At 36.6% G+C, this 144,179-nt stretch overlaps 5 protein-coding genes and 1 pseudogene across 7 annotated transcripts; 5 read left to right on the top strand and 1 right to left on the bottom strand.

Annotated features, from left to right (window-relative positions):
- Positions 1-1,897: 1,897 nt before the first annotated feature.
- LOC129439864 (chemerin-like receptor 1) lies at positions 1,898-8,641 on the top strand. Of its 2 annotated transcripts, XR_008642955.2 has the most exons (3): positions 1,898-2,044; positions 6,841-8,281; positions 8,327-8,641. XR_008642955.2 is itself a non-coding variant. In XM_055198722.2 (2 exons), the coding sequence occupies exon 2, from the start codon at positions 6,851-6,853 to the stop codon at positions 7,853-7,855; it is 1,005 nt and encodes a 334-aa protein (XP_055054697.2). In that variant the 5' UTR covers positions 1,898-2,044; positions 6,841-6,850; the 3' UTR covers positions 7,856-8,641. The 2 variants fall into 2 exon arrangements, 1 of the variants encoding a protein (XP_055054697.2); XM_055198722.2 differs by having other exon boundaries at positions 6,841-8,641.
- A 10,039-nt stretch (positions 8,642-18,680) lies between these two features.
- On the top strand, positions 18,681-20,910 carry cmklr1 (chemokine-like receptor 1). Its single transcript, XM_055198723.2, has 2 exons — positions 18,681-18,806; positions 19,283-20,910. Exon 2 carries the CDS (start codon positions 19,302-19,304, stop codon positions 20,355-20,357), a length of 1,056 nt encoding a protein of 351 aa, XP_055054698.2. The 5' UTR covers positions 18,681-18,806; positions 19,283-19,301; the 3' UTR covers positions 20,358-20,910.
- A 6,532-nt stretch (positions 20,911-27,442) lies between these two features.
- LOC129439866 (chemerin-like receptor 1) lies at positions 27,443-30,216 on the top strand (annotated as a pseudogene).
- A 508-nt stretch (positions 30,217-30,724) lies between these two features.
- Positions 30,725-34,764, top strand: LOC129439867 (chemerin-like receptor 1). The gene is made up of 2 exons (XM_055198726.2): positions 30,725-31,235; positions 32,023-34,764. Exon 2 carries the CDS (start codon positions 32,052-32,054, stop codon positions 33,129-33,131), a length of 1,080 nt encoding a protein of 359 aa, XP_055054701.2. The 5' UTR covers positions 30,725-31,235; positions 32,023-32,051; the 3' UTR covers positions 33,132-34,764.
- Positions 34,765-50,738: 15,974 nt separating this feature from the next.
- Positions 50,739-56,875, top strand: LOC129439869 (chemerin-like receptor 1). 2 transcript variants are annotated; one of them, XM_055198730.2, is made up of 3 exons: positions 50,739-50,927; positions 52,629-52,668; positions 53,365-56,875. In XM_055198730.2, the coding sequence occupies exon 3, from the start codon at positions 53,394-53,396 to the stop codon at positions 54,438-54,440; it is 1,047 nt and encodes a 348-aa protein (XP_055054705.2). In that variant the 5' UTR covers positions 50,739-50,927; positions 52,629-52,668; positions 53,365-53,393; the 3' UTR covers positions 54,441-56,875. The 2 variants fall into 2 exon arrangements, with proteins under 2 accessions (XP_055054705.2, XP_055054704.2); XM_055198729.2 differs by lacking the exon at positions 52,629-52,668.
- A 202-nt stretch (positions 56,876-57,077) lies between these two features.
- Positions 57,078-129,080, bottom strand: LOC129439868 (sialate:O-sulfotransferase 2). Its single transcript, XM_055198727.2, has 10 exons — positions 128,598-129,080; positions 89,303-89,417; positions 87,691-88,531; positions 80,098-80,212; positions 71,424-71,608; positions 68,734-68,855; positions 68,459-68,633; positions 64,223-64,387; positions 63,906-64,106; positions 57,078-58,595 (listed from the first exon to the last, which is right to left on the bottom strand). Exons 3-10 carry the CDS (start codon positions 88,079-88,081, stop codon positions 58,243-58,245), a joined length of 1,707 nt encoding a protein of 568 aa, XP_055054702.1. The 5' UTR covers positions 88,082-88,531; positions 89,303-89,417; positions 128,598-129,080; the 3' UTR covers positions 57,078-58,242.
- Positions 129,081-144,179: the final 15,099 nt, after the last annotated feature.

The raw sequence follows: 144,179 nt of genomic DNA, 5'->3' as shown, positions 1-144,179 counted from the left end.
TGTTTACAGTCTGGTACAAAAAGTGTTTTTGGTCGTAATAGCTAATTTTGCCCTTTATGTCAACTGTGAGGGGGTTGAATTTCTTTGTAACTCATCCGTTTAAATGATATTAAGCCTTAAAGTTCTGCCTAATTAATGGCGTGGCCACTTGAGTGACGGTTGAACAGCCACTGCCATCGCTAGAGTCGAGCTAGGTGGGCGTGGTTTCAGCAACGAGTCACCTCAGCTTCACCCATGTCCCGCCTCTTTACCCATTTTCGGTTTTCCGTGAGTGAGTCACGGCCAAGATGGCAACGGCAGGCCTACTTTAAGCTTCAAAAACGATCTTCAAAAACCAATGGATGATGTCACGGACAATACGTACAGATTTTTTTTACAGTCTACGGTTGTAACGGTATGAGATTTTCACGGTATGGATCATCTCGGAAAATATCCCGGTATATGCTATTAAACAATCATTATTAATATAAACATCAGCTATACCTTTAAATAAATGCAAACAGATAGGGTTCTTTGGGTTGGACATATGGTTTATTATATCAGTTTTTTGTTTTTACTCTTTATGGAAGTATGAAATATTTTTTTAAGATAGATAAGATAAATTAGATAAATTATTTATTTAAGATAAATAAAGCTGCACATCTCTCATTTGAACAAAATAAAAAAAGTTATTTCTCATTAGATTACACAAGAATAAACCGGCTGTCCTTACTCTTGAACACCATAAATGGGAGAGGAAAAAGTTTTGCATACCCAAAGTATTCCCATACTGCAGATTTACATTTTTTTGTCAGGGGATAGAAATTTTTTACTTGTAGCTTCTGGCTCTCACATTTTCTCAGCAGTAATGTATGAGTGGAGTCTAAGCAGTCACATGGAAAAACAACATCTGTGTAGTAGCGCTTGTAAGATCTGCTTAAATTTTTTCCCAAAACTGGATAAGCAAAGGTATGACAATCGTCCGCAGTATACTGTCATACCGGTATACTGATACAGCTGCATAGCCTATGTGACTTTAAAAGTCAATGAAATCCATTAAAGTTACCAAAGCTGCAAATCCAAAAATAAAGATCAACAGATGGAGTAATATTTTATAAATACTAAAAATTTGCTCAATTTGAACACAGTGATGCCTTATCTTACATAAACTTAAAAGCCAAACAGTCGTATATTATGTAAGTGTTATACAATAGACACTATTTTATTTAACACACTAAAAACTAACTTACTTTGAAGGTCTCCACAATAAGCATAGACCGAAAAGACACGAAACAGATCCTCACATGTTTTATAAGGTTTGTGTGTGCACCCCAAGCAATGAGTGCAAACAAGACAGCGTGCAAACAAGACAGCGCACAAAATTCTCATAATTAAAAATTAAAAAATGTTGTGATTATAAGTCGTACTCTTTAGTGAATATAAGTAGTTGAGAAATTAAACGTGCGTGGTTCCTTATTTTAAAATATGTGTCCTGCGCATTGAGAGTTCTTGTGTGCATCACGTGTCTTTTCAAAGTAAGTGCCTGCTGCAGACGCGTCTAAAAGGTTTATGATAAAAGAGACGCTTGCGTTTGCCAGATACTCGCATAATCTCATGCTTAATCAGAGTTAACTGTTAAGGGAGTGACGTGTATTTTGTGAACGTGAGCGTCTCTTTTATTATAAACAGTTTTGACGCATGTGCAGCAGGCACTTATTTTGACAAAACACGTGATGCACATGGTTCACATGACGTAACAAACACATATTTTGAAAACTCAAGCAACACACATGACACTCCGAAAACTTATTTTGAATTAGCACTCCTCGGATGAGCAGTCATGAGCCGCCACTGCTATTAATAATATTACTAATAATAATACTAATAAAATCCCTAGAGAGCCAGCTGCATTGAAAGTTTAGTCACCTGTCCGGCTGCGCATGTGCGAGTCTGTAGACATTTCAAGGTCCCAGTACAGTGTGTGTCGCAGTCTTACAGGTCTCATTTAAAGAGCACAATTTTTCAGCTGGACGACCACTTGGACTGATTTTCTTGACTGCCAAAGGTAAAATGTATTTTGAATTCGAATTTGTTCATAAATTTATTAGCATTAATATTAGCAAGCTCATGTATAGATATCAAACTAACTTGTTCTTGCAGATATAAGAGTGTTTGAAAGGTTTCCACACAGAATATGTTGTGGCAGGGCTATACTGCATGCAACCCTACTGAAAAATCCAGCTAAGACCAGCATAAGCTTGTTTTAGCTGGTCTCCCAGCTTGGTTTTGGCTGGTATTGCTATTGTAGCAAGGTGGTCTATCTGTGTTTTGGTCACTTTTTAAGCTTTTTCAGGAAGAGCAGCTGACCCACCAGCTTTGCCAGGCTGGAAGGACCTAGACCAGCTACCGCCACCTTAAACCAGCTGAAACCATATACCAGCTTATGCCGGTCTTTGTTGGATTTTTCAGTAGGGAATGCTTTTCAGATGTGTTTTTATTTTGCACTCTTTGTTTGTATTGTGAGACAGATGATAAATAAGAGCTTTTTAATGTTTATGTTTTATACACGCTCTAAATTCTGCTGGGTTATTTTTAACCTGATGCTGCTGGATAAATATTGGACAGAACCCATGTTGGGTTATAAATAAACCTGCCTTTCCACCCAGAATTGGGTTAAAACCCAGCATAGGTTTTTTTAGTAACCCAACATGTCCAATATTTACCCAGCATTGGGTTAAAAATAACCCAGCATATTTAGGAGTGCACAGAATTATTATTTGCCTTGGGTGGTATCTGAATTGTTGTTGTTTAGATTGCACTAACATTTCAGCCAAAAATTACATTATCGTCTGAAGGAGAAAAAATATAAATTGATTAAATAAATGGGGCTCCTCCTATCCTGTCTGGTCTGTATACTAAATGATTAAATGGAAATAATTTAACAGAACAAAATATGTGCATGTGCATCTGTATGAAAAGAAGTATGTAAGCAATAATCCCCAAGAAGCTGTGGGTTACCAGTGCATTTTATAACAGCTAAGGGGCGTTTGCGGAGTGCCTAAAAACCCCTTAGCTGTTATAAAATGCACTGGTAACCCAACGCTTCAAGGGGTTTATTGCGTTTATAAAACGGTTACTTCATATGCATAACGTTAGCGGGATTTTATCAAATAAAACACAAATAAGTTGTAATTAGTACAAATATTACTCTTCCGCCAAACAAAGTAGTTCCTCAGAATCAAGTGTGACTGAAACAGAGCGCAGTTCACAACCAACAGAGATGCAGCAAAGACACAATGAAAATATGATTTATTTTATAAATCACCATACATCTAATTTATACATTAACATTTATATTGTGCAACTGTTGAAGTGATGATCAAATATGCTTGAAAGCATGCTGAACTCTTTCCCCGTCAGCGTTTTTTTTTAAGTTGCCACCCAGTTTTAGTTTAATGCCTTGCAGAAAAATTATCTTCTTTAAATAAACATAAAATATTGTAAGAGCTGTAAGGTGGTGCCAAACCCTGACAGAAGGTATTTCCTGAAGCCAGCAGCAAATGGCTGAATCCACAGGAAACCGCTTCCTAATTCCTTTTGAATTATTATCTGAAACTTTCTTCAAAGAATTCACATCTACCCCGAAACCTTCCTCAAAGAATTCACATCTACCCCCCAAGACAGTTACCCCATGGTGTGGGACAGAGTCACACCCGACCACACTTTCTTGTCCCCCTCTCCTCATGTTCTAAAAGCAATACATTCTACATGTACAAAGAATGTGAAACTAGTTTTGTTTGGTGTTATATGAAGTGTTTTAATGCAAGTGGTACATTTGGGTTTATTAATATGACAACAGGATTCATTGTTAATCTGTGACAATAAATAAGTAAACTTAACCTAATGTTGGGAGACAACTCCTAACTTAGACATGTTGACCAATCACCCACTGTATGTATATTAGGCTACACCCCTGATTTTTACAACAACCAATCAGTACCAAACTCCTATATGCTTTGTTCTCTGGTTATTTAAGGAGATGTGTAGAAGATTTAGGCGGGACTTTGATACAGCATCATGTTTCTTTTTATTTTATTTTGAGGAATCTGTAACCAGATCCCCATTTCCTTACCAGGTATGCAATGGTTTTTGTTTATTTTCGTATTTGAATTGGAATGTAAATTGGCTTATGAATTATGTTTTACCTACCTGGTTAATAAATTGTGTTTGGATTATTCTGTGTTGCTACGAAAGTTATTGACATGATTAGTAAATTACGATGTATCCTTGTTACCGCAATGTCTGAAAAATCAGGCTTGTATTACGGACCAAAATCCCAGACTAGATGGCATAGTAGTACATCAGCGGAGGATTTTGGAGATCCGACTAGCACTTGGCGTTAGTTTAAGTTAAATTAGATGCGTGGAGGCTAATTTCCTGTTTAGAGTAACAAGTAAATGTTGTCTGACCACTCTAAATCAGACGAGCCTCAACCTCTGGTTATTTCAATATTAATCTATCTAAGTTGCATATTAAGTTATGGCACGATTATACAAAACTATCATTGGAGAAGACGGTCAGTTTGTTTTATGATAGTGGTCGTGAACCTCTGGATAGAAATAAATATTGCAAATTAAGTTGCACTCCTATGGGGACTCAATAAAGACTCAGAGATGAGCACGCATAAAATATGGTCTAACCTCTAGCAGCGACCAAGTCTGGTTCGATTGTGATCGTGGGCCCGCATGATTATTAAATATTAATAAACGGCCGGTGCGTGAGTCCAAAGCGACATGAGTAGCCGAATGAACGGATGCAATAACAAGTAGGGCTAAACAAGAATAACCAAACATCCACCCAAATTCTGTAACTGTTAAAAGTAATTATCAATCTGATTTTATATTAACATTATATTGGAGTCAGATAATAATACAAAATTGCATAAATGCCAAAATGTCACCTGCAAATGCCGGAAAAGACCGAACGCGCTTTTACCCTTCGTTTGGATTCCGTCGTTGGGCCAAACGAATGGATGGGGTCATATTTGCTCCCCTTACAATATCAAATGAAAGAACAGACCATCCGCTTTCAAAAAAAAAAAAAAAAAAGTTTCATCCTACCTCCATTTGTTCTCTTATCACCTCTCAATTTTTTTTTTAGCTAAAAGCGGAGATAATTCCATTTTTGTGAAGAACTTTTGTAAGAGATCAGATTCAGAGCCTGATGAAAACACACTGTTTTCAGTGTAGAGGGTTTTCACCGACTTCACGATCTGGGCGGTAACCCGGATGCGCGGCCATTGCGGAGGAACTCGGTGTAAAGAACTGAACGGAGTACAATGTATTATTGTGCGCTTTGGAAACTTTAAAGGTTCTCTAAGCGAATCTGTGTGTTGATTTTTTTACAGTTTGATCAGCGGACAGGAAGCAAGCAGATAGTGAGGAGATGTTTGCTGTATGAAACAACAAAAGTTGTATGGTCTAAAACGCGTGAATTCGCTTAGAGAACCTTTAAGTGAATGTAGACATGTCTAAACAACAGAAAATGCGTCCAAGATACAAATGCATATAGGGAAGGACTTGGAGCACAAGAAAAGGCACAATATTTCGAGAAATTACAATTTATAGGCGGTGCAGCAGCAGATACGAGTTAGCTCCCTCTTCTTGGATCCGTGACGACCCGGCGATTCTTTCTTCAGTTGCATATCCCGATATAAGTTAGTCAACTACCTGGTTTTCATGCCGAGCCCATATGTGATAAATATATCATATTTATTTATTTATATAAATATGTCAGCTTTATCTATATAGCAAATTTAAAATAGCCAGTGTACACCAAAGTGCTTTACAGTAAAATAAGCACACAGTAAAACAATAAAAGCAATAATTGTTTTTACCATTTACTTTTAAAAATATTAATATAATTACAATAGAAAATTGTAATGAGCAATTAAACACACTGGCATTAAGGCATTGCAGCGCAAATTTTAGTTGTGTTTAAGTACATTTTGTGCAAAGACTAAAAGTACATATAAAATACTCTTTAAATAAGGCACAACAAGTAGAAGCATACTTGTTTTATACTTTATGTACTTCAATCATATTTCTTATACAATACTACTCTTTTTCTTGAGCTTTGCCAACCACAAGCGCCGCCTCTGATAATTTTTTGCATCCCTTTCCCTGTTTTTTAATAACCTTTGGAAGTCGATAATATTCCAAATGTTTTTCTCAAACACGGCAATAATTAGCTATTTTCCTTGACGACGTTCGGGATATACTTCAGTGCCTGTGCTCTGTTGTAATGCGGAGTGCCTCCAATATGGCGACTCCCGCTCTGACGACGCGTCGCGTGTTTAAATTGGGTAAGATCGCCACCCAGTGGATAATAGCGGACGTATGAACTTGAGTTGTAAACTTCACAGACAACGTTTTCTCTTTATCGACAAGATGACTCAACAATATTTATATACATTTATCTGGATATCGCCATTAATTGTGCAATTGTAGACAAATTAAAAATATGATTAAAGACTGTGGTGTCTATTTTCATAAATCAGTACGCAGCAACAGTGGCGCAGTGATACTTATGTAATGTGGTCTGAACCGTGAGTTTACTGGGGTATTTTATCACGGCTTAGAACGCGTTTCAACCAATCAGAACGAAGAACCAGAACAGCCCGTTTTATAATATCATTTAACTGTTTTTCTTTTTTTGATCCAGGGCAACATGTTGTTTTAAAATATTTGTCAATTATTGACTGTTTTGTGTATGTAACTATTGCACAGTTTAAATCTGAAAAAGAAAACGGCACACTTTGTTTGGTATCTATTAATGTTCGTGTATGTGGTTTTATTTCAGGCTTTACAAGATGTCGACCACCCAGGACTATGATTATGATTTCGAACTTCAAACAAATGTAACAGTACCAACAGCAGCAACAACAACAGTAAACAATACATGGTATCAACAGTATCAACATCAAGTTAAGTGGATGTACCTTGCAACATTCTCTATCGTTGTGATCATGGGTGTGACCTTCAACTTCACCATTATGCTCATTTGCTGCTGGAAATGCAAGAGTTTCCAAAAGATTGTCATTTGGATTTTGGCCTTGGCTGTAACACACCTGCTCTCTTGTGTGTCTGTTGTGTTTCAATTTCTCTACGCTTTTAATGACTTTGAATGGCAATATGGAGCTGTCAGTTGCAAGCTGTCATCCTACATCATCTATAGCAGTATGTTTTCCACAGCGATCATGTTGAGCTTTTGGAGCGTTAGCGCTGCTATTTCTAAAAGCCCATGCACAAAGTGGTGCAAGGACCTTAATGTTATTCTGATTTCATTATCCTGGAGTTTTGCAGCCTTCTTGGCAATGCCGTCATTGTTTTCCAGAGAAGTTCAGAATACTACATGTATTGACAACTTTGGCTTTAATCATGATTCAAAACCAACTGCAGATGGCATTATAAAGCTAAAGGCTGTCGTCATCTCACGATTTCTGTTTGGGCTTCTTATCCCAGCTTTTGTAATGTTTGTCAGTTATTTGTGTTATGTATCCAAGTCATATCACCACTGTGATCACTGTAAGAAGCAGACACAGATCATCTGTGCGGTTAAGGTTGCCTACTTTGTGTCCTGGAGCCCGCAAATCTTCCTAACCCTGATTCAAGGTACTTCAGGCAGTCTGAACCCACGTGTGCTTGAATATGGACTTCCAGCAGCAACAGCACTCGCTACAACCCACTGCTTCACATGTCCGCTCATCTACATTTTAGGCTGTAGCAATAAAATGCAATGGATTGAGCATGACCCGGATCACACTGAAATTACAACAGATGAGGCTGATTCAATGCCTTTACAGAGGAATGCGTAAATGCTTTGTACATTCAGTAGGGTATATGTTTGGCACAATATGTTTGGCACAGAGGCATTAAGATAGAAGTGTCATTTGATCTTTTGTACATAAAGTCATATAAATCGTGTGTTTGTATTTCATGTAGATGTTTAAAATTGTAAGCCTACTTTAGTGTTTTTCTTTGGAAAACTTTTACTTAACTAAATTCTAATAAGCTTTTTACTTTGATTCATATTGAATTTCATTTAATACTTAATGTACTAGAGTAAAAAGTATGACGTTATGTCCAAGGTATTATGCTTTGTAATGTAGTGAATCTTTTTTTAGTAAATTTACAAAAATTTTGAAAAATGTGTTTAACTCTTTCCCCGCCATTGACGAGATAACTCGTCAATTAAGATAAAATGCTTCCCTGCCAATGACGAGAATCCCGCTATCCACCAGGTGGCACACTTCCGCAACTTATACGACCCGGAAGTAGCGCCTCAGGTGAAAGAGAGAACTCCGTGTGTGTTTTAAGAACGCTCTGAATCTGATCTCTATCAAAAGTTATTTACAAAAATGGAATTATCTCAGCCTTTTGCTCAAAATTGGGTGTTTTTGAAGAAACCTACCCATATTTGAGAGGTGATAAAAAGAGAACTAATGAAGGTAGGAAACGGGTTTTTTTTGTTTGTTGCTGGCGCTGGCTGGCAACTTTTTTTAAAACGCTGGCAGGGAAAGAGTTAAGAAGAGTGCAAATACGTCACTACTGTCCACCTCTGACACAAATGATGAAGTAATATAATCTGTTTGGTATACTCTAGACCAGTGGTTCTCAATCCTGGTCCTGGAGGTCCACTGCTCTGCACATTTTGTATGTCTCTCTTGTTTAACACAGCTGATTCAAATCATCAGCTCATTAGCAGAGATCTCATTGTCTGTCAGATAAGAGAGACATTCAAAATGTGCAGAGCAGTGGACCTCCAGGACCAGGATTGAGAAGCACTGCTCTAGACCATGGGTCTTCAACCGGGGGTCCGCGGCCCCCAGGGGGTCCGTGACGGAACTGCAGGGGGTCCGCCAAATGATTTTTAACAACAAGCTATTTTTTGGTTAAAACGTAAAATATATGTACAAAACATTACGTCCCCTTTAAGTTGTGCACGTGCGTGGCAGCATAGGTTTGAAGGCGCGCGTTCAGTTTAGCCAGCGGACCAAAATAAAATATCTAAAGATTATAAATGTCCACTCAGGATTCGGAAGCAGCAGTAGTGACAGAAAAGTCATCATAAAACAGGTAAATCGTATGTGTGTCTTTCTTTCTTTCTTTCTTTCAGAATGTCATTTTAGAATCAGTGCGACATGTTGTCTCATCTATATTTCTGAACTTGCACGGCTGTTTCACGCGGTTCAGTTTTAAAGCGCTAATTCAACAGGCAAATTACATCACACCGCGTCTGCATTTTAAACTGTGACAGAACTATCGCTCGCATTTAAAAATGAATGAAACACGCGCCGTGATGGTGCTTTGTGCAAGATTCATAGTCAGGTTGAAATCCGCCTCTCAAAAAGTTTCCCCAAAGAGATGCGCTCGGACTCGTTGCATGTTGTTCTCCTGAGTCTGATATGAAGCTATGCAGAAAATAAACCTGCGTTACTCAAACTTGTGACAATGATGATACACGAGCAAGGCAACAGACTTCAAAATTATAAAGTAGCACAACCTCTATCTCCACCAGAATAGAGAGTCTTTGTCCCATTCACCATGATCAGTCATATTTATAAACTAATAAGATTTTGTGTCTCTCTCCCTGTCTCGTCCTTGATCCCGAGGACGAGACAAACAGATCCAGTTCCGGTACATGTGAAAGTCGGCACACAACTGATCTACTAGCTGTTCTTCAACGTGATGTCCAGCTGATGCCTGACCAAAGACCACCGGCAGAACCCGCTTAATCTCCGCTTAATCTCCTTCCGTTTCAATGTGTATATATATATATATATATACCTCCCAAGGGTTTTGTTCCTCCTATGACTTTTTTTACTTCCCCGGCTAAAATTCCGGGGTTTTTTTCTCCTAGGGGGTTTTTCAACCCGGGGAGGCAGCCTTTTTGGGCTTAACTTCTATACGTTACATTAGTAATACGTTTGCTTATAATGTTGATTTATAGCCGTAGCAAATTTAACTGCTTGTGCTATCGTTTATTATGTTGTGCTATCTGTCGATTTTCTGTGCTTTTCACTGCATCTATTATGTAAAGCTGCTTTGATACAATTACCAAATTGTGAAAAGCGCTATATAAATAAAATTGAATTGAATTGAATTGAATTAAACTGAAAGCCCTTGTCCAATTCACAATAAAATGAAAATATATTACACTGCAAATACCTTAAAATAATATTATTATTATTGTTATATTAATATAAAAACTAAATCTAAAAAAAAAAATTATGCATGTTAATATAGTATCATGGCTGTGTGACAATATGGTTTGTTTCTATTTATAAAACAGTTCCAGTCCTTGATTCTGATTGGTCATCAGTTGTACCTTACTCCACTTTGCGTTGTGCCTATACGAAAAGGCAGCCTCTCGTACCTTACTGCTTACTTGAATATCTCTGTTTTACACATTTAGTATTAGGGGGTCCCTGCTCCATGCCTCTCTCATCTAAGGGGTCCCCGGCCCAAAAAACGTTGAAGACCCCTGCTCTAGACTGTGCAATTAAAATTTTTAGAAAATATATATACAGTACGAGTTACATGTTCACAGATTATAAACAGTGTGATGTACTTCAATACATTATTACATTACTAAACAAAATTACATATAACAACCCATATATAACAGACAATATTCAGAGCAGGATTAGCATTATATTGTGTTTTGGTTAGATATCCTCATATATATGGCCTGACTCTCCTCCTACAGAAGCTCTGACAGACATTTACAATCAGGACAGATATACATTTTATTTGCATATATACTTTTTACTTTGTGTGTGTGTGTGTGTGTGTGTGAAAACAATCTTGTACAATTTTGTGCTATTATATTTCACATTTATGTGTATATACCTATACACAGACATGTGTAAATTAATTATAATTATATAAAAGTAATTTATAGTCAAATAATAAAAATAGTCATTTTTATGTGTGTGTTTTTTTACTAACAAGAATAAGATGCAAATTGATTCAGACTAAACATAAAAAAAGTTTTGGGCACTGTTTCTTCAGAACATGCAGGAATTTTGTCTATTTTGTTTGTGAATTACACTTCAAACCTTATAAAATATGGCTCTTATGACCGAGTTTCCATTTTGATACACTATATATTTTGCTGGGTTATTTCTGACCAAATACTTACCTGGGTTATAACCAAACAATAGGTTTATTTATTAGTGCTGGATGAACCCAATGCTGGGTAAATGCTGGTTATTAATGCTGGATAATATTTAGAACCCAACATGTGTTCTGTCCAATATTTATAGCATTGGGTTAAAAATAACCCAGCCAAATTTGGAGCGTATTTTGTGTGTTTCTTTCACTCCCTTATCTGTTCTTATCATATTTCCCATTTTCCAGTGGGTGGTTAAAACCTCAATGATCCTTCAAGGTTGAAACAATAATACAAAGGGAAGATTTGCCTTGATAAATAAAGTGCACCTATTTCATTTCCACTAAAAACATTATTTTGTGTATTTGGTATAATACAATGTGTTTGTGCAGTTTATGGTTAAAAAACACATTATTTTTCACATACCATTTATTTTTTAGCTTCAGTTTTTCCTGTCATCCAAAAACGCATGGATTTTGTACAAAACTCGTGTCCCTGATTGGTCAGCTAATCGGATTGGCCTGAATACCTCTGACGTCAGTCGAAAATGTGACGCTCCTTACCATGTTTGAAAGATTCGTCACAATGTGCTTCAGAACATCCCCTAAACTCAGTGCTAAATCACCAAATTGTGATTTGAATGACCAAATATCATCCTTCTAGAGACCTGGGTAGGGTTGCACCAATCGTTCGTAAGTTCTTTCTTAAACTGGGACGTAAAGTCCAAACTAGAGGCTTAGTAACTACTAGCTAGTTTATAACTAACTCTTTACTTTATTCGATTGCACCATTTGTTCTTAAGGCAGAACGTAGCTAGTAGGTCGTAAGCTCTCCGTAAAGTAATGCGTTGTCGCATAGAATGACGTCTATTTTTCTTTACCCAATCACAAGCCTTATAATGGGTAAACAGGAAATAGTCTGAACAGTACGTCATTTCAAACTCATTGTTGACTCGCCTAAACTGAAAGTTAAAAAAGACGTTAAAGCAAACGTTATCAAACTCAAAACATTACACTTTAAATTGAAAATATCTATCCCACACATGGAGGAGAAAAGAAACAGGAAGACATTTTAAATCTTATTTTAATTGATGGATACACAGAAAATTAAACAGTTCTTGAAAAGTCGTTGACGAACTTGCGGCTCTTCATAATTTATACGAGCTCATCAATGTAATCTAATCTGTCTGACATCTTATTCCAATCTTATTCATGGACAGAGGCTTCCGTAAATATTTAGTTACAATGTATTGTTACGTTTAAACTAAGTTTAATGGTGCAACGCAAAAACATTTAGTAGTGCGTAAGTTGGAACTTAGTGCCCATTTACGTCGTAACTAAGCTACGTTGTAACTTATGCACAGCTGGTGCAACCGGCCCCAGAAGTGTTCTGGCCATGATGCACAACACAAATTAACACAACATTTTCCGAAACTGATTCAGAATGTTGACCGTGTACTCTGTATGTGTACATATATTAGACCAATGTTTTTAGATGTGTTTAGGATGAATACTTTTTTTAATTTTTAAAACAAAAAGAAACTAATTTTAAAAACAAAAGTAGTTTCACTGTGGTAAACATACATTAGAATTATGTTTAAAACTTTTGAACAGTATATATATAGTTGGTCAACAAATGAGTTTCCTGGGATGTAAACTCATAACCTTGACATTCCTAGAAATCATGCTTTCTATTGACAGAATCATGCAGTTATAGGATCGACCAAAGGTGGCGCCAAAGCCTTACTTCTAATGTCTGATCCGTCTACCCTGTCTCATGTCACATGTTTCAGTTTCAGATCACTTCAAGTTATGCTATTGATGGAACCATAACATTGAATCCAAGAATAATCATAACAATATGATGTCAAATGACAGACAGTAAAAGTATGCTGAGAGGTGGACGACAGGCTTTATCTCGGTTCCTTGCAAGATATAGTTGACCTATTATGACCTATTGTGACAAGAGTTCTATATATCTGATATACAATTAAATTTAACAGATAAATTAAATATTTTCAAAGACTTTATTTTAACAGTACGCTAGTACTCTGAATGTGGTGGTCACATATTAAAATAAACATTTCAAAACCAACCTTTGAGAATTATTTAGGTATGCCAGGCCTGTTCATGAGGAGAGAAAAAGCAAAAGCAGATGATATTGATAGTTTACTGTAAATGTTTTGCAAAAGGGTGGGAAAATGTGTCAAACCAGTGAGAAAGGGTTAACATATTTGCAAGACATATATTCTGCTGATGATGAAAACTTAGTAGATCCTAGTTTCTTTAACCAGGTCAAAGCAATCAAGAATAACCGTAAGTGCACATTGTGGAATGATGTGACCTATGTTATGATTGGACTGTAGTGTTTTGCATTACGGTAATATACGGTATTACAAATTTTGTTCAATGATTCGAATGTGTCTGTAGTATTCTCTCTACTACCGCAGTACTTTTACAGAGATGTATTTACTGTACATATGTAGTACCATAATGAAACCTGTATCACCTATTTTGTTCTACAATATTTAATGATTGTATAATGATTGTACTGTAATATACCATACAGAAGTATGTGATTGATTCTGGGCTTATATATGACTATAACTGTGCATATATACAATTTTTTTTACATTTTTATTCTTCAGACAAACAGAAAGGTGATGTGTGTGTGAAAGTGTAATGAGTGGAGGGGTGTCATATTTGTGTTGGCTGGTTTGGTTTCAATGCAAAGTTTTGTGGTAAAGTTTCCTGCCAGTGGGCTGGCAAAGAGGTTTTTACATTTCACAAGTTTAAAAGTAGCCTATCTTTGTGTGTGTGTGTGTGTGTGTGTGTGTGTGCGTGTGTGTGTGTGTGTGTGGGCCTGGTAATTATCACGTTGTGGGGACCAAATGTCCCCACATAGGAATACCAGTCATTTTTTTACCTCGTGGGGACATTTGTGAGGTCCCCATGAGGAAACAAGCTTATAAATCAGATAGAATGATGTTTATTGAAAATCAAAAGTAGTAGAAAGTTAAGAGCTTATATTGAGAAGGTAATATCTTATCGAAATGTTTTCCAGTAAATTATATATAGTGATATGATGATATTAATGAAGCAATGTGAATCACCAATGCTATCCTATGGCAATATTTTACAAGCTGACTAATTCCTAGGTGATTTGTGTACCTTTTAAAAGGATCTCTTGACAGAAATGCAATATAAATAACTATTTTATCAGTGGTGTATGAAGACCAACATGATGAACTGTATTGTTTTTATTACTTTACAATGAGACGTTTTTATCGTTTTTATCTCCATACATAGCATGTCAACTAACATGGAAGTCGCCGTAATGTTGTAGATGTAGCTAAAATTTCCATACACCACCTTTAATTCCTACAACCACATTTGTATATTTTATGATTTGCTTTAACCCTGTGAGATTGTGGTGAGGGGGTTGGGTTCCGTTATTGTTTTTTTTTTATTAATGACACGTATGTTTTTGTACTGGCAAAGGATATTTTCAACTTACACTGGGTCAAAAAAGGACAAACGCAGCCGTTGGGTTAAATAACAAAAAAAAAAGTATATTTAAACCAACAATAGATTTTTAGGGGTAAATTTTTGCTCAACTGCTATAGGTTGTCCCTTTATGACCCAACTGTCAGAAAAAAGGTTCAAATTTTACCATTTCTGTCGCTGGGGTGGTACACTATGGCAGTGGTTCTCAAACTGGGGGCCGCGAGATGGTGCCAGGGGGGCCCCAGTTTTATGACATTTTATAAAATACATTAAATTATCATGAATTCTCTGTGATTAAACCTATAAAAATAAGGCTACTAACCAACAGCACTACTTTGTATAATTTAATGTTTTGCTAAATTAAAATAATACATTTTAGAGCACATTTGTCATTAATTTTCTTTGGGGGGGCCGCAAAGGAATGCATCGTATACAAGGGGGGCCCCACACTAAAAAAGTTTGAGAACCACTGCCCTATGGTTCCATTCTGTAACATAATAAAATGTTGTACCTTTTGGGGTACATATACTGTACCTTAAGGAATAAGGGCCTATTTTGAACCTTTAAAGTAGGGGAGAGCGGGGGCGAAAGTAGAAAAACTTAATGTTAAAAGATAATGTTATAGATTATTAAATATACATGACTATGACCTTGTCAATATGTAATTGCAAATATATTTTGTAATTTATCTTTGTAAAAAAATAATGAAATTACATTTTCATTTAAAATTTCAATTTACAAATGTTTCAAAAGCAACCAACAGTACAAACTTAAATTTGTGTACATTTGTGAGAATAAAACATTTTTTCAACAGTCTGAACACTATGAAAATGAAATGAAATGAAATTAGAATAATATAAATTTTCAATGTATACAACAGTATTAGCAGCAGGACAAAAGTTACAAGTGTTACTTTCGACCCGACAGGGGCTGTTTTTCAATGTCGAGGATACTTCCAGACTGGTCTTTCCAAGTCACTTCCTTCAGAGGCTAGACGAGGCTCCTCTTTAGAATTTGGAGAACACGTAAATGGAACCGGCTAGCAAGTGCACGTCATTGCGTAATTATGCCAGTACAAAGGTGTGCTTTTGGCGCTGCGCGCATAGGATTGTGGGTGATTTGAGAGCGCAAATGATACACATATGCATTCTTTCCTGTATGGGATATTTTTCGAACGAAGGACTCAGTCCTTGGTTGCAATTCCAAGGATCCTCGACATTGGAACAGTCCTCCGATGGATGTCGATATCGTAGCATCCTCGAAATTCTGGCTTCCGAGGATCCTTCATTGACATTGAGAACAGCCCTAATCTCCTCACATTTAAACCCGATTTACTTTTATTTTGAAAAACTCAGAGAGGTCAAACTTCCGGATGTGTTGAGCACTAAATAACCTGTAGATTAATCAGTACTTTAACACATGAAACCAGAAACACAATGCGTTAAAGAACAAAATGACCGCTTTAGGAATTATCATGGTTGAAAACACCTTTCTGGATCTACACGCGGTAAACAGTAAGGAAATAACGCAATATTTGTCAGGTCTGCCAAGGGTTTGTGTGCTAAAGATGCTGTCATAGTTTTGGATGCAAATGTTATCAGGGCTCGGAGAACATCGCTTTGTTACTTTCGTCCCGTGTTACTTTTGCCCCGGTTCTCCCCTACAGTTTTTGTACCCCTAACATTTACAGTTTTTTACAATCACTTTGCTACTATTTTCAGAACCTTGATGTCATTTATCACAACTGTAGACACAAAACTCCCAATCTTCCATGTTTACTGAAAATCAGGAAAGTTTCAAGATAACGAGATTCATTGTCTCCAATAAGTATGGAGCATGAACCAATTATCAATGCACTGTTTAGATGCAGGCGTTTGTAATAGGCTTTATGCCCAGCTGCAGTAATTCCTGAACTTCACCCAGCTCCTTGTTTCCTGTCTGCCATTATTGGACAAACTGATTAATCCAGGTGTGTCTGATTATTGTTGTTGTGACTACTGAGGTCAGGCACACCTGGATTAATCAGTTTGTCCAATAATGGCAGACAGGAAACAAGGAGCTGGCTGAAGTTCAGGAAGTAGTGCAGCTGGGCAGCCTATTGCTTGTCTAATACTGCCAACTTGTTACTGATGATTGAGTGCACATTTTGGAATGATGTGACCTATGTTATGATTGGACTGTAGTGATTTGCATCAATATATTACAAACCTTGTTCAATGATTCCACTACTGCATACTACTGATACTACTGCAGTACTTTTACAGAGATGTATTTACTGCATGTAGTACCATAATGAAACCTGTATCATCTGTTTTTGTTCTACAATATTTAATGATTGTACGAACAATGACACAGTGAAACTATCAGTTGCTTGTGTGTGGGTGATTTCTTTAAAGTGCAAGATTTCTTTAAAGATGTGAATGCACAGTGCAATGTTTTGTATCTAGAGTTGTGAAAATTGAAAAAAAACTGTAATATACCATACAGAAGTATGTGATTGATTCTTGGCTTATATATGACTATAACTGTGTATATATCAAGAAAATGATTGTTTAATTTTTATTCTTCAGACAGACAGAAAGGTGATGTGTGTGAAAGTGTAATGAGTGGAGGGGTGTCATGTGTGCTTGCTGGTTTGGTTGTTGCACTATATTGGAACCTTTCAATGCAAGTTTTGTGGTAAAGTTTCCTGCCAGTGGGCTGGCAAAAAGGTCTTCATGTTTCACAAGTTTAAAAGTAGCCTATCTTTGTGTGTGTTTCCATGCTTAGTTAATATTTTTTGTAGCTGTTAAAGACATAAAAACCATTTGAAGGCCTGTGGTGTAAGTTCATTGTGTGTGTCAGACAATATTCACAGACATTTTACAAGAGTTAAAGATGTTAAAGATGTTAAAGTAATGCAATTCATCTTCATCTTCCTGCATACATGTTGCCTATCGCAAGAAGAGGAGCTTATACTGAGAAGGTAATATCTTTCTGAAATGTTTTCCAGTAAATTATATGTAATGATATGATGATATAAATGACGCAATGTGAATCGCCAATGGCAATATTTTACCAGGTGACTAATTCCTATTAAAGGTGCATTGTGTGTGCATCTCTTGACAGAAATGCAATATAAATAACTATTTTATCAGTGGTGTATGAAGACCTTATATGATGAACTGTATTATTTTTATTACTTTAAAAATAGACTTTTTATCTCCATACACAGCAAGTCAACTAACATGGAAGTCGTCGTAATGTTGTAGATGTAGCTAAAATTTCCACACACCACCTTTAATTCGTACAACCACATTTGTATATTTTATGATTTGCTTTGACATTGGGGTTAGGGTTGGGGTTCCGTTATTGTTTTTTTAATTGTTCCGTTATTGTTTTTTTAATGAAACGTATGTTTTTCTACTGGCAAATTACTACATTGGGCCAAAAAAGGACAAACGCAGCCGTTGGGTTAAATAACCCAAAAAATATTATATTTAAACCAACAATAGATAGATTTAAATCCCTATTCTGGGTTGTTTTAGGTCAAATATTTTTGGGGGGTTAATTTTGCTCAACTGCTATAGTTTTGTCCCTTTATGACCCAACTGTCAGAAAAAAGGTACAAAACTGTACCTTTTCTGTCACTGGGGTGGTACCCTATGATTCCGTTTTGTAATTTAATACACCTTTTTGGGAAAGTATACTGTACCTTAAGGAATAAGGGCCTATTGTGAACCTTTAAATGTACAGTTTTTGTACCCCTAACATTAAACTGGTACAAAAAAAAGATACACATTAGGTTCTGTATTGAATCCCAAAAGGTACAACATTTCAGTGTGTTTTATACACATTAAGGTACAAAAATGAACCTTTGAGGGTACCACCCCAATGATAGAAAAGGGTTTTTTGTAGGTTGTACACAGAATGAAAACCCAACATTTTCACAAAAAAAAGAAGTGAAATTAGGGGATCTTGTTTATGTGGAAAAAAGCACACTAGTGGAAGTGTTTTTACAGAAGTTAATACTGCATCTAGTCATGCACAAAATTGCTCAAGAGGGGGAGTAGCTATGTCACCTTTACGAAGTTATAAAGGCAATCTGTTATCTGTACTGGATCAGTATTGTCCTAGTTATGCTGGATACACTGCTTTTACACTGAGGTGAGAAAACAGATTTGTAATTTTTTTAACAATTTTGCATATTTACTACGTACCACACAGCAGTGTTGGCATTTGAAAGACTTTATTTACAGTGATATACATTTTTAACATATGATAACATTTTACATAGTATGACATCTGTATAGAGCTGTCTGTAATCTTGGCTAAAGTTTCGCAATTAAATTGAAATTAGAGACATCAAAGTTTGATTTCAAGCACTGATTTAAATTTTTGGTCTTACTCTGTTAATATTAAAGATATCAAGGTTATATTTTTACAAAATGTTTATTTTATGTGGTATGATTTTTATGTAGAAAACGGGAATTGACTTCAGCTGTTTTTCACAGAAGGAATCACATAATGTTATTAAAACTGTGTAGTGTTTATAAATATGATGGTTGATGGTTTATGAAATTACTCATTTATTCCTCTTAACATTTAAAGTTTGTTAAAAATGTCTACATTTCGGTTTACAGGAGATCAACGTGAATCACAATGGATTCCAATTTCGACTTCAATTATGAAGAAATTGTTGACTACAGCTATGACAATAACAGCATCAATAATAATTCATTAACTGAGGAGATTTCTTTTAAAGTCCACACTACATGTTTCACTGAGGTTATGTGCCTGTTGTTGCTGGTGGTCAACGTGATTATCTTTTTGCTGGGCATTGGAGGAAATGGCGTGGTTATCTGGATTGCGGGTTTCAGAATGAAGAAGTCAGTCAATACCACCTGGTACCTGAGTTTGGCTGTTTCTGACTTTATATTTTGCTCCTTTTTGCCTTTCAACATCGCATACAGCGTAACTTCAGACTGGATCTTTGGTCTCTTCATGTGTAAGTTCACGTCCTTCGTCATGTTCCTCAACATGTTCAGCAGCATCTTCCTCCTCGTCATCATCAGCGTGGATCGGTGCATAGCTGTAATATTTCCTGTTTGGGCCCAAAATCACCGCAGTGTCGGAAAAGCATCGTTCATAATTGTGCTCGCGTGGTTTGTTTCTGCGGCCTTAAGTGTTCCATCAATGGTATATCGCGATGTCCAGCATCACTTGGGTATAGGCCGATGTATGAACAACTACACGTCCAGCCCGTACACCCACGAAATCATTGCTATGAGTCGATTTGTTTTTGGATTTGTGATTCCATTCCTTCTCATCATCGTCTGTTACACCGTCATCATTCTCCGACTCAAAGCTTCCCAAATAGCAAAGTCCAGCAAACCGTTTAAAATTATGACGTCACTCATCGTCACCTTCTTCCTGTGCTGGGCCCCGTACCACGCGTTTGTGCTCATTGAAATTTACAAAAGCTCCCTTTCTAATGACATCAAAACTAACGGCTTGAGAATTGGAACCACGGTCGCTGCCGCAAACAGCTTTCTAAACCCTGTCTTGTATGTATTCATGGGAAGTGATTTCAGGAAGAAATTCAAGAGCTCCGTTTTCTCGAAGATTGAGAATGCTATCGGAGAAGAAGGACGAACGATGAGCCGCTACCTGTCTCGCTCAAGCTCGGTAGATGCCAAGGCATCCACGCATATCTGAAGTGTAACTGATCATGCATATATGTACAAGAATAATAGTATAACAGAAAGTATTGTATTACTTGCTAATGTAAGATGGACTGTCTGGCTCGCTATAATGTAAATATATTTTTATACAAAATATTTGCTTTTGTCCATTGAATTATCAATATTTTTGTTATTTCAGTTTGTTTAAGGAGTTTCCAGCCTGAGCTCATGGGAATTTGTACATATTTAACAAGCTGGCTAATTCGCAGTGGCGGCCGGTGACTTCTTTTTTCGAGGGCGCTCGATGCAAAGTTTGTCACAACAAGTGTAGCCCGTCATGTGTGTGGTTCGTAATTTCAAAATATGTGTTTTGCGCGTCGAGTGATCCTGTGTGCATCACGTGTCTTGTCAAAATAAGTGCCTGCTGCAGATGCGTCTAAAGGGTTTATGATAAAAGAGATGCTTGCGTTTGCCAGATATTCACATAATCTCATGCGTAATCAGAGTTTACTGTTAAAGGAATAGTATGTAGGATTGTGGCCAAAACTGGTACTGCAATCACACAACTGGTGGCCAATACACAACATCAGGGCCGCATTAACACTGTAAGGGGCCCCTGGGCTTTACTCTTTTATGTGGCCCTTCATCCACCAGAATTGCAGCCTAGATTCACACAATCTTTATAACCACTAAGTGCAAGTTGTCAGGCTTTTATTTTGCTGGAATAAATGGAATAACAAAATATTAAAATCATATCAGAGTGCCCACAATATACACAAATATCACTTCATAACATATGCACATAGTCCTAGCTAGAGGTGGCCCGAATAGTCTAAGATTCAATGCTTTGACAGGAGAAGCCTGATTCAAATACTGCACAGTCAATCGTCGCAGATGTGTTATAAAATGAGGATCATTTAAAGGTGCAGTGTGTAAATTTTAGCAGCATCTAGTGGTGAGGTTGCGAATTGCAACCAACGGCTCAGTCCACTGCCCAACCCTTGCTTTTGAAATGCATTAAGAACCTACAATAGCCACAACTTGACAAACATTTTATCGTTGGAGACAACTTAGTAAAAAAGTTTGTCCTTTAAGGGCTTCTGTAGAAACATGGCAGCACAAAATGGCGACTTCCATGTAAGGGGACCCTCTATGTTAGTAGATAAAAACGTCTCATTCTAAGGTAATAAAAACATAACGTTTCATTTTAAAAGGTCTTTATACACCACTGATAATATAGTTTTGTATATTATTTTGCATTTCTTTCAAGAGATCCTTCTAAAAATTACACACTGCACCTTTAATTTTGGCTGTATAAGTGTGCACATTATCTGATTTCACATTTAACAGCTTTCTCCCAATATAAAAAATATACATCCTATTATGATAATACTAAGTAAATAATATGTGAAAAAGTAGCTTTCAATAAATATTTTTAAAGTCTGTTAATAGCCTAAATCCCATGACAGAGCTGCACGTCCATATCCAGAAACCATTGCAAAGTCTCTTTGTTTCTGCAATTAAAAAGACAAAACAGGCAATTCTATACTTTCGTTATTTTAAAATTAATTTTAATATTTCCTTGTTTTTATTTAATTGATAGATTATTCAGTGTTATCTGATTAAACTATTTGTGGTTTGTGTTTTATTCCCCTGCGCATTTAGGCATTTTGCACCCATGTTCTGCACCTTATTGACTTCATTTTGTTTTTATTTTTTATTAATTATACAGGTAAATTCTGATCTTATTTAAGTTCTGTAAGTTTTGGATTGCTTTCCGTTGTGTCGATGTTGCGGTGTTGCATGCTATCACATTCAATTTAGCCGAACGCGCTAGGTGCTCTGCGTGATCATATTTAGGCGTTCATCAAACTAAACATCAAAAAAACTGATTTTTTCGACAAGTATAAGTTTTAAAATGTATTTAAAAAGGTTGCTCAACTTTTCAGAAGTTGAACTACAAAACAGGTATGCCGTTTTTTTTTATTTCGGTGATGACACCAAAAATATCTCTACCGAATCTGACACAATTGTCTCTCTTGTGATTTAATATTATGGTCGGTGTTAACTTTCAAATGATAGAAAAGAGATTCCTGAAACAAATGTTATATGAATCATCAGGTGTTTCAAGTGAATACAGAGATGATCAAAGTGAAAGTAAGCAATCAGATATTTCTGTGCAAAATAATAAAGCATATATAGTGTCTATAAAATCATTAATTTCAGTGTTTTTTGTTTAAGGAATTGTATATAAAGCTTGTTTTTTATAATTTACAGTAACAAATTATATGTAATTTCTCGTCTATTATTTCCTAGCCAAGCTAAATTTCAAAATGAAATAAGATCGCTGAACTTAGCCGTGGCTTCCGAGGAAGAATCTAATTTGTTATTTATTAGATTTAGTTATCAAAAATGTTTTGTGTAAAATCTTTGTGTGCTGTTCTGTATATCTTGGCTTTAAAATGTTACGAGGAATCATTTAATGAATGTTTATATACACGTTGTCTTTCATATTAAGATAAAAACGGGTCCTCAGTTTCGTCTTTGTTCATCACTTGAAAGGCACTTGTGGTCACTTTTAAGAAAGCTGTCTGTGTTGCCTTCAGAAATGCAATAATGGATATTTCAGACAGAAATTTTAAAAAGCTCACTAATGATTGCAGGGTAGCATACAGTAAGTGAAATATTTTCTTGCGCAGGAACTGCATTCACGCCCGGACATTCAAATCAAAGCGATTAAGCATAATTTTAAAGGGAGTATCAACTTTTTATGAAATGCGGTTGTTATTTTTTTCCGGCAACTCGGGGCCCTTCCCAGCCCGAGGCCCTGGGCTTAAGCACAGGTAATCCCCTGCATTAATGCGGCCCTGCACAACATGACAACAGAAACATTGGTTGAGGGCTGCCAGTCCAATAAATGACAATATCCTGGCCGGACCTGTTGTCAGTGATATAAGTATTTGAAATGAAAATGATTTCTTAATGTCTAGTGACATATCAGGTCCATTTTATGATTCATTGATATACATTTCTTACATACTGTTCCTTTAAGTGAGTGTCTTGCGTATATTTTGTGAACGTAAGCGTCTCTTTTTTTTACCCTAAACGGTTTTGACGCATGTGCAGCAGGAACTTGTTTTGACAAGACACGTGATGCACATGGTTCACGTGCACAACAAACACATATTTTGAAAACACACACTCTTAGAACAGATGTGTTAAAAATAACACATTAGTTATTGTTATTATTAAAACAAGACATTTTGTTTTATTTTTAACACAACTTGTGTTTTATTTTAACACAAAATCTACACAGAATGATACATAATGTGTTAAAATTACACAATGTGTTAAAGACTTTTATTTTATTAACACATCCTTTCTTAGAGTGCAAGCAACACACATGACACTCGAACACTTATTTTGAATTTGCGCCCCTTGGATGAACAGTCACGAGCCGTCACTGCTAATTCGTATGATATCGTACAAAGTTAATTGTTCAAAAATGTATGATTATTATAAAATAAAAACAATAACAAAACCCCACCCTTAACCCTGCCCCTAACCCCAACGTCACAGGGGTCAAGGCAAGTCTTACAAAAATGTATGAATGTGGTTGTACAAATTAATACGAATTACTTTGTAAAATACATATTGCCATGAGATAGCATTGGAGTTTCAGATTTATTGTCTATAGCAGTGGTTCTCAAACTTTTTCGGTGTGCGGCCTCCTTGTGTACGGTGCATTCCTTCGCGGCCCCCCCAAAGAAAATATATGACAAAAAACTGTTCTAAAACTTCACATTTTAATTAAACAAACCCTTTCACGAGTTTGCATTAACATGTAATCGATAGGGAATGAGATAAAGCATATTTGGCATGCTGTCCGAGGAGAGGGCTCCGAGATCTGAATTTTTGCTCGAACCCAGAGTACTCCCCTCTCTTTAACTGTGATAAATGAATCTAGATGAGAGTGAGGTGATGGGGAGGAGGAGGGATGCTGCAAAAAATCTGTCACGGGACAGAGGTGAGGGACTGCCATTTATAGGCACCTCTTTGCACTGATTGGTTGGATCACATGACGATGCTCCTCCCGAACTTAGTTAAATAAACTTCATTAAATTATACAAAGTAGTGCTGCCTTATTTTTTTTTTAGGTTTAATTTCACAGAATTCATGATAAATTAATGTATTTTATAAAATGTCATAAAACTGGGGCCCCCCTGGCACCATCTCGCGGCCCCCCTGGGGGCCCCGGACCCCAGTTTGAGAACCACTGGTCTATAGCATGGGTTCCCATACTTTTTATTTTGCAACCCACAAATAGGTATAATCTAGCTTGGAACCAACAATATAGATTTAAATAAAAATATAAGGAAACACACTTTTTTTGAGTAGTTTTTATTTTTCATGCCATTTTATTAATGAAATGTAATTTTACCAATATCAAAGTTTAGCAATATGTTGTATCATATCAGAATTAATGTCATTGCTTGTCATTTGTTGGACTAAACTGTTTATTGTGTTTTTCACTGCTACTACAGCCAAGTGACTTTGTGCCTCCCCCCACCAATACCACTGCACAACCCACATGTGAGTCCCAACCCACAGTTTGAAAACCCCTGGTCTAAAGTAGTTTAATGATAAAGTGGACTGACTATATAGCACTTTGCAATGTGTGGCACCACATTAAATTTACCTGAAATATGAAGTCATTATACTTTACAATGCAGTTTTTTTTGTGGTGTATTTTTTACAGTGTGGGTGATTCTCACGAAAACTTGGTTTTAAAAATGTCAAGCATGAAAATGTAAAAATTGCTTACATTTACTTTTTTTCCCACCAGACATTGAAAAACAAAGTCTGGAGTAAATGGGAACATTAATTTAAAAACTTTTACTTATCATTTAACACTTTTTGTAACATAATTTAAAAAATTAGTCCTAAAAAATCTCATTACCGCAACAGTCAGAAAACATCAACACTGACATATTTTCAAAATGACATGACAAACCTGAAAGAACATAATTTGGAGATTCTGCACATGCATTTAAAATCAAAGTATTATGCTTCTATTAATTAAATTAACATTTAATAAGCATCTGTTGCGGTAATGATAATCAAAATGTCGTGTAAGCATTCTGACAAGACAATATTTCAAATTAACTGTAAAAAAATGATCTTACCTGGTAGCCATCTTGAAGTAACTGGTCCATGTGCTTGGTCACTCAAAATCAAACTTTATTAAAATTCTGTATTTGTGCTTAAACTGTTCTCAAAAAGTGTTGCGGAGGATGAGAACATCAGGCATGGACACATTATTTTCCTAATTTTTCTTCATTATTATTATACATGAATATTCAGTAAATATTTTTTCTGTCATCTAAAGTAGTCTAGCAAAACATCCATTTATTTTTTTTCTTAATATTTTTGTGTTAATTTGATTAAATTACAACATAACACATCTTCAAACACAGCCGGACACATTGCGGTAATGAGAATTTCAGCAGAAAATGAGATAAAATTTACAATTATAAATTCTTATGTTGAAATCACACATTGTGCAAGGTAGAACACAGTATTGTGTTAATTCTGATGCTTTTTAATGTTACTATATTACACATTTTAAAGCTAAAATCATTAGTGCCGTGGTGTTTCAATGGTTTCGTGAGAATCACCCGTGTATCTTTATCACTGAAACATGAATTGTACACATCTTTAACTAATACATTTTTATTCTTTGACTGCAAGCATTGTGGCATTCATCACAGCAGCATCCCCACCCCATCTCCCCTCACTATGGGGCTGTTTACACTTGGTATTAAGATGTGTTTTCATTGATCGGATCACAAGTGGACGAGAGAGACACATCACGTGGTATTTAAATCCGTCTCTTTTGTCCACTTTCGACCGCTTCTGTCCTGAATACTGTGAGGGGGCGGTCTGTCAAGACGGTGGGTGGGTCTCTCTGCTGTCATTCAAACGCGAACTAATATTATGTAAGAGTCCACTGCTTTTGTTGTAAGTAAACATGCTGCACAATGTTTTGTACAGAGATCAGCCGCTTTAGTTTTAGCGACGAAAGGCTAAAAATAGCGCTGTTCACCGTGTGTTTGTGCCAGAAGTCAGAAAAGATGTAAAACATTGTGCTCAGTACCTCAGATTAGATAAATGGGCGGAGAGAAGGCGGTTACGTGTGGCTGTACGAACACATTCAACCACATGTGCGTTTACACTACAAAAGCCATCAGATCGAGTTTTCGACTACCTCTGCATGTGGTTGAAAGTGGACGAGTTTTTGAACACCGTTTACACCTGGCATTAAAGTCGTGCACTTGTGATCCGATCGATGAAAACGCATGTTAATGCCATGTTTAAACAGCCTCTATGGTTAAGTATGGTTGCTGATGCATATTGGCAATGCACTCTTAGGTTTTAACCTCAAACCAGCAAGTCACTAAATGTTAAATGGTGTGAGCAGATTTGAAAGGGGGACTTGCTGGTGACCATAAACAGTCATTTCTCTGAAATTGATTGCATCTTATAGCGGAACTAGTGTCAACATTTTAACCAGTAGCACAATCTGCACTGTATCGTATCAGCAAACTAAACTGCAGCAGAAATACATTGCAAGCTGCATTGTGAGACTTGCAATACTTTGTGAGGTAAGTTATTCTCTAGATGCCATAAGAATATGCATTTTTAATCATTGAATGAAGTAAGACGCATCTAACATGTTCATGCTTTCATCAGCAAGCGCTGTATTCAGAATTGTGCCTAACTTTGCAGGTAGTTGTTAAAAGACCAAATTAGAGAGATTGAATTGATTTTGGTCTCTTTGAATATTCAAAAAGTGTTTACTTTAAATTTATTGTAACTTTTTGTTTTGAAAACTGAAATAAAAATGTATATTGACACAATAAAATAAAAATATTTGCTAAAGTAAAGCAAGAATATTCTTGTCTCGCGAATTTCATTGTTTCAGTAGGAGTAAAAACATTTTTATTTTCGTGCAAACCATCTTTTAGAGCTCAACAAGTTTAGAAGTGTTAACCGTTAAGGGTTAAGAAAAAATAAGAAGCAATGGAAGAAGTTTGCAAATATTGTTCTTTTGTTGATCTGTCATAAGTGTCTTGATGAGAAATATCCTCTAAAATATATTGACACTACATACACACTTCAGCAAGAAAGTTTGGCTATCAATGCTAAATGACAGTGTATGTGTGAGTGGTAGTCGCTCACAATTGTGGTTATACAAATGCCTCAATGCCATCATTGTGTTAGATAGTGTTGAAACCCTCTCTGTCTGCTCAGTCGTACTTCTTATTTAAGAAAAATATACTTTAAGTTCACTAAGAATACACTAAACTGACTCTTGCTTATATTACAGAATTATATATTCATGTCCATTCAGTTTTAACAAAATGTTTACTTCAAGCTATGGAGACATCATGAATTCAACTTTAGAAGTCACAGATTATCCTGAAAACTCAAGCACCAACGGCTCTGGAGACTTTGACTATGACTCTGTCACTGAAAGCCCTCCCAGCGTGTCAGGACCACAATGCAGGGAAACAATATGTGTAATCACGGTTATTTTAAAAGTGATTATTTTCCTGCTTGGTATCGTTGGAAATGGAGCGGTGATCTGGATTGCTGGTTTTAAGATGAAGAAGTCAGTTAACACCACTTGGTACCTGAGCCTGGCCTTATCTGATTTCATTTTCTGCAGTACCCTCCCTATAACCATTGTACATACAGTTACAAACAAGTGGTCATTTGGCCTCTTCATGTGCAAGTTCACATCCTTTATTATGTATCTTAACATGTACAGCAGCATCTTCATTCTCGTCATTATAAGTGTGGACCGTTGTTTGACCGTCAAGTTTCCTGTATGGGCCCAAAAACATTGTTCTGTAGTCAAGGCTTCGGTTGTAGTTGCGGTGACTTGGCTCATGACGATTTTGCTTAGTATACCACCACTGAAATTCAGAGAAATTGCTATTGAGAATACAAAACCGATATGTTACAACGAATACGGGGGACATCACAATCACCTAACTTCCGTATCTCCTTCGATTTTCTTTGGCGTTTTTAATCCCATTGCTCAGTATTTGTTTCTGCTACTCCATCTTGATTTGCAAACTTAGGGCAAACCAATTATCCAAATCCAACAAGCCCTACAAGATCATGACACTTTTGATTGTGACTTTTTTCCTCTGCTGGATGCCATTTCATATTGTTGCTATATTAGAGCTTGACGCATCTAAGGGTAGCGAAGCCTTTCAGGCAGCCATTCACTCAGCCCAAAAAATAACCGCTACTCTTGCCATCTCAAACAGCTGTCTAAACCCATTCCTATATGCACTTATGGCCAAGGATTTAAAGAAGAAATGCTATTCGTTCCTGTCAAAGATTGAAAGTGCCATCGATGAGGAGACCCGAAGCGGTTTCAAAGGAACTTCTATTACCAGTACTGGGGATAGACTGTCCACTGCTGTCTGAAAATGTAAACGTTTATGATAATATGAGACAAAACAGAGCAGTTATAAATGGTATGTAAGCCAAGATTTTGTAAACTAAAAATGGATACATTTTTCCAACAAACTCATACTTAGAGTAAAACTTGTCACAACACCATAACATCACCCCCAAACTAGTAAATCCCAGATTGAGGATGCTCTTGTTTTTTAAATATGTACAAATGTAACAAAAATGTTATTTGTGTATTTACACTTGTGTATACTGTACATCCTATGTATCCGTCTCCCTGTCTGTCTAAATAAGAAACATCTGTCATTTTTACCCACATGCTGCCCAAAACATTATAAGTAACGTCATAACATCATAAGTTCTAAACTGTTGCTTTATAAACTCTGTAATGGGATTATTGTAATTTTAATGGAGTTTGAAAACCCCTGGTCTAAAGGTGGAATTTGTAAGATATTTGCAGTAAAATGTCCAAAAACCACTAGGCCAGTGTTATTTTGTCCAGCTGATTACTATCAATATCTGTAATGTTTTCAACTACTTGTAAATCGTGAGAAAATTGCCATTCAAAACATTGACACGGGGCAGTGCAGTCTCCTGTCAATGATGTTAATATCCATGTGACCCTTTGTCACCGCCTTTACTGACGTAAAAACCACATGACAACAGTGGTCGAGTTCGAAAAAATTTAAATGGCGGCCAAGGAAGCGACTGGAGCACAAATTTAGTGTAAATAAAGGTAGAATTTCACTTTACACATTTTAATTGCATTTCTAGCGAGAAATTAGTATTGTAGTTTTCAAATATAGTTATCACAAAGGCGCTCTCTGTTTATATTTCAAACACGCTGCCTTTGAAGTGCGTCCAAAAGCCTTTCTCTGAGCTGCCTTCATGCCTCTGAAGTCATTGCCTCATGAGGCAGCAAGGCAACAAGTCACTGCCTTGAGTTTTCGGACGCAGCCAGTGTCGACAAATGCGGAACTATGCGTTAGCGCCTGTCGAGCTACGCGCTTGCTTATGAATTTATGGATTACTCTTTACCGTCTGCCGCTGGTTGTGTCAGCAAAGACAGCTCCCGTAAGCGTACGGGCCAACCAAACGACCCAAGAAGAGTTTGGAATAAAACGAGAGAAAGAATGAGGATCAATTTGGTGTTGCATTATCTGGATGGAGAAAGCTTCGCGACAACATTTAACTAGACAGAGATTCTGATCCTCCTTGTGTTTTACGCGATGGGTGCGTTGTTTTGATTTGTAATCCTTCAAAAACGTATGCTATTATATTGATCACAACATTAGTGTGTAGACTGTAATCAGCGCGTCTTCCCGCGGACGATATGCACATCAAGAGGTATTGTACAGCATTATAAATGGTCATTTTAAGACACTTCACAATGAGATTTGTACTGTCAATACATTATGTGAAAAATCATTGTAGATTGTAAGTTGAAAACTTAAAGGCGAAGTCCACGATGTTTGAAAAACGCTTTGGAAAAGGAGACGGGCTGACTCCCAAAACACACATATAGCCAAACAGCAGTAAGGAGCGTGTCTACTAACCGTCATCGTTGCCTGGGTTGAGTATGTGTGGGGCGGGTCTATCAACAGAAGGTCCAGATTCTATTGGGGTAGGGGCGTGTTTGTTTAGGTGATTTCAAATATCAACATTGGCTTTCAAACATCTGGACTCCGCCTTTAATTCTGTGCTGTGTTAACCATCGAATTTGGACTAATACTGTAACATCTATGACTAACAATTTCGTTTTGAACATCACATATAAACTTACATAATGAAATAAACAATGTCATCAAACGCAATTGATTACCTTATCCGTTAACGTGATTTGATGTTATTGTGTTTTGGTGCCATCTAGTTGTAAAAATTCTACGTATTCCACCTTTAAATAATAAAGTGGACTTCATATATTTAGCACTTTGCAGTGTGTGGCACCACATTAAATTTACCTGAAATATGAAGTTATTATACTTTACAATGCAGTTTTTTTGTGGTGTATTTTTTAGAGTGTATCTTTATCACTGAAACATGAATTGTACAAATCTTTAATAAATGTTTATTCTTTGACTGCAAGGATTGTGGCGTTCATCACAGCAGCATCCCCACCCCATCTCCGCTCACTATGGTTAAGTATGGTTGTTGATGCATATTGGCAATGCACTCTTAGGTTTTAACCTCAAACCAGCAAGTCACTAAATGTTAGATGGTGCGAGGAGATTTGAAAGGGGGACTTGTTAGGTGTGACCATATACAGTCTCATTTCTGTGAAATTGATTGCATCTTCATAGAGGAACTAAGTATCAACATTTTGACCAGTAGCACAATCTGCACTGTATCGTATCAGCAAACTAAACTGCAGCAGAAATACATTGCAAGCTGCATTGTGAGACTTGCAATACTTTGTGAGGTAAGTTATTCTATAGATGCAATAAGAATATGCAATGCATTTTTGATCATTGGATGAAGTAAGACGCATCTAACATGTTCATGCTTTTATCAGCAAGCGCTGTATTCAGAATTGTGCATAATTTTGTTATAAGACCAAATAAGAAAAATTATACTTATCAGAACAAACTTGTCAAACTGTGAATGATTTTGGTCTCTTTGAATATTCAAAAAGTGTTTACTTTAAATTTGATTGTAACTTTGTGGTTTGAAACTGAAAGAAAAACATATATTGACACAATAAAATAAAAAATATTTGCTAAAAGAAAAGCAAAAATATTATTGTCTGGCTAATTGCATTGTTTCAGTTGTAGTAAAAAAAGTTTTTATTTTCGTGGAAACCATCTTTTTGAGGTCAACAAGTTTAGAAGTGTTTACCGTTAAGGGTTAAGAAAAAATAAGAAGCAATGGAAGATGTTTGCAAACATTGTTTTTTTGTTGATCTGTCATAAGTGTCTTGATGAGAAATATCCTCTAAAATATATTGACATACATACACACTTCAGCAAGAAAGTTTGGCTATCAATGCTAAATACATGACAGTGTATGTGTGAGTGGTAGTCACTCACAATTGTGGTTATACAAATGCCTCAATGCCATCATTGTGTTAGATAGTGTTGAAACCCTTTCTGTCTGCTCAGTCGTACTTCTTATTGCATGTTTACGTAAAAGCTATAAGAGAATATTTTAAAAAAATATACTTTGAGTTCACTAAGAATACACTAAACTGACTCTTGCTTATATTACAGAACATTCCTGTCCATTCAGTTTTAACAAAATGTTTAAATCAAGCTATGGATACATCATGAATTCAACTCTAGAAGTCACAGATGCTCCTGAATACTCAAGCAGCGAAGGCTCTGGAGACTTTGACTATGACTCTGTCACTGAAAGCCCTCCCAGCGTGTCAGGACCACAATGCAGGGAAACAATATGTGTAATCACAGTTATTTTAAAAGTGATTATTTTCCTGCTTGGTATCATTGGAAATGGAGCGGTGATCTGGATTGCTGGTTTTAAGATGAAGAAGTCAGTTAACACCACTTGGTACCTGAGCCTGGCCTTATCTGATTTCATTTTCTGCAGTACCCTCCCTATAACCATTGTCCATACAGTTACAAACAAGTGGTCCTTTGGCCTCTTCATGTGCAAGTTCACATCCTTTATAATGTTCCTCAACATGTACAGCAGCATCTTCATTCTCGTCATTATAAGTGTGGACCGTTGTTTGACCGTCAAGTTTCCTGTATGGGCCCAGAATCATCGTTCTATAGTCAAGGCTTCGGTTGTTGTTGCGTTGACCTGGCTCGTGTCGGTTTTGCTTAGTATACCACCACTGAAATTCAGAGAAATTGCTATTGTGAAAACAAAACCGGTATGTTACAACAAATACGGGGGACATCACAATCACCAACCTGTTGTGCTCCTTCGATTTTCTTTGGCCTTTTTAATCCCATTGCTCAGTATTTGTTTCTGCTACTCCATCCTGATTTGCAAACTTAGGGCAAACCAATTATCCAAATCCAACAAGCCCTACAAGATCATGACACTTTTGATTGTGACTTTTTTCCTCTGCTGGATGCCATTTCATATTGTTGCTATGATAGAGTTTGGTGCATCTAAGGGTAGCGAAGCCTTTAAGGCAGCCATTCACTCAGCCCAAAGAATAACCGCTACTCTTGCCATCTTAAACAGCTGTCTAAACCCATTCCTATATGCATTTATGGCCAAGGATTTAAAGAAGAAATGCTATTCATTCCTGTCAAAGATTGAAAGTGCCATCGATGAGGAGACCCGAAGCGGTTTCAAAGGAACTTCTATTACCAGTACTGGGGATAGACTGTCCACTGCTGTCTGAAAATGTAAACATTTATGAGAATATGAAACAAAACAGAGCAGTTATAAACGGTATGTAAGCCAAGATTTTGTAAACTAAAAATGGATACATTTCTCCAACAAACTCAGATACTTAGAGTAAAACTTGTCACAACACCATAACATCACCCCCAAACTAGTAAATCCCAGATCGAGGACGCTCTTGTGTAAAAAATCTTGTGACAACCATTATATTTCATTTGCTTTACTGTCAAGTGCGTTCCTAATTTTTAATTGTGCCCCTGTCTGTGAAATTTAGGGTAAAGACACAGCAGAGATCAGAGCATCAAATTTCAATCATTGATTTCTCTTTAATTTCAATCTTTGACATGACCTTACTGATGTCAATATTAAATATTTTTTCTAATTGTTTTATATAGCGCTTTTCACAATTGGTAATTGTTTCAAAGCAGCTTTACATTAATTGAGGCAGGGGAAAACACAGAAAAATCGACAGACAACACAAGCAGCAAAATTCAGCGGCTATGAATAAACGTTACAAACGAGCGTATAAATAATGTAACGTATAAAAGAGGGTGCTAAGTTACAACAATGTCGGCTGACTCCCCGGGGTTGAAAAACCCCCCTAGGAGAAAAACCAGGAGGGACAAAAATCCTAGGAGGAAAAACCCTTGAGATATATATTACATGATACAGGATGGTGTTACATTTGGTAGAAAATCCTTACATTATTTCCATATAAAATACATTCACAATAGCACTTTAGTTTTGTTGAAAACAAATGAAAAGAATTTGACTCAAACTGTATTAAAAATATACTTTTTATCTTTTAATGTCTAAGCTGTATGTATAGATCAGATGTATAAGCTGTTGCCTTTCTGATGAGCATTACATTTTTTATTTTATTTGTGTATTTACACTTGTGTATACTGTACATCCTATGTATCTGTCTACCCGTCTGCCTAAATATGAAACGTCTGTCATTTTTACCCACATGGTGTTCAAAACATATTGTTATAAGTTCTAAACTGTTGCTTTATAAACTCTATAACGGGATTATTGTAATTTTAATGGGGTAAATGGATCATGAAATCTGTTATTGCCAAAAGCTTCTGTTTTTCATCTTCAAGTTTGTCAACAAAGGATCAACTGCTTTGTTTTGATTTGTTATGTAAAAACCTCACCAAGAAAGTACGCAAGAGACAATTTTAGTGCAGTCAAAACAAAAAAATCAGGAGCTCTATATAAATCAAGAAAACAATAAGAAAACTGCAAATCAGACATAGGATATAGTACATACATTTATTGAATACTTGACTCATAATTTGAGGGATTTTTGATGTACATATACTGTAGCTGTTTTTGTACTAAAAAGCACTGAAGGCTGAAAGGTCTGAGTTTTTAAGCAAAGCTGTGTTTGCGTGTGTTTGTTTGTTTGTTTGTGTATTGTCTGAGAGGAGAAATACATTTATGTTGTATTTTGTTTATTCCAATTATTACAGTATTTCATTTATTTTAAATAACATATTCTTATCTACTGTATATATGTATTTACTAAAATTTACTAATTTTTATATACTAATTTAATTTGCTATGTTAATTTGTTTTATCATTCATTTTTTATCAATATTGCTGTTTAATCTTAAAGGAATAGTCTACCCTTTTGCCATGTTGAACTATGTTGTTGCCTCAGCTTAGACGAATTGATACATATCTATCTTTTTTCAGTTCGTGCGCTGTGCAGCGCGTCGTGAATGTGTTGGCATTTAGCCTAGACCAATTCATTCCTATGGTAACAAACAGGGAAGCCACCAAACACTTCCATGTTTTCCTTATTTAAAGACTGTTCCATGAGGAGTTATAAGTATGGTGCCACAAAATACAACTTTTTTTGGTACCATAGGAATGAATGGGGCTGGGCTGGATGCTAACACATTCATAATGCGATGTACAGTGCACGCATTGAAAAAAGATAGGTATGTATTGGTTTGTCTGGGTTGAGGTGGTGGCATAGTTTGGTGTGGCAAAAGGGTAGACTATTCCTTTAAGTTAGGTGCTGTATTATCTGCACATGCACCAATAGCATCTCAAGGTTTTTCAGTGAAATAGCGTTTCACTGTCTGTGCTTGGAATAACAACATCTGCTAAATCTGTTTTTACATCACTGAGAATTCAAGATTATTCAATAAATAATTTTTATTTTATTCCACATCACTTTGTCTCCAGACTGCTGTTCTTCCCCTTTATCTGTGTCTGCTTTGTGGTTGAGTAGATGTGCCAACTCATGACAGAGTTTGAGTAATGGAGTAAAGTCATTTTTCTGACAAAGAGAGATCTTGTAAACTTTGGATCTGGAGTATATAATGTTTTATGAAAAGGCCAACAATGAAGGAAATATTTGAATTATTGGCATGTATTTCTGCAGTGTAAGCATCATATTCTAACTTTCTCAGGGCAGAGCATTTCGAGTTCCTGTCTTTCTGTCATTCCACACAACAGACGGTCCTCAGAAACCTCCAGCCCCAAAAGAGGACCATTAAAGGTCACGCTTTAAATCTTCAAAGTGCACCACGTAAACTTTCTTCCCATATTTCATCCAGTGTGGGATGCCCATCAGCGTAGTTCCTAGTTACTCTGATTGAGAGAACGAGAATTAAGTTTTACTATATTTTAAACACAAACATTTAATAGTGTCATACACATGCATCAAATGTATTGCATGAAGTGGAGAAATGTTGAACCATGCTTCTTATGCAGAAGTGTATAGTTTCGTCAACAGCATGTACAGACTTTTAAGGACTTAAAGGCAAACTAAAAATTAAGTTGATAAAGTCAAAAATTATGAACTGAAACTTATATACAAATATAAATAAAGAAATGCAAAATGCTGATTGTAGAGATGCTTCTGTGTTTGGGTGTGAAATGGTGCGAGAGCTGTGAATCGAGAAATGTGCTAAAGTGCAAATAACTTCTTGAAATGGGAACAAGTGTGACAACTTACAAAAACAGCCTAATATTTTTTTTAAGTGCAAAAACATCAACAGTTACTACCCCAAAAATATTGATTTCTGCAGCGGACAAGTGATGGAAAATGCAATCAATCGCACAAATGCAGTCTCTTTCTCTCTCTATCTGTCAGGATTGGAAGTAAAATGTGGCCCTGGATTTTCTCACACAAAGCGGCCCACCACACCCTGCTCGCACACACCACAGCACACTGGCTCAACATAACTGCTACTTATACTTTCAGGGAAAGCCAATGACATCTTACTAACCATGACATAAAACAAGGATAAACCTGAGGTTTTGACTCAGTTGTGTTTTTGTGTCAGATCCAGTGGCGGCCAGAGACCGTTTTTCGAGGGCGCTCAATGCGAAGTTTGTCACAACATGTATGTAGCCCGTCATGTGTGTGGTTCATTTAAAAAAAAAAAAAATGTGTTCTGCACGCAGAGAGAGATCATGCGTGCATCATGTGTCTTGTCAAAATGAGTGCCTGCTGCAGATGCGTCTAAAGGGTTTATGATAAAAGAGACGCTTACAGAGTTTACTGTTAAGGGAGTGTCTTGCGTGCATTTTGTGAATGTGCAGCGTCTCTTTTATCATAAACGGTTTTGAGGCATGCGCAGCAGACACTTATTTTGACAAAACATGACCCAACGAACATATATTTCGAAATTGCAAGCAACACACATGACACCCAGACACATATTTTGAAGTAGTGCCCCTCGGATGAGCAGTCACGAGCAGTTCACTTTAAGTTTAATAAATCATTATCGAGAACAAATTAATTTATTAAGTTAGGTAACTAAAGGTGTGAACAAACTTTGCTAACACGAGAAGGAAACACGGGTCTGTTTATGAATACACTGTATAAAATGTAATACGGGTATAAAAATAATGGCCCACATTTAAAAAAATGTGTATGTGGTTTGGCCCCTCTGGCATTTGCCAAAATTGGTCTCAAGCTTTCCTAATCAGTGACAAGACAGGTCGTAACAAAAACCTTCCTTAGGCCCTGAGACTATTTTAAATACAGTTCAGAAGTTTTTATAAGTTTTTTATTGAGAATAATTTTTACGCTTTTCTTAAGCTGTGAAACGACACTGTGTGCTAGGTGACTGCACACACAGTTTGTGATATGAGGTACATGCTTTTCAGTTTCTGATTGGCTGTCTGTTGCTTATCATCGAGTCATAATTGTAGTCATACCATCTAACCCCACTGCATTTCATGCAGGGATAACCCCACAAAAGCTGCGTTTCAATTTCAGGAGTAACACAGCTTCTAAATTACGGTAAAAGTGACTAATGCTTCTTAAGCCATGGTTAAAAGCGAGGTTTAAAGTTAATCTGGTGTTAAGTAAAGTTTAAAAAGTCATTTGAGTGTCAATCTGACCAGAGGAAATAAGATAAGCTTACCTATTGATTTTTTGTCTTATGGGCAAAAGAACTAATTCATTGCCCAAAGCACACATTTTGATGTTGTCTGCTGTCATGCGCACAGTACAGGGAATTTTTTCTAGATTCACACCCAGAGTGTTTGCCTGGAAAGCTCACAGACATGTTATTAGAGGTGTGAACAAAATATGTGTTCAGAGTGTCATGTGTGTTGCTTGCGTTTTCAAAATATGTGTTTGTTGGGTCACGTGAACCATATGCATCAAATGTTTTGTCAAAATAAGGGCCTGCTGCACACGCGTCAAAACCGGCGTTTATGATAAAAGAGACGCTCTTGTTCACAAAATACACGCAAGACACTCCCTTAGCAGTAAACTCTGATTATGCATGAGATTATGCGAGTATCTGGCAAACGCCAGCGTCTCTTTTATCATAAACCCTTTAGACGCATCTGCAGCAGGCACTTATTTTGACAAGACATGTGATGCACACAGGATCTCTCGAGGCGTAGGACACATATTTGGAAAAAAGGAACCACACACATGACGGGCTACATACATGTTGTAATGTGTGTGTGTGTGTGTGTGTGTGTGTGTGTGTGTGTGTGTGTGTGTGTGTGTGTGTGTGTGTGTGTGTGTGTGTGTGTTTTTTCACTTCTGTCACATTTGGTGTAATTGTCCAAGAATGGTAAGTAATAGAAAAAAACTTCAAATGGTCATTTGTAGCAGAGATGTGTGTGTTGCTTGTGTAAAAATATAATAAATCAAACTCAAATATTTTTTTGAATGATTGAGCCAAAACCAAAAAGCGTTAGGTTGTGCCCGGCACTCCCCTACTTATGGTTGACTCAGCCTAAGCGCCTATTTTAAGCAGACTCCCATGCACAACCAAACATGCAAGAGTGGCCTTCAATGAGCCAAAGAGGGCACACGCCACTACTCTTTGTCAGGTACCAGTGGTTTCCTATAGCAGCTCGTATCAAATTCAAATCTCTGCTCCTGGCCTTTAAAACCACCACTGGGTCAGCACCTCCTTACTCGCTTATACAGACTTATGTACCCTATAGATCCCTCTACTTTGCCAACGAGCGACATCTTAAAAAATAATAACTATGATGTACCTGGATCTGTTTCATATCTGTGGAATGATATTCCGGTTGTGAAAAGATCTGCTAATTCTGTAGCCATCTTCAAGAATCGGCTAAATACCTATCTTTTCCACCAACACTTCACTTACAAATACAAAGTTTAATATCTTTTCTTTTTTTTCTGTCCATAAAAAATGAACCCTTTACTGTGTAGTGCACTTATATATTGCTGTTCTTGTGTTCTAATTGCTTCAATTGTTACCTCATTTGTACGTCACTTTGGATAAAAGCATCTGCTAAATGATTAAATGTATGTAACGTAATTTAAATATTCTGATTTCTATATGGCTTGGTGTCTCTCCTTAAAAAGGAAATCAATAGAATTTTACAAAAATAATAGGAAACCGAAAGTCTAAAAATAGATAAAAGTGAAAGGCAAACTAAATCCATCAAAATAAAGGAAACATGTAATGCAGACCTCGGTGACCCTTAGGGCTTGCATAACCGATTAATACATTTAATCCCAGCAATCACAGCTACTATTTCGGCTTGCATTGTTTATCCACATAACATTTTCTGAGACACACAGACATTCTGTCACATGAAGAAAGTGCTTATTCAGGAATTAAATGTCACAAGGTCTTGCTTGTGCAATTTTTTTAACAGTAAAGGAACACAAGGCATGTATGTATACCATCAAGCAAAATACATATAATGCATATAAACACACACAAATTCATAAGAGCGGCAAACATTTGTCAAGAAAAGTGATATTTTCTTTCTGCAACAAATTGAAGACGAATATTATTAATACTGTGAATTTTTAGATGATGATACATGTAACTTCCTTTTATAAGCTTGATGGTGATGCGTCATTTTTCCTGCATTCTCTTTGTTCTATATACGCTGTAAACCCGGACGAGTTAAATTTACTTAAAAATTGGAGGAAAGTTGTTGTACTAAAAAAAAATAAGTATTATGAACTAAAACAAGAGTACATTTAATTTAAAATTTCTAGTAATTTCAATATAATTCAGCAAGTTTATTAAAGTTAATTTTAAGTTGACAGAGTTTAAAGATTTTAGAACATGTAATGATAATTTTAAGTTCATTTGATTTGAATGTTTTAGTTTTTTATACACTTAAAAGCAAGGCTTTGAACCGGTTCACGGAACGAAAACGAAAATCAGAAACTTTTGATGTTTTGCAACGAACAGAAATGAAACCAGAAAATAAAAAAAAGTATATGTTTTGGAACAGAATCGTTTATTTAAAATAATGGTAAACGGTTAATACTGTTATTTTTTTCTGTTCTTTGAACAGATTTCTGAGCAATATGACTTGGTGAAGTTCACTTGTGGTCATCGTTGACTCATCGGAGAAATGAGAAGCTTGCTACCCGCAAGTAGCCTACTCAAACCCAAGTCTCTCATGCTCAATCATACAGGGAAAATATTGTAGGCTACCAAATATCTCAAGATGTTTGTTTTTTAATACTAATTAATGGTGTAACAGATCGCAGTTGATCCGTGATCCGTACATATCACGACCCACGGTTCGGCTCACATGCGATTCATGGATTAATATGCACATTTAGATAGAGAAAGTTGATAATTTGCACGTGTTTCGAAGACTTGCAAATGTTAACACTTAAGTTAATTTAAACAATTTAACCACAAAAAGTCGCTAATGTGAGCAATTTTCTGTATGCACAGATGCACATGCGGTTTAATGTGTCTAGTCCAACTCCAATCAAACGTCCCTAAAAATAAATTTCCCTTAAAATACATTTGACGAATAAAGCACTGAAAAACAACGTAATTTTCACTTTACGTGGAGCAACGGTTTAGGCTGCTTCTTCCCAAAGCGCTGTTTAGAATTCGTCCTCCGTCTGTGTGTGTGCGCGTGTTTAAATGCACTCAAAAGTGCATACACGGAGAGACGCGTTTCAAAAAGCAAGCGAACAATGTTTCTGTTCTTGACAGGACATATACAAACAAAATGATATTGAAATACCACAGTATTCTTTTTCTAATAAATGACATGGCAGAAATTGTCCTTGTCTTAATTATTGTATAATGCTGACAAATGTAAGCATGTCAGAATTACAGTCATGCCGCTTACATAATGTAGCCTTTTTTAATGCTTGATGACAAGATAGAGAGCTGACATGGAACGTTATTAACCGGTTCGGGAACTTTTTTGTTCTAACGTAAATTTTAGGGTTAAATCGAAAACTGGAAACGTTAAAATACTGTTTCTGTTCAGAACGAACCAGTTGGGAAAAAATTTGGTTCAAAGCCCTGCTTAAACTTTTATTGATCTAAGATTTTTTAAGATTTTCCAAAACTCTAAATATTAAGTGATGTTTACATCATTTAATAAAGAGACTGGAGATTGGAGACATTCAATATCCAAACACAATGGCATTCATACCATTTAGAATTATTCAAAAAGAAAGATTAGCATTAATCTATTAAATGTAAATTACATATTTTGTTAGGAGACAGCATTACTAATCTGAGGAACTATTTACCATTGTCTGACATCAGGGTCATATAAATGGCAAAAATGCATGCAGATGTGTTTTAATACAGTATATGCTTTGTGGTTTTGACACTTAGGCCTATGCGTTTTTTCATTTAATATCTTAATCTTCAAGAATGCAGAAGGAAGCAAGCCACACTGTTTTGTCACACATGACTGCATCTTTTATTTCAGTCAATGCACTGTGTACAGATTAATCTATCCATGCACTCTTTAATGTCATTGCACATTTACAAAAATAGTTTGTGTGTAACAGTGTGCTGATTCAAAAGTGAATGAGGGTCCAGCAAGCAATTCTGGCTAAAACAAGGCTAAATTTGGGCTGTCAGTGAAAGTCTAATGGACATCTATCATAGCCCAAGAATAGACAATGGTATATGTTTAAAACAAATGAAAGCAAATGTCACAGCGGGGGCGGACCCGAGATAGCTAACAGGCCACGCCCCTCTATACTTTCCACCTCGAGGAGGTTCCCAAGACCACTCCAATGACCAAACAGACGAGTATACTACAATTAAAAGGTATCTTTATTAAATATTTAAAAAGGGAAGGGAAAAAGGGGAAGGGCAGCTTAAAAACAATCTTTTCGCCTCCAGGACGAGTTGGACCAGGGGATGGGGGCCAAGGATCTTCTTCCTTGTTTTTCTTGAACTCGTGGCGCCCTCCGCTTCCTCCTGGAGGCAAAACAAGGAAAGCACAATCAATGTTGGTCTAGCACCGGGTCACAACTTATCTGACCGTTATTTCTGTCTCTCTCTGGCCCTCAGGTCACTCCGTCTCGACCTCACTGGACGCAGGGGATCCACCACAAGGCACGGCTGTAGACACAGGTAAGTTACACTCTGTACAGGTAGGTTACTCACAACACTGGGGCCTTTGGTTCACTCCAAAGCTTCCGTGGAGACAGAGGGAAGGTGATACCCTGCACAGGTAGGTTACTCACAACACTGGGGCCTTTAGTTCACTCCAAAGCATCCGTGGAGACAGATGTAAAGGGTTTCTCACTATTGACACTAGGGTTTCTCACTGCTTGGTCCTCTTCGAGGCGTTGCTGCAAACACAGGTGAGTGACATACTGCACAGGTAGGCTACTCACAATACTGGGCCTTTAATACACTCCAAAGCATTCGTGGAGACAGAGGTAAAGGGTTTCCCACTACTGACACTGCTTGGTCCTCTTCGAGGCGTTGCTGCAAACACAGGTAAGTGATATGCTGCACAGGTAGGTTACTCACAATACTGGGCCTTTAATATACTCCAAAGCATCCGGGGAGACAGAGGTAAAGGGTTTCTCACTACTGACACGGCTAGGTCCTCTTCGAGGCGTTGCTGCAAACACAGGTAGGTTACTCACAATACTGGGCCTTTAATTCAGTTTCTCTCCTCTGGCTCGGGGCTCAACATGCTATTTTCTTCGCACAATCTGCACAGGGCCCCGGTGGCTTCGTTTACTGTCAATACAGCACACACACAGCAAACTTAGTGAAACACACGGTAAAAGTCACTCACCACAACACTCTGCACACGCACTCCACGTGAGGTTTAAGGCTTGGCCGCCTAGGTCTTGGCTGCTCGAGAGGCGGGTTGGGCGTTGTACACGCCAGAGAAAGAGAAAAGATTTCACAGGTACATATGTTCCACAACGCCCCGCTTTGTCTCCTGGTTACTTCTTCGGCTCACCTACGCATTCAATCTCCGCAGGGCCGGTAACCTTCAACACCCCTAAAAAGATGACAGTAACTCCTCTTCTGAACAACACAGAGCGTTTTGTTGTGATTGTTTACTCACGCTTGGTTGTCCAACCGATTTCCCAATATACATCCAACAGCGTCGTGTTTGCTTCTCCACATCCAAATCACACGATAACTTCCTTACTCCAACGTCTCCAACCTCTCGTCTTCCCTGAGGGATAAATGTGAGTCAACCCAGCCGATCTCCACCGTAGCAACGAGCACAAGCAACGTATGCACAAAATGCCACCAACAACAACATCTGACATCTTCAAAGCTCTTTATATTCTCAACCTTCTCTCCTCTTCAGCCTATCAGCGATCGCTGTGTTGATCGCTCTCACCTGAACGATATCAGGCTTGATTTAGAGTTTGGGGAAACCCCGGGAATTCCGGTGTTTTGTCTCAGTCGTCCTGACGGAACCATCGCCGGGCGGAACCGATCTTACACACTTTTGGTTCCGCCCTCACAGATCGTCACTTGGTGACACAAACACATTAAACACCCGTTGACTTTGCTTATCTTGGAATATCACACATACCACACAGCATGTAACCAAATTCAATGTTATTTAAGGTAGAAGTGGGTTACTCATAGCCAAACTAAATTGGGTCTATTGTTAGCCGTCATTTCATATCTCGGTTTTTGCTTGCTGGGAGATGAAAAAATAAAAACAGGAAATGAACACAAAGGGCAAACAACATAAAACATTGCAAAGAAACACAAGACAGACAAGCCCAAACTAACAATAAACTTCATAATAAACTTTGTCTGAAGACTTGACTTTATAATTCACTACAATGAGACTTAAAGTGTGTGTTGCGGGTTTACCACAACTGTCGATTGATGGGTACATAAATCACTCAAGATATGTGTATAATTTTTAAAATGTCTCAAAAATGGTCTTAAAGACCACTTTTTTTACGTTTTTGGTATTAACCTTTTTTTAACGCAATTCTGCGATGACGTCACGTTGGGGAGAAGTGGAGAAAGACTCAGCCAGAGCCATAGAGATAGATGAGACATTTATTGCTGTTTAATACTTACGTATATAATTTGGAAATCATATATACATCGTAGGAAATATATAATGTTTTATACTGCAAAGTTACCTTGCTAATTATTATTTATGATATATGTGGAGATAAATAAAACTTCGCAAATCTGCTGATTTGATCCATTCATGTCCTGACCACCAGGCTAGAGATTTTTAAACATCCTTAATCCACACTTACTAGTCTATCAAATAATATCTCAAATATATTGTTTTGTGAAATAAAAGGATGCTTTGTTATATTGTTTATGCGATTATAACGAATCACACAATCATTTTATATGCGGCAGCAGTCAGCAGCTGCAGCATACTCGGATCCGACCGCATACATACTGTAATAAACAGGCGTTCGGCGGCTTTTTACATCACGCCAGACTATGCCATTTGAGGAGGAACCGCTCATTGATCACCGTATTTTTATAAATCCTGTACATGTTTGGACCTGCCGAACAGGTTGAGCACTTTTATATACTTTGTTGAGCAGAAAGGCTGCTCAGTTTGACCAGCGGGCTGCGGGAACCGGACGCACATCACGCCGCCAGACGGTGTTGCTAATATAACTCGAAATGTATAGCTATTATCAGGTCGGCCCACCGGGAAAGTCCCGACTCTCTCGATTGCCATTCCGCTACTGGCTGTAAGAAAGTAAGTGCGTTTGGGTCGCTGGTCCCCGCGAACAGACATGACGTGCTTCACTCACCTTCAAGGATTAGAGATATGCTGCCAAAACCGTTTGTGCTGAAGATCGCATAAAGTTACACTCATTTCAGGCAGGATCATGGACCCCCTCAAGCCAGCATGCACGAGTATGTTAATTGTTTGTTTACTTTCTACACGAAGATATGCTAACGTTATGCTATCTGGCTGTCTGCCTATCTCTCTATACTAGCCTATCTATCTATCTATCTATCTATCTATCTATCTATCTATCTATCTATCTATCTATCTATCTATCTATCTATCTATCTATCTATCTATCTATCTATCTATCTATCTATCTATCTATCTGACTTTACTTGTCTTTCTATAGTCATTCTCAATGCTCTCAAGGCGGCTTTGGTCAATTCTCTCCCCAGCGTGACGTCATACAGTGCGTTGTGAGGGAAAGAAGAATCATTGCAAACCACTGTACTTTTTCATACTTTTTCGGGTTTTGTGATACCCAACAACATAAAATACAATGGATAACAGTTTAAATGTTTATTATCAACAAGCAAATTGCACAAATTCGTTGAAAAATTTTACCTGCAAAACGCCCTTTAACTTTAAACTGAAAATATACAAACACAAGGGCATTAAATAGGGGAGAACTAATGAGGGCATCATCGGCGGTCACTCGAATCGAGTATGACTGTCCTCTTTTTTTGGTTCTTCAGATGGCTCTAAAGGCCAATCCGCGATCTGCATACTTTGATGCAGTGTGGGCAGGGGTAGGTAGTGATTTTGATGGTGGTTGAGCCTTTTCTTCTTTCTCCTTACGAAGCTGTCGCTTTGTTTCTGCGGCACGACGAAGTTCTGTTTCATGATGTACTGCACCATCCTGCAAGGAAATCACACCCAATAACAAGATCATTAATGAGGATATGAGGGGGTGGGGTCTGGGAATGAGAGAGAAAACAGCACATGGCCAAAGTCAACAAACAACAATGACCTTTTGCTACACATAACACACATCGGCTGACAAGAACAAAACTATGACCATAAAGCCAGAATTGGGACAAGGATGCCTTCAATTGAGTCATTTACTCTCTTTTCATCTAAAGTTTTGCATTTTGCCACATCAGAGTTTGGTGAACCACGATCCGCAGAGTTGCATGAAGGGAAAAAGTGTGACCGGTATCTTTTAGACATTGTTGGAAAGTGGAGTATATTGAATATTTAAATTATTAGTTATATTCATGTATAACTTGCTATCTGTTAATATTTGTATTGTCAGAGATATTGGATATAACAAGATTGAGCACTCTTATTGAACAGGGGACAATGCATTGCTTAATATGTCCGCTGTGGCAACAGTAGCCCCACCTTCCAGCTAAAGCAACCAATCATCAATCGATATAAACAACGATTCTGTAATGGGAGGAGGCTCTATACAGAGGTGCATGAGGAGATTGCCATGTGCAATTTGAGCTTAAAGTCACAGTGAAACTGAAATTAAAAACTTTTTTAAAAAATAAAAAAAATGTTTTTGGAATATTGTGAAATTTTGTTTACAAATGATTTATCTGTGAGCTTAATTATTTTTAAAATGTATATTTGCCCTCATAATCCTTAATCAAAAGCACTTATCTCCTTGGCTTTTTTACAGTCCAGTGTTTACACTCTCTGAATTCCCTCCATCTGTCTCTTTATATTGGCCTCAATCCACTTCTGACTTCCTGTTTCCATACACCACGTTCCAAATGATTATGCACACGCATTGTTTTTTTATTTCCCCAATACAGTCAGTAAGTTTAGAAATTTGACCCTCAACAGTTATATGACAATGTGGATGTTATTGTGTGGATATTTAAATAAATATGCAAAATATGCTGTTTCAAATTATTAAGCAAGTTGTAGTTCTCATACAATGTGGGTATTAAAAAAAGTTTTAAAGACAAAAAGTGTGCTTTATCTTATAAAAGCAATGTATTTCCTATAACAATTTATCTAAACAACTATTATAAGATTCATGAGTGATTCACAGTACAGAAACATTTTACTATATAAAGGCTTTTAAAAATATAAACATTAGGAAAAGGTCTCAATAAAAAGCCACAGTTAAGAAGGCAAACATGTATTTAAAGGAACAGTATGTAAGAAATGTATTTCAATGAATCATAAAATGGCCCTGATATGTCACTAGACATTAAGAAATCATTTTCATTTCAAATACTTATATCACTGACAACAGTGGTCTGGTCAGGATATTGTCATTTAAAAAGTGGAGTTGCAGCCCTCAACTGATGTTTATGTTGTCATTTTGTGTATTGGCCACCAGGGGCCTGTACCATGAAGCCAGTTTAAGTGGATAGCCAGGTAAGTTTAAGATTAGTTTGCGCCAACCCTGGGTTTTAGGTACCATGAAAGTAGAGCGGGTTTAATCTGTGTTGGTCGCCATGGTATCTTACGCTGCACGGCTTGACCAATCAGCTGCGAGCAAAGAAATATATAGCTGACGTAACTACAGCGTCTCCGCGCAAATTTTATTTCTTTGTATTTTTTATTGAACTTTTATATTCAAATATAAACATTAAAGCATATTTAACAATAACTATTTTCCGTGTTGATACCGCATTTAAAGAAAAAAAGAGGAAAAAAACTAAGAAAAAAGGAGGGCTTAAACATCCAAAGCAGAAATAAGGCTCAGAGGTCTCCGCGCAAATTGTTAGAGGAGCACTTCGTAGAGAGAGTTTTTAGTTTTCCCTTGCCCGATTATTTGTATGAATTATCTAGATTTTTCACAGAAGGGATCTTATCTTTGCAAACTTCTAGCCTCACATAAGAAATCTATCACGTTGAATCCATGCCCTTACTGTACCGCAAATGATGTGTATTGCGTTGCGCTTTTTTGCAAGTGGTACAGTACGGTGGGCAAAACACGGTTTGTCGAACCATGCACAAGGTGGTCCTGGCACTGTAGGGCTACATTAACAGCTTCATAGTGTTTTCCCGACATTTCCCGACCATGTCTTTAAAAGAGGGCTTTTATAAAATTCCCTGTAAGATTATTAACAAATTTAACAGTGTACTTTAACTTAATAAAAGCATATTTCACTTTGGGTAGCCTACCTAAATATATTATACAATGAAGTATGTTAATGTACATGTTATATATATTAAAAAGAGCAGATGCAGTATTATTTCGCTCTTGAAATACATTTTTATAATCTTCATACTTTTGTATAATTAGCTCATGCTCCTCCGCTAAAAAAATACTCTGCTTGTATGTGCTCTCTCCGTTTTCTATTCCGATTGGTTGTTCGTGCCGACGTCACTCTTTTATGTGCACGCGCGGGTGGAGTAATCATAGCCTAAAGATCAAAGCCTGAGTTGACAGAGAAAGTTGATAAGCCGCTTCATGGGACCAATAAAGCCTGATTGCATCGGTTTGGTTTTGTCAACTCAAAACCAATCCTGTAACCCCGAGTTTGTTCAGCTACCTTCATGGTATAGGCCCCAGTTGTGTGATTGCAGTACCAGTTTTAGCCACAAGTTTTGTGATTGCAATACCAGTTTTGGCCACAATCCTACATACTGTTCCTTTAAAGGGATAGTTCGGCCAAAAACGATGTTGGACCCATGGTTTGCTCGCCCCCGGGCTGTCCGAGTTGCGTGTGTCCATCGTTTTTCGGACGGGCACATTTTCGGATATTTTGGAAAATATTTTGGATCTTTCAGTTGGGTAGGTGTGGTGTTGCGGGGTCCAGCGGTGGTCCACGGCCTTCGGGTCCAAAGGGAGTGCGTCCATCCTTCACAAATTAAATCCAAACGGCTCCAGGATGATAAACAAAGGTCTTCTGAGGGTAATCCGTGCGGTGTTGTTGTAGAAATATCCATATTTAAAATGTTATTAACGTAATTAACTACCTTCCGGTAGCGCCGCCATCTTAGAGTCATCCGCATTCAGGATGAGCCCCTACGCAGCATACAGCGGTTTCTCTGCTGCTGCTCTGTCCCCCGCCCTCCGAATTTGTCATACGTCACTAAGAAAAGTGCGTACACTGCGCTAATACTCTCTTCTGAGTCTAAGATGGCGGCGCTACCGGAAGCTAGTTAATTACGTTAATACAATTTTAAATATGGATATTTCTGCAACAACACCGCACGGATTACCCACAGAAGACCTTTGTTTATCATCCTGGAGCCGTTTGGATTTAATTTGTGAAGGATGGACGCACTTTTTTTGGACTTGAAGGTCGTGGACTATTGCTGGACCCCGTAACATTACATTTAATCAACAGAAAGATCTAAAATATTTTCTAAAATATCCGAAAATGTGTTTGTCTGAAAAACGATGGACATATGCAACTTGGACAGCTTGGGGGTGAGTAAATCATGGGTTTAATATCGTTTTTGGCCGAACTATCCATTTAAGTGGATTATACATGATAAAATGAAGTTAAATTTACTCAATAATGTGTTCATTTAGAATTACTCAAATTATTCACATTTTACAATATGTTACTTTAACTTACATTAAAAAAAACAAGAGTTCAAAATTTTTAATACAGTTTACTCATTTTTTTGTTAAATACTAAGGCACAGAAACACGTTTTACAGTGTATATCTCAGTACTTTAACTGTATACAGGTATTCACTGTAAAAAGTGAAAGTTGAATCTACTTAAATAAATGCATCCATTGGTGATACTTAAAATACTTAAGTTTTTTATCAACTTAAATATTCTCACTTTAATTGAAAAATTTGAGGTGAGAAAACTTAAAAAAATTACTTCAATGGGTAACATTAAAATAATTTGAAGTCATTTTTTTAAGTTAATCCAACTTTCACTTTTTACAGTGTTCTTGCACTAATCTATGTACTTTCTCACAAACAGAGTACAGTTTAATAACTTAATGATAATAACATGTCTCACAAATCTTTATTTGACTGTTTTTGTGATATAAAGTATAATCTCAAATCCATTCTGTTAATAAGGGAAACAAGGCAAACATGGGGAATAATAGTCTTATGTTAGTCATGGTCATCACGTTTAGGGACGTCAATTCATAGCGTGGGAGAGATTACATGACTCACTGTCTCTGTGCGTTTGTGCAACATTTGGATTTAGAATCCCCAAATTAATACATTTTGAAGCCAAAGCCAAAGGTCTATGTAGAGCGCCTAAAAAAGGTTTACCCCAAATTACCACTGGGTAGACAACCTTTGTGGGTATGGCAGATTTAAAAGCTCCCAAAAGTCCTATTATAATATTAGATGGCTAGCAAAAATTAACACCAGTAGACTGCCATGTAAATAGAAAATAGACAAATATTACTTTATTTTTTCCTGTTGTTTAAAATAATTAAAATACAATAATTTAATACAAAAGTAATAAAGTAGTACTATCTGATGTTAGTCAGGAAATGTTAAGTTTTTGAATAGTGAATTAAAGTAGCACTACATTATGTGGGCTGTGGTGGGGTCAAGTTATTCATTCTTTTTATCCTTTTATCAAAAAAAAGGTTGATATTTCACAAAAAATATGTGTTATATTAATAGATAAGGCTGGCTAAAGTTAGGCAGATTTTAGAGCAATTTTGGGCCTAATTTGTAGTTCCTAGTGATTAGTTTCAGGGTTTGTTACAACCAACTTTTGTCTACTTAGTGTCTACATGATGCTCTTTGAATTTCCTCTGTGATTATGTATGTTGTGTAATCATAACAAGCATCATACTCTTTACAAACTCTATAATAACCTGGATTTGGATTTTGCAAATATGTCATGTGCTCATAAAGCAGCAAATGTTGGCCTGTATACCTCTGTCACCAGTGAGAAGAAACAATGACAGGCACCAACAAATGCTTTGCTCCTTTATTAGATCATTCCAGGGACAAGGGCTGCAAAACAAGTTTTAAAGCGCACCCAACTGGGTCTGGATGTCCATCCCTTATGACCTAGTTTTGGAATCAACATGGAAGCTTATTTTCCTTTTTTGCTGATCTGAAAATTATTTGATTCATAGCTCAAAAAAACGTAATGTAATCCATTTATCCACTATATTGTAAAATTATGTAATATGAGAATAGGCATTGAAGTCCACCCACTGATGTCAACTCAGTTGAAAGTTTCTGGCCGAATGTTAGGTGATTCATGGACTTGGCACTTGTCAAAGAGTGCAGTATAATGAGTTTCACTGAAGCTGGTGGAAGCCTTTTTCTCCAGGGTTTGCTGCAGACTGAGTGTACTTTTGTTAGTTGCAAACTTTGTGCATTTATTTTGTTTATAACACAAGTGGATAAATCTAATACCACAGCATAAGAACAGTCTACAGAAGGATTCTTCTACGAATTTTGTGTAAGTATTTTCTTATCAAAGATTATTTTTAAGGCAGGTTATCTGATTAGAATACTTCTCGGTAGTTCTCAGAAGGATTTTTATTCATGTAAGCAAAACAACATAGAATAGCTGTGTTAAGTTGTGCCTATACTGTTTGTAGACAGAATCACTTAAGCTGCTTTATGAAGTAATGTGAAGAAGAAGAGAGTTATTTTTTGTGGTCAGAAAAATAACATTGCTCACAATTTACATAAAATCATCTGACCATTCGGTTCCCAAACAGACTTGCACTGTAAACAAAGTTAAAAACAATTTCAATTCACAGAGTCATCTTCCAATTGCCAAATAGCTGCTTTAAACTGGTCAATGGAAAGTTTTGTAACTTAAATTTCAATTGAAGAAGATTCCAGCTTAAAGGAACTGCATAGGCAAACGATTTCTTAAGTTCTAGCAAAAGGAACAGACAGAGTGTAACAGTTTTGAGATAACAGTTTTAAAGAATATTTCATGACAGTTTTCTGTTGAGTTAAACAGCAAAGATACAAAGGTAACTTCTCCAAGATGGCTTTATAAATAATTAAGTGATTTTTTGTCCTACTGGACAGAGAGGGACAACCCACTGTATCATAAAAGGCACAATGATGAACATAAGATTTACAATTTAGTATAAATCTTAGAGCAACATGAAAACAGCATCTAAGGCAGGGGCCCCAGTTTTATGACATTTTATAAAATACATGAATTTATAATGAATGTTTGTAATTAAACCTAAAAAATAAGGCTACTAACCAACAGCACTACTTTGTATAATTTAATATGTTTTGTTTAATTAAAATGTTGAGTCTTAGAACATTTTAAGTTTTAGAACTGTTTTTGTCATAAATGTTCTTTGGGGGGCCGTGAAGGTATGCAACGTACACGGGTGGCAAGCTGAAAAAGTGTAAAAACCACCGGTCTAAGGTAAAGACAAGATAAATTGGTGCAAAGTGACACTGGGTCACCATAATCAAGTATTGTACAGATAAAAAAGTAGCAGAAACCAATTTTCATCTCCTTGCATCCCCTAACTCTCTCTGACCACCCCACGCTAGTCTATCTTAGCACAAAGATTGGAAGTAAATGGCTCCAGCTAGCATACTGTCCCCAATAAGTGACAAAATAACGCCAACATTTTCCTATTTATATGATAGGATTGATTTGCTTGCAGCACCTGAGAAGCCCCGTGGTAAAGGGCAGAGAGTTAGCACAAGTGTTGCGCTAATCACTCCCCCCAATTAGCAGTGCTTAGCATTTTGAGAAGTTCCCAGTATGTATACGAATAAAAGATGTCTGTTTCTCATATGACCATGTTATTTGTAAACACTTTGACTATAGCACGACTAAATGATATCAAAAGCTAACTGAGTAAATAATAAATAAAAGGGGGCCCAACACAGATCCTTGGGGAACACCTTCAGTAATTGCCAATAAACCACATAGACAACTTCCGGCTTGTACACATTGAGTTCTTTCCACTTAAATAATTGTTAAACCAAGAAACAACATAACTTGATAACCCAACACTTTTCAATCTATGCAACAGTATTTCATGAACCAGTGTGTCAAAAGCCGATAAGTTAATAAAAAGAGAAGCACAGAAATCACCATTATCAATTGATCCCACAATATCATTTAAAACTTTCAAGACAGTTGTTGTAGTATTTTTTTTTTTTTTTGCAGAATGCAGATTGATTTATCCACCTTATTTTCGAACGTGGAAGTAAGTGATGTGACGTATTTCCCTTTTTGTATGAGACATCTGTTTCAATAGCCGGCCAGTAGAAAACCGTGTTGTGGGAGCACACATAAAACATGATTTAAACATAATAAATTATTTATTTACCACACCTGCCATCTATAAAATGTCACAACTGTCCCTCTGGTGTGAGTTTTTTTATACAGCAATTTTTAATTGACTTTTTTATGGTTTTATGGCGACACATCAACCTTCATGCGGTCCGACTATAATATATAGTAGCAGAATAAATAAACCAGCTAAATCAGCATATTTTTATCAACATTTTTAGTTGTTTTTAAACAATTATTGTATTTATTGTTTACTGGCAGTTTCAATGAAAGATTGTACTGAATGGATGTGTGGATATACAGATCATGGGTGTACGTGCACCACATTCAGCTCTTTGGCATGGATTATGGTCAAAACATGTGTTTTATTGAGATTTACTGTGTTTGTACAATATGGAAGCCCCTAACTGCACTAATTATGCTGGTCTTCCTTACATAATAAACATTAAAAAGCCAGACAAAACAGCTCACTGGTGTCTTTAGCTTTAGTGGCTCAATGAAAGTATTACACAAAGGAACTCAAAGATGGCAGCGCCCACATTTACATCAAAAATAAGGTGGATAGACAACACTTTGTTTGTGTCTAAACTGACTCTTGTTTGTTTTACAGAACATTCCTGTCTATTCAGTTCTTACAAAATGTTTACTTCAAGCTATGGAGACATCATGAATTCAACTCTAGAAGTCACAGATGCTCCTGAATACTCAAGCAGCGAAGGCTCTGGAGACTTTGACTATGACTCTGTCACTGAAAGCCCTCCCAGCGAGTCAGTATCACACTGCAGGGAAACAGCATGTGTAATCACTGTTTTATTAAAAGTGATAATTTTCCTGCTTGGTATCGTTGGAAATGGAGTGGTGATCTGGATTGCTGGTTTTAAGATGAAGAAGTCAGTTAACACCACCTGGTACCTGAGCCTGGCCTTATCTGATTTCATTTTCTGCAGTACCCTCCCTATAACCATTGTCCATACAGTTACAGACAAGTGGTCATTTGGCCTCTTCATGTGCAAGTTCACATCCTTTATTATGTATCTTAACATGTACAGCAGCATCTTCATTCTCGTCATTATAAGCGTGGACCGTTGTTTGACCGTCAAGTTTCCTGTATGGGCCCAAAAACATTGTTCTTTAGTCAAGGCTTCAGTTGTAGTTGCGGTGACTTGGCTCATGTCAGTTTTGCTTAGTATACCACCACTGAAATTCAGAGAAATTGCTATTGTGAAAACAAAACCGGTATGTTACAACGATTACGAGGGAGATCACAATCACCAAACTATTGTGCTCCTTCGATTTACTTTGGCGTTTTTAATCCCATTGCTCAGTATTTGTTTCTGCTACTCCATCTTGATTTGCAAACTTAGGGCAAACCAATTATCCAAATCCAACAAGCCCTACAAGATCATGACACTTTTGATTGTGACTTTTTTCCTCTGCTGGATGCCATTTCATATTGTTGCTATGATAGAGTTTGGTGCATCTAAGGGTAACAAAGCCCATCATTCAGCCATTTACTCAGCCCAAAGAATAACCGCTACTCTTGCCATCTCAAACAGCTGTCTAAACCCATTCTTATATGCATTTATAGGCAAGGATGTAAAGAGATGGTATTCGTTTGTGTCAAAGATTGAAAAGGCCTTTGGGCCGACACAGCAAGAAGTCCCTGGTTTGGGCCCCGCGCGCTAGATCAGGTGGCCTTACTGTGTGGAAAGATATATATATATCTTTCCATTTATATACCAAATGTATACTTTATATAAAAGTGGCATATCATTTGGAGGCCATTATGTGGAAAAAAGATGACTTTTTTTACTTCAATCCATGCATCCCAAATCCCATTTCTGGACCTGCTTATTATATTTGTGGGTTTGAAGATATAGGGCTCTATCTTACACCCGGCGCAATGCAGCGCAATGCGCGACGCAAGTGTCTTTCGCTAGTTTCCACCCTTATTTTCACGTTTAGCGCCGCGTTGTTTAAATAGCAAATGCATTTGCGCCCCCTTTTGCGCCCATGGGCGTTCTGGTCTGAAAACGAGGTGTGTTCAGGCGCATTGTTGGCGCGTTGCTATTTTGAGGCAACTAAAATAGACTACGCCATTGACCAACAAAAACCTGGTCTAAAGTCTAAAGTCAATGGCGCAATGTGTTTTATGTTATTTAAAGAGCGCATTAGTAATATGCGCCTATAAACGGGAGGACAACGCGGGTTTGCTTATAACAAAGTACATGAATGCGCAGCAGCACAAAAATGCTTTTAAATATGAAAGATTAAAGGATTGAATGTAAAAGATTATTATTGAGTCTCTTGGACATAAATGAGGACTAATTATGAGACGTTAAAAGGCACAAAGAGCTGCTTCACCTGCAGCCTTGTAAGTAAATAAATGCTTTGCTTTAAACAAATGCATCTGTTTTTAAATGTTTTTTTTTTTAATGCTACCTCAAGAATTTATTGTATATGATGACTCTGTAACTGCGGATAAGGTGAGATGAGAAACATTTTTATGTAATGCTTAAAAAAAACTCTTTGCTAAAAAACGCTGTCCAAAGTGCTGAAACGTGAGGAGAGCCGTTTGTAAATTCTTTATCTTCTGTTTGTTACAAATAAAGTATTTTTAGAGTACAAACCTTCTCTTACATACTTGTAAATTATTTTTTGATGATATTGGATAGCATTTAAAGCAATTACAAGCCTGCTTTTTTACTTCCATGACTAAAAGAAAACGGGTTTTAAAAGTTATAATAAAAAAATAACAATTTCAATACAAGTGAAAACAACACAATTATTTAACATTAATCTTAAACTGGGGGTTCTTCTTCCTCCGCTTAGTTTGTCAGTTTACAAAGTCTGTCATCTAAATAGGGATTAGACATAGCGCCAGCGCAAAGGGGATGAGAGCTGAGACTCTCATTGGTTTATTGCACGTTACGCCCAAAATACTCCCATTACAATAGGACCAACCCTTTTCGACCATGCGCTCGGCGCACAAATCCTTTTTCCCGTCGTTAAATTAGCAAAAGTGGATTCGGACACGCCCATTTAGACGTTGCGCTGTGCGCTTTAGACAATGCGCTTAGATCGTTAAAATAGGGCCCATAAGCTTGAGTTTTAGTGTATACTGAAATTATTAAATGTATAGAACTGATAGATGACGAATCAATGCTTTTTTTACAACAAATGTAACTTGTCACATACAATCTCTCTAAATCTTCACTCTTAGAACAGAGTTGTTAAAACAACACAATCAGTGTTAATTTAGGCCTGTCTGTGACTATACTTTTTGCAACTTGCAATTGTTTTATATTAACATAAAATCAACACATAATGACATAGGGGTGGTTTCCCAGACAGGGATTAGACTAGTCCTAGACTAAAATAAATCTAAGAGCTGTCCAAATTGAAAACAACTTGCACAGACCTATCTGAAAATACATCAGTGCCTTTTTGTTTTACCTAAAAAGTAATGTTTTTAGTAAGGCATGTTTGTTAATACTAGTTATATTGCCCAATTATTGTTAATACTAGTTATATTGCCCAATTAAACTAAGGCTTAGTCCTGGTTTAAGCTAATCCCTGTTCAGGAAACCACCCCATGTGTTAAATTACACATAATACGTTAAAAGCATCCTTTCTTAGTCACAAACGTACCATCTCACCCACAAACAAGTAAATATAGAATAGGTGTTGGGGCATTAGGTAATTCAGACTTTATTAGCTTTACAATTTATAAATCAGTATTTCTTAATCTTTCTGACACTTTCACTTTGGTTTTTCAAACATGTACATCTGTATCTACATTTTATTTCATTTGCAGTTCTTATTTTTAAATTCCTTCCATATTCATCCCATACAAAATACATTCAGAATAACAATTCAGTTTTGTTTATTTTTTCATGAAAAGCATTTGATTGAAATGTGAAACTGTTAAAAATAGAGGTGAGAATTTTTATCTTATCATTCAAATTCATGTAATTTCTGTGGTGAGCATTACAAAAATATTTGTATATACATATATACTGTATATTATCAATGTGATTTTTATATATGACGCTAAAATGATTTTTGAGAATCTCTTTAACATGTTGTTTCATACTTGTTTCATCCCTTGATTATTTCATTTATAGTGACATTTTACATTTAAATTAAATGTTTTTGTATTTTCTTGCTGTTTTTAAATAAACTTTGCAATCAAAACTGTGAAAACATTTCCAGAAAACAATTGCATCCAAAATGTGTTGTACTGTATATTAATAATGCTGGAAGAATTATTTGGTGTATCAAACAAAAAGTAAAGTAATATGAATCTTTTTTGTCTCAAAAAAAAAAAAAAAAAATGGATAGAAGGGTTTTCACTTCAAAAATAATTAATCTAAAAAAAATCAGCCATTTTTACTCATTCACATGTGCTTCCAAACATATATCATGTTTTTTCTTGGTACACAAAAGCAGACATTTTTTATAAAATTGTTACACAGCTCTTGACAAAATAGTTGTGGACCACACAACTATTAAAGGGTCTGTCGTTGTCATTTTACAGTGAGTATTTACAAGAAGCCAACATTTTTCACATCCAAGTTTGTGAACAAAGGATCAACAGTTTTTATTTTTGATTGCCAACTGCAAACATGTCTGAAAAAAATCATTGATTTTGTGTTCAAATAAAACACAAGTTGTGTTAAAATTAACACAAAATGTTTGGTGTAAATAATAACACAGAGATGTGTGGATTCTAAACTAACACTGATGTGTTGTTTTTAACACATACGTTCTAAGAGTGTAAGTTTATAAAAAATGACTTTGGTGAAAACAGAAATGATTGTGACTTCTATACGTCAACTAATCAATAAAAATAAAAATAAAAATAAATACCGGGTTTCTGCAAACATTCAAAATGTTTTGAGTTGTACATGCAGTTATCTTGTACTTGAGGCATAGTTTGAGGATTTTTTGGTGTACAGTACATAAGCTTTATTATGAATTTGTTCTAAGAAGCACTGAAAGCAATATATAGATTGTGTGAACATAGCAAACTGGGGCTAAGATATTAAATTGTCCATAAATTGCTATATTTGAAAAGTGCGTAGGGGATCATGATGTCATCAAGTTCAAAGGTTGCAGGTAAGGGCAATACGATAATAGAAAGTAGTGTCCATTTAAAAAGTGGCCTGGATGTCTTACTGAGAGCCGCATTCATTGACAGTCATTGTGGATTCCACATACTTTCATAGTGGCTTAAAGAACATGACCTTAAAATGATTTAACCTTGACATTTAAATAAGCCAGAATAAAATATGTAGTGTATTTTGTCAGACCATCCTGACTGTTAATTAGAAGATTAGGAGCTCTAATCTTGTGTTCTTCTGTGCAATGCATAATATTCCTAAAACAGAAAGCAAACAATGGGAATCACAATATACTTAAAAATTCTAAAAGAAGGGTACAACAATTAAAGGTAAAAGTGACAAAAACAAAATAAGAGATAGTATCATCTCGGTCTGTACTCCTCAGGTACAGCAGGCAGGTTCCTTTTCTTCAGCTCTGTGTCCACAGTTTTAATGAGCTCATCAATGTTGGCACGCATTTCTGCCGTGTAAGGGTCATATTCTAGCTTTCTCAGGCCAGAGCGTTTGAAGTTCCCGTCTTTTTGTCCTTCAACACACAACAAACGGTCCTCAGAAACCTCCAGACCCAAAAAGAGGACCATTTTCTTTAAATGCGAGAAAAGGTCACGCTTTAAATCCTCAAAGTGCACCACATGCACTTTCTTCCCATATTTCAGCCAGTCCTGCGTGTGGGACGCCCACCATGGAGCGTAGTTCCTCACAAACTCTGGCCACTCTGATTGAGAGAGAGAGAGAGAGAGAGAGAGAGAGAGAGAGAGAGAGAGAGAATTAAAATACTTTATTTTAGATCAGGGTTTTATGTCAGCCAAACCCCCTTGACCTAAATTATTAACTTGAAGTACACTCAGAAATTTTAAATCATTTTTTTTAATAGCACATTTGGATGTTTTGAATTCAAAAACATGTCTTTCTCATTCGTTCTGAAGTTTTTATCAGCAGTAGTTGACATAATTATTGTTATTATTACATGTTATTGGACCTTAATCTGGTAATTTTCTTTTATTGGTGCATAAAACGTATCTGTCCATTTTGCTCAGTTTTATTGTAAAGTTGTGTAATGGTTATATGACATTCAGATTAAACAAATCATATATATAAATTATTATGTTATCATGTTATTATTTTGTTTTATGGTGCTACTTAGCTGTATTTTTTAAGTTATGAATTTTTCAATCAAAACAAACCAACTGAAGTTGCATTGAAATTAATTGGAATGCAAAACCAAAAAAAGAGATTTCTGAACAATTAAAAAAACGGTGGTTATCTCGTTTTGCAACAAAACTATATATATTTCTTATATGCATTTATATACATTTTTGGATGTAAATCTGTTCTAATGATAATTTGACACTATTTTTTTCAAATGCCCTACAATTCGCCTACGACCCCCAGTTTCTGTTTTAGAGAATACATTTTATCATGCACACAAATGCATGAAATGTACTGCATGGTAAAACGCTGACACATGCTATTTCTGCAGAAATATGGAACAAAGTGTCAAGTTTAGAGGGACACTACACTTTTTTGAAAATATGCTAATTTCCCAGCTTCCCTATAAATATTTGATATTTACTCTTTTGGAATCCATTCAGCTGATCTCTGGGTCTGGCGCTAGCACGTTTAGCATAGCTTAGCACAATAGAATCTGAATAGTCCATTAGCATTGCGCAAAAAAATAACCAAAGAATTAGGGTTAGAGTTGGGTTTGGTTAGGGGTGTCATTTTATGTAAATCTTACCCTAAACCGAAGCGACAATGGTAAGAAAATAGGACAAAACAGTTGAGTAACCAATACGTGATAATCACACAAAAACAGGAATTCGTTATACGATCACGAAAAAACACGAAATTTTGTGATAATAGCACGAAAAAAGAATCAAAAAAATACGTGACTATATAACGAAATTTCGTGAGACTGGGCTGGATATTACGCACTGCCCAAAAATAGTCCCCCTGGTAACTTTCAATGTAATATCATTGCACCTCCTACAGCCATGTTACAGCAGTTAAGTTCTTGATTATTACGCCAGAATGAGAGTATAGTTCCTAGCCATATCTGCCTAGAAAATTGCAACTTTTAATTTTACGTCAGTCTTAGTACATGATGTAACTTCAGAAGAGTCAAGTTTTAAATAGGAAAAAATATTGAAACTCTTTGGTAATTTTTGAGCGTGATGCTAATGGTCTAATCAGATTCAATGGATTGTGCTAAGCTATGCTAAAAGTGCTAGCACCAGACACGGAGATCAGCTGAATAGATTCCAAAACGTTAAAAATCAAATGTTTAAAGTAGGGCTGTCAATAGATTAAAAAAATTAATCTAGATTAATCGCATGATTTCATGAGTTAACTGCGATTAATCGCAAATTAATCGCACATTTTTATCCATTCTAAATTTACCCTAATTTAACACTTTTCAGGTTTTTAATATTCTAATCATATATACATATATAGATGCTTTATGCAAATGTATGTTAACAACAGCCTGTTTACATTTTAACAGAATCACCAGCCATTGTTTTGTATATGAATTTTCCTTTCAGAAGATTTTTCTTTCTCCATTTTTGTTTGCTGCTGCATCATTTGTGACCTGTGCTGGCAAGTTGAGTCGGAATTAGCAAATTTTTAAAAAATAGTTGTTCATATTTTGACATTCTCTATTAAAACATAGAACAATGCATGATTTGTTGAAATATAACAAAATATGACAGAACTACACGTGTTTGAAGTTGAAAGAGTCAAATTACCACAAAAATTTTCACATCCATACATTATATTACCACATCAATACCTTAAAATCACTGGTAAAACTATAAGATTTAGCACACACAAAGCAAAAACATCATCAATGTATGTTCAACTTTTTTTCCTTTTGTTTGATTGACATTGAGACAGACTGCTTAAAATCTAAGTGATCTAATATAATGTTACACATCAGATAGTTTTACCCAACAGTTAACCAAACATTTACTTAAAACATAACAGATTATAGAGCCTACCTGCGTGAATTCTTATCAAAACAGATATTTGTAAAACTGTAATTTTGTGTAGATCTATATATCCGGGTCGCGCACTCGCGCGACTGTGTGCACGACGCGCTTCAGATGTCAGTCAGTCAGCGTAAGGAAATCGCTTTTGAGTCTTGTCGCTCTTAATAACTCTTTAACATTAATCAGGTACCGAACTTTATCTCTCTTAATGACTCTTTTATCATCAAGCAAGTCCTGCAGTCTATTTTCTAAGTCATGAATAAAAGCGAAACCAAAATGAATTGAGACGCATTTTTGTATTAGATTAAGCATTAGGAGGACGGTAACGTTACACCTCTCAGACGTATAAATAAAGATCATATCAGATGTCCAACGAGCATTTAGAGCATTGGATTTGGTAGACGATTTGCTTAATGTTCTTATTTCTATGAAAACTTTCGACTCATTTAGACAGGTTCACATTTGTCTGCGTCTCTGTTCATTCAACTATGGGCTGGACCAAGGGTCAAACAGAAATTGCGCGTTGCGTTAATCTCCGTTAATAAAATTAGTGGCGTTAAAATGAATTTGCGTTAACGCGTTATTAACGCGTTCATTTTGACAGCCCTAGTTTAAAGTGAAATGTCACTTTAATGGCCAATAGCATGCAAGGACCTAAGATCACAAACTAAAAAATAAGCTGCTAAAGTCACTAATTTTGAACTTCTTAGACATTTTTGACACTTACTGGCAAATACATATAAAAAATGATGAGACGCCTCTGTAAGTGTGATTGCGTTTGAGAGCTGTAAATCAAGACATGCATCAAAAAGACATCTACTACCCCAAAACTACTAATGTCTGCAGTGACAAAAGTGGCAAAATCTCTCTCTCTCTCTCTCTCTCTCTCTCTCTCTCTCTCACTTTCTTATACATGTACTTCCTCAAACTTCACACTCTGACACAGTTTAAGCTGTCAACGCTTAAGAAAACAGCAATGGCATATATCCAGAATCTGTGTTTTTAGAAAGTACTTAAACCTAATGTACTTTTTGTTGGACTGTTTTATAAAGGCAATTGTGCTCATATTCAGTCATAACAGCAAGAAATTTGCACTATGATATTGCTGTTATGAATGAATATCAGCACGGCTGTGTTTCAATACGGGCAATGTGATATATGGCCATAATGTACGTGTTACATTGTAATATCAAATATAAAACCAAAACAAACAATTCTCATGTTGATAACAAGAAGTCTGTAGCATTTACAGCACTTCTCCATGGGAATGTATTAAGAAGCAGAACAAGAGGAAGTCATTACTTAAAATTGGACTCTGTTGGGTTAAGAACAGCTTTGCATAATGTTTATTACAAACAAAAGTACATCAATTAATGAAATTATTTCCATTCGCATAGTACAAATGGGAATTTCTCTGAACCTGTTTCTGATGTCTATTATGGGAAGTTATAAATTATGATTTATGAAGGGAAATTTTCTTCATAAAACCACATTACCACATACAGCAGCTGAGATCTGTAACCCTAAACCATGAAACCAGTCATAAGTTACACGGGCATATGTGTAGCAATAGCCAAAAATACAGAGTATGGGTCCAAATGTACGTTTTTTTTTTTTAAAGATCATTAGGATATTATGTAAAGATCATGTTTCATGAAAACACTTTGTATATTTCCTAGAGTAAATATCAAAAAATATTTATCATTACTAATGTGTTGTTAAGGACGTCATTTGGACAACTTTTAAAGTGATTTTCTCATTGAGTTTTTTGCACCCTCAGATTTGTTATTAGTATCTTAAATATTGTCCTATCCTATAACATACATTAATGAAACACTTATTTATTAAATCTCAATTTCAAAAAATCTCTACTAATGCACTCATTCAGAGCTTTAGCAAAGTTTTTTACTGTACACTCCATAAAAAGGTACAATAAGGTACAAAAGTTGTCACTGGGGAAGTACAAAAGTGACTCACCCTCATGTCGTTCCAAACTCGTAAGACCTCCGTTCATCTTCGGAACAAAGTTTAAGATGTTTTAGATTTAGTCTGAGAGCTTGTTGACCCTTCATTGAAAATCTATGTACGGTATACTGTCCATGTCCAGAAAGGTAATAAAAACATCATGAAAGTAGTCCATGTGACATCAGTGGGTCAGTTAGAATGTGTTGAAGCATCGAAAATACATTTTGGTCCAAAAATAACAAAAATTACAACTTTATTCAGCATTGTCTTCTCTTCCGCGTCTGTTGTGAAGCACATGCGCAAGACTAAAGTCACGTGACTGTCACAAGTGACGTGACTGACGTGTTATCTGGTGCGCCCCCAGTCTGAGGGCGACGCACACTGTAAGTTTAAAAAAAACTTCTCAAACTGCAATCACATGACTTCAGTCTCGTGCACGTGGTTCACAAAAGAACCAGAATAGAAGACAATGCTGAATAAAGTCGTAATTTCTGTTATTTTTGGACCAAAATGTATTTTGAATGCTTCAACACATTCTAACTGACCCACTGATGTCACATGGACTACTTTGATAATGTTTTTATTACCTTTCTGGACATGGACAGTATACCGTACATAGATTTTTAATAAAGGGTCAACAAGCTCTCGGACTGAATATAAAACATCTTAAACTGTGTTCCGAAAATGAACAGAGGTCTTACAAAATTGGAATGACATGAGGGTGAGTTCATTTTTGGGTGAACTATCCCTTTAAAAGTGCATATTGGTACCTCAAAGGTGCATATTGATATCTTAGAGGTACACATCTGTACCAAAATGGTACATATTAGGACCCTTTTAAAAAGGTACTGTCCCAGTGACACCTTTGTACATTTTTTCTGAAACACAAACATTAAAAAAAAAAACTAAAATAAATAAAATTCAAATTTTAACACATGAGTTAAATGGAAATAAATGAAACAATTAATTGTAACCCTATATCTTGATGTTGACCTATTATAATCTCTGCTCTGCTCATGATAGCATCAAATGGTGGCTAAAATGAAAGCTATTCCAATGACCTCTCTCACCTTTACCCCTCCAGTGAGCTTGAGAGGCAAATCCAATGTGGCCGCCATACTTTCGGTTAAATTCGGCCATGAGGGCTTTGTAAGGATTCCGGATCATGAGGATGCTGGAATCGAAGGCCTCGATCTCCTTCTTGCCGCTCTCGTGAGTTTTGATGCATATGGTTCTACCGCTGCGCCAGTGATCTCTTTCCCCTTTAAAACCTGTGCATGCAGATATTTACATTAGCATTTATTTATTTAGCAGATGGTTTTATCCAAAGCAACTTACAAATGAGACAGAACATTAGCAAAGTGGCATTCCCTAAATTGAACCTAACCTTTGTTGTACAGCGAACCATCAAAGTAGTAGCTCCCAGTGTAAAAACCTGTGGCCAGTTCAATAAGGTGACGGGCCCAGGTGTTCCCTGCTCCTGGGAAACTCGCTAGTGCAATCTGGTGCTTGGAACGAGTGGGTAGAAAGCGTCGGTCCATGCACCGATTATCTGGAAAGATAAAGGAGTATATTTGAAGAGTTTCGTTGCAAAACGAGATAAATCCATTTTTTTAGATTTTTGTCAAAACATGTTTATTATTATGTTATCATGTTAATATTTTGTTTTATGATGCTACTTAGCTGTATTTTTTAAGTTATAAAGGTTTAAATCAAAACAAACCAACTGCAGTTGCATTGAAATTAATTGGAATGCACAACCAAAAAACGAGATTTCTGAACAAATAAAAAAACGGTGGTTATCTCGTTTTGCAACGAAACTCTTCATTTGTAAAATCATGCAATGTCATAACCAACACAATGAGTTGATACAGTGGATCTGAGTTTGATCTATGGGTGACAAACAGAAGAGGTCCAGAGTTATTTTTTATGTGCATTGAATTCAAACTAGTATTACTCACCGAATCTGACTATAATTCGAATTATTAATGGGACACTCCACTTTTTTTTTGAAAATATTCTTATTTTCCAGAGCAAAAATGCCAAAAGGAATTAACAGGGTTCCCACACCTTAGTTAACTTCAAATTCAAGGACCTTTCAAGGACTTTCCAGGTCCAATACCCTCAAATTCAAAGACTAAATGTGGGGACACATTTCGAATGAGAGCGAGGTTACATCGTGTTACCTTTAAGGATACAATGTTACAGTTCCCTTTCGAGGGATTTCGCGCTGCGTCACTGCGGTGACACTTTGGGGGGTAAGTGTGTCTGAGTGTGTATATCAAATTCAACCAATGGTGAGGCTTAACAACAAAGACAAGGTGACGTGGGAGCCAGGAAGAAAATTGCTATCTGAAATATTGCTGAGTCTAAGTTACAGGGATGCAGGAAGTATGGCAAGAAAGACGCAACGTTTCGTTCCCTTCTCAGGAAACAACAGGTACATACGTAACCCGAGACGTTTTAATGTGTCAAACACAACTATGCAAAAAAGCATTTTGGGATAAATCAAAATTCGCATATGGAACATTAAAAGCAAACAGTTAGCATGTGTGCTTAAAAGGCAAAAAAAATATTGATATTATCCTACACTACACAGGGAATAATATGGATTTTTTTTCCCCAGAAAACTTCTTGCATAAAATAGATTTAAGCACTTTCAATGACCTGTATCCGTGTATGTATATTTTCAAAAACTTCCCAGGGCCTTGAATTATTTCCCCCAGATTCACAAACTTTTAAGGACCCGTGGGAAGCCTGAATTAAGTTTGTACTTTGATCTTAGTCTAGCCCAGTCATTCATTTATTTTACAAAGCACAATTCAGAATGTTGTGCACAGGCTGTGCACAGCCCAATTTTTGTAGATTTATGGAGTATACCTACATGCAATTGAACCAGGCATGCCAAACATCCTAAATTGAAGCAAAAACATTACACCCCCTGATGGCTAGCTGCAGTATAGGTCATAACCCACTCACTCTGTGTAAACGAATAGGACGTAAGACAAAATTCAAAATTTAATTACACTTTGTTAATGTATTTGTTTTTTTTAATAGGTTTGGTTCAAGTTGGTTATTAAATGCTATTAAAAGTGGTCTTGATTTGTGTGTTTGTGATTTAGTCAAATGGGGAAATGAACACGGCCTTGAAACCATGGCTCCACCTCCCAATCACTACTGCGCAGACTGTGGTTCCAAGTGACATCATTGGCACAAGATGTCAAGATTTTGAATTCATTTATTTTTACAATGAAAGTCTATGGAGATGCATTGTCCATCTTTTTACAGCCTATGGACTGAATGCACTAACAGAAATGTGTGATAGGTTTTTAGTGTGCATGCGTCAGATTCATGGTGAATAAAGTAAATTCAGAAAGGCCTTAAACATCATATTTTACAGGCTTACGTTTTATTAAGCAAATGCAAAGATTACAGATAGCTGTACTGCAACCCTGAGTTTTCCTCTTAATGACCTTTTCTTAAGCAAAAACATTATGCTGAGACTGTGAAACAGATATTCTACTGTCTTAAAAGAAGAAATGCATAACCCACAACATGAATCAGCAGACAAACTTTTTCTGTATTTGCCCAAATGTCAATCGCTTGCAACATTTTGCCCTTTTGCCTAAAATACACAATGAAGCCCTATCAGGCCCAAGGTCCTAAACTATTAAAATACAGAAGTTTCTGCTTCAAAGTTATAAAGTGATAATCTACAGGATACGGGAGTGTCTTTGTGTGGCCTGCATAAAAATGATTGCATTTATTGAAGCCACTTGCAGATATCTGCAAATACATTAAATACATTTTCATTTAGTGACAACTAGATTTAGTGGCATCTCCATGCAGCTTAGGATGCAACCTTGTCACCAAGCAAACAAAGCTTTGTAAGATGCATACTGTAGAAGTAGCATGATCTAGCAGATGTGGTCAAACTTAAGATGAAATGATAAGGAACCACAAGCGTACAGTAGCATGCACACACACATTATTGTGCTAACAAACTTCAGATTCTGAAACTCAATTCTGACTGTACAATACAGTATTCTACGAATTTAAAAAAAAGCATAATTATCACTAAACTGTAGTTTAACCTCTCTTGTAATATAATCATTTCAAGTCAATATGTTTCATTTTAACAGTGCAGTCAGGAGGTATTCTGACGCCCTTCATTTTTTAAATTTTGTTATGTTGCAGCCTCATGCAATCGTTTAAATGTATCTGTTTTCTTAATAATCTACACTCAGGACCTCTTAATGACAAAGTGAAAACAGAATTTTAGAATTGTTGGCAAAAAAACTTTAATATAACATTTGCATAAGTATTCAGACCCATTGCAGCAACTTTAGTAGAAATTATACTGAGTAAAGGGTCTGAATACTTTTGGTAATGTGTTATTTCAGTTTCTCATTTTAAGAGACACTCCACTTTTTTTGAAAATTTATTATTTTCCAGCTCCCCTAGAGTTAAACATTTCATTTTTACCTTTTTGAAATCCATTCAGCTGATCTCCGGGTCTGGCGCTACCACTTTTAGCATAGCTTAGCACAATCCATTGAATTTGATTAGACCATTAGCATCACGCTAAAAAATAACCAAAGAGTTTCAAATATTTTTCCTATTTAAAACTTGACTCGTCTGTAGTTACGTCGTGTACTAAGACCAACGGAAAATGAAAAGTTGCGATTTTCTAGGCAGATATGGCTAGGAACTATACTCTCATTCTGACGTAATAATCAAGGCTAAAATGGCTGCAGGAGGCGCAATAAAATTACGCAGCAGCTGAAAATATTCCCCTTAGTTACTTTCAATAGAAGGGGGCTATTTTTCAGGCACTGCTTAATATCATTGCACCTCCTGCAGCCATGTTACGGCACCAAAGTCCTTGATTATTAAGCCAGAATGAAAGTATAGTTCCTTGACATATCTGCCTAGAAAATTAAAACTTTTAATTTTCCGTCGGTCTTAGTACACAATGTCACTACAGAAGAGTCAAGTTTTAAATAGGAAAAATATTGAAACTCTTTAGTTATTTTTTAGCGCGATGCTAATGGTCTAATCAGATTCAATGGATTATGCTAAGCTATGCTAAAAGTGGTAACGCCAGACCCGGAGATCAGCTTAATGGATTCCAAAAAGGTAAAAAACAAATGTTTAACTCTAGGAGAGCTGGAAAATGAGCATATTTTCAAAAAAGTGGAGTGTCTCATTAATACATTTACAGACATTTCTAAAATTCAGTTTTCACTTTGTCATTCTGAGGTACTGAGTGTAGATTAATGAGAAAAAATGAACTTAAATGCTTGTAGTATTGAAAAAGTGAAGGAAGTGAATATTTTCTGAATACACTGTATTTATTTACTATTTATTTGGTCAGCCATGTAGGATAATGTACATTACCGACAATGAAAACCTTTAGGGTGATAAAGCACCACTCCGGTTCACATTAGGTGATCATTAATCACCTTAAAGTGTTTATTTTGTGATCCGTTTCAGAGCTGCAGGTTTTTGATCTACCAAATTGACCTGAAGTGTGACACTTTTTTTTGTCCTAACATGTCATCATATTGCGTCTGTGTGTTAGAATAACCATACTGCTTTAGTCCAAACAAGTGAACGTTACCCTGAACTTGTGTCTGGTACACTACAAAGTAGTCGTTGTTCCCACAGCTCTCGAAATCTTCTCCAGCACAGCGCTGCACACACAGTTCCTCGTCCTCACGCTCGTGTAGTGTGAAGAGAGGAGTGGGAAACCCACAGTGACATTTTTCGCCAGCTAAAGCAGCCAGAGTGAATTCCTGGACAGAAAAAGACATTTATAGAGTTTGACAGACTAATATGCAAACACATCTGTGTGAAAGACATCATACTTGCATGCAATGTGCAAGCAATGCTTACTTTCTCTGTGCACATGTCTACACACTTATCCACTGACATGTTTTGAATGACAGCACTAGCAGGAAGTGCCAGGGTGACATTGTCTGGCCTCTTGAAGCATCCTTTGAAGATGGCGCTCCCATCTAAATAACAAAATAAACAGAAAGGTGTTGTGGTTATATTTTAAGCTTCTCTGAAGAAAAATGCACATGCAGATACCTGCAAAAAGATGGTGAAAATCTCACCATAACGGTGGTGCGTTGGATGGTTTGTGTTTAAGTGTTTAAGTGTTGCTTTGCTATTGCTACGACACCTACTGTGTGGTTTTCAGTGGTTACTAGGGGATTTCTATGCAACCTCTATGATATTTTAGATGCTTGCTGCATAGTTGGTGATGGTGAGAGATTTGTTTGACCCAAAGAGTCCATCCATAATTGTCTAATATATTCCGGTCCCTAGATACGGCTCAGTCTTTTAATGGGATTCATTAGAATTCATAAACATGATCATTTAAAAAATGAGCTTTTTTCAATCAAAAGTCCAAAAATAAAATAAAAGCCAAAAAAGGCCAACTAAATGCATCACAATAAAGGAAACATTTAATGCAAACCTTTGTGACCCTTACGGTAAGTCATAGCAATCCCTGCGTGCATTGTTTATGCACTTAACCTCTCTTTGACGCAAACAGACATCCTGTCACATGAAGAAAGTGCTTATTCAGGACGCAGAATGGAATGTCACAAGTTCTTGTTTATGCTGTTTTTCATCAATAAAGGAACGCGAGGCACGCATATATACCAACCATACAAACAAAGTTATAATGCATGTAAACACACAAATTCATGACAATGCAAAACGTTTTGCCAAGTGGGTTTCAATCTGCAACAAACAAATTATCTAAAAAAATAGTAATAGTATACAAGCACAGTGATAGCAACCAAAAAGCTTTAAATTTTTTAATATCTCTTTTTTTAAGTCCCTCCTCCTCATATCTTTTAGAAATAATGACTTAAATGTACAGATTATTATATCTGTTAAGCAATAAATGTAATATTTTGCTTTAACACAGTATGAAGCAACAATTGTAGCTGATCATGCAAAATGACAATTTTAAGCCGTAGCAGAATCCAAGTTGTATGGAGAAGTCTTACGAAAAAAGCAACAATTTAATAGTCTGGCCTTTATCTGACAATACTGCTGGGGCTACAGAATATTAAGCTAACAAGTTTATTTTTGTGTCACCTTTCCACATTTTAGATCATTCTTATGTTTTTTAAAGCGATACTCCAGCCAAATGAAGAGTTTGCGTCTCTAAAAAAATTACAAAAATTTGTTACCCCAAAATCATTATTGTATCTGGTCAGTATTAAAAAGTAAATTCTTAAATTTATGCAAAATCTGTTATCCGCTGTGTTATTCTGTCATCTTTTCTCCCTTTTTTCCAAACCGCGACAAACGGCAGTCCTTCTTTGCAGAATGCAATAAATCCGCTCAACAAATCACAGCGCACTATTCCATGCATTGTAAACAATAATGGTGGTTTTCTGTGGCGGGGAAGAAACGTAAGCCATCAAAATTGAATAATTTACGTAAGAGGCGCGGGCGAAGGAAAAATGCTGCTGTTGCTTGTTCTCCCGACAGCATCAAGCTTCTGTCATGCTAACACATTGACCCCAAGGGATCTTATGAAAAACTTTTCATTATTTTCCTCAAAGTCAACAAAAATCGAGCAGGACCAAAACATTTTATGGCTGACCGCTGTCAAAAAAGTTCAGCGACGACGTCCCAAAGATGACAGCAGCAATGACAGTGTTCTTATTATGACAAAGTAAGTGATTAATGCAATTAATGTTTATTTTTTCAGTGCATACCACTAGCCAACTAAATAAATATAACATGGCTAAGATGAATGCACATTTTTATATTGTTTAAATAGATTTATAGCATTTTTTTAAAAACGTGCCATGGATTTTTTGCATTTTGCAGAAAAAAATCTTTGAAAATCTAATTATGGATGCGAGTTTTTTATATTATTATAACCTAAAGATGCTATGTCAAAGTTTGTAACAGAAAATAGTGGTTTTCATCTTGTCATTTTCTTGGTATAGAAACCACATTTTTATGGAATTATTGCGTTTTGGAACCAAACTCTTCAAATATCAAAATGACCCCATGATGTACTCACCCCAAAACAATCCAAGATACATATGTCCATCATCCTTCAGACAAAACCATTTGGAGTTATTTTAGTAAATGTTCTTGCTTTTCCAAGCTTATAATGGGAGAAAACAAGGATCAGGAAACAACTTTTGACTTTGAAGCCAAAAATAGTGCATCCATCCTTCACAGAAGTAATCCACACGGCTCCAAGGGCTTAATGAAGGTCTTTTGCAGGTAATCTGTGCCATATTGTAAGTACAATATCCATATTTTAAACTTTACAAAATCACATCGATTACCAGAAGACCTTTATAACCCATTGGAGCCATGTGGATTACCTTTGTGAAGAATGAATGCACTTTTGGGGGTTTAAAGTCAGAAGTTGTTCCCTGATCCTTGTTTTCTCTCGTTACTTACTAAAATAACTCCAAAGATGAAGGACATATGTATCTCGGATTACTTGAGGGTGAGTAAATCATGGGGTAATTTTGATATTTAGCTGGAGTATCCCTTTAAGTATGCAAAATACACGTGTGTGTAAGAGTGCTCACATCTTCGAGCAGACTCCTGGCTCAGCTCAAGTCTGTATATGGAGAGGCGATTCGGTCCTCCGCAAAGGTTGCTCGTCTCCCCTTTACACTTCATATTACAGTCGCTCTCTGACACATTGGGCGCCTGGATCTTGTGACCGCAGTAGCACTCAGCTCCAAACTCCAGGCCAGCATAAAGATAACCCCTGTTTACAAAGAACAAAGACAGGAAAACTTTATCAACGTGCAATATTAGGACCATGAGTCCATGACCTCGCAGTTAATACATTGGCTATTATCGCGCCTCCTGCAGCAGCCATGTTACGGCAGCAAAGTCCTTGATTATTAGGCCAGAATGAGAGTATAGTTCCTAGCCATATCTGCCTAGAAAATCACAACTTTATTTTCCATCGGTCTTGGTACACGATGTAACTACAAAAGAGTCAAGTTTTAAATCGGAAAAATATTGAAACTCTTTGGTTATTTTTGAGCGCGATGCTAATGGTCTAATCAGATTCAATGGATTATGCTAAGCTATGCTAAAAGTGGTAGCGCCAAACACGGAGATCAGCTGAATGGATTCCAAGACGGTAAAAATCAAATGTTTAACTCTAGGAGAGTTGGAAAATGAGTATATTTTTTTTTAAAAGTGAAGTGTCCCTTTAATCCTTGACGCAAGGCTGGTCTGAAGCTTGGCCAACAATTTACACCTGGTATTTAAATCCGTCTCTCTTGTCCATTTTCAGACGCTTTTGTCATAATTACTTTGAGGGGTGGTCTGTGGAGACTGTGGGCGAGTCCCTGCTGTCATTTAAACGCAATCGGGAGAAATGACGGGTTTAAATCGCCCCAAACTAATATTATGTCAGAGTCCGCTGCTTGTGTTGTAAGTAAACATGCTGCACCGTGTTTTGTACATGTAAATGTAAAAACTTTCTCTGATATTTCAGCACAATTGATTAAATAAAATTGCGCAACTTCCACACGCTCGCAAAATGAAACTAATGAAAGACACGAAGATCAGCCATTTTAGTTTTATGAATGAAAGCCTAAAGATAGCATTGTACACTGTGTGTTCACACCAGAAGTCAGAAAATATGTAAAACATTGTGCTCGGTACCTCAGATTAGATAAATATGCGGAGAGAAGGCAGTCTCGTGTGGCTGTTCAAACACATTCGACCACATGCGCGTCTACACCACAAAAACAAAAGCCAAATTACAACCCCTGGCCAAATTATATATTCAGAGTGCATTTGTAGTGATTATTACAGCATGAGAATCTTTATTTAAGTCTGGGTGATTCTCGCAAAATTAAACTTATGAGGTGTCATGAAACATTTAAAAAAAAAAGAAATGCAAAATAAGAAGCATACAGTTACAAACATATCTGCATGTACTATTTTGCACATGATTTCAAATAACATCATACAAACCAATTTTGTTGTTATTCCACATTTAAGGGGAAAATTTTCATTACTGCAACGTGTCCATGACTGGATTTGGGTTCTTTGACATGGAAATATTTATAATTAAAAAAATAAAAAAAATAAAAAGCTTCAGTGCATGATATACTATAAACATTTACAATAAAGAAACATGTGGTATTTAGTGATCATTGGTAAATGTAGAGACAATAATAAGGAATATAAATGTGTCCAAGACCTATTTTCTCATCCTCCGCAACAATTTTTAATCATTATTTAAGCCCTTATGAAACTAACATTTACCAACAAAAAAGTAGTTGGAAGCGACATAATTGACTGTGACACTCAAGATGGCTACCAGGTAAGCAGTTCTTATTTTTTCTCTCCAGATAAAAGTTGAAATTTTGTTTGTCATAGTACCTAGACAACTTTTTAGTTCTCATTACCGAAACATGAGACCTTAACATTATATGTACAAAAAATTGGCTTCAAAGGCTTTTAAAAAAATCTGATGTTGACACCTTCTAAGTCTGGCTTTCGTGAGAATCCCCTAAAGGTGTTCAAGTAGCCTAAAGCTTTTACAACAAAGTAAGAAAAAGTTTTATGGTTTACAGTAAGCCAAATATATGATAAATTTATGAGTATGGTAAAGTTTAAAAAATAGATATGTATATAAAGAAGAAAATAATCTGTATTTATAATGAATGTATTTATATATTAAAAATGTTTTGTGTTTCTTTTTTGTTTTTACACCATCCAGTGACTAATCCCACCAAGTTGTACAGCTGTTGGCGCTGGGCCTCAATTTGGTGGTACCAGTGCCACCCCTCTCAAATGTTAGTCTGGAGCCCTGAGTGGGCTGTGGCACCGCAAATGTAAGAGCTGTTGACTCACAGGGACTCTCCTTTTAGTCTGACATGGGTCATGTCCTGATTTTACCGCTACTTTCTTGTTTTTACTCAACTAGCCCACAAATAAAGGTCAAAAATGAAGGGGCGATCGCGCCACCTTTGCATTTCACCGCAAACGAAAGTTTGGTGAACTGTAATGTGTAAATTTGCATGATAGAAAACATGATGCAGTAAAATTATAGCGAGCTCGTGGTTAAATTCAACTGCACAAACTTCGAAACCCAGTCTGAACTGGGTCATCAGGGGCATTGCACAAGATTTTGGGCCCCATGCATAGGCTGTCCTAATGGGCCCCACCCCCATAATATATTAAAGACTTTTCAATGGCCCTCTCTTCCTTTGGGGCCCTGGAAATCAGTACTGGTTTTACCCCCAGTCTGACGCCCCTGTGGGTCATGTCCTGATTTTACCGCTACTTTCCTGTTTTTACTCAACTAACCCACAAATAAAGGTCAAAAATGAAGGGGGGCGTTCAAGCTACCTTTCCATTTCACCGCAAACGAAAGTTTGGTGAACTGTAATGTGTAAATTTGCATGATAGAAAACATGATGCAGTAAAATTATAGCGAGCTCGTGGTTAAATTCAACTGCACAAACTTTGAAACCCAGTCTGAACTGGGTCATCAGGGGCATTGCACAAGATTTTGGGCCCCATGCAGGCTGTCCTGATGGGCCCCACCCCCATAATATGCTAAAGACTTTTCAAGGGCCCTCTCTTCCTTTGGGGCCCTGGAAATCAGTACTGGTTTTACCCCCAGTCTGACACCCCTGTGGGTCATGTCCTGATTTTACCGCTACTTTCTTGTTTTTACTCTACTAGCCCACAAATAAAGGTCAAAAATGAAGGGGCGATCATGCCACCTTTGCATTTCACCGCAAACGAAAGTTTGGTGAACTGTAATGTGTAAATTTGCATGATAGAAAACATGATGCAGTAAAATTAAAGCGAGCTCGTGGTTAAATTCAACTGCACAAACTTCGAAACCCAGTCTGAACTGGGTCATCAGGGGCATTGCACAAGATTTCGGGCCCCATGCATAGGCTGTCCTGATGGGCCCCACCCCCATAATATATTAAAGACTTTTCAAGGGCCCTCTCTTCCTTTGGGGCCCTGGAAATCAGTACTGGTTTTACCCCCAGTATGACGCCCCTGTAGGTCATGTCCTGATTTTACCGCTACTTTCTTGTTTTTACTCAACTAACCCACAAATAAAGGTCAAAAATGAAGGGGCGTTCAAGCTACCTTTGCATTTCACCGCAAGAAACGTTAAGTGAACACTGATTTGTACATTTGATAAGAAAATGCGAAACAGGAAAACTACAGTGAGCTTATGGCTAAATTTAAAAAGCACAAAACTTAATTGTATATTTTCACATTATAGATTTTTTATTATAAGCAGTATTATTGATTAAAACAGAAGCCCTTAAACATGATCTCATATCCTGTTTGTTGCAGCGATCGAGTCTGAAACCAGAACCCTGCTGACAGTGTCTGATTCTGTATGTTTGGACACTTTGTTCAGTTGTCAGTCAGATCCCTCTTCCTGTTAACTGAGTAGTTCTTGTGTACTTTGTGCCACAAGCAGCACTACACAAGCACTTTTGCCCACAGTTAAAGGTCTGACTATGCAAGACTGCAAAGCCTGTGGATAACTGTCATTTGAAATTGACCCGGTGCCAGTTATTCGTGACAAATTTGACAACTTGCGTAAAGCAGGGCAGTAAAAGTGTATCTTCTAGTGGCCGGCTCATGCTTTTTGAGGATAATAGGTTTGGCTTCCTCTCATCATATTCTCCTCAATAGTTTTATTTGTCAGACCTCTTGAACTTCTGTGTGGGCTCCCAGCACAGAGAGCAGACAGTGTTTACTTCCTCTGAACTCCATACATCCATCTCTTCCCTTCAATTCAGATAAGATTTTCAGTTTTTTTAACCCCATCCGCCCTAGCATCCCATACCTCCCACACCCATTTCCTCTCTCGATTTTTTGTAATGATGTGTAATGAGTGAATTAGAGTTATGTAATAAACACAGTTCAAAGTATAGACCAGGGGTTCTTAAAGTGTGGTCCGGGGGCCCCTGGTGGACTGGTCTTCAATCCTTAACCAGGGGGTCGGCAAAATAATTTGTTATGAACAAAATTACACAATCGTGTAGTATAATTAAAAAGGCATATTTACTCATGAGAACCATCTACAAACTATGCTGTTGACCTAATAAACGCTTATAAAAGCTAAGATTTTAAAGTAAACTATTTTACTTTACTTACAATTTTACTTTACTACAAAAATGTAACTTAAATAAAATAACCCTCTGAATAAAAGCATAAGGGGAAATAACATGATTCAAGCTAAAATGCGTTTTTGTTAATCAGTATTGAATGGGGACAGACAGATGTCTCTAAAGTCGCATGCTAAAAACAATAAAATAACATATTTCAGACCAACAATTAAATCTGAAATCAAATGTTCCATAACTGTTTCCTACAGCAACCTCAAACTGTGCTTTATTCAAAGTCATTTTAGCTCGGGTGTGCCTCATACATCTTGAAAAGTAAAGCCAGTTGCTCTTTGATCGCCCCCTTGTGGCTGGCTGCAGTACAAGTCATAAACCCTGCCCTCTCCATGAAAAACGAACGGGACTCGGAACTAAATAAAAAAAAACGTACACTTCCAATAAATTTTTTTCTGAGAGATGGTTTTGGTCTTTTTGTTATCACACTGATATATGTTTAATTGTTCATTATTGTGATAAGTTTCATTTAAGCTAGTGATTTGTAAGGTTGTCACGAACTTTGAATTAAAATGAAATCGCCGATGCTGCCACGCCCCCATGTCACATCCGGTCGGCTTGCCAAGCGGGAAAAAAACATGTGTTGAGTGCTGTGAGTCAACCTCCTCTAACTTAGCTAGCTACAGCCAGTAGCATGGCAGATCCAGGAGACACCACGCAAAGCTGCTCTTTACACGCCGCTCTTCAGCTGAACTCAATCAGAATGGCATCTGTGACAGGATCGGTCGTTTCTCTGCACTGAGATCTGTTTAAGTTTCACAACAACTTATTTCAGTTGCTAAGGAGCTATGAAAACAGCATTTAAACATGACTTATTGGGGTATATTTTCACAATCTCATCTGACGGCAATAAAAGCATGTTTTTAAGGTGCAAAGTCTCGACAGGAATGTTCATCTGACAGGAAGTGTTGTTTTATCAGGTACGTGTACCATATTTTCCCCATATTTAGCACGACTTACATTTCAGGGCATCTCTGGGTTCAAGGTCAGATGTTATATTTCATAAAAGTGTAGTCTAGAAATGGCATAGCATTTTTTGTGCTTTCAAAAAAATGTAAAAATCAAGAATCGAATCGAATCATGAACTTAGAATGGAAAATGTAACCGAATCGAGGATTTGGAGAATCGTGACAGCCCTAGTAATATGATGCTATAGAAACTGGGCATGTTGTTATAATTGGCGAGCGTTTGGGCGGAAGTTTGATACCTGGCTCCAAACTGACGTTTTTACGTAACATGGCAGTGCGTTGGACATTTTTGGCTTCAATTTATTACAATGGACGTAAGCAATGTTGCGCCGTCCATCTTTTTTTACAGTCTATGTTTCAGCTACTGCACATGCACACAGATTGGCAAGCGCCTCACGCGACTCTGCAAAGAGCCACACCCCCAGAGAATCGTCTGTCTTTATAGATTGTTGGTTGGTTCCTTTAATATCCGAACGTATGCTTTTTTCCTGTTTACACGGCCAAATAACACATACGATCTGTGGCACATATAAGCAAAAAATTGGAATTGGATCACATTTCACTGACAGTGTAAACGAGGCCTAACTGGAAGGCGGGACCTCCGTTACCAGAGCGGCCATATTGAGCATTGAATTTCAACCCAGCAGTGCTCAATCTTGTTATATACAATTTCTCGGTTTAGTTTACCTTTGAGTCTGGAATCTAACGAGTGATGAGAAACTGAAGTGCATGATGGCATCATAAAAACAGGGCTGCCAACCCTCGCGCATTTAGCGTGAGACTGATGAAATTGACCCTATTCTCACGCTCTCACACCACACCATGCATTTTCTCACGCAGGCTCGTGCCCAACATTGAGATTTGAGATTGACCCGCGGTTTGTAATAAAAGTCTGTTTACTGTTTCTCTTTCTCTATCTGGTCTGACTCAATCAGCAGATAAAAAGACTCGTCAACGTCTAAATGATGCGATGGCCAATAAAAGCAAAGAAGGTGGAGTTATTGTTTACAGACCAGAAATCATCAGGCTATAATGATGCTCATTAAAGATAATTTAAAATATTTTTTGTAGAACATATCTGAACATTGGTACAACACTAATAGGGATAATTTACACGTGTGTTCGACTTCATGCTATAACACAGTAACGTCCAGGCGGATGACATCAAAGTGGCGCGAGAGCGGCGCGAAAGCAAACTCTTCCGATGATTTCTCGACTCACCCTCGCGGTACTTTGATGTCATCAGCCTGTCGTTCTTGCAGCGCAGCTTGAAGTCGAACACAATCTATAACAGTGGGGTTCGCCCTGCCCGAGGTGTCATGATGACCGCTGCTTTTATAATCTTTATTTTCGCAAGTAAAATCCTTTTTTGTTGTAACATTCAAACAGACTCATGGTTCTCGCACTATGCAAATTGCATACATTATTCCAAAAGAAATATGACATGTCTTCAAGAAATATGATTTGTTCTTGCCATGACAAGATTTGTAAAGGGATGTCACAGTATGTTTTGTTTTGATATTATCTTGTTTTAGTTTATCTGTTGCTGGAGTTGCACTTAGTTAAGAATTACAAAAAAAATTTGAAAAGCATTATTAAACAACCATGATTTTCAGTTTCTATTTTTGTTTTTCATTTGTATTGCTTCATTGTTCCCTCTAAGTGTACATCCGTGCCATCTTAGTATGATTTTGTACAGGTTGGTGGAGTATGTACACATATAATGTGGTTTCATAGATTCGTTATTTGGGAATGGCCTTCTAGTACGATAAAATTTTGACATACCCTAGGTTTTCGTGAAATGCTGCCACTGATTGGCACTTTTATATTGTAGGCTCTCAAGTGTACCTTTACTTTCTTTTGCGTACCACCACTACTCATGTTGTTGGTATCTCCCAGATAGCCACTGGACGCTGTAACGGAACATGACCGCAACTGCAAAACGATAGAGCCAGATTCGTTCCTGAGTCCAAACGCACATCGGGCCGAAGCCGTTTCTGGTCTGTTTTTAGGGGTTGTTGCGAATATGTGCCAGCACCGATCCACCACCACCTGATCATCAGTATCAGCTCAGATTCGTATTGCAGATCTGGACCAAATCAGACACAGCTTATGTCTTTCGGTTAACTTTGGGAAAAGCGATCTGGGCCAGATCTGTAAAATGATATAAATACTGAACTGATGGCAGTTAGATGTTTAAGCTGAAAACGTCTCTAAGATAGAAATGGAGGCAAGGGGCTTAAAACGGATCCGGGCCAAATGTAATTGCTATCTGGGCTGTCATCGATAAGTATTTAACTCCTGTAAGTTAACTCCTGTTAGCATTGCATTGTGACCGAATCTTTCAAACATGGTAAGGAGCATCACATTTCCGGCTGACGTCAAAAGTATTTAGGCCAATCACAACGTACAGATTAGCTGGCCAATCAGGGACACAACGTGTGTGTGTGTGTGTGTGTGTGTGTGTGTGTGTGTGTGTGTGTGTGTGTGTGTGTGTGTGTGTGTGTGTGTGTGTGTGAATAAATAAACTTTAAAAAAAAAAAATATATATATATATATATATATATATATATATATATATATATATATATATATATAATGTAAAATAATTGTAGTCTTTAATAATTATTTAGTAAATAATAATTATTTATTTATTAAAAACGATTATACTAGAAGCCAAAAAAGGCCCATTATGATTTAATGAAAACTTTAAGAGAAAGCAGGCTGAATTAGAGGAACTGATGAAAAGGGAAGGAAACGTAAGTGGAAACAAGCTAAAGAGAGAAAATTAAATCTACATCAAGTTCCAGAAAATGCCAACTTTTTGTAAAGACTAAAATGACTTCATGTCCTTAATATTGTGACTGAGTTTGAATCTGAAACCTTTTACCGTACTGTTTATCAAATATTAACGCAACAAGACCAATGCGAGGAATAGCATTACTACAGTATATTAAGTGTAAGTATTACTCATCAACCCATCTCAAGCGATTACATCTGCGTGACTCACTATGAGTGTGTGTTCTCTTGCGCATGAGTCTGCGTGGGTATCTTTTTGTATATTCATGCAAGCTGAGATTAATTGTAACCAGATTTACCTCTCTGCACAGTTGTCCTGGCAACGGAAGACAGTCATTTTTTTGTAGTCGAAGAAGGACACGCCCCTGAGCGCGCGCTTCTGCGTGTCATCCACGTAGCAGCCGATGTATTTTGCTAAGAAGAGAAAGACATTGAAAACATTGGTACTTCGTTTATAATTAATGCATCTTAATAATATATTTGTATATAAAATCTTTATTATAATATTAATAAATTGTAAACAAACAATTTGAAAATGCTTCTTTGAAATAGGTTTCTTCAGCAGTGACCTTTGACAGACGCACAGCGGTTTTTTTTTTCAGACGCACAGCGTTCAACATCACTCACAGACGTTTCTAATGTTGATAAACAGCGCTTTCTAGTGGATATAAGTGAAATTACATTTAATATTGTTTGGCTTTACTACTGTTCTGATAAGGTTAATAACAAATTATTAAAGTGTATGTTTGTGGGATAAAACACTTTGTCCTGGATGGAATTAAATTTAAAAAAAAAAAATCTATATTTTTTTTATTGAAGCTAACACGCATGAAAATAAGTCTATGCAATATGCTCATGATTACGACAGATAAAAATAAAACTACACATATTTTTTGTTATAGCAAAATATGGTGCTTCAAAATAATTTCTTAAGATAATCTGTAACATGTCATTATCTTCCTTTGAAAATTACTTAAACATAAAACTACAACTGTAGGCTAATACATACCTGTATCTGTCAGTATATACTTAGTACTGGTTATATCACTGTTTTTTTTATCAAATTTAAAGTCTGATGCACTATATATTATAAAACATACCGTTTGGATATTGTTCTCTTAAAAATCACTGTTTTTTTATTAAATTTAAACTCTGATGCACTATACACTGAAAAAAATTATTCATTGAATTTAATAATTGTTTTTAAGGTAAATGGTTGCAATCAATTTATTTAAGCTACATTTAAACAAAAAAGATTAGTAAAGTAAAATAAAATATAAAACTTTTCTTTAAATGTAGCTTAAATAAACTGATTGCAACCACTTACCTTAAATTTTTTTATTAAATTCAATGAATCATGTTTTATTATAAAACATACCGTTTGGATACGGTTCTCTAAAAATCACTGTTCTTTATCAAATTTACAGTCTGATGCACATCATTTGCCCCATCAATTTTATCTATCGTGACACACATACACAAACACACATACATAAACTAAAATCCCTAAAATGCATCACATCCATTCTTTCACCATAATCTCATATCTCCACGCTAGGATTTAATGTATTTTCTGATAGCTGAGATAGGCAGAAGGGGGGTTAATGTGTCTTGTTCACACACAAACCGGTATAACATTATGGTAATTGCAATTGTCTGAAAAAAAGCAGGATCACAAACTGTGAGTTAATCGTTTTGGCAGGCACAGAGGGCAAGCTCACAAATCTGCTTTATCAACAAGTCAAGCTCCACTCACTCAACATTGTATTGGCATTTTGTGAAGCAGCTAAGCGCAAGGATGAAAATCTCGCTCACAGCACGACTACAGAGATAATGATGCTGTGCTAAACCTCACATAGTGCCGCCTTCTGTGCTAAGCGATGTATGAAAGAAAATGAATGGGGACGTTTCATCACACAAGGGATCTCAAATTTGAACAAATCATGGGCTATAAAACATCTACATGGTTTTTTTTAAACAACAACACTCAAATTTAATGTACAAGTGTTTATGCTGAACGCCAAGTGTGTTTGATTTTAAGTTAATGAGTGACAGTGTCCAGAAGGGGGCAGAGTTGAGACATGATCTTTATGAAGCTGACAAAGTGTATTGACCTGTAAACATTATCTTCATATTCCCTCTCTCTCTTTTTGTGTGGATTTGTTTGTGTGCATAGCCATATGAATTTGGCATATCAGATTCATCAAAATACTTAAAAATGTTATAACAAATGTTCTTTGAGGAACTCCTATGCCATCGCTGTGAGGAACCTTTTAAGCACCTTTATTTTCATTTACAAAGAATGAAATTGCAGGTCTGAGGATGCCTAGATGTGCTTTTGTTAAAACCCTACAGATAAAATTTCCACAATTATATCATCAGTTTCCTCCTCAGAGATTGCACTCGAAATTGTAACATGACTGTCAAAAGTAAATCATGCTGACTTTTACTATGCCTCGGAGGGATACGGTTGAGAACCATCTGTTACTTTTAAACCTCAATATGGACAAAGGTAATGACGCGAGATTTACACAATCCACTAATTGGCTTTTTGTGTGAACTATAGGGATTACCATATGGAACCATAGTGAGTTTTATGCTCTTAGAAAGGATGTGTTAATTTTTTTACACATTTTGTGTTATAACACATTAGGGGCCAGATTTACTAAATGGGGCAAATTAGCGCGAGAGCGCAGATGGGATGGGAGTGGTAATATCTGTGTGTTATTTACTAAAAAGGTGCAAATTAAATAACACAGTTGCAACAGCTGATTTCCATAATGACCAACGCAAACCACTGTACTAAGAGCAGCGCAAATTCGTTCAGGGTCGCAAATAAGCAGAACTGATGCTCCTGCAGGTACTCTTGAGTTCAGCCCCACGGACAGCCCAGCAAATGAAGCCATAGGACACTAAAAAGAACTGGAGGACAAAAAAATGAAGGTTTTTACCTCCTGGTATTGAGTGACTTCTCCTAGTGACTCCTTTTATTTCCTATATTTTTGAATAATACATTCCTCTGGCATTCCAAATAAATTGATACATGTGGAAAAAATTATCTGCCTTCATGCCTTGTACCACGCACTTTCTGATTTCTGCCAAGCCTTCTTCTAGCTACAATTGCAGCCATTTCAAGGGCAAAATGATTTAACACATGCTTTATGTTGACGTTAAATAATGCCGCAAATACCAGTAAAGCTTTTTAGGGGGAAACTCCTAGAAATTATGCATATGTATGCAAAAATAACTAGACCACACCTTTCCAGCGCTAACTATCCGCTGCGCGTCTTTAGTAAATCCCGACAGTCATTCATTTTGAGCTGGCGCAAGCTGTATGTGTCATTTTGTGTTGATTTTGTATAAAAATAAAGCACAAATTGTGTTAAAAGTAAGCCAAAATGTGTTGTTCCAATAAGAACACAGATGTGTGGATTCTGGGACAATGCATTTAGTGTGTTGACCCTAAACTAGCACTGATTGTATTGTTTTTAACCAGATTGATCTCACGGAAAGTCGTATTATAGTCACACAAAATTTGATGCATTTATTCGTGTCCATGGCACGAAATTCAGCTTTTTCGTGCCTTGAGCACAAATGTCTTATAAATAGTTTTTCGTGTGCGTTGCACGACTTTCTTTTTAGTTTCCTTTTATGTATTGTTTTCTCATTTTACGTATTGTAAAACTCACCGAGTGGTCAGGGGTGTTCACTGATATGCTCACACAAAAATCACTGCAAAAGACGCATTCCAACAGGTTTTATCATAGTTTTGTCCAACTCCATTGACTTGTATTAGATGTGCTGTGATGTACGGTATTACTCCGCGCCGGGTACCCGTTTGTATTCTTGCAATTGGCAAAGGCGGATTATCCCCACCAACTGGGCTGGAGTGTCTATTATTCAAGCTCTCAACGGAAGAATATACGGGTGTGTGGCGTTTGGAAAAATAGGTACACAAGTTTACAGCGAATGGTAAAACACCTGTTGGAAAGCATCTTCTGCAGCGATTCCTGGGCGAGCATACCAGTGAACACCCCCGACCACTCGGTGAGTTTCACGTCTTTGTAAACGAAAGTTTAATGCATGTTAGGAACGATTGTTCCAGTGCACCTATACACACATTGTAGAGAGGTGAAACAACAAACACCCAAAATTCTCGGGGCAGCCGCATATGTCGAAATTTCAGTCAAAACCGTTCTATTTCATCATAAACAATCTAAAAACAGGGCTTTAAGTGTAAAATACCGAACTTGTCCTTTAAATGGTGTAAAATTTGATAAGTCTGTCAAGAATGAATATTTGACCACCGTGGATTTGCACTAAAATGCAAAAATCGAAATGTACTGTAGTTTCTAAGCTCTTCAACAACCACTTAGAGGACCAAATATGATGCAGGTCATATTTATATTTAATAGCTATACCTCACAGAAAAAGCTTTTATTTCAAAAATTAATGAACTGACCTGAACAGTGTGAAAACCCAGCTAGTCATTTTTTATGGTTTACGGGTTTCTACATAAAATCATCCTACTAGTGTAAAAAACATTGTGTGAAAATATAACTTTGATATCTTTAAAATTGACTGAGTGAGCTCATGTCAAAGATTGAAATCAATGATTGAAATCAAACTTTAATGCTCTTTACTGTATCTCATATTCAGATTATGAGACTTTAACCTGGATTTCACAGACTGGTTCACATATTCAAGGCATTAAAAATCTGATTTTCATTCATTTCCTAAATCAATGACAATGTTTGTTAATCCTAAATAATGTTAAACAACAGCTAGTATTATAAGATATATGAGTCTACAGTAACCACCGCAGGCTATGCAACTAACAACCGCTCTTGTAAGTGTCACTCCACAACACTTTAATTAAAACACACATATACACGCATTCATTATTTACTTCAGCAATCAGAACAAGGGCACTTCATTACTCCAGCTTAAAACTTCAAAGACCCAGACGGCTTGCAACACTTCACCGAACCTCAGCCCTGCTCTTCTTAACAAGCCTGACCACTGATAGACTGAATCATTCTGCTCTGATATTAAAGAGCCAATCAGCCTCTTACAGTCAGAAAGTGTTTGTGGTTTGTGTCATTACCGCAACTTACTTTTGTTTAACACATTTTACCACATATATCATCTTAGTCTTCTGTGTGCACCCTGCTGTACTGTACAAACCACAATTGCGTCTGATTACCAGCATGTGTTTTGTGGATGCTGATAACCAACAGTATGACATTTTGTGTGCTGGTGTCTTTACCAGGCTTCTTTAATGTGAAAATCAAGTTTATGTTGTTTTTTATAAGTCTATGTGGTGTTTTTAATATGCTTTAAAGGCAGGGTATCTGATTTGATCCAGAAACATTTTTAGTTTGGTTGCTTAAAAGTCTCCTCACATCCTGATAGCAATCACTATGTGAAGTTGTTTAAATGGATTTTTATAAATATATGAAAGGTGTAGGACCAAAAACTGATCAACAAATCATTGAACTCGGACCGAACGCAATAATTGGACGCATACATTATTTGCTCCTCTTCTGTGAATGTGTTTTGCATGCCCTGTTCATGTAGACAGTTTAAAACAGTTGTTTATGTTGGTTATTTTAGTAATGATATTCGCTTTGTACAGCAAATTTCTCACTGGTAAATGAGACATCATGAGTGCGCTACTGAAAAAATCCAGCTAAGATCAGCATAAGCTGCTTAGCTGGTTTTAGCTGGTATCCCAGCTTGGTTTTTAGCTGGTTTTGCTGGTGTAGGAAGCTGGTTTTGCTGGTGTAGCAAGGTCTAGCTGTGTTTTGGTCACTTTTTAAGCTGGTCTAGCTGGACTGACCACCAGCATGACCAGTTTTGTCAGGCTGAGAGGACCAGGGTAAACCACCTTAAACCAGCTAAAACCAGCTACCATCTTATGCTGGTCTTAGCTGGATTTTTCAGTAGGGTGGGCTTCTGGTCTGTGCGTGTCATGTGTTTTGGAGGAGGCGTGGCTTTGGATGGTGCTTTGAATGGAGGGTGGGATCGTGATTTCAGTGCTAGTAAGCTAAAGTTAGCATTTTTTTTATTCAGATGCCCTGCCTTTAAGTCAAAGCATGTGCAAATTCATCATTTAACACTATACATATAATTTGAGTTTTTCGAAGACATCTCATTCCCGTGGTTTAAAATCACCTTGGTTTGCTACGTCACACACGTAACCAATCACATTTGAACTCACATGTGCTGAACTCAAATGCAGTGTGTAATAGTCTAACCTGCTAACATTAGCGTCAACTGTCACATTCACGTATACATTGTGAAACCAGACTTGGCAGTTATGTGTCTGAAACTACAGAAATTAGCATGACTAAGTACTGTACCATATTCATATCAACGGTCCGAGCTGTGCAGTTAAGTAAAGGCGGAGACTAATTTGAATATTAATAGAGCTGCGTATACTTAATGAGGGAATTACATTCGAGCAGTTTTAAATCAAGAAATTACTGTTACAGGAAACACTTTTACATATGCTATTATAATGGTGTTTTATTAACATAGTTCGGGAGGAACACTTCAAATAAACTACTCAAGTAATCAGTAATCAAGATATCTACCCAATCAGCATGAAGGCAAGCCCATATATAATCACAGTCAAACTCACCTAAGGATTCTCTACAGTCTTCAGAATCCCTCCACCACCCCGTCTCCTCTTACTTAACAGGTTACTCCCTAAACCTGGGGGGGGGGTACTGCGATACTCTGCATTTCTGAGCTCAGAGCCCTCTCCCAGGACAGCACGCCAAATACGTTTAAAAATGTAATCTATCCAACTTTTTTGTAAGTGTGAACTCGTGAAATACTCAAAGATTAGTTTTAAGTAATAAAATTATCAGTTACTGGGAGACTTTAACTATGTCAACCGGAATTAACCACCTTGGACCACTGTGGAAATTAATATTGATCAAAGCTTTTTTGAGTCGTAGGTCCATCTAGTTTTGGTACCAGTAGTAAACAGGATTTGGTTAACAAGGGAATTTTCAAGTACTGTAATTAAATGATGGCAATACAACGAGTCGATTAAGAAATCAAAACACATGCTCTTAAACATTTAAAGGAGTAGTTAACTTAAAAATGAAAATTGGTCAAGTCACCCTACGTTTAAATGACTTTCATCTTTCAGCCAAACACAGTCAGAGTTACATAAAATAATAGCCTGGCTTTGAATAGTGCCCAATTGTTAAAGCTCTAAAAAACGTCCATCTATCAAAAACTTATCCATACAGTTATTAAATGTCCTCTAAAGCAATGCAATGAGTTTTTGTATGGAAAATCATATTTTAAACTTCACAAACTACAGCTAAGTGTCTTCACAAGAGTTGAGATCAGGTGAAAGGTTGACCACTGACCCAACGCTTCAGAAGACATTTTAAAAACTAGTTGGATTAGTTTTTGATGTATGGATGTGCTTTTTGGAGCTCTAAAAATGGGACAATATCCAAAGCCAGTCCTTCCAGAAAAACACCGGGCAAAAATCCTTGATCTTGCGGCATGTTTTCTCAAAAAATGTGATGGAATATGCGAGATATTTATGCAATGAAATTGCGGGAACTTGCAAAGATTGCGGGAACTTGCAACTGTTTGCAGCTTTTCAGTGATGTTCACGTCACATAATCACATCCCTCCATAACATTCCCATAGCAACAGGGGACATGGCTACGCTTGTGTGAAGTAAATGCAACATTTTTCAACTTTCGGCTAAGATATATGTGATTTTTGCTACAAAGGATTTTTTTAATATCACTCTGACTGTGTTTGGCTTAGGGGTTAGTAAAATTTGGGCAAATTTTCATTTTGGGGTGAACTATCCCTTTACGTTAAACCTTGGTGCATGGTGGATGTGTTCCTACCTCTCTCATCATCCATCTCTTTGGTGTTTTTTCCTTTGGCTCCATTATTCCAGCTTTTGGCATGCCCTCCCTTCCCTGCCCACTCCGGTGCATCCTTTTCCGTAATCCACCTTGTACCAAATCTCCGAGGGGCTCTCCTTGTCCCCTTGAACACCCTCCCTAGAAGACCCAAACTATTAGAGGTGGAGCCTCCAGCACCTGCTCCGCCCCCACCTTCAGATATAACTGGGTCACGACCACTCCCAGAAGCCCCAGTAGTGGATGTATCGCTGGAAAAGCCAGAGTGAAGAAAAACAAGGCTGCCAGCTGTGAGGTAGAGGAGGATGAAGGAGAAGAAGCGTACCGGTTTACGGTGGAAATAGCGGTGGATCTTCAGCAAAGGTCTGGCCATGATGGGCTCTCGAGCCGCACGCACTGGCCTTCAACGTTACTCAGAAACATATAAAACAAAAGATCCTTGTACTTTCCTTGTAAAATGTTCTTGAGTTTTGAAAGTGTTCCTTAACAATGCGTCTGAAAGTTTATACAGAAGACTTTGAAATTGATGTTTAAAGCGGTTCATCCAAAGCCTTAAAGTCTGAAGACTCTTTCCAGTCGTCCTCTGCTGAATTGTGTCAGGTTTCCAGTGTCTCTCTACATCTCCAAAGGGGCAGGGATGAACGCGAGCGGTGCCATTGCGGAGGCCGTCTTGAGAAAGACGAGCGTCAGTGAAGACTGAAAGATGATATTGCCGTGGCGACGCTTTCACTCCTGTTATCGGACTCTCATTCTCCCGAGGCCTTGTTTCCCACCAGACTGTCTGTCAATCAAACACCGTGCTGATTCACTCCTGACTCACAGACTGAAAACGAAAAATGACACAGATACAGAGCAAAGACTAAATACTGATGAGGTCTCTGAGCAAAGAATAGCTATATAAAAATATAAAGCATATAAACACAGAAATAAGGACCATTTAAGTGATAGCTCCAAAAAAAGATGCTGAGATAGTGTTTGTCTTTTCACATCTGGATGATTTTCTGAATAAAAATGTAAGTTATGCTTTCTCATGACAAACTGTGGATGATTGTTAGGTAACTGCTTTCGGCCCAGGGCAAAAAGTGTCCACCATGTCTCATTAGCATTTTGGTAATAAAATATAACTTGTGTCCTTCATTCAATGCAATTCAGTTTCATATAATCTTAGTTGTTTTCCATGCAAAATTCACACCATCAGTGTCCAAAGCATAAGTAATTTCATGAATTTTACAGTACATACACTAAACGTAATTTGAAATGGATCAAAAAACTTCATCAAAGTTGCACCTGAGACAAGAACGGGTATTGTTTAAAAATTTAAGACCACTTTTATGACATTTTTAATTCACTTGTATATTTTAAAAAGTCTGAAAAGTAAAATTGGGAAAAGTTTTTCCCCACTTGATCAAAGACCCCAGTGTCTACTCTGGGCAAATGCATTCAGTCACTAAAACTCATAATCCGCCTCCTTCCGAGGGTCATGGAATTTTCCGTAACTAACGTCCCACTACGGCTACAGAGTCTACGTGAGTGTGCATGTGAGAGTGTGTGTGTGTGTGTGTTTGGGCATACAAGCACCCAATGTCACCGTTACCTGACCCCAGGGCTTCCACCTGCCGCAGTCAGAGCGGAGTCGGTCTGATGTTATCGAGACAACATTCTACACCAGCAGCACACAGAGCTCATTCAGTGTGGATATTGCTCAACGCCTATAGGGAAGGCAAGACAGGAGAGACAGAGAAGGAAAAATAATTAAAATTCATGTTGCACGCCTGCATGTCAAGGATTTGATTTGCAAGCCCTTTCATTTGCTCTTTCAAAAGTGCTTGTAAATCTGAGTTTGCATGTGTGAAAGTGTTTTCTTGTGGTACAACTTATAGGCTGCTTGGAGACTTGGAGGCGTCATGTTTTCACATATAGTTATAAAAAAAAAAAAAACAGTTCACTTAAAGTGAACCAGAAAAGGAACTAGCCGAATGTGACCTCAGTCCTTTTGGTGTTCACAAGTAGTGGACTCAAAAGAGGACCCAGTTTTTTTTTTTTTTTGAAGTGAAGTGATCTCAGACCCTTTACAACTTCATAAGAACTCAGACCCCAGCTTTCTGTGCACCAGTTGATTTTGTTACAATGATACAATGTCCAAACGCCACGCGAAGTGAACCGAGACCTCATTGATTTCACATCTCAAAAAGAAATCGAACCACAAAAGAACCCAAAAGCGAACTGTACTCAGACCACCTCTGGACGTCCCAAAAAAAAAATTAGCTGCACAAAAGGCCGTCATATGCATCTCGGAGAATAGCGCGTACGCACTTCACACCGCGAGCGGAGACTCGGGCCACACGGCCGAAATGAGATAAAGACGTGGTCCGTCATGTCTGGATGACAGCCAGCTTCCGAGACTCTCCAAATTATTTAAATTCAAAACAAATTTTTCATGAGTTTCTTTATTCTGTTGAAAACAAAAGTAGATATTTTGATACAGTAAATGAAGGATGGTAGCCACACAGTTATTGGTACCCATTCAGTTTCATAGTAGGAAAAACAAATATGGAATTCAATGTGTACAGTCAACTGTGCTTACCAATTATGATCAAAATATCTTCTTTTATATTTAACAAAATAAAGAAACTCTTACCGGTTTTAAACAACATGAGGGTAAGTAAATGATGCAGCCCATTCTCATAATGCGTATAAATAGCACACAGTGTGATTATCGTGCAATACATACGCCAAATTCCAATTTTGTGTGTGTATGATACACCAGTCCTTCCCGTTCACTTATATGGCGCATGTTTTTGTGCCGTTTTATTTATTGATTTCTCATTAGTTTTCTGTTTTTTTATCATTGTCACTTGGGTTTGGAGCATAGATATGTACACTAGATGTAGCCATGGGGTTCTAAGCATGCGTCAAAACCGCCGCCATCTTGGAACAGGGGTCTTGTCATAGGAAGTAGCTAGGTAATGCTGCTATCTCCGCCTGTACTTCGAATTAATAGACGTTGCCAAACTTTTGTGCTGCGTATGGATGTTAGGCCTACTAACACTATGCATTATAGTTAGAAAAAGTCGATTTTCATAATATCAAAACTTACATTTTTTCTGGTCTTAATGCTATACATGTCTGACTGTTGGAACGAACCAAAAAAAACCTAGAAAATCACATGACGATTTCATTGCCTACAATGATGCTGATGCAGGGCTCCGCTGTTTCAAGATGGTGCCTCTATTTGATGCATTCGTTCCAATGAACTGCGTAGCCAAGGTGACATCTAGTGTACATATCTATGGGTTTGTGGTTAGAGCAAGTTTTTGTAACATAAAATGACATCCTAACCCAAACCCCGATTCTAACCCCAACTCCGAGCGACCATGGTTTTAAAATAGACAAAACATGGAGAAACGTATGTATTAAATAACATCTTAAAGCAAAACACAAATCTAACCCCAAACCCAAGCGCCAATGTTTTAAAAAACAGAATAAAATGAGAAACAATAAATATAAAGACACGAAAAGATGTGCCATATAAGTGAACGGAAAGCACCGGCGTATCACATGCATGCAAAATTGGAATTTGCCGTATGTATTGCACAAAAATCACACTGTGTGCTATTTTTATGCATTTCATGAGAATGGGTTGAAATAATGACATGATTTTAAATTTTTCACTATACCTTTAAGAACCTATTTTCTAAGAGTGCCCTCGTGTCACACTTACATTTTAAAGGTGCAGTGTGTAAATTTTAGCGGCATCCAATGGTGAGGTTGCAAATTGCAACCAACGGCTCAGTCCACTGCTCACCCCTCGCTTTTGAAACGCATAGAGAAGCTATGGTAGCCGCCTCCAGAAAAACATGTAATTGATGGAGACAACTTAGTAGAAAAAGTTTGTCCATTAAGGGCTTCTGTAGAAACATGGCGGCACAAAATGGCGACTTCCACGTAAGGGGACCCTCTGTGTATGTAGATAAAAACGTCTCATTCACTGAAAAAAATGATTCATTGAATTTAATAATTTTTTTTAAGGTAAGTGGTTGCAATCAATTTATTTAAGCTACATTTAAACCAAAAAGATTAGTAATGTAAAATAAAATATAAAAATTTTGTTTAAATTTAGCTTAAATAAATTGATTGCAACCTAAAAAAAATTTATTAAATTCAATAAATCATTTTTTTCAGTGTTCTAAGGTAATAAAAACATAACGGTTCATTATAAAAAGGTCTTTATACACCCCTGATAATATAGTTTTGTATATTATTTTGCATTTCTGCAAAGAGGTCCTTCTAAAAAATTACACACTGCACCTTTAAATTACTTTTATGCATTTGCTAGACACTTTTATACAAAGCAATTTATAGTGCAGCGAAGCTACATTATACCTTTTTTTAGTACTGGGATTGAACCCATAACCCTTGAGGTGCTAACACAAAGCTTTACCAGCTAAGCTACAGTAACATTTTTAGGTTAAAAAATGTTAACTGTTACAGTATTAGACAACAAAAAATGAAACCAAAATTACATTTAATGCATCATTCAATGCAATAAACTCATACATTTTGAATGTATCTGTCCAGATACATTTTGTGGCCAATATCTGTCTGTTTTCCTTTTCTCTCATGCATGTAACTACAGCAGTGATGTATTCAACAGCCTGAGGCAAACAGACATAGACACCGCAGTGGATTAATTTAACAACAGTTAATACTGCTGTCTGAAAACCTGTTTAATTTATATGACATCAGTTACGGTTTAGACAGAGCGCGCCTCTTAAAAGGTTCTTTTATTACAATCACACCAAATAAACCTAAAAATATCCAATAAGAGAGAATTATGAGCAAAACATGTCAGAATTAATTTCGGCTGCTTGAGCTAAGGGCCGTAACCTCGGGGTATGGTCCACAGGACTCTCCACAAATACATACGCCATTACTGCTAGAGCGGGCAAAGCCACTGAGCATCAGCACACTAAGTGCCATTAAGAGTCTCGCTGCATGTCATATTGTAAATAAAAATGCCAATGCTCCTGTGAGACCACCTACGCTAACATTGTCGCAAACAAACTGAAAACATTCATCTGGTCATTAACCAAACAAACTGCAGTGTTTTATGCATATTTACTGGCATATTTCCTTTCTTATTGAGAGTAAGAAAGGAGTTAAAAATAGCCACTGTAAATAGAAACGGTTCTGCATCCATTTCCCTACTTTACCTAAAGGGGACATATCATGAAAATCTGACTTTTTCCATGTTTAAGTTCTATAATTGGGTCCCCAGTGCTTCTATCAACCTAGAAAATGTGTAAAAGAACAACCCAGTAACTTATTTTTGGTTAACTATTCTCTGCAAGCATGTGAAAAATAGGTCATTGTAAACTGGTTCCTCTTGTGATGTCAGAAGGGGATAAAATCTGCACTTTCCAAACACGGCACTGCCATTTAGTGCAGAGATTAGCTCATTTGATTTAAAAAGACACATTTTTGCTCACACCTACAAAGGGGCAATTTTAACATGCTATAATAAATTATCTATGTGTTATTTTGAGCTAGAACTTTACATATACTCTTGATTTAAAACACAGGGATTTCATAACAAATATTAAGGTATAGTTCACCCATAAAATGAAATTGTTGTTTTAAACCTGTATGAGTTTCTCTATTCTGTTGAACACAACATATAAATATTTTGGTTGCACTTTATTTTACAGTACGTGTAGTTACCTTGTACATATGGTAAAAAAGTTGTACTTACCGACAAATGTGTGGTACTTACTTTTAGGTATCTACATGGTAATTAATTGGTATCATTACTGTACTTACCAGTAGTACATACTTGGTAGTTATTATGTAACTCTAGGTAAGTACTGGGTAATAACATATACATGTCAGGGTTTGAGACGGGAGACAAGAGAACCCAAGCAAAACATAACACATTTGATGACAATGAACCAGCACAAGACAAGAAATGAATAATTAACAGGGAGAACAAGGGGACGGGGACTAGAGACGAGATACCAGAGGCACATGACCCAATATACAAGGCCATGAAACAAGAGACTGTCAGAACCCTGCCATCACGATAAAACATAAATATAAAACAAGACCTTTATGGCAGAGTCCTGACAATACATACTTATTGTGTAGGTATACTCTAACTAACGAGAAACATTACTGTACTTACAAATAAATGTACAATAAGTATTTAGTATTTACAGGCAAGTTAGGGTAAATGACAGATATTTATAGTGTACATATATGATAACTAATATCAAACACTACTATACTTACAAATTGTATATACATGATGATAAGTGTGTGGTACCTGCAGGCAAGTGTAAGGTATACTTATACCATACGTATATGATAACTAAGAACAAACATTACTGATGTGCCATTTTTGTACTCAGACTCAGTATCTTTGTCCTTTAAACCAAGCATTAAATAACCATATGCATTAACTACTGGGTACATTCACTAGTATGTCCATGGTAACTGCATGGAAACAGGACTGTAAAATAGTGTTGCTTTTTACACAGTTATTACATAGGACCTAACACCTAAGATATAGCATCATATACATGTCACTGTGAGGCAAACCCAACCATTGACTATCATACACATTAACTACTGGGTACATTTACTAGTATGTCCATGTTAACTGCATGGAAACAGGACTGTAAAATAAAGTGTTACTTTTTATACAGTTATTACATAGGACCTACCACCTAAGATGTAGCATCATGTCACTGTGAGGCAAACCCAACCATTGACCGTCATACGCATTAACTACTGGGTACATTCACTAGTACACACTTATTGTGTATATAATTTGTAAGTACAGAAGTGTTTGATATTACTCATCATATATGTACACTATAAATACCTGTCATTAACCCTAACTTGCCTGTAAATACTAAATACTTATATTGTACATTTATTTGTAAGTACAGTAATGTTTCTCGTTAGTTACCGTATTACTACACTATATAAGAATGTATCTGTTATTACCCAGTATTTATCTAGAGTTACATAATAACTACCAAGTATGTACCACTGGTAAGTACAGTAATGATACCAGTTAATTACCATGTAGATACCTAAAAGTAAGTACCACACATTTGTCGGCAAGTACAACTTATTTACCATATATGTACAAGGTAAGTACACATACTGTAAAATAAAGTGCTACCAATATTTTGATAAATGATTGTAAACACACAGTTGACGGTACCCGTTGACTTCAGTAGTATTTGCTTATAGCACTATGGTCAATGGGTACTGCCAACCGTGTCGTGTGGTTCCCTTTAAAAACATACACATTTCAGTCTGAATTACTTCCCTAACGTGATACAAGCACTAGCAACAAGTCCTGTCTCAGAACTTCCTCATTTCCGTATTTGAGTATACAGCAACAGAGTAACAAAAGTACAGTGGATGCGTGGGAAAAGTCCTTAGACATCTTTTCACTTCCAGATGTGTTTTGAAATTAGATTTTGCAATGCCAAGATGTCCACAGTATATATCTGTGCAAAACAAACATGTGACTGTTATGCAAAAACAGCATGCTGTTCCTAAAAATGCAAAATATTTACAAAAAATTATAGAAACATTTTCCTAAGGGACACATTTTGTGCAAGAGAAGTATCAGGAAAGCAAATGTTTCCCATCATACATTATGTAAGTGATGCTCTCCACATGTGATCATGGTTTTGCTCCAACCCTGTAACATATTCCTATGGCTGTCAACAGTTTGCCAAAAGAGATAAGGGTCTCCAACAGTGTCTGTCATAGAGTAGTAGGGAGTTTATTTTATTGTTCAGACCCTTACTTCATTGTTTTTTCGCCTTTATTATTTTCTATGTTATTAGTAGATCCCATTCTCTAAGATATACGAAATACATACACCAAATGTATTTCATTATACTGTAATACAGTGCCCATTTGTGTATTTACTGAAGAGAAGCTTTTGGACTCTGAGTATTAAAATGAATAAAAGGTAGCGGATATTAAAGGAACACGCCCACACTTTGGGAATTTAGTTTATTCACCGTATCCCCCAGAGTTAGATAAGTCCATACATACCTTTCTCATCTCCGTGCGTGCTGTAACTCCGTCCGACGCAGCCCCCGCCAGCCCAGCCCAGCACAAAGACTGGAAGTGAATGGCTCCAGCTAGCAAACTGCTAATCACTCCGCCCAAGTAGCAGTGCTTCACCTTCTGAGAATATAGTTCCCAGTATGTATACTGTTAAAAGATCGCTGTGTCTCATATGACCTTGTTATTTGTACACGGTGTGACTATACAAATCACACCACATAAATAGGAAAATGTTTGCGTTATTTTGTCACTTATTGGGAGCAGTTTGCTAGGTGGAGCCATTCACTTCCAGTCTTTGTGCTAAGCTAAGCTAGCGGGGGTTGAGAAAGGTATGTATGGACTTATCTAACTCTGGGGGATAAGGTGAATAAGCTAAATTCCCAATATGTGGGCGTGTTCCTTTAACACTAAGTGACAATAGTAGCATTTTATTAACAGTATTATTTACTATTAACAGTAAGTGAAAAAAATGATACATTACATTTACACCATGTAAACATAGCAGTTTATTGCAATAACCATAAATAGTAATTAGATGCTATATTCTTTATAATGGCAGAACCTTAGTTTTTATGTACATTAACAGTATGCAATAATAACAGTGTAAATTATATTTATTAATATTATTAAATGGATGCTGCATTGCTGCAAGTTTATCAACATTTTTTTTTTTCACTTCAAGTGAAGAGTTTAAGGCGAAAAAAAACTTTTTTAAAATTTACATCAATTGGTAACACCTAAAAATTTAAGCTTTATCAAATTTTTTAGGTGTTACCAATTGAAGGAATTGTTTAAAGTGGACATTTCACAAGACTTTTTTAAGATGTCAAATAAATCTTTATGTCCCCAGAGTACATATGTAAAGTTTTAGCTCAAAATACAATATAGATAATTTATTATAACATGTTAAAATTGCCACTTTGTAGGTGTGAACAAAAATGTGCCATTTTGGGTGTGTCCCTTAACATGCAAATGAGCTGATCTCTGCACTAAATGGCAGGGTTGTGGCTGGAAAGTGCAGATTAAGGGGTGGTATTATCCCCTTCTGACATCATAGGGGGAGCCACATTTCAATGAGCTACTTTTTCACATGCTTGCAGAGAATGGTTTACCAAAACTAAGTAACTGGGTTTTTCCTTTTTAAAGAGTTGAAAGTGTCCCCTTAAGTCCCCTTTAAGTTAATGCGACTTTCACTTTTTACAGTGTACTTTTATTCTTAATAAACACTTGTAAGGCACTGAAAAATGTTACTATTAATAATAAATGCCTTTTCGATGTGATATGTGATATAGAAAAAATATAGTTAGCTGAATTCAAAATCTAAGCACCATGGTAAATTTTACCAGTTTTCACTTTGAGGCAGGCCCTGAGGTTAACACAAGACCACGCAAGAGCTGAACATAAACAGATCAATATTCGTGACTTGGGTTGTTTAGTATTTTTGTAAGACTTTTTAATAAAGGTTAGTATGACTCTGTGTGCCAAAAAATAGTAATTTAAAAAACATTCCCCATACCCCACCGATCTAAAAGCTGGACCCCGTGTAGTGTGTTAAAAATGACAGCCTCAGCATTCCCCCGCAAATAGTGTCATGACCCCAGAACCACAGGGGCCCTTTTTGCTCTCTCTCTCTCTCTCTCTCTTTCTCTCTATCTCTCTCTGTCTTACATTTTAACAACTACATTTACATTTACATTTTGTCCTGTTTTTGTCCAAGTCCTCAACCTAACATTTTTAAGCAACCTTTTTAATTAAAGAGAAGTCTGATGTCTTAGCATGTGTCCACTGCTGGCAATATGCCCAAATGCAGTTAATTACTGTGTGCCTGCTTAAATGATCTGGCAGCCGGATAACAATTTCTCACTGAGAATCTGGAGGGATTTCCGCTCCTCAGGTTGATCCGGGGTTTAGAAACCACTTAAGGCCGGGGGTTTTTTGTGTATAGCAGGTGAGTGGAGAAATGGATTATTGGAGTGGTAAGAACAACCACTTTAAAATCTTGGTGTCTCTGTCTCCAAACACTTCTAAACACCAGATCTTTCCCTTATATAGCCAATGAGAGGAGGGATGGGGTCCAAAATGTTAGGTACAGTAGGTAGCCGTCAACTTCAATAAAGCAACACTCAAAGTGTGTGTATCTGGTTTGGGTCACATTTCATGTGAACCACGTTCCTTTGGATTTGTCTCATGCATTGTTTCAGCAGCTAGGCTGCAGTTCGAGGCTGAACCCTTGAAACACTATAAATTGTACTGAAATTGTATTCATTGTTGTAGTAGATGAAACTGAGGAGCTCTTTTATAAAGAACCGGTTAATCACAGAATCACATTTCTACATGCACAGTGCAATAAGTGCAATGGGTTTCATAGTGAAGCTTAAACCGAGGGATTGAGAAAAGTACATCATTGTAATCTATATAATATTACATAGTCCATTAACCTTAATCCTCATGCTTTTATTTATCTGAAGAGATAGAGAGAGAAAGACAGAGAGAGTGAACAAAAATGTACAATAATCCCTTCACGTATATGCTAAACAATATCCCTGATTTTGTGCATGATATTACATTTGTAAAGCTGCATGTTTGTGCATGCACCTATTCTCAGTTTTCTTACACTAAAAATGCTGGGGTTTATGCTGGGTTGTTTTACACCAAAAAGGCGGGGTTGTTTTAACCCATTGTTGGGTCAAATATAAATATTACACTTATTTAAATTAGCGAGGTCTAGGTTTGTACACAGTATATTATATATATATATATATATATATATATATATATATATATATATATATATATATATATATGATTTTAAAGAGCACCAATTATCCAATTTACGTTTTTACATTGTCTTTGCTGTGTGAATGTATATTATTACATGTTAACGATATGCAAAAGATACAAATCCCAAAGTAAACGATGGCGAAAGTTATAATTTCCTATTTTAATCTCTTTTCTTGGACTACAACACACACACAGATTGTAGGCAACAGATTATTTTCTGGGCCTGGTGACGTGGACACAACGTCACATTTCCAGCTGACGTCAAAGGTATTAAGGCCAATCACAATGTCTGGCCAATCGGAGGACACAACAATGAGCTTTGTATCATTAAACCATGTAAGGCAAGAAACAATAATGAATGGTATGTGGAAAATAATTTGTTTTTTGAACCATATACCACACAAACACATTGTATTATACCAAATACACAAATAACGTTGTTTTAAGCAATGTAATAGGTGCTCTTTAACACATACATAATCCAAAAAAGTCATTTTTAACAGACAAATCAGTGTGACATGCCTAAAACTGCCTCTTTAAATGGAGTACAACATGAGTTCTGTCTCTGTGAGAGTTTTAAACATTTTGGACAAAGCGCTCTATTCAGTTAATAACTGCGGTCTACTCATAAGTCTGCTGTGCACTGTTTTCATTCCAAAGCTTTTGACTTTTCTCATGGATTCAGTTTCCTTGTCTGACGTTAACAAAATAAAGAAAAACTCTTTTGCTAGGTACAATTCTCCACTATAGATTTAAATGGCACACATAGCTTAGCAAACTGCACTAGCTGTGGAGTGACGCATTGACTCATTTCACAGTCAGTGAATAATTCTACTGCATTGCCTGTTTCCCTTTAGAAATGTCTAAATCCAAAAAAATCTAGACCTCAAAAATAACTGACCTGAAATACTCTTATGCCCTTCCAATCAAGATAATGAGTGAGGCAGTGGCCATTGAACCGATTAGATGTTTGTTGTTACTCTCATTAAACCGCATATATTTAATGAAGCATCCCACAAGCATGGATTGACCTTAAAATGGTTTTATAGCAATTGCTTTGTTTTTCAATCCCAAAAGGCATTTTACTCCCTAAACAAACATTGATTTCATTACAGACATCGATGCAAGATGAATCTGTGTCCTAAATATGGACATTAAGAGATAAGCCAAACGAGTTAACCCAAGCAGATGCACATCGCACGCACATAATACAGCACGCTACCGCACTGTTTCCTATGTCACCTGCGGTCAACAGCATCATTAACTTACAAAAACAGTCCAAACTATAGCCAAGATGCTTCAGTGATCCTTCCTGCCAGAAGTGTGGCTCTCCCTTCCTGGATGACGTTTCCTGTAACCTCTGAAATCCGCACATAAAGCGGCTCATACTACTGTAAATAAGCCTACTGCGTTACTGATGTTTTGGTGATTAAGAAAAGCTCACCAGAGAATAATTATACAATTTTGACTCCATGATCTTTTGACATTGAATTTTCATACCCCGGAGACCAAAGCATATCTAAAATCAAAGCAAGGATTGATAACACACATACCCGGCTTCTTCAATCTGCCATACGCTGACCTCTGCATATCTGAGTCAGAGAAAGGGGAGGAGGACGTGGTGGGGAGCAGTGATTATTTTTATTTTTGAGTCTGGCAGAGAATGGATTGTGTTATCTGAATGTCAGTCAAATCACCACCCACTCTTAGACCCTGAACTGAATGCCTTCTTCCTTGAAATAACACAATGCCAATATGATCCAGAGCTGCTTTTGCTAAACTGAAATGAACTGAGATGTTTGAAAGTTTCTATACCATACTTTTTAAAGTGGAACGTCAAATATTATTTGTTAAAAGCTATTTCAGGTTACTGTATCTCCAATTATAAACACCCAGTTAATTAAAGTCCTACTCAAGTACTAAACATAGTTTGTTTGATTCTTTAAAATTGACTCATTTCACAGTCATTTAATTGCCTGTTCCCCTTTAAAAATGTCTAAACCAAAAAAATCTAGACCTCAAAAATAACTGACCAGAAAAGTATTACACGGTATTGATGTGGTGCGCCGATCGGTCTGCGCAGTGCCGCAGAACACACGTAACAGTTCATGGGCAGCCCGGGAAAAAAGAATGGTCTGGTTCCAAAATGAAATCCAATTGACCTATGGCTAAGCCACGCCCCCTCCACTCACCCGGACAAACAATCAACATTCGATGACAGGCGCTATGACAGCTGTCACAGTAGGAGACATTTTACAGGAGGCAATTGATAATTTCTGGAGACAGAAAGACTATATATCATCTCAAAGTCACCAAAAGGGCCTTAACTATGCATTGGAGGGTTATATTAATAATTTTATTGTTGTGTAGGTCGATGAAAAGCTTCAGCAAAGAACCGCATCTCGTTGCCATCATGATCAAATTAAATATGTACAGGTCTAAGTTGCATACGTTTCCAGGACAAGCCTTTTTACCATCTTTACCAAGAGTACCTCTCCGTTAGTTTGGTGCTACAGTATTTACATGAATCATTCAGCACAACATTGCTATTACAAATAACATTTGTTATCTCGGTTATTTACAGATACGTTGATGAAGTTAAGTGACATGATGTACAACGCAGCTAGACGCTAACGTTAACGTTTTCTAATGTTAGGCTAACGTTACGTTACAGATGTTAAAGGGGCCATGGCACAAGACTTTTTTAAGATGTCAAATAAATCTTTGATGTCCCCAGAGCACATATGTGAAGTTTTAGTTCAAAATACCATATAGTTAATTTATTATAGCATGTTAAAATTGCCACTTTGTAGGTGTGTGCAAAAATTTGCCGTTTTGGGTGTCCTTTAAAATGCAAATGAGCTGATGGAATTCAAACACTGATCACAATGATGGTGGTTTGTTCTCTGCACTAAATGGCAGTGCTGTGGTTGGATAGTGCAGATTAAGGGGCGGTATTATTATAATAAGAGCTCCTTATGACATCATAAGGAGAGCCAAATTTCAACGACCTATTTTTTCACATGCTTGTAGAGAATGGTTTACCAAAACTAAGTTACTGGGTTGATCTTTTTCACATTTTCTAGGTTGATTGAAGCACTGGGGACCCAATCATAGCACTTAAACATGGAAAAAGTCATGCCATGGCCCCTTTAAAGATAACAATCAAATACGTTTTTGATTTAGCTTACAACAGATATAGAGATATCCTTGTTTAATTTATCCACGTTTAGTTGGTGTTGTGGTCTACCGCATAACTTAATCCAGAGCAGACACTTAACAGATTTGGCCAACAGCGGCCCTGGTTGTTGGCTTCCTTAAAGCGTAACTAAACCCCTGGTCAGAGCCTGACTCCACCCACTGGCAATATTTGAAAAATGCAAGAAAAGTGGGCAGATCCCAACGGAGATAGAGGGGACGAACTAAGCTCGTACCAAGCATGTGGTGAGATCGTAACAAGGGCGTGGTGAGCTTGAACCTGCTTACGTCACGAGTTACTTTTTGGACCCAACATCCAATAAGAAAATTCAACTGCAGTAGCCACCGTTCAATCTGAAGAGGGCAGCACTCAGACGTTTACACCATATATTGTAGTATTGAAACACTTAATATCCAAATGTCAAAAAACTGGCTAAAATCAATCCACAGCACTAATAAAAAATCATTCTGACAGATCATTAACTAAAAAAAGTTGGTTAAGGGTTTAGTTACTCTTTAAGTATACTATTCGGACAGGATTAGTTTTACATAGGGAGGTGGGGTAAAGCAAGTTTTATCAGAGCTTCTCAGTGATTTTAGTCCTATCCGAATGCTCCATGTCAGTAATCATTACGGACAATGTCAGTAAAGATTACGCCGACTTTTAACTTCTGTAAAAAGGTCCAGAGAAATAACCTCAGGTAATACTAATTAAGTGCGAATAGGCCAGCTTTAAATATGCATGTAAATTGCGTCATTTCCTTTTAATTTGCGGGTTTCTTATAAATATAAAAGCGCATAAAGAAGCATTTACTTGCGTTCTAGGCGGAAAAACAAAACAGTGGCAAGTCAGTTCCTGAATAACACGACACAAACTTTTTTTTTAAAAAAAGTCACATTTAATTCTCAGAGGCACGGAACTGTTTCTGAAACTGACGTTCTCCCCAAAATAAAATTAAACACAGTGTTTCGCGTTTTCCTTGTGTGTCATGTTGTTTGCAGATGTGATATCAGGAAGCAAGGTAATGTGCACGTGACGACGAGAGGTGACGCGCTGCGCAATCGATTTACCCCTCCCACTTTTGAATGTTTTACTGAGATTTCAGTCGCGCACCGCACGAGAAGTGCCGCGCCGTGCCATGTAGCTCCATGAATCTAAAAACAGAATACATTATTTTCTATAAATGTACACACACCGGTGGCGGCTTTCGGCACCACAGAGCACCACTTACATAGTTTAACATTAAATAACATCATATTTGGCCCAAATCGTTAGCGATTAACATTGGCTGCTAACGTATATTTTGGATTTTGAAGTAGACGCTATCTGACAAAGCTTGCACTATTTAATGTGCACTTCCAGTGTACGATACCTCAGAGTTGTCCTAGACACGACGCGGCGCATCTCGTCCGGTGTCCGACCCCCTTTACTCTATAGCCATTCTCACACAAAGATTACGGAATATACATGGAAAATGAGGAAAATGAGGGATTTGTCCAGGATTTTTTGATTTGTGGTTCATTCACCCTGACAATGACTATCCGGAAACTCACACACATAACGTAAAGATCCCGAAAAGACCCGTGGCGTATTTTTCCACAGCGTCTGAAGTTTGCTAATTATAGTTTTCTCTCTAGAAATCACTTGCGTGCATTTTAGTTTATGATAAGATCATAAGGATCTGTGATACCGACATTTCTCACCGTGAATGTTGATCTGCATTTAAATCCCTTTGTCAAAGAGCTGAAACCGCTTTCTGTGTATATTATGGCAACATTACTGGGTACGCTTTACGTGAGCGATCTCGCTTTACAGAAGCCTCTCTGCCAATTTTACGGAAATTTTCTGACACAAAGTGCTGTGGGAATGAGGCTTATCATTACATGAATTTTCCACAAATTTTCCACACTTTTATTTTTGCTCTCCCTCCTCCTCATATACTGCTAGGTCTGTCTATCTTATATTGTATCTCACCTCCCACTCTTAGTATTGCCTCACCCATTTTATTTTTCCATAGAGGAAACATTGTTAAAGATAATGGTTCTTAACATTTTGTCAAGGAGTGTGAGTCCATGAAGAACCTCCTCAGAACAATGGGATTTTTGTTTTTAACTTTGAAATGTTCCTGCAGCACAGTTGGTAGAGCATTGCGTAAGCATGGACAAGGTTGTGGGTTTGATCCTCAAGGACCACACATGCTGATAAAATGTACAGCTTGAATGCACTTTACAAGTCGCTTTGGATAAAAACGCCTGCCAAATGCATAAATGAATAGCTGTTTTTCAACCAAAGAACATGCTGTGTGTAAATGGGTACTGTAGTATACTCTTCATCACAAAGGAAGAGCTTTGGAACGGCCAATCTCATTAAAACAATTGGGACACCACAAAGAACACAAAGCACAGTTTGGCTCTGGATGTGTCGTATCAGGAGAGCCATGTGTCTCTCAAAGCTATCAAAACACCCGGTCCTGCCAGAGATAATACTTTACTGTGATAGAAGATACTGTAGAGAAAAGAGAGAAAGAAGAAAGAGATTTTAATCAGCTGACTTTTATTGAGCTTATAAATCTTAACGCAGGTGAAGACAACAATGAAAAAACAAATCACACTCTGTGTGTGTGTGTGTGTGTGTGTGTGTGTGTGTGTGTGTGTGTGTGTGTGTGTGTGTGTGTGTGTGTGTTTGTGTGTGTTTGTGTGTGCTTCAAATGTCCTTGCTCCTGAGGGCCCACATGCAGCACTGATGTTTCTATCCTTTCTACAATCGGGAGGGACAAGCGAGAAGAAAGGTGCCTGCATGCATCCTGTGAGAAACGCTGCATGCAAAAATACTTTTTTTAAGATGCTATATTTTTGCATAATGTTCTGCTGTTGAAATGTATTAATGTCTAAGACGTCTAATGACATTTGCACATTTTTTCATGAATCAGCAAGACTGAAGAATAAAGTATTTAGCACCGCATATATCTCTGCTATAACATCAATACCATAACATGTTGTTTAAAGGTCAGGCATTATTCTTGGCGGTGTTTATTTACCCTTAGTACTACAAACAGCGTATTACTATTATTTTACATGTCACTCTTTGCAAACAAGATGCAAACAATGTTGGCAGGTGGTGCAAATAGTATCCCAGCAAGCAATTTTTCATTCAAAATATGTCTAATAGCCGTCCAAACCCAGACGTCTAGGCTAAAACAAGGCAATTTGTGCTCTCAGACTGATTTTTTTTATAGAAAATTGTATAGACATCTAACCAAATAAACGAAATAAAATAAACAATTAAATCAAACCAAATAACTTGTAATCATTGGTGACTTTGCTTACATGATGGACTATCGCAACATGTAACCAATTTCAAATTTATTTTGGCTAGAAGTAGGTTACTCATAACCAGTGTTGGGGGGTAATACATTACAAATAATGTGCATTACGTAATAATATTACTTTTCTGAAGTAACGAGTAAAGTAACGCATTACTTTATAAATCTACACATTAACATTTGAGTTATTTTTTTAAAGTAATTCGAGTTACTCTTTAGTTAAATTATTTCGATAAAAAATAATGTACTGAATTAAACTGAACATGGTCACGTAGAATTACACACTCTATGCGCGCGCCTGAGCGGGAACAGTGTGAGTCGGCAGGCCAGAGATTGACATTTTTGTGATGGAAATATACAATTTTCAGTCATATAAAACACCTGCAAGACCTGAAAGAGATCAAGCCTAGGCCAAGTAAGAAAAAATAACGCAAAAGTAACTTAAGTATTACTTTCCATGAAAAGTAACTAATTAACGCAATTAGTTACTTTTTGGGGGAGTAACTTAATATTGTAATGCATTACTTTTAAAAGTAATGCCTGAAAAGTCCGCTCCCCTTCTCACTCTCATAATGGGAGAGGGAGGGTGTTACTGCGCCGAGTCGAAGTACTCCCAAAAGTGCTATTACGCCATAAAATATAGTTCCTCTTTTAAATCCGCTTAGAAAAGCGCTACGTTTTATTTTGTACCACCAAACTTGCTCGTATAACTACTCGTCTTAAATAGGAAAAACGTTGATGTGTTTGGTCACTTCTAACTTTATCTCTAAATGGTACCATTGAATGAATGGGGCTAAGCTAAATGCTATCGAAGCGTCGCAGCGCGCTCCAGCGCTTACGTACACGCACACAGATGATAGAGGGATGTATCAACAATTCTTAGTTAAGGTAATAACATATTTTAATATTGAAAATGAGTAGACTATTCCTTTAATAGTGATTCACTAACGCTTCAAAATCAATGCCAGGTAAGCCCAAACTTAACACAACACACACACACACATACCCTCATACAACAGAATGGAATGTAGGCTAATACCCAAGACTGCTTAAAGGAGATTATCTAATTTGACCTCTTCCTTGCAAAAGTCAAGTTCTCAGACCTGAACAGAATGCGAAGGAAGCCATTTTAAACTATTACACTGTCCCTGTTTTATCCTGTGCTTATTCAGCACATTCATCTGAAATGGCAAAATTCCACCGTTGAGAGATTACCTGCATATCCCCATCATTTTAGCCATTACCTCGCTAAAAACCAGACCTCCCTCCAGATGCACTGTTGACATTCCAAATGTCTCTCGCTGTCTCTTTTTCTCTCTGTGGTGGGTGCAAAGCGCTTTATGATCCGTCCAAAGTAAACTCATCCAGCAGAGATGTGAGAAATATCTCATAGCAGTGTAATCTAAGCCCAGACACACTGCCACCAGAGAGGTTTACATTTTTGGGGGTCCACAGGGAGTAAATCTAAAGTGCTGTATATACAATGCTGTGGTAATACAATTAAACAGAGTGAGTGCTACTGACTGGTTTGGGATGAAACAAGCCCATGCTACAGAATGTGCTATAAAATAGGTGCTTTTTTAGGGAAATAGTTCATGAGGGAAATATTTCTTGTATACCTTTTAATAGTCTTTAAAGAACCTTATACACAAAGAACCTTTTGTGCAATATAAAGCTTGCTGTGGATGTTGAAGGTTGTTTATGAAACCATACAGCCTGACAAAGAGCCTTTCTTTGTAGTGGTAAAAGGTTACACAGACTATCACTACGTACGAAATCGACTACTTCCTTACTATATAGTAGGCAAAAAGCAGTAATCAAGTATGTCCAATTCATAGTCTTCGAAAAACAGTATGCAAAATGTACCTGCATGACCTACTACTTCCGGCAAGATGCATTTAATGGACACTTTACTATCCCGTGTCGCCTTCGGAAATGATTGGAGAACCAATGAAGTAAAAGGAGAGGCATCATCATATTAAAAAATGTCAGAAACCAATGACGCTATTCAAATCAGGGTTCCCACACCTTAGTTAAATTCAAAGACCTTTCAAAGACTTTCCAGGTCCAATACCCTTAAATTCAAGGACTAAATGGAGGGACACATTTCAAGTGAGAGCAAGATTACATTGTGTTACCTTTGAATATACATTGTTACAGTTCCGTTTCGAGGGAACTCGCGCTGCGTCACTGTGGTGACACTTTGGGGACGCCTCTAGGGTAAGTGCGTCTATCAGAGGTGGGTAGTAACGAATTACATTTACTTCGTTACATTTACTTGAGTACATTTTTCGCGTAACTAGTACTTTTAGAGTAAATTTAAGGATGGGTACTTTTACTCTTACTCAAGTACATTTCTAGTGAAAAAACTGTACTTTTACTTCGCTACATTCGGCGGCGTTACTGCGCTACTGTCAAATGGTAATAATTAATGAATATATATTAGGGCTGTCAATAGATTAAAAAAATTAATCTAGATTAATCGCATGATTTCATGAGTTAACTGCGATTAATCGCAAATTAATCGCACATTTTTATCCATTCTAAATTTACCCTAATTTACATTTTTTTACATTAGTTTACATTTTAACAGAATCACCAGCCATTGTTTTGTATATGAATTTCCCTTTCAGAAGATTTTTCTTTCTCCATTTTTGTTGCTGCATCATTTGTGACCTGTGCTGGCAAGTTGAGTCGGAATTAGGAAATTAAAAAAAAATAGTTGTTTATATTTTGACATTCTCTATTAAAACATAGAACAATGCATGATTTGTCGAAATATAACAAAATATGACAGAACTACACGTGCTTGAAGTTGAAAGAGTCAAATTACCACAAAAAATTCCACATCCATCCATACATTATATTACCACATCAATACCTTAAAATCACTGGGAAAACTAAAAGATTTAGCACACACAAAGCAAAAACATCATCAATGTATGTTCAACTTTTTTTTCCTTTTGTTTGATTGACATTGAGACAGACTGCTTAAAATCTAAGTGATCTAATATAGTTACACATCAGATATTTTTACCCAACAGTTAACCAAACATTTACTTAAAACATAACAGATTATAGAGCCTACCTGCGTGAATTCTTATCAAAACAGATATTTGTAAAACTGTAATTTTGTGTAGATGTCTATATATCCGGGTCGCGCACTCGCGCGTCTGTGTGCACGCGCTTCAGTCAGTCAGCGTGAGGAGATCGCTTTTGAGTCTTGTCGCTCTTAATAACTCTTTAACAATAATCAGGTACCGAACTTTATCTCTCTTAATGACTATTTTAACATCAAGCAAGTCCTGCAGTCTATTTTATAAGTCATGCATAAAAGCGAAACCAAAATGAATTGAGACGCATTTTTGTATTAGATTAAGCATTAGGAGGACGGTAACGTTACACCTCTCAGATGTCCAACGAGCATTTAGAGCATTGGATTTGGTAGACGATTTGCTTAATGTTCTTATTTCTATGAAAACCTTTTACTCATTTAGAGAGTCACATTTGTCTGCGTCTCTGTTCATTCAACTATGGGCTGGACCAAGGGTCAAACAGAAATTGCGCGTTGCGTTAATCTCCGTTAATAAAATTAGTGGCGTTAACATGAATTTGCATTAACGCGTTAATTTTGACAGCCCTAATATATATATATTTTTAAAGTTTATAGGGCGTGTTCGAAAGTTGCGCGAAAAAGGCTGCGTCACCCTTTAGAGCGCACGACCGCGAGGTCACCCTTTTAGCGCGCGCGACCGCGCGGCCGCGTAGGGGATAGGAGAAGCAGATGAGGGCGCGTGTGCGTTGTGCGAGTTATCCGAGGCAGATCATGCGTGGCTTCAAGTTCGGTCTATGTTTTCACTCCAAGAGGTCAAAAAGAATAGTTTCATAATGTGATGCGTGCTTTGTTCAATAAACGAGCTGACATCTCAGCGAACAGGAATTCAAGATCCAGCCTGAAGTAAGTGTCACAGTATTGTCTATTTGAACAGTATTAATGGTCATTTCACACACTGTCGGAGTTTTTTTGCCATATGCACTCTTGTGCAAGCGATTTCAAATCCTAATGTAAGTTAAACCATACAAACAGCACGTTCACATCTGCCAATTCCATATCATTTCCCCACAACTAAACAAACTTAACAGCATAATGTAATGACTGCATTTATACACAAATCCGGACACCTCACTAATGTGTAGAAAATACATTCAAATAAAAACGGGATTGTATTTTATTTAAATCCTTCCTAAAGAATGAATGAATAAAAATAAAAGAATAAAGATTGATTTGAAAGAAACATGTATTATAAATTATAATAAATGTAGAGATGATTTGCAAAAACAGATACTGTAAGTTCCATATGAAATTCTAAAATGATCATTTTTATTAAGCTCCTGTTTATGTTCAGTAATTGCACTTTAATGGCAATGAAAATAACCTATTCATATAAAAACATGATAACAAACAGACACACACGTTCTTATTTGTTTACTGTTTGCATGTTTAAAGGCAGACGCTGACAAGTTTGTGTTGTGAACATGAAAATAAATACAGAGTTAAAGGTAGGGTAACACATTTTGAAAAATGCTAACGGTAGCCGCCTAGCAATGAAATCCCGATCCCACGCTCAAGTCAAACCGCCATCCAAAGTCACGCCTCTTCCAAAACACATGAACATGCACAGATCAGACGGTCACATCTCATGTCTCATTCAGCAGTGAGAAAACTTTGCAGTACAGAGTCGAATAACACTGCCAAAATAACCAAACAACTGGTTTACATCAGAATTAGTTTAAGCACACGTTCAGTTGTGTAGACGTAGTAACTACGCTAATCCGTAAACGAACACAAATTTCATAAGCAAAATAAACTGTGCAACGACTCTTTAAGACCCTTTGCGTCCTGCAGCTGTTTGCATCTCGTGGTAAAGTAGTAAAGTTACCGATGTTCATTTGGGTTTTTGCTCTTGCTGATCTAGGCAGTTTTTGCTGTTGTTGTTATAAAAGATGCCTTTAGTTTTGTGCCTCCTGTGTAGGTTGTCAATTTAGCAGAAAAGTTTGCTGTTCTCACTGTTTACAGGCAGGAGGTGAGCGCACGTGAACGCGCCGATGACGTATGGTGTCTGCGTGGACTCGCTGCGCGGTTGGCATTCAAATTACGCTTACGTATGAGAGACAAAAATGGAAACGTCCGTTCGGACCGAAATCTATGATTTGTTGAACATTTTTTGGTCCTACGCCTTTCACAGATGACATAAATTTCTACAAATACATTTAAACACAGTGATTGCTATCAGGATGTAAGGAGACTTTTAACCAGCATAACAAAAAATGTTTCAGGATCAAATCTGTTACCCTACCTTTATCCGTCAGAAAAACATCTGTGTGTGTGTGTGTGTGTGTGTGTGTGTGTGTGTGTGTGTGTGTGTGTGTGTGTGTGTGTGTGTGTGTGTGTGTGTGTGTGTGTGTGTGTGTGTGTGTGTGTGTGTGTGTGTGTGTGTGTGTGTGTGTGTGTGTGTGTGTTTGAGATTTTTTCTCAAACGACACATTATGTGATGTTAATGTACCCATTGCAGGACTGAGATAGGCTGCTTTACTTGTATATAAGCAGAACAATGAGACTCTTAGGAGAGGTTTGTGAAAACCCTCCAAGAAGTCTGAAATTCGGTGCTTTTGCGCTACTTCTCTATCAGATCAGAAGTAACGAGTAACTAACTACTTGAGTAGTTTTTTCATCTAATACTTTTTTACTCTTACTCAAGTAAATAATTAGATTGATACTTTTACTTTTACTTGAGTACATTTTTGTATAAGTACTTGTACTTTTACTTGAGTACAGATTTTGGGTACTCTACCCACCTCTGGCGTCTATATGTGTATATCAAATTCAACCAATGGTGAGGCTTTACGACGAAGACATGGTGACGCGGGAGCCAGGAAGTATATTGCTATCTGAAATATTGCCAAAGATGGCATTACAGGGACGCAGGAAGTATGGCAAGAAAGACGCAGCGTCTCGTTCCCTTCTTCGGGAACAACAGTTACATACGTAACCCGAGACGTTTTCATGTGTCAAACACAACTATGAAAAAAGCATTTTGGTATGAATCAACATTCGCATACAGAAGATGTAAGCATTTAAAGCGAACAGTTTACCATGTGTGCTTAAAAGGCTAGAAATTTTATTATGTTATTCTACACTACATAGGGAATAATATGGATTTTTTTCCAGAAAACTTCTTGCATAAAATAGATTCATTCAAGCACTTCACCAGTCGATGAGTAGGTTTGACTTAAAAGGTTCCTTGGAGAACCAAAACTGGTTTTCCTGTGGCATTGCTGTGAAGAACCCTTATAAAATGTATTTTTAAGTGTGTGTCTTTACTTATTATGTAGTTGACATTTACATTTATTGTTCATATAAGACAGTTGACAGCCTTTCAAAACAAAAGTGCATACATAAGCAGAATTTGTGTTAAATCAGCACAACTATTTCTAGCTCATAGACGCAAATAACAGTAACAAAGCAAAAAGCATAGAAAGATTAATGTTTTGTGTTGTTTCTATTTTGAGCTGTCGAGAGCTTCTTCATAATGCTTTTACAATTAGTTTACATTTCATTTGTTTGAGTAATAGATAATGTACAGTCAGCCAGTCATTACTGCAATAAAAAACTGATCTATGGAGTGTCTCAATCAGTTTCATAGCTCCCTAGGTCGTGAATCATTATATCCTGTACACAGGCTCAGGCACTGGTAAAGTCCCTGGCTCACTACACATTGGAATGATTAATGACTTATTTTCCGATGACATGACTATTTAAACACATTGTGAAACGTCACCACCTGAGATTTACTATCAGACAGGAATGATATTTCTATCATTTTAAAGGCTAGTGGTCTGTAACCTTTTTCAGGCTAGTAGGGACTTCTTAATGCATAGAGAGGAGGAGTAGGGACCCCAGTACATATATCAAATTAGGATTGTGTTTATTATTATTTATAATACATACTTGGTTATTATGGTTACGTTACAAAAAGACTAAAATAATATTTTTATTAACATTTTAATTTAACTTGTGGGAAAGTTATGCTTTTCATTTTAAGTTTTAATTTTTTATTATTAGCATATTAATAAATTTTTGTTTAATGCCCACTTTAATTTTTTCAAAAAATATTATTTTGCCTTCAAACAATATTTGGAGGACCCTTAGTAATACTACCACGGACCCCCAAGGCTCCCCTGACCCCCTGTTATAGACTTTATTATAGGCTTTGTTTTGTACAAAGAATACAACAAACTCACACAGAATCAGGCATCACATTCACTAAACACTGTAAAATTTCAAGAATGTAACAATGAACTATAGCAAAGTTTAATATTTGCTTGTTTATTATCCACTGTTTTGACCAAAGTAGTATTACACCAATAAAACACTGTTATGTTCTGTAATTTTACGAAATATCCCTGCCTTAAAGGCACATGTTAGGCAAAATCCACTTTTACAAGGTGTTTGGACATACATGTGTTTTGGCAGTGTGAACACAACAACCCTACAATAAAATATTCCCCCCTTTTCATTTTAATACCCATTAATCTCATTAGACATGCTGTTTTGATTCTTACGTAAATGTGACATCACACTGATAAAGCCCCACCCATTGACTGGTTAATTTTACCCAAAAACTTTTCGAAATGTTTGTTAGGGCCAAAAAGAGACTATTGTCCCAGACTGTATTCACAAGAATCAGATCTATCATTAACCTACTCACCCAAGTAGGGGCATTTTGGACATGCTACTGTATAACAAATGATCTGTGGGGTATTTTGAGCTAAAACTTCACAAGCACATTCTAGGCATACCTAAGACTCCTGAAAATGGGCTTATGTGCCCCATTAAACTGTTGCCATGTTTAAAACTGTTTTTTGTTTGGGTGGCTCATAAAGCGATAAAGTTTGTTGAAGTTATTAAAGTGGGCAAGTGCCGATAACGTTGGTTTTTTTTCAGTATAACTGTGCATTCACACCAGACGCAGGAGAGGCATCAAAAACGTGCTGTGATGGACGCTTGAACATATTGAGTTTACTCGCTTCATTCCCATATGAAAGCCATACATGAAATTCTAGTCATTCGAGACATTTACGCAGAATTTCGCGTCATGGGAGGGGCTTCTTCGCTCACTTCCGGTAATCACGTCACTGCTAGAGCAAGGTCCTGATTGGTTAACGCACACAAATATCCGCCAAAGCTCATTTGTTACGCATTAATCTCGCTGCGTCATTTGCGCTTAGCATGCTGCTGGATGCTATTCGCGTCTTTGAATTGATTTAACATGTAAAGTTCTTGTTCATTTTTTTCTTGCAAGATTTAGCAACATGAGTAAGTAAAAGCTTGTACATCTTTCTCTGAAATTTTGCAAACAGAAGAAACACATGTCCTTAATGCACATTTAAATAAGGTTTTGGGTAGATAGACGTCGGCCGTACATGTTCTGAAATCAACTGGAACTGTTTTGATATCCTCAACTGGAGTCTGTGCACATCATGTATTATGCAAATTTTAGTAAAATCTGCCAGACCTGAATGCCCAAAATCTGCAGACTGGCGCAGACTTTCTGCAAAGTTCCAAATCGGAGCGAAATTCACAACATTAATTACACAACAACGTTTGCGTTAAATTAAGAGAACTGTGTGTATGAGGTGCTTTTTGAAAGACAAATCAAGAGGAAATAATGAATACTTCCTGTCTCTCTGAGTTCCTTTTACTTCTGTTCCATGCTATTTACATATACTCTATTTCCCTCCATTGCAATCTATTGTTACACAAAATGTGCTCCAAGCTATTCTGTTTCATTTCATTAAACCAAGTGCCATTCCTACTCATTAACTTCCATTTTCATTCCATTCGATTTCATCCCGTCGGTGAAAGTTGATCTCACATTGCCACCATTGTGTCTCGTAACCGCATCCAACATCCTGATTGGAGTGAATATTGGCCGATCCCCAGACTCTGGTGGCCCTGTGTACGGCCACCCTCTCGGGTTCACACACACCTACAAAGCCCATTCTTTGAGCCAACGGAAGAGTTCACCATTGAACAAGCCCGGGTCTGCCATTCCCACTGGGTAATTATTGCTTGCTACAAGCCTCCTGACATGCTGAATCTTATCTCAAGCCCACTTTAAGTTATCCATTATTCTCTTTCTAAGGGTCCTCTGTCTTCCACTCACACAATCAGTTCTTCATTATGCCAGGTCACATTCAGTAACCAAACTAGGCTTTCGAGCCAGTCCCAATGTTGTGAAGGGTATCTGTTAAAGACAGTTAAAATAGTCACAGATAAACCATTTGAATTAGTGAGCGATTCAACATCACAGATGTTTTGTAATTCACAATGATTGTCAGAGCTGTTAAAGAAAATTTTCTCCAGCATTTGCTGAACTACATAAAATTAGGTGACTGCATATTCGCTTTTTAATCTCAGTCCTCCTTAAACTGTAATTTACTGATTACTGTCATCACCCTTAAATATCCATGATGATGTGGCTTTTTTGAAAACAAAGGATGCTGTCAGCAAAAAAGTTTCATTCACTCTGAATCATTTCCTTTACCTTACTTTTGTCAGTGGGCGAGACTCACGAACACTAAAAACCCTTAAATAAACCATTCAAAATCAAGGCTAAAACACCTTTTCTCCAAGTGTCCTTGTGACAAACGGTAAAAGAACTGTGATAAAAGCCATCTGCAGGTTTCTGTAATGAAAAGCAGACCAACACATCGACCTCGAATATGCCCGTGACATTCATGTGCACCATAGAAGTGTGGTTGTCAGAGCAAACCCTTTTCATCTTAGTAATAAAGATAAAGGCCTGGCTAGTGTCCTATTCATGTTCCTTTATCATTATTTACTAATACCATACACCAGTATACTATGTACACTATACAGTATACTATACCTTGTTTTCCAAACTCAAAAATATTCATTATAAAACGGCTCGTTCTGGTTCTTCATTCTGATTGGTTGAAACGCGTTCTAAGCCGTGATAAAATACCCCGGTAAACCCACGGTTCAGACCGCATCACAAGTATCACTGCGCCACTGTTGCTGCGTATTGATTTATGAAAATAAACACCACAGTCTTTAATCATTTTTTAAATTTTCTACCTTTGCACAATTATGGCGATATCCAGATAAATGTCAATAAAACATTTCATCAATAAAGAGAAAACGTTATCTGAAGTTTTTTTGTGTCTTATTGATATTTCCGCTATTATCCACTAGAGGGCAATCTTACCCAACTTAAACACTGAGGCATTCACTCGACACAACAGCGTTGTGGTGGATTTAGCGTGTGTTTTGATCAGGCTCTGAATCTGATCTCTAAGTTCCTCACAAAAATGGAATTATCTCCGCATTTAGCTGAAAATTTGAGAGGTGATAACTGATAAGACAACAAATGAAGGTAGGATGAAACGTTTTTTGATGTTGTTGGAAAGCGGATGGACTGTTCTTTCATTTGATATCTTATGTTTATTTAAAGAAGATCATTTTTCTGTAAGGCATTCAACTAAAACTGGGTGGCAACTTAAAAAAAACGCTGACGGGGAAAAAGTTAAGCATGCTTACAAACATATTTGATCATCACTTCAACAGTTGCACGATATAAATGTTAATGTATAAATTAGATGAATGTTGATATATAAAAATAAACACCACAGTCTTTAATCATATTTTCATTGTGCCTTTGCTGCGTCTCTGTTGTTTGTGAACTGCGCTCTGTTGCAGCCACACTTGATTCTGAGGAACTACTTTGTTTGGCGGAAGAGTACTATTTGTACTTATATAATTACAACTTATTTGTGTTTTATTTTATAAAATCCCGCTAACGTTATGCATATGAAGTAACCGTTTTATAAACGCAATAAACCCCTCGAAGCGTTGGGCCACCAGTGCATTTTATAACAGCCAAGGGGGTTTAGGCACTCCGCTTCGCGTCGTGCCTAACAACGCCCCCTAGCTGTCATAAAATGCACCGGCAACCCACTGCTTCTTGGGGTTTACCGCTTTATTGTATAATAGAGGGTATGAACGTGACGTCACCTTCGGTGAAAATGACTGCGGTTACGCCCACTGAGTGGCAAAAGACAGAGCGGCAGCATTTGTGTACTGTGAAATCAGTGAAAACACGGGGAAAACGCGTCTAAATGGGAAAAAGTTGTTGGACGATAGACTTTACTAACATATTTAACAAGAATTCGGTGCTATCGTTTTACAGACTGCCAAAAAACACCGAAAGGAAAAGTAAATGGATCGTTCATGCCAAGTTTTTGTTTTACATTTAATATTTAAGTAGGTTACATTAACGTACTTTTACTCAAGTAAAATTACACAATTTTAATGTAATTAGGTATTAAATAAATTTTAATATGCAATATTAAAGAATACACAGTATGATTCTATGCTTTAGAATGTAGTGATAACATTTTTCCCAGGACAAACACCCTAATAAAGCACAGATGCTTGGAAAATGTAGCTAATTTAACTAAGTATTGTCCACCTCTGCTAGCAAGTCCAACTAAATTCAATTTAAGCTGATAATAGTCAGTTTTACTGGCATTTTCGCGCAGCCACTATGAAAACCAGCCATTTTGTTGAACGTTTGCCACTCAACAGGTGACCACTCAGGAGTGGAAAAGTGACGTCAATGCATACTCTCTATATCAAGTTAACATCAAGTGCTATGTATTTATGTGCAAAGTATTTATTCGCTGTGTTATCCAAAAACAGGCATTATGATATTTTTAAATAATTGATTATGTGGTATTTATCATGATGTAAAATTGCTCAAACCGTGATACATTTTGGTCAGTAGGTTTCACTTTAAAGATGGCATACTAGTCTCCTCACAGAGTGCTCTACCAAAGTCATTTATCACACTGACCTCAGGTTGATCATCCATGCAGTAAATAATCAGTCATGGCTTAGATCTGTGAAAAGCTGACAAAACTGAGACACAGATGCATAGATTTAGTCACTATGCATAGATACATCATTCGACCGCTTCACATATGAAGATGTAGTCCAGTTGATAAATGGTCCAGTTACAGACATCATTCACTTTTTTCCAGAAAACCACAACATTGCGCAGTCTCTGGTTCATAAACTCTGCAGATTTATATTATATATGTATATAACTTTTAAATTGTCTAACCTTTCACACAGGTAAGAATGTGTTGTTTTTGTATTATCTTAATATTAAAGGTTTTTAAACTATAGTAACTTTTAATGTGCAGTTAGCAAACACATTTGAAGTGAAAAGTGAAGTGAAAGTGAGAAGAATGCAACCCATACTCGAAATATGACCTCTGCATTTAACCCACCCCACCCCAGTGAGTAGTAAACACTTATCCCAGTGCCCGGGGAGCAATTAGGGTTAGGTTCCTTGCTCAAGGGCACCACAGTCACAACCCACCAGTCATGAGACTTGAACGTGCAACTCCCCGGTTACAAGCCCGCCTCTCTAACCACTAGGCTACAACTGACCCCTTATGAATTTGTCTTGGTGTATCATGTAAGTGCAAAAAATATAATGTTAGGGCCTACAACATGGCCCTGTCCCGACTCCCACATGGCACACTCCGGACTTGTGGTCCTCTTCAGAGTCCACACTTTGATGACATCATGTAGTGCAGACTTTAGGGACCCCTGATGCGAGTTCACTTGGTTGAACCGGAGTCGTATTTTGGGACAGACTCGAGCGTCAAGCTGGAAATAGGAAGAGAAGTTGCCCGTCAGTGTGAACTCCTCCCCCTCGTCGTCTGATTGGTCTGATTGCTCTTTCGCAAGGACTTCTGAGTTGGTAAAGTGCGCCAAGCCTGCTGCAGTGTGGGCTTCACCAAAGACCGCATCAAGAGGGCAAAGGGGGCGCTGATGAGCACACTTCGAAGCGTAAAAATGACAGATGGGACAGCCTACGGACTCGTAGACTAAGCAAGCATTCGCAATTTAAACCCAAGAGACCGAAAGTCCACATGAAATGTGCCTATGATTGCGGACAGTCAGCTTGCTCTCGAGTGTTCATAGACCATCGTGGCAGGGTTGCCAGATTTGCGCAACAAAACCACACACATGGCCATAAATCTAGCCCACTTACTATAGCCCAAATAACAAAACTTTATTTTTATGAATAAAATAATCTTACATTAATATTGACAGCCGATAACAGCAAATTATGCATACACAAATATTGTTTTTATTAGGGCTGTCAAAAGATTAATCGCGATTAATCGCATCCAAAATAAAAGTTTGTGTTAACATAACCAATGTGTGTGTACAGTGTATAATTATTATTTATATATAAAAACACACCCAATTATGTATATATTTAAGAAAAATTTATTATATTTATATATAAAATATTTATATTCATATATAATATAAATTATATAAATGTATATACAGTATTTAAATGCAAATATTTCTTAAATATATACCTGAATGTGTCTGTATTTATATATACATAATATTTAGACACAGTACACACACATATGTTAAACAAACACAAACTTTTATTTTGGATGCGATTAATCGCGATTAATCTTTTGACAGCCCTAGTTTTTATATATGTGTTAACATATGTTTTTATGAATAATTGTACTTTTTCAAAAACAATGCTAATGTAGGAATCCAGACCAATATAGCTGCACAGACCGTTCATTGTATACAGTATGTTTAAGGATGCCGACAAAAAAATAAAACCTTGCTCTCTTCATTCAAAGCCCACATCTGTCCAGAAAGCGATTACTTGAGTATTATTTACTGGAAAAGACCAGTGTTTTTGGTAATCCAGTACTAATCTGAGAATCTGACTGGAATGTATGTGTATTTTCTACCCAGTCTCACAAAGTTTCGTGATATAGTAACATATTTTTTTATTCTTTTTTCGTGCTATTATCACGAATTTTCGTGTTTTTTCGTGATCGTATAACGAATTCCTGTTTTCGTGTGATTATCACGTATTGGTTACTCAACTGCTTTTTCCTATTTTCAAACCATTGTCGCTTCGGTTTAGGGTTAGATTTGGTGCTTGCATTAGAATGTCACTTTATATATTGGTTTATACTATTTTTTCTGATTTATTTATTTATTTATGTCGCCTGGCGTTAGGGTTAGAGTTGGGTTTGGTTAGGGATATCATTTTATGTAAATCTAACCCTAAACCGAAGCGACAATGGTAAGAAAATAGGACAAAACAGTTGAGTAACCAATATGTGATAATAGCACGAAAAAAGAATAAAAAAATATGTGACTATACAACGAAATTTCGTGAGACTGGGCTGGTATTTTCTATATCTGAACAAGGCTTTACATGTAAAGACTTTAACTCAGTTGTTTTCAATTTCCATTAAATTTTTTATCGATTCTGTTTATTAATGTTCAACAATCTTTTAAACTAAAAAGGATTCATCAAAGAAACATTTCAAATGAGGTTGCAGTTTTCAAACACTCATATTTTCAATCAGGGCATGTAGAAAGTGGCAAGCTTTAATTAAAAGCATAGTGAAGTTATTAAATTCTGTGCAAGAATTTCTAAAAAGTTAAAACTCTGTGCCAAGTATTAACAGCAGATATTATGCTTACACTGCACGACTACACATCCTTTGCCAGGCTAGCATTTTACTAAAAACATTACTTGCAGCGATTCTTAGCCCGACTTAAAGAGCTTAGTCTTGGATGACTCGACCTCATGCTGTGAGTCAGTAAAAGGTCAAGCAAAGCTTCACATAACTCAGGGTTGGTTATTATAATATATCATATGTTTAGCCAACAGTTTTACCTTGGTACAAAAAAAATCTCACACTGAACTATCTCTAGTAGCTGCACATTTGTATGCAGGCCAAGACTCACATCTGCAACCATGCAATCAACTTCAGCTCTGCCAAGGTCAGAACAGAGTTCAGAGATAGACAGAATGTCTTCACCTCATACACTCAACACACTGATAATAGGAAATTAAGCACATGGTCATAAATGTAGCAGTGAAAGCATTAAAAGGCTAAATCAAGGAGAAACATCACTGAACTGGGAATTGTCAAGAGATGAATATTATGATTGATTTTAAATGCTGTTGGAACACAAACTCAATACTATTAGGAATTTAAAAAACGCTGTGCAGGGTTTAATACCATACTTGACCGAATCTCTCAGAACATCAAGATTTTTGTTTGTCAGATGCTCTATATACAAAAACAAATCCAACTTTAATAAGCACGCAGAACCATTTGCAAAGCTTAAAGGGACACTTTTTAAAAAATAGGCTCATTTTTCAGCTCTCCTAGAGTTAAACATTTGATTCTTACCATTTTGGAATCCATTGAGCCAATCTCCGGGTCTGGCGGTACCACTTTTAGCATAGCTTAGCATAATCCATTGAATCTGATTACACCACTAGCATCGCACTCAAAAATTACCAAAACTTTTTGATGTTTTTCCTATTTAAAACTTGACTCTTCTGTAGTTACATTGTGTACTAAATGTGTACTAAAGAGGGCCTATTTTTGGGCGCTGCATAATATTGCGCCTGTTGCAGCCATGTTACGGCAGCAAAGTTCATGATTATTACTGCAGAATGAGAATATAGTTCCTAGCCATATTGGCCTAGAAAATCATATTCTTTTATTTTCCATCGGTCTTAGTACACGATGTAATTAGAGAAGAGTCAAATTTTAAATAGGAAAAATACCGAAAATCTTTGGTCATTTTAGAGTGCGATGCTAATGGTCTACTCAGATTCAATGAATTGTGCTAAGCTATGCTAGAGATCGGCTGAATGGATTCCAAAACGGTGGGAATCGGGTGTTTAACTCTAGGGGAGCTGGAAAATTGGCATATTTTCAAAAAAAAGTGGAGTGTCCCTTTAATATTTCTATACAGTATGAGAATGAAAATGAGATATTAACCAAAAGCTTTCGGAACGTATTATACATTCATCAGAAACTTTCGCTTCAGATCCACTTAATCCTGGCCTTAGACCATTCAAAAATATTTATTAGAGTCTAATAAAAAAATACTACTTTCAAGAAAACATGTCAAAGGCGCACTTAGAGGGTTTTGCATCTGAGCTCTTATGTACGTATTTGATTTTATCTATCGATCAACCATATTGATTTTATGTGACCTTGCCTGTCACAACCCAGCTAAAGTCATTTTAGTGATTTACGAATAAAATATATGTAAAGAACATTCTGTGAAAATATAACCTTGATAATATCTGGTCTAAAGGTGCAGTGTGTAAATTCTAGCGGCATCTAGTGGTGACGCTGCGAATTGCAACCAACGTCTCAGTCCACGCTTTTAAAACACATAGAGAAGCTACGGTAGCCGCCACAGAACAAACATGTCATCGTCGGAGACAACTTAGTAAAAATAAAGTTTGTCCGTTAAGGGCTTCTGTAGGAACATGGCGGCACAAAATGGCGACCTCCTTCTAAGGGGGCCCTCGGTGTATGTGTATAAAAACGTCTCATTCTAAGGTAATAAAAATATAACGGTTCATTATGAAAGGTCTTTAGTTATGTATATTATATTGCATTTCTCTCAAGAGATCCTCCTAAAAGTTACACACTGCACCTTTAATATTAACTGAGTAAGCTCATGTCAAAGATTAAAATCAATTTTAAATCAACTTTATAAATCTGTCGGTATACAACATCACCTACATTATCTCTGTTTGCATGGATAGAAACTACTTAACCTGAGCACAACTGATTTAAATCACACACTTTATGTCCACACAAAATATGCCATTCATTATAATTCTATCATTTTAAAATTAAATGATATGCATAATATGATTTAAAATTGGATGAATGAATTCACTTGTCCCTTGCTGAGACAAAGCAGGACTGTTGTGACCCTGTTTGTTCCACATTTTTCTACGGACACATGGATAATGTTCAATGACATCTAATGTGCACTCAACAGTTACAACCCCCAGGAAATAGTTGATTGATTTACTTTATCTGAGTGTTGAATTCTAGTTTACGACCTTGTTACTAACATATTCACCAGTGGATTTCAACAGCACAGTATAATACGACAGATGTCAAACGTACTTATATCTTTCATGAGCGCTTTTCTGTAAGGCAGTTTAGTGCTAAACTGGTTACAAACTACACTATCTCTCAAGCAGTAAACATCAACATTTTCTCATTTGCAGCATGAATAAACTTTCAGAAGAAAACTCACTGATTTTAATAACTAAATGCATTTATCTTAATAGATTTTATCTATGCAGTATAAGCGCTAGATTGAAACCCAAAATGAAGCACCCAGTAGGTCATAAACATCACTGATTTTGTCTGTGAAATGATACATGACTAATGTGAAACAGACCCTAATAAATCTGATGCTTCGTGCACGTCCGATAACAAGTCACATGGATCACAGCCTCGGATCATCAGAGTTATGTTCCTCTCAGATACACAGACTTATTAATCTCACCCCACTGATCAGATAACAAACCCAACCCAGTGCACTCTGAGCCTGTCACAAACAAATAGATTTACTCAACAGAGCATTGCAGATTGTTTGTTTAAAACCACCAATAAACTAAATTGTACATCTACAAATCTAAACTCAAAACAGCATTACAAATTAGAGACGAGGAAAGATGTGCCCATGTAAGGCACCAATGTGTTTGTTTATTTAAAGAGCAACTATTGTTCGATTTACGATTTTACATTTCCTTTGGTGTGTAAGTGTGTATCAGTACATGTTAACGATATGCAAAAGGTACAAACCCCAAAGTTAATGATGACATGAGTTCCAATGCAAATCTATTTTCTTGGACTACAACAAACACGTGGATTGTAGGCAACAGTTTACTTCCTAGGGTTTGGTGATGTAAAAGACCGACATTATCATAATTCCTCTCATTTCGGACTCACAGCCTGTAAATCAACTAGGGATGACCGTTTAACCGTTGACCGAAGGTAAGAAATTATGACCGATTAACATTATCAGTTAAAATAAAAAATATTTGTTAATACATGGTGCGTGTCGTCGTGAGCCGACAGACATTTCGCCACTTTTCTATCTTTAATTTGTGAATGTCCTGTAAATGACACAAATGATTGCTGCCCTGACGGTCTGATAAAGTAATCATTTGTATGAGAAATAATTTGTATGCGTGTTTGGAAGCTGAACGGAGACACGCGCGTGTCCGCGCAAGATGACGCGGTCCGTCTTGCGCACATCCGGACAGACGTTCGCTGATAGCCTCTGACCCTAACCATAAACATCTAGCTCTTTTTGGACAAACGGAGAAAGACGACGCAAAACCAAAACTTTCTGAAAAGCATCCTGCTTTAGAAATGACCACTGTGGTAGACGAAACGGAGACAATCTGCCCTTTGGATATTAATCAGTGTTGGGCAAGTTACTGAAAATTAGTAATTAGTTACAGTTACTAGTTACTTTTTTTAAAAGTAATTGAGTTACTCTACCAGTTAGGCTACTGTATATGAAAAGTAATTAGTTACTAGGGAAAGTAACTTTTAAGTTACTTTTATGTCTGCTTTTTAAATGTAAATATGAACAGTACTGAACAGTCAAACAATAAAATGATATGGATGGGTTATTTTACACATAAGACTCTAATATATCACATACTGTAGGAGCCTATTTTGCTTTAGATTCAACCTTTGAATATTTTTGTTAGAAATTATCTTAATATGTAAGCTTAGTTTATTTATGTATATCATTTAGATCATTTAGACAAATATTCTGTGTGTTTACATTGAAAATATATAGTGTGTTAAAATTGTGTATTGGCTCTTTAAGAATTTGGAGACAATTGTGTCAACATGTCATATTTTCTAAAATAAATTATCTTTTTTCTGATTCCATATTTATTTGAATAAGCCAGAAACGTCTCTGATGTGTCCTGCGGACAGGCGCGGTACGCGTGCAGCAGCTGACGCAAATTATGGGTCCTCCGAAGGTTAGACCGTCTCATTTCAGTTCTCTTCGCGAACTTCTGAGGCTTCCACCTTGAAAGACCGAGTGCTCACCTTTTTAGGTTGCATGCTTAGCAGGGCGCGGCCATGGAATTAGGACACAGCTTGTGAAGCTTGCGGCGGTAGTGCGCTCTTTGGTCATATATTGTTTGTATATGTTTTCTGTTGGATTTAAATGATACACAGGATTAAAGGAAGATATTTAATCAGAAAACGGAGTACGTGGATTGTTTTGTCGGATACGGAGCGAGTGAAACTGAAACTAAATGCGCACCCGCACATACTATGGAGTTTTAACACATTTTAACAGTTGTACAGTGCAGTGTGAATATTTTTCTGGAAACAACAATCGCGGATCGTTCTCTTCCATAAAGGCCGTTGTAAACATCTAAGATATATATTAACATTTCTCAGATTTATTGCTTTTGTGGACTACAAATGCAAGTTAATGTCATAATGGGATTGCTTGGCAAAGATAATTTACAAACATGAGACCGGATGGATTATGACTTCCGCACAATTTTTAAACAAAGGTATGTTGTCCCGTTTAGAGTTTTTATGTTCATTCTATATGCACTGTCAGCCATGATGAAGTTTAATGATTCATTGCGCCGCCCACCACGGTCATACGACGTTAAATCAGAAATGTCTTGTCTGTAAGTGTTATTTTTTTACAAAATAGAGTAACGCGAGTAACAAACTCATTTAAATTTCAGTAATTGTAATTGCGTTACTTGATTTAAAAAAAATACTTCGTTACATACTCGTTACTGATAAAAGTAGTGGAATTACAGTAACGCGTTACTTTGTAACGCTTTACTCCCATCACTGATATTAATTCACTAGACCGATCCCGTGCTTTTTAATAAGGTAATGTTGCGTGAATATCTGATAATGTATGAATCCTGGTTCTGTTGTTGGTCTGTGGCTGCTGTTTGCACGTTCAAATTAAATGTTTTGTTTTTACTAGTTCACAGACAACCGTCAACTGTATTTTTACTCAATGACAATTTCATATTAAAATCTTATCAGTTAACGGTTAATGTTCCGTTTAGAAGCTACGGTTGTCGGTCGGGAAAATTAACTGATATGAGCATCCCTAAAATCAACTCCTGTTAGCAATGCATTGTGAGCGAATCCTTTAAACTAGGGATGGGCATTTTCCAGTAATTTACTATTCGAATATTTAAGCTCATAAAGAACGAATATTCGAATATTTGTTTATTTAAATTATGTTAATTAAGACATGCGTCTTTCGTATTTTTCATTTTGTCATAATTTCACAGAAGGCTTATAATTAGGAAATATCCACAACAAGCTAAAGTTATAATATGTATGTATGTATTTTTAAGTTGAAAACATTGTAAAAAATATGTATTTTTTTTACATTCTTTTTAAAAAATATCCTACAGAAAAAAAGGCGTTAAAACCCCATGCGGAGCGAAGTCTGAGTCAGTCAAACCCTTAGTTTCAAGTCGGTCGTTAGTATGAATTCATTACTGTTTGATCTTACATACATTATATTATACCAAATATTATACACCAACCCCAAATCTAAGCGAAGTTTGAGGACTTGCGAAGTTTAAAGTTTGAGGACTTGACAAAGTAGGCTATCATCATTTAAACCCTTAAACAGACTCCAAATTATAGACCGGAGCAAACGAAAAAACACATCTACATAACCAACTGCTCAGTCGCCATTTAAATATCTTCTCAGTTTAGTTTGACATGTATTTGTGAATAAAGAAAACCGTATTTATCCTACCTGCTTCGGTGAAAGCCCGTTCTGACTAGATACAATAATGCCGGTGCTGCGGAGAAAACTCTTCCTCGTGATGATGTTTATCCGATAAAAACAACAGACGGATTGAACAAGATTGAATATCTGTGTTTAACATTATTTTACAAATAACGTAAGCTGGCTCGATACATTATTGTTGACTGTGCAACCTTGCTAACGTTAGCTTAATTTTACAACATTTTACAAAGACGGAGCTTTGCTTTAAACTGCCATGTGCAGTTATCCGGTTCATTTTCGAAAGAGCACCGCATATAATAAATGTTCTCCGTTTCATTTCGTTCTCCGTGTCTGTCTCGTTATTAACAAAATAAAGTAGACTTTATAACAGAAAGCTTACAAATCTCTCATGATGTGTTGATGCGGGCGGCGGAGAAGCACGTTTAATAACACGTGAGCCCTCACTAAACCAGCCAGTGGCCAAATACGGCGCGGCGCACAAAACCGGAGATTAAAGGAAAAACTTAAATTCGTCTGCAACCTGCATTGCCAAACAATAAGAAATACATACGAATTAATGTTCATGTATATCTTACATTTAAGTCTGTAAAAGACAGTATAGATGAAGTGAAAAAGCATTAAATAAGTCGTAACCATTTGGTGGCACATTAAAAACAAACAAACATTCGAATAGCATTTTTTAAATTCGAATTATTATTGCAGATCGAATATTCGAATATTCGAATATCCGTGCCCATCCCTACTTTAAACATGGTAAGGAGCGTCACTTTTCCGGCTGCTGGGACACCGCGCTTTTTAAATCAATGCGTTTGAGGAAGGCAGCATATCTGGGGCTACGGTATGTTGAGAATAATGTGTTTTTAACTATAAACCACGCAAACACGTTGTATTATACCAAATACACAAAATAACGTTGTTTTTTAGCAATGAAATAGGTGCACTTTAACTAAAGCTGTTGTCATTCATTACCTCTTTCTGTTTTACATTTGCTAGTTTGGCTTTGTTCTTTCAATCGTAAGAAATACCTTCTGAGACAACAGTCATTTCAGGGATGACACATTAACAGAGAGCTCAATTACATTATAGATGTGTTTTAGCACTTAGGGTGGTAAGAGGAAAGGCTTTAGGAGAAACTAAAGGAGATGAGAAAGGCTTTTCAAAACCATCTCAAATTTCAGATAGACCACTTTGAAAACAATTCTCCATATGATTCTGGAAATATGGCGATGGTTAAAAGCAAGAAAAATACTTGCTTTCTTTAATTAAGTACTTCGCTTTAGACACCTTATTGTCTTCAAGCTGTCAGATATTCTTGCACTGTACTGGGATGTTTTAACCCATAGTTTTTGAAAAATATGGACAAACCCAACCATTGGTTTAATTTAACCTCAAAAAAGTCCTCATTTGACCCAACCATGCGTGTAAGTGTAAATGTGACAGGCCAGCTCTCTAGTTAAGGACTCTTTATGTTATCCAATAAGTCTGAAGCTCTGCCTGATGGGCAAAAGTGGGGCTTGTGAATATTTAATACCAATGGTGAGTTCACAAGACACAAATAGTCCAATTGCTCTTCTTGAACATTCCAGAGCTTGAGGAATTCAGCGCCTGATGATAAAGACTCTTAAAGAAAGGCAGAGATCACGCGATGCAGCACTGCTGTCAAAACACTGATCCCGTTTCAAAAACAAAAACGTATATTCTGTCATTACGGATCAAATTATGTATGTATTGGAATGGAGTGTGTCAAAGGTTGAAAGTAGCTGGACATCCTTTTTACTTTATTTGAAACGTAGAGTCTCTACTGGCAACAATCTCTCGGCTAAGACAGATGCTGAATGGATGATGGTTGTTATTTACATAATTACATAACTACATAAAGAACCTTTAACCTATAAGAACCTTTTGTTGCACAAAGGTTCTTTGTGGTGGAAAAGTCTTCGACGGACTTTATATGTGGTAAAAATGAAGTGGATCTTTAAAAAATAATGTTGATTGAGAGATTCTTCAGGGAAATAAAAATGGTTTTTCTATGGCATAGCAGTGATTTTTTTATTGGGATGTTTGCAGGGTCCAAAGGTTTGAAACCAGATTAAAAAATAGGATTTAAAATACAATTTTGTCTTTTTAGGAATTTTGACTGTCGAAAATTTCAAACAAAGCAACAAAATATATTTATAGGTTGATCATTGTTATTTATTTTATAGTTGTTTGTTTATTTTTTATTTTTAGTCACATTTATTTTAAGCGCTTTTGAAAACATTCTCAAATCAAGTTGCAATTACTTAATAAGTTTTATCTAAAAATCCATTTGAGTTTAAGTAAATGTTGCCAGAGCAAACATTACCAAACAATATTATATTTACATTTTGGCAGACGCCTTCAGCCAAAGCTACAGTGAATTCAATGTATTCACCACTTATATCAGTAAGTCTGTTTCTTTGGGACGAACCCACGACCTTTGGTTTGCTAACGCATTATCAGTTGAGAGATAAATGAGGTAAACATAAAAGCATTTACAAGTTATCTGAGACTTTTGGATGTCACTTTAAAAAGCTTGATTTAAAATCTTGAACGCTAAAGCATCCGTGTAGCGTAGCCTCTCTGTAATACTGAACTCTGTTAAGAGACTCAAATTTGGCCTTATAGCATCATTCTCAATATCATTAGCTTACTGTACATTCTTCTCGTCCGATAGACATAAACTGGCCGCTTACCTTCAGTAAAATCTGTCTGGCACAAACTGCAGAATCACTTAAACCGAATCCAAAGTCAAAACGTTCTGCTCTTCTCTTCCCATCCACCGCGGCATGTCAATTGAACAACAACACGGCGCGCAATAAACGCGTCTGTAAATGATTGTCTAGTTGATGATTTGCTCAGTGATCAGTTTTCCATGCCTGGCTGACTTTCCTGATCCCCGTTATTCCCGACGAGTCCGCTCCGCATTCACAGCTGCCGCAGAATCCGCACGCGCTGCCTTTTACAGCGTCGCGCGCTCAGAATCGCACGACGGGGACGCATAGTACCCGCTATTTGACTACTCTCCTTCACGGGCATTGATTCGGGTCAGAGAGGAGGTGTCGTGTTTTTTGATGCTGTCAGGAGAGCTGTCTGTCTGTTCTCACATCCTCGATAAGCGGCGCGTGTCTGACATCCCTGCGGTTCGCAGCAACAGCCGTGCGTCAGTGCGCGTGCACGCAGAACGACAGCACTGCCTATGCAGACACCACAGCACGACACACATCATTATACAAATGAATAATAAAAACTGTTTCTGGAATAGTGTGTTCTCACATAAGGAACATTTCTTTATTATGTTTCAGAGTCAAGGTTCTAGAAAAGGTTTTTTACAGGGATGCCATGGAAGAACTGTTTTTGGATCCTCAAAGAACCTTTTAGTCAAAAGTTCTTAAAAAATGTGTTTTGCTTTTAGTCTACAGGACCTTTTCCCACAACTAAGACAGTTTTGTGCAGCAGAACCATATGGGACAAAGAAGTTTTAAGGAACCTTAATTTCTGAGAGTGAATTATAAACATTCCATCTGATTTGATTCATATGCTGTACCATGGACATAAATGACATCTCTGATCATCTGGGTTGTTGAAAATTGTTGAGAAAAGTAGCCTATATTGTTTTTCTGAGGGATCAGACGTCATCCAATGAAAAATTACCTTTACAACCAAATTTCGGCCTTTCTGTGTGGAATTTGCATGGTTTACTCCAGATACTCCAGTTTACTACATGCCAAAAACATGCAGGTTAGGTAAATTGGAGATGCCAAATTGCCCCTATCCCAACATTTGCGTGGATCAAAAATTGTGTATGGATTAACTAGTTCTGGCCATATATATATAGCCATAGATGCTGGAATGGTGTCAAGAATAATATCACGCAAATACGTGACTATTTCACGTATGGACCAACGTGAAAATGTCACGTTTTGCCGGTTTTGAACGTGAGCATGTCACGTTTTCTGTTTGTGTCACTTTCACGTTTTGGTTACTCAACTTTTTTGTCCTAGGTTGCAACAAGCAAACAACTCAATTTTAACACCCTGGCAACCTTAAAAAGTTACAGGTAACACCCATAAAAAGATAGATTGTCATCTAAAATGTATTTTTTTTCTTAGTTTTTTTTTTTTTTTAAGTTTTTTTTTTCATGTTAAATATACTGCAATACACTTTATCATTTACTATAGTATTAGTAAACTGTAGACACTATAGTGTTTTTGAACCTGTTTATGATGCCTCAAACCCCCTCACTACAGTTATACTACACAAAACTACTTTTTAAATTTACATAGTGTAGTAAAATTATAATATACTAGAGTATACTACAATTTACTGTGGTAAATATAAAGTAGGCCTGTACTACGGTATATCAAATCACTATAGTTAAAACAGTATTCTACAGTATTAATTAACATATAGTGTTGCAATTAATAATATACTACAGTATACTACAATTTACTGTGGTAAATACTAAAGTACATCACAGTATTTTCTGCATTTTATCAAATCACTATACAGTATACTGCCCTACAAAGCGAAAGCGCAGTAACTACGCATTTGGTCAAAATTGAGTTAAGGGTTAAAATGGGCTTTGTGAGATCTGTTGTGTCTTGTGACAAAGTCTCCTGGTTAAATTTTGTCCCATTTCAGAGAAATATGTGTGCCAAAATTGCAGTAACATGTTTGACTGGCTGGTGTAAAAAACTTTAAAGCCATTTTTCTCAGTTTCAGTGTTTGCGTAGATACTGCACTTAGCCTTTGGAGGGCAGTATAGTTATAACAAAATAATACACTGTACATTAACATATAGTGTAGTAATTACTAATATAGGCTACTACAGTATACTACAATTTACTGTGGTAAATATATTAAGTATACTACGGTATATCAAATCACTAGTTAAAACGGTATTCTACAGTATTAATTAACAAAGTGTAGTAATTACTTATATACTACAGTATACTACAATTTACAGTGGTAAATATAAAGTATACTATGGTATATCAAATCACTACAGTTAAAACAATATTCTCTAGTATTAATTTACATATAGTGTAGTAATTACTAATATACTACAGTATACTACAGTTTACTATGGTAAATTTAAAGTATACTACGGTATATCAAATCACTATAGTTAAAACGGTATTCTACAGTATTAATTAACATAAATTACTAATATACTACAAGATACTACAATTTACTGTGGTAAATATAAAGTATACTATGGTATATCAAATCACTACAGTTAAAACAGTATGTTATAGTATTAATTAACATATAGTGTAGTAATTACTAATATACTACAGTATACTACAGTTTACTATGGTAAATTTAAAGTATACTACAGTATATAAAATCACTATAGTTAAAACAGTATTCTATAGTATTAATTAACATAAAGTGTAGTAATTACTAATATACTACAGTATACTACAATTTACTGTGGTAAATATAAAGTATACTATGGTATATCAAATCACTACAGTTAAAACAATATTCTCTAGTATTAATTTACATATAGTGTAGTAATTACTAATATACTACAGTATACTACAGTTTACTATGGTAAATTTAAAGTATACTACAGTATATCAAATCACTACAGTTAAAACAGTATTCTATAGTATTAATTAACATATAGTGTAATAATTACTAATATACTACAGTATACTACAGTTTACTATGGTAAATTTAAAGTATACTACAGTATATCAAATCACTACAGTTAAAACAGTATTCTATAGTATTAATTAACATATAGTGTAGTAATTACTAATATACTACAGTATACTACAGTTTACTATGGTAAATTTAAAGTATACTACGGTACATCAAATCACAATAGTTAAAACGGTATTTTACAGTATTAATTAACATAGTGTAGAAATTACTAATATACTACAGGATACTACAATTTACTGTGGTAAATATAAAGTATACTATGGTATATCAAATCAATACAGTTAAAACAGTATTTTATAGTATTAATTAACATATAGTGTAGTTATTACTAATATACTACAGTATACTACAATTTACTGTGGTAAATATAAAGTGTACTACGGTATATCAAATCACTATAGTTAAAAGAGTATTCTACAGCATTAATTAACATATAGTGTAGTCATTACTAATATACTACAGTATACTACAATTTACTATGGTAAGTATAAAGTATAGTACGGTATATTAAATCACTATAGTTAAAACGGTATTCTACAATATTAATTAGCATATAGTGTAGTAATTACTAATATACAACAGTATACTACAGTTTACTATGGTAAATATAAAGTATACTACAGTATATCAAATCACTAGTTAAAACAGTATTCTACAGTATTAATTAACATAAAGTGTAGTAATTTCTAATATACTACAGTATACTACAATTTACTATGGTAAATACTAAAGTACATCACAGTATTTTCTGCAGTTTATCAAACAAAATAGTTAAAACAAAATACTACACTGTACATTAACATATATTGCAGTAATTACTATAATATACTACAATTTACTATAGTTAATACCAAAGTACCCTACAATATTTACTACAGTTTATCAAATCACTATTAAAACAGAATTTTACACTATAAATTAATATATAGCGTAGTAATTACTATAATAAACTACAGTAAACTACAATTTACTATAGTAAATACCACACTACAGTAGTTTTACAACAGTTTATCAAATCAGTAGTTAAAACAGTTTCCTGTAGTTTACTGTAGTAAATATTAAAGTATTCTCTAAGAGTTTTTACTTTTTGTGGAGTATGTAAAAACCTTGAAGCTATTGGGAAATGGCGGATTGGCTCACTGTAAAGGATTTTATGGTGCTTTTCATATCCTATCACTATGCACACAAATTGCAAATGAAGGCAGAGAGATGCAGTTCAAGTTTACGTCACAATATGCAAAAATTTGGACCATTCTTTTAGCATCCATCATGTCAATTCAGTCATCCATCTCTTCGTCTATTCAAACCGAGGCTCTTTCAGTTCTGTGTTGATATTTCACATGCTTACTGTTCCCGTGCCAGCTCACTGAAATAAATGCAACTTTCTGAACTCAGACTGATCTCATCCTTCTGGAGGCATTTCTTGCCCACAGACCCCGACTCGAAGGGGAATACAGAGAGCTTCATCTCACGCCCCTGTACTGAATAAAGCTTCTGTCTGGTTTATCCATTTATGCACTGTACTGCATGTCTTATTTCAGTGGGTGTCTTCGGATTGGCAATTCAGACAACAATGCCAGTTTCACATTCAGAAAAGCTAAACATGATATTTGAAGAGTTTAAAATGCATGAATTTAAATAAGCATTGAATGTGGTAAAAAATAACATTCCTGCTCTTGTTTTCAAATGCACCATTTATGCCAAACGGCTATTTCTTTTGTAATGGAGTGATTAATGCTGATCAGACCTTTAACTTCAAAGCGTCTTCCTGAAATATGACCCCTCTGAACTGTGTGTTGAATCACATCACATTTTACATAACAGCAGCTGGGTGGGTGGGTATTGGTAAGATCGGTCACTCCAGTGTGTTGGACTCAGGCCCTATGTGCTGTCAGTTCTGATCATTCTCTTGCACTTTTACTGCTTGGAAAAAATGAATCCAACCTGCAGGCCGATGCTGGGGTCTCTCTCTTTCTGCTTCAATCCTAATATTCATGCTGGGCCAGACAGAGACCTTTCACTACCTGCTAACCATGCCGAACAGCTTTACTGTGAAGCCACTGGCTTGTTGCTCAGACATGTGAAATTGCATTACCTCTAAACGTGTTCTGAATGGAAACGTTTCTTTTCCAAATTCGCAGCTTGGGTATTTTTGTTGAAAAATGAATGTGTGTGTAGATGGTCGATTTAGGCTCAGAATTGATGGGAACTCAAATTGTCACAGATTTAAACAATTAAAGTTAAGGAAGATCAGCTTTGATTTACATTAGATGTTATTTAGTATGGAGCTATGTGACCCTGTCTGTGAAAACCAGACTAAAGTCTAAAAATCAAATTCTGAGATTTGGAGCATAAAGTTTGATTTCAACCACTAATTTCCCTATGGTTTCAATCTTTGACATCACCATACTCAGTCAGTACTAAATATATCAAGGTTAAATTGTCACATAATGCTCTTTACATCATGCTGGATGAGTTTTTTGGACAAAAAAAGAGTAAATCACAAAGAATTTACTTAAGATGGGGTTTCACAGACAGGGTCACATGTTATTGTGGATATAAGTTGTAGTTTAATCAATAGCGACCTAGCTAAAGTACTTTTTTGTACATAAAATCTTCCTACATAATGTAAAGAACATTATTTGAAAATATTACCTTGATTATCTTTAATCAAAGATTGACTGAGATCAAACTTTGATGTTCCTAGAATCTCATAAAAGTTCGATTTTTAGACTTCAACCAGGATTGGTCTTGGATAAAGATAATTAGAAATGTTTATATTAAAATGTCAAACTTTGTAATATTGAGAACAAAGAGATCTCATTTTTTATTTTCCAATCAAATAGAATAGTGTCATTAATTACTTTTTTACCGAGCCCCTAAGGTGACATTGGAGTAAAAAATCTAAAGTTTCGTTTCATGTGCTCACATGAAACTTTCATGTGCTCACGAGAAACTTTCATGCGCTCATGCGAAACTATCAGTGACGTTCATGAATCTATCGCATGCGCACGTAAAACTATCGCATGCACACGTGAAAGTGAAAGTTAGATTCACGTGCGCATGCGATAGTTTAGTGTGCGCATGCGGCACTTTCATGTGCGCACGGGGCACTTTCATGTACGCACGCGGATATTGCATGTGCGCAAGCGGAACTTTCACGTGTGCACGCGAAACTAAACGCAATAGTTTCACGTGCGCATGTGAAACTATACTTTATTTAATTTTTGCTCCATGTCCCCTTAGGGGCTCCTTACTTTTTAAAGGATATCTCACCCGGAACTTTAGCGTGCACTCGTGAATCTATCGATAGTTTCACGTGCACATGCGATAGTTTTGCGTGCACATGCGATAGATTCATGAGCGCACGCTAATGTTCCAGGTGAACTATCCTTTAAAAAGTACGGAGCCCCTAAGGGGACACGCGAAACTAAACTTTATTTAATTTTTGCTCCATGTCCCCTTAGGGGCTCCTTACTTTTTAAAGGATAGTTCACCTGGAACTTTCGAGTGCGCTCATGAATCTATTGATAGTTTCACGTGCGCATGCGATAGTTTTGCGTGCACATGCGATAGATTCATGAGCGCACGCAAATGTTCCGGGTGAACTATCCTTTAAAAAGTACGGAGCCCCTAAGGGGACACGCGAAACTAAACTTTATTTAATTTTTGCTCCATGTCCCCTTAGGGGCTCCGTACTTTTTAAAGGATAGTTCACCCAAAAATTAAACTTCTGTGATCATTTACTCATCCTCATGTTGTTCTTAACCTGTATGAGTTTTTTTTTCATTTTGATGAACACAAAAGCAGATATTTTGATAAATGGTAAGCACACAACTGATTGCAACCATTGACTTCCACATTAGGAAAAAATATTATGGGAGTATTGTGATAAGATATTTTGATAAATCATGGTAAGCACACAGTTGACGGTACCCATTGAATTCCATCTTAATTTTTATTTCTACTATTTAAGTCAATTGTTACAATCAGCTGTGTGCTTACCATCATTTATCAAAATATCTTATTTTATGTTCATCAGAAAAAAAAAATTCATACAGGTTTAGAACAACACAAAGATAAGAAAATTATGACAGGGTGAACTATCCCTTTAATTTACTGTAATAAAAATCTCTTTAGGAGAAATCCACAATAGATCACGACTGTGGCCTACAGCTTATAATAACAGTGACGTCTTTGTAATGCTGCCTACCATTAGCTCCGTATGTCTGCATGTGTGCATATCACACTTAAGGAACTCGGGCGCAACCAAATCAACACTAATTGTTATTTTCAAGTTCAAATTTCCAAAAGAACTGACACAACAAATTCTGATTATATGATTTTGGCAAATAGTTAATGTGAAGAGCGTAGACAAAGATATTTATTATTATCAAGATGCGTCACTGGTATAGTTTTGAATGGTGGAGTTAACAATGGTCAGTATGGCCGCTCTAGTCTCACTTCTAGTAAATAGAGTCAATTGTCAACCGTCTGGCAGAATGCCTTTTTAGCAAGAACTGGAGGTGTTGCAAATCGGCGACACAGTGACACAACTTAGATAAAAAGACTTAGATGTAGGTTGAACATTGACTGGATTCCAGGGTTTATAATCTAAATATGAGATTTAATATGTTATGGCCCAAACCAGTAAGGGTTTCAGCCAAATAGTAATTTAAAGTGTATAATCGGGAAGAGTTAGTACAGGGACAAAAGAGACACGGACAACACCGTATGACAAAATACAAGGTAATTTATTGTATACAGGTGAAATTAAAGTGTACTGTGAAAAGATGAAAGAAGGGCTAAATGCATTTACAATATTTAAATATGACAATAGACACCAAAAAAAAGAAGGGACGCGTGCGGAGCCAAACAAACCCACAAAACAAAACAGATACTACCTATAAGTAGAATCCCTCTTAACTATACCTACAAAAGAAAGAAACAAAGGTTTTCAGCGTCAGGGATGCCTTACCTAAACTATACTAACAAAAAAAATCATACATGTGTGCAATGTCCCTGATAGCAATAGAAATAGCAAAGCTTGCAGAAATAATAACTCAAATGAATGACAAACTGGCAACGAAAATGTAGAATGCTAAGTAAAAAATTACTTTAGCTGGGTTTTTACAGGCAGGGTCACATATGTTTTCATTAATTATAAATATCTGGGGGGGGACTTACCCTCCATTCCCCATCCTGAAATGTTTCTAGATGGCATATCTGAGCATCTGGCCACAGTCTACATTTTCTCTCTAACTAATACATGTAGTCATATATAAGCCCATTACACCTTAATGTAACAATTAGATTAATGCAAACATATTTTGGGGCTACATATTTGTCTGTCATAAAAATTAGTGCAACTTCATCCCAAATTTGAACATCTACGTTCAACATTGAACTCATTGTCATCGAATGACTCTTTTTGTATTGTGAATGTTCTTTTAGAGAAAGTTGTATTTCCAAAAATATTCAATATATTATATATATTTAGAATATTTATATATATATATATATATATATATATATATATATATATATATATATATATATATATATATATATATATATATATATATTTCATGAAATTAGATTAAATATAGTAGTGCATCACTCATGAGAACAGGAAGAATAATGGCGCCATTATGTTGATTAAAAAGTAATGTTTTAATATAACTGAGTGACGTCAGAGACTCAAAAGGAAGAACCGGGACATTTTATCGAAATAGCAACCAACATTTATCACGGACAGCAAAGTCTGTTTGAATGAATTATTTAGCTTGGTCCTCGCAGAAAACTACAGAAATATAGGATGTGAATTATTGAGGGTACATGCAAAATTAATTAGCAGTCTGATGAATAAATAATGAGATTATCTTAAAACTCTCGCCTGTAATCTGCAACTTTATCCCCTGCTATCAGGAGAAATGTCTCTGTATTAGAGAGGGGTTCAATTATTGGGTTTAATTGTGGACATTTTAGAAGTGTTCTGCGCAATGAATTAAAATCAAATCTATATGTCCTGATCAGGAGAAATCGGCCGTTTAGGGCTATTTATTTATCAATAAGGGATCCTTTCCTTGCCTCATTCTGTTATTTACAGTAAACATTCTTTCTCTCTAGATATCACTCATTTACTGATGATTGAAAATACCTCAGAGGACTCTTGTTGCTTCACAACACGTATTTAAATAATATTGGGTATATTTCAGACACAAATTGACCAGTTATTATTAGCTCTAAACATAAAGTTAAAGAATCAATTTTGCATGTCACTATAGACTGGATACTTTTAATTTCTCTCTTTTTCCTTTAGATTCAATAAAACTTAAAACGTTGTAACAAAAACTTTGCCTTACATTTACATTTAGGCGTTTAGCAGAAGCTTTTATCTAAGGTTTAGTTTCAATACAGATGCTTTCTTATGGGAATGGAGCAAATAAATACATTTCCCCCAAGCCATGACCTACTACAACAAACACCAGTCCCTCAAAATATAACAATGCTTACAGATTGGTTTTCATGGTCAGTGAGGCTTATTTCCAAAAATAAGATCTCCTACCCTACAAAAATATTCCTTAGCTTTTAGGCAACCTTTAGAAAAATATTAAATATACTAAAGTGAAATTTGGGGTTGTGTGGTTGTATAACAGCTTTTTTAGGAATAAAAAATTGATTAATCATATATTATTATTTAACAGATTTAAACTAAGGCTGACGAAATGCAAAAAAATTTTAATGTTAATGCAAGACTTCATATATGACATCTGACTTGCTGTTTACTTTCTGTTTGTTGTGTGTGAAAGTTGCTGCTGAGCATCTCTCAGGGAACATCGAAAATTCCCTCTGATGTAAGATTCACACACTCTTTCTCAAGCCCCTATTTCATCTCTTTAAAATTTTATCAGCTGTCCAGCAGACATCTGAGGAAAAACTTTACTGCTCTGAACTCAATCTAACAAGAAGGTACTGTATCTCTGCAGTCTTTCTTTACATTTACAACTCCATCAACTTTACATTAATTGCAGCAGAATTAAAAAAATAAACACATGATTTACAAAACATCATCATATTAACCAAATGACAAACCTAATCAAACATAAACAGTCTAAGTTTACAATCTACAATGAAAAATGATAAAGTGTTATTCTCAATAAAATTCACTTTTTTAAGTATATTATTAAAATACAATAATATTATGATATAAAAGTGTGTTGTATTATACAGTACATTTGTATAATACAACATTAAAAGAATTGTATTTATTAGCAGAGTTCCTGTGAATTAAAAAGGTCAGAAAGCAAGTTATATAATCATGTCTGAAAATCATTGCATGTCATTGAATACATAACATGTATAGGAAGTGACATCATTAGCACAACACACACACTGATATAACAGGACTATTCTTTCATAAGACTGCGGCAAACAGTAAGCTTGCTGCCAACATCATTATTCAAAGTAGAAGGGAAATGCAAAAAAATTACACAAGTTTAATTAGCTGACTACAGAAGAACAGCACTCAGCTAAAATTATATAAGCAGTAGAGTCACACAACAGAAATATGCAGATTTTAGGTAAGCTTTATGTTAGGGAAACAGAACCTGGTTTAAAGCTTCAATCCATGGCTTTTTTGATTAAAAATAAACCAAAATGGTCTAATCAGGGTTCCCACGGGTCCTTGAAATCCTTGAAAGTTTGTGAATTTGGGGGGGGGGTTCAAGGCCCTGGGAAGTTTTTGAAAATATACATACATAGATACAGGTCATTGAAAGTGCTTGAATCTATTTATAGATGCAAGAAGTTTTCTGGGGAAAAAAATCCATATCATTCCTTCCGTAGTGTAGGGTAATATCATAAAATTTCTAGCCTTTTAAGCACATGTGCTAAACTGTTAAATGCTTATATCTTCTGTATGCGAATGTTGCTTCATACCAACATGCTTTTTTGCATAGCTGCGTTTGACACATGAAAATGTCTCGGGTTACGTATGTAACTGTTCTTTCCTGAGAAGGGAACGAGACGCTGCGTCTCCTTTGCCATACTTCCTGCGTCCCTGTAACGCCGTCTTTGGCAATATTTCAGATAGCGATATACTACCTGGCTCCAGCGTCACCCTGTCTTTGTCGTTAAGCCTCACCTTTGGTTGAATTTAATATAAACATTCAGACACACTTACCCCTGGAGGCGTCCCCAAAGTGTCACTGCAGTGATGCAGCACGAGTTCCCTCGAAAGGAAACTGTAACAATGTATCTTAAAAGGTAACACGATGTAACCTTGCCTTTTACTTGAAATATTTTTCCAACATTTAGTCTTTGAATTTGACAGTATTGGACCTGGGAAGTCCTTAAAAGGTCCTTGAATTTGAAGTTAACTAAGTGTGTTTTCACACCTGCCTTGTTTAGTTTGGTTGAATCGTACCAGAGTTGTTTGCTAAGTTGGTGCGGTTCGTTTGGGCAGGTGAGAATGCAGCAATCGAACTCTGGTGCGCACCAAAAGCGGACCAAACAAGCGAACCGAGACCACCTTGAAGAGGTGGTCTCGGTACGCTTTCAAACGAACTCTAGTGCAGTTCGTTTGTGGTGAGAACATGATCTAAGCCCACCAGTGGGGCCCGCCCCACACTGGCCTACAGTATATAGACATGAAAAGTAACTTGCAATTTCATGTTTTAAACAGAGATGGCGATAGAGGCAAAAGTTACAAATTGGGGCTTTAAAGGTGCAGAAGGACAGAAATGCAATATAATATACATAACTATATTATCAGTGGTGTATAAACACCTTACAAAATCAACTATATTGTTTTTATTACCTTAGAATTAGTCATTTTAATTTACATTCACCGCAGGTCCCCTTACATGGAAGTCACCATTTTGTGCAAAACTGTTCTATAGAGCTTGTTTGGTCACTACGTTGTCTAAGACGATGACATGTTTGTCCTATGGCGGCTACTGTAGTTTCTCTATGCGTTTCGAAAGTGAGGGGTGAGCTGTGGACTGAGCCGTTGGTTGAAATTCAGAATCTCACCGCTAGATGATGCTAAAAATCTACACTGTGTACCTTTAAAATCTATATAGGCTAATGTATGAGGAGTTCAGATCCAAAACTCTATAGTGTGCGTTTTACATGGTTTCTTGTAAATTCATTATTTATCAGGCTCTTATGTTTACGTTCGGTAATTTTACCTTAATGGTAATGAAAAGGTTATTAGTCAGTAATTGGATGCTTTATTTTCACACATCAAGCAGTATTTCTGAATGGCCTAAGGTCGGGATTAAGCAGATTTGAAGCAAAGGCATTTGATAAACATATACTGTAATATGTGCAGAGAGCATTCGGTTAATTTCATTTATCTCATTTTTTGACCAAAGTGGTGTTTTGAGTTCCTCATACAGAACACACACAACCACACATAATCTACTCGGGTGATTCTCACGAAACCATTGAAACACCATGGCACTAATGATTTTAGCTTTAAAACGTGTAATATAGTAACATTAAAAAGCATCAGAATTAACACAATACTGTGTTCTACCTTGCACAATGTGTGATTTCAACATAAGAATTTATAATTGTAAATTTTATCTCATTTTCTGCTGAAATTCTCATTACCGCAATGTGTCCGGCTGTGTTTGAACATGCGTTATGTTGTAATTTAATCAAATTAACACAAAAATATTGAGAAAAAAAATAAATGGATGTTTTGCTAGACTACTTTAGATGACAGAAAAAATATTTACTGAATATTCAGGTATAATAATAATGAAGAAAAATTAGGAAAATGATGTGTCCATGCCTGATGTTTTCATCCTCCGCAACACTTTTTGAGAACAGTTTAAGCACACATACAGAATTTTAATATAGTTTGATTTTGAGTGACCAAGCACATGGACCAGTTACTTTAAGATGGCTACCAGGTAAGATCATTTTTTACAGTTAATTTGAAATATTGTCTTGTCAGAATGCTTACACGACATTTTGATTATCATTACCGCAACAGATGTTTATTAAATGTTAATTTAATTAATAGAAGCATAATACTTTGATTTTAAATGCATGTGCAGAATCTCCAAATTATGTTCTTTCAGGTTTGTCATGTCATTTTGAAAATATGTCAGTGTTGATGTTTTCTGACTGTTGCGGTAATGAGATTTTTTAGGACTAATTTTTTAAATTATGTTACAAAAAGTGTTAAATGATAAGTAAAAGTTTTTAAATTAATGTTCCAATTTACTCCAGACTTTGTTTATCAATGTCTGGTGGGAAAAAAGTAAATTTAAGCAATTTTTACATTTTCATGCTTGACATGTTTAAAACCAAGTTTTCGTGAGAATCACCCACTCACTGACATTGAAGATAAGATCAGTTCTGTGATATTTGTGGTCCAAATCGAGGTCTGGAACTTCAGTGAAAAAAGTCAACAAAATGAAGTTAAATGTAGATAGTCTGCTGTACTGACAGATGTGAATCAGAATGCAGACAAGTTTGACACCAGATTGAAAGGCTAAGGGGTGTGTAATACACAGGCTTTAATTTGCTTAAATATCTGTCTTATATTTGTCCTTGGGGTTGTGATGCACTCATCCATCCTCATTGTTTCGTAGACACGCCGAACATACAATCTAGAGAACATACAATCCCCCCTTAAGCAAACTTCAATGACGCAGATTGGCAGGCTGTATACTATCAGCTGTTATCACTAACACAGCTGTCACCCTCTTTTCCTGATGGTTGTGCATAGAAGATGTCATCTTATTTGTTTAAAAAAGTCATTTGTTCTCTTTATCATAAATTTTATTTAGCCGACCTTTCATACCGGCCATTGCTATCTTTCCTGATAACCATTCTTGAGGAAATATTTATTGATTAGCGGTTGCTCTTTTACTGCTCAGGACTTTGTCTCTAATGTTTTCTTTAAACAAACACAAACTACATTATTGTAGACATATGGTAGGCTATAGGAAAAACGACACAGCTCATATTATTCAGTCTTGAAAAAATTTGATGATAAATGTTTGAGATCACTCAGATCACGTCAAAATCTTGCAACGCTGCACAGTGCAGGTTATGGTTCAGATCACTTCTAAGGCTATGGGATTACTTTGGTCTTTTTCTTTGTAGACAAACTGAGAAGCAAAAAACCCAAAGTTAATATGAAACGCCATTCACACAATGCATTGAACATCCAAAATTCCAGGAATTTAAATTGAAAAAAGATGTTTTGAATTGCCACATAAGTTATTACATTTTAATTAAAAGCATTTATATTTCTAATAAAATGCACTAATGAAACATAGATAATAAGACCAAAAGCGTACAATAAGAAAGTAGGGTCTATGTTTATGGAAGTTTTTTTCTGCCAATTTTAAATTAATTAATTAAATGATAAAATAAAGAATTAAATATATTTCCCAATTAAAATATATTTCCCAATTAAATTAAATACAATTTTTTATGCAAAATTAAATTAAATTATTACATATCCTTTTCAATGTGATAATGCCGGTGATAATATTATATGAGATATTAAAAACTCAAAGAAAACATTTGTGATTATGTAAACTTAATGCAAACGCTCAGAACAGTGTGTGTGCGTATGCATGTGTAGGAGAGAGGGACATGTGTCTTCATTTCCCTTTATGCCTGATTTCCCATTTCACTGGCAGTGCATTCAACCCAGCAGACACGGAGTGTAATATAGCACACCTGCGCTCTCCGGCACCGGGGAAGAGAAGAAGCGGGCAGATATGACCAACTAGGTCATATCAAAGGTCAACTAGAGGTCAGCCAGAGATCACAAGATGTCAGCCAAGTCTTAGGGCAGCTCTCCAAAAGTTTATAGCTCCATCCTTATAACTCCTCTTTCGTTGCACTCAGGCCTGTTGGGGGCACAAACATACAGTATCAGTTTCTTGTGCTGCACAGTGGTAGTGCAGATACTCTGTGCTATAATAAACATGCACGGATTGTTCATAGACACACTACGGTAATATTTATTAATTTATCCTCAAACCCTAAAGTGAGGACCCTTCAGATGTTTATTTCATTTTGAGGACTTCCGGAAAAAATGCCACCCACACAATGTCCTCTGCCCTACTCAGTGTACTATTTTAGTACTTGCAGTGTGGCAATGGCATATCCTTCCCACAGACACGCTGATCTACCGCAGGCTGCAGTATATTGATCTGCTGTTGACTATAGATGAAACGCTGTGGTAGCATCCAGCTTGTTTTGCATGGAAGGATGATATTGATCTGCACTAGGCCTGCAGTCTCATCTGACTTTGTTTCCTAATTTTGTGTGATCAGAAAATTGCTTAATAATGCTAAAATGCATCAAAAGATATACCTCACCACTTTTATCTTAATGGCACAACCGTTAGTGCTCATTGCAATGGGACAGCCAAAAAGCCTCACATCCTACATATGTCTATTATCAGTAAAATTTCTCTTTAACAAGTCAGATAGCTGTGATAAATCGACATCTAGTGGTGAAATTGCAGTAGTACACTTTGAGTTGATGTGCTGGCCTGACATCTAATGGCGAAACAGAAGTACATGATTTGGACAATTCACGTCATTTTACAGGCT

The sequence above is a fragment of the Misgurnus anguillicaudatus genome, chromosome 22 (assembly GCF_027580225.2).
Source record: "Misgurnus anguillicaudatus chromosome 22, ASM2758022v2, whole genome shotgun sequence".
Taxonomy (NCBI): Eukaryota; Metazoa; Chordata; class Actinopteri; order Cypriniformes; family Cobitidae; genus Misgurnus; species Misgurnus anguillicaudatus.
Note: the sequence above shows the minus strand (reverse complement) of the source record. Positions and strands in the feature narration are given on the sequence as shown.

What these genes read in the sequence shown, in the direction of transcription:
- LOC129439867 (XM_055198726.2), top strand. Translation starts at nt 32,052, where the DNA reads ATGTTTAAATCAAGCTATGGATACATCATGAATTCAACTCTAGAAGTC.
- cmklr1 (XM_055198723.2), top strand. Translation starts at nt 19,302, where the DNA reads ATGGATTCCAATTTCGACTTCAATTATGAAGAAATTGTTGACTACAGC.
- LOC129439864 (XM_055198722.2), top strand. Translation starts at nt 6,851, where the DNA reads ATGTCGACCACCCAGGACTATGATTATGATTTCGAACTTCAAACAAAT.
- LOC129439869 (XM_055198729.2), top strand. Translation starts at nt 53,394, where the DNA reads ATGTTTACTTCAAGCTATGGAGACATCATGAATTCAACTCTAGAAGTC.
- LOC129439868 (XM_055198727.2), bottom strand. Translation starts at nt 88,081, where the DNA reads ATGGCCAGACCTTTGCTGAAGATCCACCGCTATTTCCACCGTAAACCG. An exon ending in TGGTTCGCTGTACAACAAAG is followed by an intron (nt 64,107 to 64,222) that starts GTTAGGTTCAAT and finishes CTGCATGCACAG; the next exon opens with GTTTTAAAGGGGAAAGAGAT. An exon ending in AGCTCACTGGAGGGGTAAAG is followed by an intron (nt 58,596 to 63,905) that starts GTGAGAGAGGTC and finishes TCTCTCAATCAG; the next exon opens with AGTGGCCAGAGTTTGTGAGG.